General features: G+C 39.4%; 2 protein-coding genes and 1 long non-coding RNA gene across 6 annotated transcripts; 1 reads left to right on the top strand and 2 right to left on the bottom strand.

The window, feature by feature from the left end:
• Positions 1-26287: 26287 nt before the first annotated feature.
• Positions 26288-30473, bottom strand: LOC125319373. Its single transcript, XM_048290475.1, has 2 exons — positions 27269-30473; positions 26288-26356 (listed from the first exon to the last, which is right to left on the bottom strand). The coding sequence occupies exon 1, from the start codon at positions 30125-30127 to the stop codon at positions 28955-28957; it is 1173 nt and encodes a 390-aa protein (XP_048146432.1). The 5' UTR covers positions 30128-30473; the 3' UTR covers positions 26288-26356; positions 27269-28954.
• Positions 30474-30538: 65 nt separating this feature from the next.
• ST8SIA4 (ST8 alpha-N-acetyl-neuraminide alpha-2,8-sialyltransferase 4) lies at positions 30539-117797 on the bottom strand. Of its 4 annotated transcripts, none has more exons than XM_048291260.1 (6): positions 117261-117797; positions 112645-112776; positions 102750-103007; positions 87415-87708; positions 63964-64099; positions 59308-59893 (listed from the first exon to the last, which is right to left on the bottom strand). In XM_048291260.1, the coding sequence occupies exons 1-6, from the start codon at positions 117371-117373 to the stop codon at positions 59864-59866; spliced, it is 963 nt and encodes a 320-aa protein (XP_048147217.1). In that variant the 5' UTR covers positions 117374-117797; the 3' UTR covers positions 59308-59863. The 4 variants fall into 4 exon arrangements, with proteins under 4 accessions (XP_048147218.1, XP_048147217.1, XP_048147216.1 ...); XM_048291262.1 differs by lacking the exon at positions 59308-59893 and adding an exon at positions 65014-65087 and having other exon boundaries at positions 64014-64099; XM_048291261.1 differs by lacking the exons at positions 59308-59893; positions 63964-64099 and adding an exon at positions 30539-31318.
• A 145-nt stretch (positions 117798-117942) lies between these two features.
• On the top strand, positions 117943-126512 carry LOC125319388. Its single transcript, XR_007200702.1, has 5 exons — positions 117943-118077; positions 118698-118814; positions 120897-121064; positions 124679-124764; positions 126287-126512. It is a non-coding gene; the product is annotated as an uncharacterized LOC125319388 (long non-coding RNA).
• Positions 126513-144179: the final 17667 nt, after the last annotated feature.

The raw sequence follows: 144179 nt of genomic DNA, 5'->3' as shown, positions 1-144179 counted from the left end.
ACCTATAGTGACAATGCAATCCAAGTACCTGACAAATTCAGGGCTGACCAAAAATCAAAGCATGGTATTAAAGGTCTATACAAATGCCTCTTAGACACTGACAAGCTTGAGGCATCAACCACCTCCCTAGGAAGCTGTAACTGCCTGTCTGCACACATTCTATAGATCATGCTGACTACAGATTGCACCTAATATCTAAAGTTTATATTATGGCTGGACTAGATTTTCTTCCCTTTTTCTTTCCAGTCCTGCTTTTTTTTTCCCCCAGTGGTTTTAACCTTTTATTTAGGTATCTCTTTTTTTTTTTCCCCTGAAGCAGTAAGTGATGGAGATCTTGTCACTCTCCTGACATATTTTTCCAGTGCCAGGTGGCACTTCTAGGAAATGACAGCTGCATTCATGGTTGATTTTGCCTAATTTCACTTTCCAACCATTTCTTCTTACTATGAATTCTCTGAAAGACTGAAAAGCTCCGTAGAATCAATGGTCTTTCCAATGTCTGACTTACCAAGCTACTTCTAAACCCCTTTAAGAGAAACAGAGTAGACTAAATTTTAATCTCCTAACACAGACACTCCACCCCAACAGCTGGCACCATGCACATGAGCTGTCACTAGCTAACCATTTGACCATTCAGAAGTAAATTTTTTCACTCTAAAAATTTTATTAACAGAAGTAATGCAGTATCTCTACTGCAGTTGGGGATGACTTATAATGCTTTAACTATCTCCTATTTCAGTAAGCACATGCTTATGTTAAAAAAAACACCAAACATAAAAATCAGTTTTGAAAGTACTGGTAGTAGAATAAATTCTAGTTAAACATATTTGTAACAGTTTACTGAAAAAAATAATGGTTTTCATCTTCATTTTCATGGGGTCAGCTTATCCAATATAAGGTAGAAATGAAAAGTAAAGAAAAAGTAGTCAGACCTAGAAGACCCATTAAAAATAGAAGGGGAAAAACAAGCCCCGATAAAGATCAAAGCCTTTAGTTATACTATATATATAGATTCTATATATATATAGATAGATAGATACTATATATATAGATTCATGGTGCTCATTGACAAGATCTTTCTCTTGCAAGCTTCCTTTCTCTCCCCTCCTTTGCCATTTCCTTTGCAAGTATGGCTAATGAACACAAACTGGGCTGGTTTTTGGCATGCTAGCATTGAACAGCCTTCATTCTTCCACCTAAACATATTTTAACCTCCTAAAAAGGATAGCAAGCTGTCTATTGGAATCAGTTTTTAGAACTCAGTTTTTAAGTCTTAAACTGGGTCTGAGAATCCCCTAGAACAGACTTTCTGGTCCCCTAAAATTGCCTGTGAAAAGTTTAATATTATGACAGAATAGCTTTTTGAATTTTATTACTGCAATACTACCTGTCACTGCTTAATTCATAGCACAGATGAAGTTCTGCTGAAAGTCCCAATACCACCACAGTAAGATAATGGGTAAAGTGTAGGAGCCAACAACTGGTACTCATCAGACATTTCCTCCTAACATTAGCTATCAAAACCTTGCTGCCAAGAGCTGGAGTCCTCACAGAGCACGAGTTTGAGAGGAATTGGCCCTGCTTGGAGGAAACAAGGATTTGCCATTACTCCTCAGGACCAACTCTGCCATCAGAGCTGACCCTGCTGTAGTCAGAAGCTGGGCTTGAGATGTCCTGAGGCCTCTTCCAGCCTGAATTACTTTCCCTGTGTGTGATGTTGTGGTACATTGGTCTTAAACCTCCTTACAGCTCATCTTCCTGAGACTCAGAGCATAAGGGCACCATGTCTTCAAATGTGGCCATATGCTAATGCCTTCATAGGCAGTGCCTAGATCTCAAAACACCTCTTTTACTTTTCTCGCCCTTTTTTTTTACAGCTATTCAATAAGTTGGTTCTGCTTCTGCTAATACAGACTATTCTGGCAGTAATGCATTCACTGTGCTTCTCTACCTTATTTTATTACTGTGTTACTCAAAAAAATCTCTAAACCAAAACAGAAGCTCTAGGCTGAACTTCTAGGACATAGGCCATTTCTACTGTCAGATGATTTCAATAAACAGAAAAAAGAGGGTTTTTTTTTCTTAAAGATAGTCTTAAAATATTGTCCTTTAATAATTTCCTGTGTAACTACTACTGAGCTTATAGTTGCGTAAGTCTAATTAGTCATGAATATTTACCAGCCAATGATTTTCACTTCACTTGCTCTGAATACATATCTTCCATGAATAACTTCTACTTTTTTTAATGTAGTGTAAGTGATTTTTATTGTCAACAATATCTAAGTGGAAGATTTTCTGCAAAGAATATCTGCAAAGAAGTATAAATAAACCAAAACTTTAAAAGATGTGATACCACCAATTTCTCTTGAGAGCAAGATTCTTTGTTTTATAACCCAATATTTACTTACAAATTCATTATTTAAATGTTTGAATATTACTTTTCTAGATACATCCTCTGTACTTAGCTCTTTGCCTCAATTCCAAAACCAGACAGAATCCCTTCACACCTTCCAACACTCCTAACTTTAATGTGAAAATAAAATTTATAACTAAAATATCTAGCCCAATTTAAGTTCTCAAACAAAGCCTATGTCAGATTTCTCCAGCTTTATAAATGGACAGAAGCCCACTCCAAAATCCAGTTTACTTGTATTAAGTTACTGTCTCCTGAATTGTAGTTTAAATAGCAAATAAAATTACATTGTATTAAGTTACAGCATATCCACTATAAAAGTGGCTGAAGGAAAGGAAGGCATCTTCTTATAGTTTCTCTAGGAATTTTGAGGAAAGAGGTCTGTTTTATTCTGGTTTTGCTAGAAACAATAAAAAAAAGTTGTTAAAACCTATCCATTACTGACAATATGTCAGGTTCCCAAACACAGCAGAAAAACTGGCAGTCATAGAAGAGGAATGGAGCTGGTCAGATTTTTTTTTTTGCATAAACATGTTTTCTTTAGTAACTGCCAAATTCAAGATTCAAATTGCTTTGATAAATGTAAATTTGAACACAGGCTGAGTATCCTGTCTATTTGGATGACAGGCTGCTTCTAAGTGGAAACAATATGTATGGACTTGAACAAAAAGGAAAGAGAAAGCCTGCACAGGGAATTTAAAAGATTAGCATAATTAGATGGGGATTACAATTATTTCTGTATTAAATGCTTAATTATTTTTAATAGCATTGTCATCTTAGTTTGTGAAAATTAACACAATGTTTTCATGCTTAAATTTCTGATCATAAATCATAAAAATCATAAACCCCCCCATTTTTAATGGATGGAGTAGGTTAAGAAAGGACATATACTGTTTGCTCATGCATAGTGTAATCTCTATAAATTTTTATTGATATAATCAATACAATTAAGTAATAGGAGGATAGAAAAGAATTGTTTTCTTAGAGAATTAGAGGACAATTTTATTTTCTACTGCACAGAGCAAGATTGAACAGACAAAAGGAAGTTTTTAAAATAACATGTTGGAGTCCCTTGCCATCATCTCCTGGCCATTTGATATAATCAAAGGCAGCTCAAAAACCTGTCCAAACCCTCAGCTATTCCATATCTGCATGATATCAGTGGGACAAGTCACATGTTCTTTGCCTGTCACTCTTAATTGACTTTGTGGTGTCTTTGTTTACTTCTATGTTTTATGCTAATCTATCAAGGAGTCCAAAACATTAGGTTGGTCATTTCATTTTAGTGAAAGTATTATTGTTTATATTACAGATATCTTAGGGAGCATCATTTACTCACTTAAAAGGAACATACTGAAAATATGAAAACACAGCAGTGTTTGCTATGATAATATGTTGGAATACAGATTTCTTGATGTCTATGAATATCAGTAACATTATGAGTTTCCAGTTGTTTCAAATTCTTTACAGAAGGTATGTGGAAGTTGAAACAAATGTAATAAATACCAACATCACTCCATTTCTGAAAATGTAATTTTTAAAATCTTCCATACATATAACAAATGTTTCAGTACAAAATGAACACTCTCTACTTTTTATGTGGCTTAAAGCTATGGGGATGCTGAGAACATAAAATACTTTAGGATATCAGCATTAGAAAAAAAGTTATGAGGAAATATGGAACATATATTGAGTATATTCTGGACTTGATTACAAACTCTAAAGCATATAGTCTGGAAGTACACAAAGTGATACCATAAAATTCATTAAATAACACTAGTAAGGATAGCAGTAGTGATAAGGATAGTTGTATAATTTTCCAAATATTTAGGAGGCTGTCTGGTTTGGCTGCTCTTTATCCAAACCTTATTCAGTCTGCAAACCAGAAGTATGCAACTGCGCAAGAGTAAGATGTTTTTTCTGCTCCAAAGCCCCCTTTTGGTTTTTTTTTGTAAATGCCTACACTATTAAAAGGACCAATTTTTCAAAGAAATAAAGCTACTAGGAGCAAAATTTTAATCCTAAGAGAAAGAAAATTCTTTCAAGCTAATCAAGAGGGTTATTGTAGGTCAATGTCCCTGAACATTACCTTGAACGGATACATTGCAAAGCAGTCAACATTACTTTTATGAAAAAAAAACCAAGCTTAGATTACATATTTATTAAAATCCTGAACTGCTGAGTTCTTGAAGCATCTGACCATGGAGGTTTTCTAAAAATATTTCATTAGCATAAAATACCTTCATTTACTCTTAATAAATATCTTAACATATGACACCACCAGTCAGAAACTGTTTTCATTCTTAAATATGAATCATAAAGAAAAAAATCTATTCTGTTTGCTTTAGGTTCATTCCTTATGGTTAGAAAGTCATTAGTTAAAGGGCTGCTGGTCAAAACTGACATATGAAGCTCATTGCAGTTTCAGCAAAGTTCAAAGTTGAAGGCATGAGAGACAATGACCAAGTATTGGGTTTCTCATCTGGCCACTAAGAACTACTACAATATTTGATCAAAGACAAACAGCTTACTGATGTCTCATAAATTCCCCTAGAAGAACACAATAATTTTGGAAAATACAAGAGCTGAAATACTACTTTTAACTAATGCTGCACTGAAGCGTGTAACAGTTTCAAGAAAGCCTTTGTAAACTGTCAAACACTGGAAAATTTGTATGTGCAATTCTAGTTCAACTTAGTGCCCAAAAAGCTTTTAATATGTGGGGTTTTTTTTATTTTAGGTGGATCAAAATTTTCACATTATAAAAATATCAAACATCTCAAATATCTTTTAGGTGCCCACAAAGGCTTTCATACAAATAAGAAGCTGAAAATGTTGAAGCTGTTTATTTGAGAAAGTGAAAGATAAGAGTTATATCTAAATGATGGGGTTTTTAGAATGTTTTTTAGGTGTTTGCAGTTCTCCAAGTCTGTTTACAATAGTTCGAAAACTGAATAGGAATTCAGCTTTCATTCTATTTTTTGTTAATTAGTTTTAGTGGAAACATCATCATCTCTTAATAAGTTTACAAAGTCAGATTTTACAGCTTTGTAGAAGAAATGCACCCAATTCTTGTATCAACACATCTGAAGAGAATCAGAGATTAGGTTTTCCAAGGTGGTTCAACCTGTCTTGCTCTGACACTTTTTCTGATATATGGTCTCACTGCAATTTTGCTTATTGTCTTTCATACTGTAATTTCTATAGCAAGATCAGATGCTCTTTATTTTAACTTCATGGCATTGGAGCACATCATGGCTGAAGCTTTTTCTCCTTTGCCTCTCCACCATGTCACTGGTTTACTCCTAGGAAGATAAAGCAGGTTTGAACAGCCTGTAACCCACTTTGCATGCATAATACCCAGATGTATGTTGTGTACTCAGGTTTGAATAGCTGCCACTGTAGGAACTTGGCTAATTAGTTTTAGAATTTAATAATTTCCATGGGATTTGTGAAGGAGCTCAAACTGTGACTTCATCATCAGGTAGATAAAGTAGGGTGGCAAAATCAAAGATGCACATAGGAGATAGGAATATTTTTTACCTATGTTAAATATATTAAAATTATTAAATTCTGTTCACTGAAAAGCATTCTGGGAAGGGCTCAGCTGCGGATCAGGTGGTCAGTTGAGAGTTGGTTGAGAGTCAGTTGGTAGTGAGACAGTGATTGGTTGGGGAGGCGTGAGGACCACATGAATAGGAGGCTGATTGGATGCAGGGATGCATGAGCAACAACACTGCAGCTGCAGCAGCCAATGAGTGCTCTTCTCGTTTAGGTTTCTGTTAAGTTCTGTTAAGGTTAAGTAAAGTTCCGTTGAGTTTTAGAATATAAAAGGACCTGGTTAGCTATTATAAAACGATCTTCTTCGGATGTATAAGGAGGTTCGTGTGTCTTTGTTCCCCATTGGTTTGGATGCACATTTTTTGGAAGTGGGAATTTAAAAATTCCAAACTCTGAGCCATACAGGCAGAAGATTTGTATCCTTGGAGACTTAGAGAGCTGTCAGTTCTCAGACCGCCTTTGGCACTTTTCAAACAAAACTTTCAAAAAAGTAGATTCCAAACAAAATTTAAACAAATAGACAAGATGAAATATACCATTATACTCAAAATAAGTAGTTACTATGGAGAGTTTCTTACAGAAATGTACCCTTCAATCAATATCTATAGTGATTTGCCCCAAACCAGGCCAAGAGACACTTCTGAGACAAAGTCCAAGAAGCAGGTATTTGCTTTATTCAGCGCGCTGGGTGCGTGGGGGATCGCTCCTCCTAGCACACACACCAGGCACACAGCAGTTTAAAATATATGGTTGCAATTGATGTTTATTCATCGTTTTCCCTAGAAAAGGTGTGGTTATGGAAACTATTTCTTAGAACTCGTTATTATCATTAGCATACACGGAGCGCAGGCACAGTGCTCCCTGGTAGTCATGCTGAAGAAGGCTCTGTGGTCATTTTGATGAAGGCTGAATGTCTTCCTCGTTTTGCACTTTTCACCTTTCTTTCCTAGGCATGCACAGTCTCTTGATAGCTGTTACAGCATTTTCTTCACTGGATCTAGCAAGTTTTTGTTCCCTATCTTTTGCCAAGTTTCTCAGCTGGCTTCTACATTGGTTACAGTGTATCTTATTCTAGCCTCAGTATACCTGAGCATGCCCAAGTACAATAATTTTCACCCTTTCAATAGTCACAATTGTGATGGAAATTCACAGCAAACACTTGTTCACCAGTTACTAGAACATCCCTAGATTAAGACATGAGACTTCAAAGGAAGTAATTTTCTACTTAACATAAAATTAAATTTGATTGCCTGACATTTTGCCAGGATGTTGTGCCTGAAGAACATACAGGCTTAACAAATTAGGAAACCAAAAGTACACTGATATGGGATAACCATCGGAACACAAGAGCCTTAGTAGAATTTCTAACAGGGAAACTCTCTGAATCATGCTTTTTGGAAGCAAAGAAAATATTTCCTGTACTTGCCTCTTCCTAATTTCCTTCTCTACTGCTGTGGTAGTTGTCAGTGTCTGAGATGACATATCTGAGCAGAAGCAGCTTTGGTCTTCTTAAGGCTGGGATGTCACAGAAAGGACAGATTTGCTGTGAATGGGAAGGACGACATTTGCTGGAAATACCAAGAAACCTGAAGTTGTATGTTGTTGCAAGAGTGTCTACTTTTCATTGTAAAAGCATGGAGAAATCTTAGAATCCATCGAGATCAATTGTGACTGCTCAGCTTTACAAAGACATTTAAAGCACATGCTTAAAGGTCTTGTTAAAAGACAGGAGAAAATACAACCAGCAACTTCAGTTTTCATGATCCACAAGCTTTAGTTCAGGTTGAAATCAATTTATTTACCTCCTAGCGAGAAATCAAAGAATGGAATAAGTACTGAAATACAGAACTCTATAGAAACTCAAATATGAAATGCATATGTTTCTAATAATGGGCCAAAATTTTAAAGACTTTAACTTTCTCAGGTGTCTGTCCAAGTTGTGTAATTCTAAAGCTGCATTCTATTGTTTCAATTTGGGTTTGTTTTTTTGGTTTTTTTTGTTGTTGTTTCAATTTGGGGTTTTGGGGGGTTTTGTTTGTTTTGGTTCTTTTTAGTTGCTTCGAATAAATAGCTTCAGTTTGGGTTTTTGAATCAAAACTGCAAAAGCAATTTTAAATCTGAAATAAGGCTTTCCACTTTTTTTATGCAGCAAGGAAGGTAAAGAATCAGTTCATTAGATATAAAAAATATCTCAAAATATTAATATTTAAATAATATCTGTATTTTATTTGTGACCTTTGATAAGGGTTGTGAAGAAACATATTGATATAGAGGATATTACAATTCACCTTACAATGAGGGGTTTCATTAAAATGTAATTGATTTCAGTAATTTTTGCAGTCCCAAGATCAAAAGCAATGGTATTAACAGGTTAGGACCTAGTATCTATATATGTCCAAAAGAAGACACTATTTTTTCATTATTATTATAAAGATACATTAAAATAAATGTACACCCAAAACCCCTCCAAAAACATAACCAAAGAAAAACACAAACCTAAACCCAAACTGAACAATTAAAACCAATTGGTTTCTATGCATCTGGAATAAATTTTAAAAACATTATTCTGTCTGTCTTTTCAATATGTGAGTGTATTTCTAGCAATTCTCAAAGATATATCCATAAAATACAATGGGACACTAAATTAGACACTACAATATGTCAACAGTAATCAATTTGAAAATGGTATATCGGTAAACAACCTACCTTAGCCATACTTTATTTCCACAAATTAGTCAGTTTATGGCACAAATGAACTGTATTAAACGTCCTCATTTTATCTTGCTTGCGGTAATGATAAAGAATATACAGTCTGAAAACAATTAAAGGGAAGGTCGAAACAACAGCAAAGCCTAATGAACTGTAAGCAGTATTCACAGGTCCGTGTTAGGGGAATGTTTGAAATTTTTAATTCAACACATGTTGTCAGTGAAACTTGCTCAAAGGCAATATTCCTGTGCCCAAACTAAAAATAAGATCTATATCCTGTAATATGGAAACAGCTATAAATCACAGCAGTTCAATTTTTTCTTATTAGCTCTACAACTTACACTGGCAAAGACAATACTAGCAAACACCTGAGCTATACCAGTGGAGCTCGATGTATTGCTGTTACTGCCGCCATGCACTATGTGCATTTCCTCCCCCAAGCCTGAGTCAGATCCAGCTATTCCTGAACCCCTGATCAAACACACTAAGGCTGTAAGATGGTTCTTGGAGACACCCTCCTTGAATAATGCCAAAGGGTCAGAGCTTGGGTTGTTTTGGTAACAAAAAATTGCCAGGATAAGGCCTGTTGCTTTCCAACCTAGTTATGTTTTGAACCTTGTTCTACAGAATATTATTAAATGTCTGTCATTTATGTAGAGAACAGCAGTTCATAGCAGTTGCAGCTAGAAACTGGCTGAGGGAAAAATCAGGTATTCAATCCTTATGAGAGAAGTGAGAGCAAAGAAATACTACCAGCTGTTTTTCTGCAGGATTTTATGTACTCAGTGCATACAATTTGACATAAAACCTCCTCTAAGTAAAACAACAACAACAAAAGAAATTCATTTACTGGTACGAAATACTTACCAAAAAAATATTTTCTATGCTAACTATTTTGACCTATTGGAATTACGTAACACATATAAAGGTTTTGAAACTAAACCTTAAAACCTAGTAGTATTTCTTTGACAATTTTATGATAGGGCTGAAATCGTCTTCCTTTAAGGTGCAAAGGCCTTTTTGTTTGTCATAATTTTAGTGGTTTTTAACCACTAAAAAATAGGTGAGGGAGTATATATCATGTAAATAAAGAAAAAGAGAGCGTTTAGACATCGGAGCTATGTTTGAGCAAATCAAATGCCTGTAACAGGATGACAACAAACCATTAATTTAGAAACTTCCACTTTCCTGTACCATCTTGCTCTTAGCAGGAGTGAACTTCTGAAACAAAATTCTTAAGTGTCCCCTTTTATCATGCTTTAGTTTACATCGTAAATGGCAAGATGAAAACAGGACACCTGTATTCTGGAAATGCACCTGTTGGGTTCCAGCTACCGGTGGTCATTCGGTCATTGGAATCACAGTGGAACCTGGGGTACATACCTGAAAGGCATGTAGGATGGCAGTGGTATCTCAGCATTAATTCATTTTCCTCTACAAAAGTACTTCTATTTGCTAAGGTGAGTACAACCTTAAAGCAGGTCATCTCCTTGAGGGAAAAATATTAATAAAATACCTACACTATCTAAATTAGATGCTGACTCTTTTCTGAAGCAGAACACATTATGCAGGAGACCTCATTCCTGCATCACAAGGGTTGGAAACCAAAACTCAAACAGCTTCAGAAATACAGTGCAACGGGGTTTTAAAAGCTCTGTTAAATGCCTAACCTAACAGAAATGTGAACAATGTAAAAAGTCAATTAAGTGTAATTGATATGCATGCTTTTTAGTTATGGCAATCTTTGTTTTTATACAGGGCTCATAAAGAGTATCAATTTCTCTCAGTCTGGGTACAGAAACGTTTTTGGTTTCTTTTCTTTTTTTTTTTTTTTTTTTGGCAGCACTTTAAAAATTGCTTGATTCTTGTAGTTCCATAAAAGCTTTTCACAACAGTACTTATTCTTAGAGCGTACTGGCTTCTCTGAAATAGAAGAGGCTTTGGAAATGAAAAGGAAATATATAAGCCAGACAGTCAGATGCCTGAACATCAGAACAGAATTTGCATGGCTGCAAATGCACATTAAATAGTTTAAAACACTATTCAAAAATGGCACCCACTGCATATGACCATCCCTAGATAATGCATCACAAGAGCTCTGACAAGAATCCCTCCACAGTGCTCAGATTCCCCCCTCTTACCTAGTTTGTTCAATTAGCTCTGCTGGGAGATTGCAAAATGCAAGGAGGAAGCCCTGAACAGTCATCTGAAGGAACATGACAAGGAGAGGTTCAGATACAATGTTACAGCTCTTTCCTGTGTCAATTCATAACACCTGGAGGGAAGTTTCTTGATAATGAAAGAGGACCTAGAAATGTTTTTCGCTTCTTTATTCTGAAAAGTGACAGTTGTTTTTTTCTTGCCTATTTAATGCTCAGTGAATAAATCCTTGTTGTATCAAGCAGCAAGACCCACGTATCTCTTTCCTTATTCAGAAAATGACTGAAAAAATATCCAGGACTTTTCATTCTCCTAGGCTTTGCAATACCCCAAACAAAATGAGAACTTGACATGAGTCCAGGCTTCAGTGAATGTCATCATTTTCATATCCATCATATCCAGTAAGAGTTTCTGTCACATTCAGATTCAGAAAGCAAAGGCAGAATGGAAGTGGGGGCAGAGAGGAACCTGTGGGTTCTAATTTTCCCATGCAAAAGAAGAAATGGTAAAAGTGAAATGGTACAGCTGTTTAGTAATGCTGTAAAAAGGGTACTTGTTGCTGCCAGAATTGCTAATGGAGAATGACCAGGCATAAATATCTGACTTCAGAAGGGAAATCAAGTGATGAACATCTGAGATTATCTGGAGATAGATATGAATGCAGTCTTTCTTCCTAGGGGTTTTGTTTGGGTGTTTAATTCCTCATTTCCTGCCTTGGCTGTTGTGGACCACCGTCTGAGACATTTATGTTGCTTGACTAATCTAGCCATGATGAAGTCACTACAGCAGTAGATAAGGGAAGACCTTTGGATCTCACCAAACATCTGTAAGGCCTTCGATATGCTCCCCTATGATGTTTTACCTCTAAGCTGGAAAGATATGGGTTTGGTGTGGAATGAGAGTGTTGTGGTTTGAAAGACAGGTGTTTGCTGAGGCAGGCAGAAACTTCTCTTGGAATGGAAAATATGACCCCATCCCTTGGAATGAAAATATGAACCCCTTTCCTCTGAATTATTATAACTTTGAAATTAAGAGGCTTTTAGGCAAAGAGATGGGAAAAGGAGTAACAGTTCTTTACTAGTAGGTATGTGTATGACAAGACAAACAAACAACAGCAACGCAGCGACACCAAACAGAACCAAAACGCAGCAGCAGCCTTGTCTCGGCTGTCAGGCACCTTCCCCTTGGGTGCAGTTCCGCTCACAGCCGGCAGGGGCGCTGGTGGCTCCGGGCCGGGCAGGGCGGGTGCGGTGATTCCCCCGCGCCTGCAGGGGGCGCTGCGGAGCGAGCTCACCCGCCTCCCCCTCACGCGGTAATGGCGGGCGGGCTGGGCGGTGCAATGGGCTGCAGCAGGAACCTCGGAGAGGCGGCTGGGACGGCAGGGGTGGGCAGCCCCCTGAGGTGGCAAACAAAATGTAACACAAAACTCCGCAGTCTCAGCAGGAGCGGCAGGGGTCAGGTGGATACGGAGTGCTGGGTTAGAGTGTAGTGAAATAGCCTGAGGCAATGGCAGAAAGCAGCAGGGCTGAGCAGCGGCAGCTGGGCTTCTCAGTAGCAGCTGCCCCACACAGCCAGGGAGACATGCCCTCTGGGAAGGGGGAAGGGTCTCGGGGTCCCAGGTTTTCCTCTGAAGCACCTGAATAGATGGTGAGGGTCCTTTCAAGTCAGATTGGGTGTTAATAAGGTCCCAGTGCAACAGCTGCTCTTACGAGCAAAGGCTCACCCAACAGTAAGGAAGAAGAAATACAGGGCTGGGCTCCACGGTGGCAGTGGATTCTCCCAGTGGTAAGCAACAGTTTGACCGACTTCCTATGCCGAGGGCCAGAGATTGAGAGAGGAGTTGAGCCCAGCCACTCTGTATATCTGCTCTTCCCAAGAGAAAACCCCTCAGGTAAGAGAGTATCCAGCTACACCCTTCCCCCTCCTTCCCCTCCCAGCCACATCTTTTGTTCTCTTAAGTATCGGTAGTTATTGTCTCTTCGCAACTAATGGGACAAAATTCCATGAGAGAAAGAAAAATAAGGAAAAAATCCTAACCTCCAACAGAGAGATAGGTGAGAAACAGGGTAGATAGCCTCATCCAAAGTGTTACAGTCAGTGGTTTAATTCCAGCTGTAATGAATGATGTCCCTCAAGACTCAGTATTAGGAACCATGCTATTTAATATCTTCATTAATGACATAGACCAAGGGATCAAGTGCACCCTCAGCAAGTTTGCAGATGACACCAAGCTGAGTGGTGCTGTTGACAATCCTGAAGGATGGGATGCCATCTAAGGGTGTTGGAGTGAAAGCTCCTCTGGACTCAGGCCCAGAGGGAAGCCAAAGCACAGGGGTTGAATTAGAACCTTTGGACATGCTGAGATACATGAAGCCACATCAAAGTGAAATACAGAGATTTTTAACTTCTATTAGAAATATATGCTAAGTGCCTTAAACATTAAAAAGCTGTAGCAGAGACCTTAAACACAGTTCTTGCTGCAGCAGTGTTACCTTTTCACAGAATTCTTTACTTTAGACAAAATATAGATAGAATTACACTGTTCACATTTTTTAGATAGAGCATTCACATAAACGGTAAGAGTTGATAGAAACTGTATACACAAATCTGTGTAATACCTATGTAAAATTTGTGTAAGACTTACGACTGTTAGAATTACACCAGGATAGGTTAAGAAAAGGAAAACTAGAATCGTGTGTTAATCTTATTGGTCAATTAACAAATATAATCCACTCTTCTGTAAGAAAAAAATATATGGAGCATATAGAGCATACAGAATTAGAAGAAGCTGGTTTTGCCTGCTGTTTGCTGTTACTGCTTGCCTTTGTCATGTAACCCCCTTCGAACTCTGCCTTTAAGAAAGCTATGAGACTATGAAATAAAGAACTTGAGAAGTGCCCATGAGAACATCATGAGTGTGAAGGATATCAAGTAGCAGGAAACAGAATGTTTTGTTCACTAAATATCAAGTAGCAGGAAACCAGCTGCCTAGATCTAGATAAAAGCCAGAGACAAATATGTGCTTGCCTAATCCCTATCTGTACTTGCTTAATCAGCTTTTAGTTCCAGGAACTTGAGCATAATGACCACGTAAGGAGGGGTCAAGCATCGCTGCGACCAGCAGGAGGAAAAAGACCCCCTAGCAACAAGTCACACATGTGCAGAATACCATAAGAAAAGACACGTTAACTGGAAAAGAGACTGTATAAGAAGGAACTGGAACTGGCAGAAAGCGTGGCAGTTGGTGGAGTGGAGACTCCCCTGTCGCCCAGCGCTGTATTTGCCTTTGCCTTGCTCGCTTGCTGTTAATAAATAAAATTGTAATTAGCAAATTGAGTCTCAGAATTTATTACAATGAGGTTTAACAAGGTCAGGTGCTGGTGCTGCACCTGGGTTGGGACAACCCCTGGTGCCAACCCAAGCTGGGGATAAACAGATCGAGAGCAGCCCTGCCCAGAAGGACTTGGGGGTGCTGGGGGTGAGAGGCTGGACATGAGCCAGCTGACACTAAACCGTGCCATAAATCAAGTCCCTCCTGATGGGAGAGAATTTGCTGAAAGTCCTTGCAAGGAGTTTAAAAGATAAACCGAGACTTTTCTTGAGTTTCAATGTTTCCAGATAGTTGTTAATTGAGTCTTATCAGAGGAACAGAGCCACTAGCGTGACCCAGGTACAGCATAGAAGACAGAAAAGCAGGAGTGAAGACAATTACCAAGATTTACACACACTTTTAAAGATATTTTAACCAATAGTTACTAAAAACATACATTATTTTCACTTTCCTACCAATTATTCAGTAACACGACTAGGAACTGCAGAATTTTCTATCCAATCATTCCAAACTACTTTTACTGCAGAATATGGAGTACTAGAAGAAGGAGAAGAAGGTTTATAGAACAACAACAATCCTCCATTTTGATATTTTTTACTCTCTACAAAGAGAAGCCTACAACCTCTAAATTTTTCACCCTGTGACAATCTTACATAGTAGTTTATCACCTAATTCACACCACTGTATTTTCTAGTTCTTATCTGACTGTTGGTAATTTTTTCCAAGGTTTGAAGCTAAAACAGTGTTGTTCAGGGGGGTAAGAACCCTTAAAAACAGGCAGAGAAATATTCTCGGCACTCTGGGTTCCTACACCAGCCATGGGTACTCCCAGCGCAAAAAGCCAAGTGTGTCCTGGGCTGCATCCAAAGCCCCATGGGCAGCAGGGGAGGGAGGGGATTCTGCCCCTCTGCCCTGCTCTGGTGAGACCCCACCTGCAGAGCTGTGTCCAGCTCTGGGGTCCCAGCACAGGAAGGACATGGACTTGTTACAGAGCGGGTTAAGAGGGGACCCACAAAAATGGTCAGAGGGCAGGAACATCTCTCCTATGAAGAAACACTCAGAGAGTTGGGGTTGTTCAGCCTGGAGAAGACTTTGGGCAGATCTTACTGCACTTGCAATAATTAAGTGGGCTTATACGGAAGGTGGAGACACACTTTTTACTGAGGCCTGTAGTGTGAGTGCAATGATTTTAAATTAAAAGAGGTTACATTTAGATTTGATTTAAGGAAGAATATTTTACAAGGAGGATGGTGAGACATTGGAACAAGTTTCCCCAAGAAGCTGTTGATGACACAACACTAGGAGTGTTCAAGTTCAGGTGTGGATGAAGCAATCTGATCTAGTGAAATATGTCCCTGCCCATGACAGGTCAGTGAACAAGATGAACTTTCAAGTGTCTTCCAAGCCAAAGTGTTCTGTGATTCTATTACTGTATCTTCATATGCACAGATAAGGCCTGTATTCAGAATCAGGTGCAATCTCTCTTGATAGCAAAGAATCTCAAACCTAGAAGGTATCTGAAATGGAGTAACTATAGGCTCAATCTGCCAACTAAATACAGAAAAAATCTATGAAACAGGGTTTTTTTTCCTTTTTCAGTTTTAACCTAAGTCCGCTGCCATGAGTCACTAACTTAGCAATGCTCAGTTATTCAAAGACCATATATTTTCATGTTTTGTTGTCCCCAAAAACTTTCCAGACAAATGACCAAGTCCAGTAATGCAGCCTTTCCAGGCAATCATATTTCCTTGAGCACTGTCCACCACTTGATGTGTATCAGGTTGATCGGCAGTTTTGGGAGTCTAATAGGACATAAAAGAAAAGCCAAAATAAAATGCAAATCATTCAAGCACTCCTATGGTCTTTTTTGTTAGCTGAATAGCTGCTGAGAATGTATGATTCAGGGAAACAAGGGTTAACTGAATTACTAAAGAGGCTGCTTGCTAAAACAATGCATATAGCTTGCCTAACATTTATTACATTTGTCAGGTAGGAAAAGGTAGGATACAAGACTATTGATAAGGAGAAGCAGCCATGACCAAAAGATCCTGCTTTGGACCTAGGAACCAGTTCAAACCAGCCTTGGGGTTTGAACTTGGGCCAGGGACTCAGGGAGCATGCACAAGGAAGCAAGGTGAGAAGTTCAAATCGAGGAAGACTCCTTACTTCATCTGAGCAAGACTCCTTACTTCATCCCAGAGACCCCTGCATGAGGCACTGCGCAAGCACAAGCCATATGGAAATGACTTTGTGTGGGGTATGCCCAGCCCCTGCCCTGGAGGGAGGCCTGCTGATAAGGAGATTGCATAACCTCCCAGCAGAATCCCCTTGGAAAAGGCAGCACCTTTGGTGAAGGTGAGAGAAAACAAGAACCATGATCCTCTGGGAGACCCTATGTAGATTCCTTGTAACCCACTGGCCTCTATCCTCTCACACCCACCCTTGTATCCCTATAAGATCTAGCCCTCTGCCCCTTTGAGGGGGAGAACTCGTCCCTAGCCTCCCCTTCGCAGGGGTGGGGACTAATAAAGCTGCCTCATGCGGAACTGCTATGCGAGCCTCCCGTCTCTCTCCTCCTGGTCCAGCCTGGGGTTTGCCTCGAAGAAAAAGAGCTGAAGTCACTCTCGCTGAATCACTAAAGAGCTGACAGCCTGCTGAGACAGGCACCCTTTTCTGCAGAGGCATCCCTGGCGGCTGAGGGATTGCCGCAGACCTCTGGAACTGTGTCCCTTGCGGGACACACTCTCTGGATGGGTCACGGCTTCCTGGCTCTGAGCCACAGACTCCAACCCGGCCGCTATAACTTTGGGCTCATTATAATAGGAAGCGGGGCTAGGAAATGAATATGTATGGCTCATTGGGAAATTTAATGAATATGCAGTTTGTAACTTGATCTATATCGAGCCAAATGGTTTTGCTGGTGCGCATGCATTTGGTGGAGCAACCCACATGTGCCCCAGCACTGGAATAAACATACCTACTTTACTGCTTACTTCAGTAGTGGAGTCTTTTCCGCGTATCATGTATATGACATTTTAATAACTTAGTGTGGATACAATATTGCTGCTAGCAAGAATTTTCTTGCTTCTTTCTAGGCCCATGAGATACTTTTCTCTCTCATGAAGACATTAGCAGACATTCTATAAACTATGAACCCCTGCGGCCTTGTAGACAGTAGAAAAATATTTTGACGATGTTTTAGGATTCTAGCCAATCACCCCAGGGGGGTGGCTGATCCTTTGTCCAATTAGACTATGAAGAAAAAAGTCTATAAAAGAGTTTGCAAAATAATTAAATAAATCAATCTTGCTGCACAATTCCTGCCTGTTGGATCTTCTCTCCTCTCCTCTCCTCTCCTCCCTATGGCTGCGGGATACAGTAATAACCTAGGTGTTATGATCTGAATGTATTTCTAGCTTATGCAGAAAAGAGATAACTTAATAGGTACCTGTCCATCATTGTTTTCAATAATAAGGTCAAATTGAACACTTTATTCTGCTACTAGTCTCATTTGTTTTACCAATTCTGTGCTTTATTAATTTATAGGCTGGTGTCATAATTTTAATTCTTTGTACCTGTACAAGCTGTATTTTAAATGTCAGATTTTAACGTTGATAGTGTCTCTTTAATTATATTGAGTAATAATAACATGATTAGTTAAACTGTGTGACTATTAGCATTTACAACAGCATCTGGAAGACATAGTGCACTTAAAACATAATTGGTTTTTGACAATTTTGCATGGTCTTGGGTAACTGTTCTTTTAGAGCTTCTCAATAATGCTTAATTATACTAGCTAAATATGTAATTTTTAAAAACTTCATTTAACAAAGTGTCACAAATCACCTTTTCCGATTAAATGGAAGAATAAATCTCAAAAAGCCTAGGAGGTGGAATCTTTCACATGACCATGTAGCTTGATGCCATGGGTGGTTTCACAGAAGTATATCACATCCTCTAACATAAACATGTCTGGTATGTTTCAGCTTTGAAGTGTTCTAGTTATGCAGTCAAACAAGGAGAGGGTTCTCTGTTATAACAGGCTCCTTGAAAAGAGTTTTTCATTTCTTTGGCCTTTAAACATCTGCTAACTCTTGCTGAATATTTGAAGGATGATTTATTCTCTCTTCCCATCACCACCAGAAAACTACACCTTTCTGCACACTAGAAGTACAGTGTCCATCTAAATCATCAATGGCTCTTTTTGTTAGACAACCAGATGCTGTTAGTAGTTCCTCAATTGTCTGCTAAAAAGATTTACAATAGCTTTACTGTGGAGGTGAACTAAAGAAGAATGTGAAATACAAATGAAATATCCATGAGGTTTCACTTTGTTCTCTCTCTAAAGCTCCATTTCCCAAGAATGTGAATCTCGGACTAGCTATTTCAATTTCTGAGACAATTTTTTCATCTACATGGGTATTAAAATCAAGACAATTCATTTCTTTAAGTAAATCTTATCCCTGATTGTGGCATTTAAGTAAAACCTTATAAAATGAAGGCCTTGTTGCCTTTGTAAAATTATGGCTCAGGCCTGGTACTTTGGCTAGAGAAGGACTCTGAGAAAAGTCTGTGAGAAGAAAACCAAATAATTTTTGCCCATGAGAGTGTAGTATCAACAGAAGCAAGAAAGTTAAACAATAGAAGGAGAAAAACAGCAACATATCCACACCTGTTATTTTTCTGAATGCTTGAATGCTTATGCTATAGGTAGCCAATGGTAGTATATTGAAGTTAATAATAGCCAGTGAGGCTATTGTAGTAGTTTAGCAGCCAATGAATATGTAACACAAATGATAACATACAAAAAGTATATAAAAGAGCTGCTTTGTTTAATAAACAGCTTTTTGGCCCTTGAAAGAAGCACTGTCCATGTGTGTCGTGACTGCCCCAACAGCGGCACCTGATCAGTTTTTTTAAAGTAAGTTTTCAAAATGTTTTCCCTGCAATTTGTGAAATAATACATTTAGAGTGTTTGGATAACTGCTGCATGGTTTTTTAATGGTCACTGTCAAGCAGAAATGTGTGTACTCATGTATAGAATTAGGTTTAGATTAAAGTTCACTCATCATAGAGAGCAAAATAAATACTGGTAAGTTACTTATTTGTTTAAAAAGATTTCAGTGGGCAATAAGCAGAGGTCTAACTGAATAAAAATCACCTGTTTGCAGAGTATCAGTACAGGACATATACAATACCTAAGCTCATTCTGAGGCCTTAAATGGGTTTAATACAGATTTAGCACGGTAAATGAAAGATTTCGTTTTGTTTTTCCATTTGTGTTGTATCTTATTTGTGCTACTGAAAGTGCAGTGTCTGTTTTCATATGAATGCTATTCTGTACAATCACAAAGGCCACAATTAGCAGAGGCAACAACATTTAAGTTGTTTTGAATCTTACAACACATTTTGTACCACATCCATCATAGTTGTAAAGTCTTCCATGCACCTCATTGTTCCATTTTATTTTATTTTATTTTATTTTATTTTATTTTATTTTATTGTTTTATTTTATGAATCAGTTTTGTTGGGTTTTGTTTAGTTTTGCTCAATATATAATTTAATTAGGGAAATGGCTAAAAGACCTAGCAAAAGTAATTTCTAATAATTAATTCACTATAAGGTAATTGTGTTTAACCAACTTTATTTAGAAATTAAAAGAACTATATACAATGCTCTATGACAAATTAGTAATGCAGTGCTGGTATGATGATTTATTAAGTCCATCATAATGATGGAACAGACTCAGTGGGAGAACAGTACTGTCTAAATAATGAAAAATTGGATTTGAAATCTAGTTTTGAAGGCCACCATAAATTATTACATGAGATGCTTGTCCGATAAGCACTTGCAGACAGCTATAATACTGGGATTTGCCAAGAAAGAAGTTGAAGAGAGATGGATTCAAAGACAACTCAGTGAAAATGTTCCTGCAAAGGCTTTGCTAGTAAGTATGTAAGAGATCGCACTGAGGGGATTACCTGGCAGAAGTTCTTTAGTTTTATCTACCATCTATTTCCTGGCACTGCTCATGTGTTTAAAAGTAGCCAAAAACTGTTGCAGAGGGATTTGAAGAAGGCAACCTTTGCATATATTTTCACTGAAATGTTTCACTGTAATTCTCCCAAGCTCCCCAGAGCTGGATGGTTGAGCTCTTCCTGTGTAACAATTCAAGTAATGTGTTTCTACTGCTCTGCATAACAGAGATTAATTCAATATTTAAAATACTTTCTGTGTGTTTATAAAATCAGTCACCTTTGGACCACATCTGGTTCGTCAAAATATGGATTAAAATCAAAAGCACTTGTGCAGGTGCATTTTGCATTTTAAGGACCTTTTTATGTGAGTTGGTATAGGACCAGAGATGTGGTTTGACACTGGTTAAAATGCCAGGCACCCACGAAACCCGTTTACTCACTCTCCTCTGCTATACTTGAGCAGAGGAGGGGTAAAAAAAATCAGAATGGTTCACGAGTTGAGATAGGACTGGAAGAAAACACTCTAAGGGCAAAACAGGTTCAAATTTTTAAAGAAAATTTATTATTAATAGAGTCGGAGGAGGATAATGAGGACTAAAGCCTTTAAAACACATTTTCCCCCCAGCCCCTCCCTCCTTCCCACTGCAGCGCAGGGAGACAGGGTGTGGGGGGTTTTGGTCAGTTCGTTACTCAAGATCTTTTTCAGTTTGCTCAGGGAGAAGTCTTTTTTCTGCTATGCTGTGAGTCCCTCCCACGGACAAAACAGTTTTCCCAGAACAGTTGTGGCGTCACTTGTTCAACGGGTTGCAGTCTTTTAAGGATAGGCTGTTCTAGTTTGGAAGCAAGGGCTTTCTCTCTCTATCTCTGGAAGCAGGGACCATCTCTCTCTATTCAGATCTCCCACTGGATTACAGCTTCTTTTGGCCTCCACTAGCTCTGGCATGACATGTTTCCCATGGGCTGCTAGTGGATTTCTACACTCCCTGTGGACTTCATAGATTACAGGGGGACAGTTTGTTTTATCATAGTCCTCACCATGGCTTGCAGAGGAATTTCGACTCTGATGCTTGGAGCACATCTTCCCCCTCTTTCTTTCCACTGACCTTGGTGCCACCATGTTGTCTTTCCCTACATGCTCCTAGAAGGAAAATTGCTGCTCATAAGTACTATTGTCAACAAATTCCACCGATTCAAAGATTTCTGCAGGATCTTGCAATGCCAAGAGGTTGATTTCATCTAGGTTCTGCATCGGGGAATCACTTGCCATGTTTTAGCTGCCAGCTCTGTGGCGCTGCCGCCGCCGCTCAGGCAGCGGTGCCTGCTGTGGCACTGGCACTATTCTAACACCTTTCTTCATGCAGGGCACTGGGAAGGAGAAGCCACAGCAGCGCCTCACCACCCCTGGGGAAAAAACTGCACATATGCTGTTTTGATTTTCTTCTTAGGTACGTCATCACAGAGGCATTACCAACTTCTCTAATTGGGCCATCTTCAGAGCCATCAGAGATTGGCTCTGCTGAACATGATGGAAGCTTCCAGCAGCTTCTGACAGAAGCTGCTTGTGTGGCACTCCCCTGCTACCCAAAACCAGGCCACGTAAAACCAATACACCCGGTATTTTGCACAGGGTCAAGCTCTTAATTTGGTCATTATATTTCTAACTATGAAAATCTCTTTTTCTGAAAGGTTTGTCTTTCCTGGGAATAGCTGAAAGGTGAGTTATAAGCTGTCAGTACTGGTTTCAAGTAGGAACAAGGGGGTGCTATAATTTCACTCCAGTTTTTATAGAGACAGAGACTCAGATATTCAAGTAGTATTTTGCTTTTCCAATTCTTTTGCACAGTAAATGGGGACAGATATTTTGGCATTGTACAGTGTCCTAAAAATTTCCTTTTTTCTTTTCACCTGTCTGCATTGTGTATTGCTGAAGTGTTATGAAATAGCTTTGCTTCTTTATCATACTTACCTTGACACTGACTTTGTTAATAGCTCAGTGATTCACTGGCTAATGGCAGGTTTACAAAACAGCAGACAAGAAGGGTGTCAAAAGAACTAGGCAGCCAAATTCATCAAAGATATCTAAATCAAGGGTATAAATTTACTCTGTAAATATTTGGTAAGATTAATTATCCCAACTTTAAAATATATTAATAAGGTATTTATGAATACTCTCCGGCCAACCACTGCTTCATCTACAACTTGAAACACGTGCAGAAGCCAAGTGCATTTTCTACCTGATGCACAGAAACACAGACTTTTCATTGCAAATGCTGATAAGAGGGCTAATATCTGTTATAAACAAAAGACTTATAGATTAATATATAGTTATATGTTATGTCAAAAAAAGAATAATCACTAAACAAATGCACCTAGTGCTTCGAATTTTTTTTTTTTTTGATTGGTTAGGGTTTTTTATCTGATTTCTTAGCTGAGATTAAATGTTATCCAGAAAAAAAAGACTGATAAGGTGCAGTCACAAAGATATTGCAGTTACTTAAATGCCTCTCCAGACCTTGTACTCTGATCTGTGGTCTGTATATTAGTGTCCACTAAGTCTTCTTCTCATTGTTGCCTGGCATAAGTAGCTACATGGGCTTCAAGGAGAGCTAAGTGTGATACTTTACACTGTCTGAAAGGTACAAGTCTGGGACCCTGCTAGAACTGCACTGTCTGTGCTGACTTACTGACAGTGCGGGGATCTCCCACACAGTGATGCATTGTCTCATATAGAATTGCCCCTTCTCCTGTGTTTATTTCAGGGACCCCTGACCTGTAGCTTGCAGCCATGTGGCAGATCATCCACACACCGGGAGCTCTGACTCTCACTTTGTGCTTTTAGCTCTGTCTGAGGTGTGGCAAGTACTTTGCTCACCTCATTTCTTTCCAACCAAATGTTCAAGACTGAGCAGAACCTGAGAACTTCTGTTTTACTTACATGAAGCTTAATGAGTAAAATATTCACACTGAAATCAGTGAGTTTGGATCAGAACTGAAGGACATGCTCAAACATATGTAAGTTTTAGGTTGGTTTTTCCTGAATAAGCATAACTGTAATCAGGTTTTGCAGTATTTCATTCTTTCACAGCAGCTACCACCACTAAGCTGTAAGAGCAGTGCTAGCAAAATCCCTTTCTGTGTATTTTATGTTTCTTCATAATATATCTTCATAATATCTTTATGTATGTAATAATGTTTCATATCTTCATCTCTTCTTGCTTAGTATATTCCCAAGTGACCTGGAAGTTGGGATCAAGCGTAACCTGATAAAGTTTGCCAATAATACAAAGCTGAGTGGTGAAGTGGGCGCTTTGGCAGGGAGAGCCACCCTGCAAGAAGACCTGGATAGGCTGAAAGAGTGGGCTAACCAAGTGAGGTTAGACAAGTGTGAGGTAATCCACCTGGAAAAACATAACCCAGGAGTGCAGGACAGGTTGGGATCTACCTGGCAGTGGAAAGGATCTGGGGGGCAACAAGCCCATATGAGTGAACTCTTTGATGATGCAGCAAAGGAAACCAATGAGATGCTGGGCTGTATCAACAAGAGCATCACCAGCAGAGACAAAAAAGTCATCTTTCTAATCTACTCAACTCTGGTCAAGACACAGGTGGAATACTCTGCTCAGTTTTGGTCTCCACTATACAAAAAAGATGTGGACAGGCTGGAAAAGGTTCAAAGAAGGGCCACAGAGATGATCAAGGGGTTGAGCAGAGAGCTGGGTTGAGCTGAGATAGCTCAAGAGGCTGAGAGAGACAGGTTTGTTTAGCTTTGAGTAAAGAAGGCTTAGGGGAGGCCATGTTTCAGTATTTAAAAGATTACTGCAAAGACAAAGGAAACTCTGTTTTTATGAGGAGTTACATCGGAAAGACAAGGGATAATAAGTTGCAAGTTACTCATAGGGAGATTTCAATTAGACATAAGAGGAACGTTTTTCACAATGAGAACAGTCAGACATTGAAATTATCTCCACTGAGAATGGTTAATTACCCTGACACTAGAAAATTTTAAGACAGAATTTTAAGAGGAATGCTGAACCAGATGATCCTTGAGGTTCCCTTCCAACCCAGTATTCTATGCTTCTATGATTGATATCACCAGGGATATTTCAGCTTCCTTCCCTTAACATTCAGATGTGGAAAAACAAAGCCAAGTGCTTATATTACAGAAATTTTGTGTCCTCTGTACATATGCTTGCAAAACTATGAAGACAAACTCTAATTCCATGATAACTAGACATATAGATAGAAATAGTGTTTTCTGCTGTGAACTTACAGAGCTTTTTATTTTGCTTTTCCTATAAAGGAATAGAGATAATTCAGAGAAGGAAGGGTTTCATAGTATTAAGTAAAAGTATTTATTATTGAATTCAACAAGCCTGAGAATTTCATAGGAGGAAGTGTTTCCTCCCATTTATCCTAGCAGTTGGTATTATAAAAAGTAGATCTGTAAGTGCTCAGTAGTGAATATACTTCTTTACTATGTTGGCTTTCTTTTTTCCTCTCTGGAAAACAGATATGAATCTCAGATATCAATTTTAGATAACAATATTTCATATGTATTTTTTACCAGCAGCATCTTGGCAGACAGCTCATAGTTTTGGTGGCGGCTCCAGACTCGTCCCTTGATGCAACTAGAGGTAGTGATCTGAGTTACCCTCTTACCCAATATTGTTCAATAATGAATAATTTTCTTTCAGGTACCATATTTCCCTTCATGCATCAGCTTTCACAGACTGATCTGCAGTATGAAAAAGGCCAGGAATTGCTAGAACTTTATGACCAGTTGGCCACATATAGAACCATTTAATCCCTATCACTTTATTAGCATATGTTTCTGAATTTCTTTTTCTCTCTCTCATTCTTTCCAAATCTCACATGAAAACAAATCCTTTTTGCCCTTCAGATGATTTCAATGCTTTATCTCAAATTTTGCTCACATCAATCAGTTCACAAAAATGCAAGAAAAGTATTTGGTATAGAGCTTGCCTGAAAAAACTGCTGTGAAATATTTCCATATATTGTAAAAACTGCAGTCTGATTTTTTGCCTGTTCCACATCAGTAGATGCTTTCATTTTGCATCAGTTTTCATGTTATATAAATCACTTTACACCTGCTTTTTAATACATGAGATACTACTTGCTGTGCCATATTAATCAAGGAAGAGTTTTTGGGCCTGATAGCATCTTTTACTCTGAGTATTAATACATAATTCATCTTGGAAAGTAAGCAAATTTGACCTTACTAACCTTTGAAAGTGAGAATAGTTAGAAATCCCACACAGGCCTGGGATCAAAGTGAGCATTTAACAATCACTGCATCATGGGACCAGATGAGTTGAAATAATCTGTTAGTCTCCCTTGCCACTGCTTTGCTACTGGAAGGAAAAGAAGGCAAAACTGCAATTTAATGGAAAGTTCTGTAAAGAAAAATACAAAACACATTTCTAAAACCTTGGGTTTAGTGGCAAGCATTTATTTATTTGTAGAGAGATTAAGGAGTGAATAGTGAATCAAATACAGATTGACTCTTCCCTGCTGAACAGAGGAAATGTCTATAAAAGAAGTTGCCAGGTTTGTCTCTTAAGTACTTTGAGTGAACCTGTCATATGCACATGGGAAAGCTGTCAGCCATAGCTGGTGCTCCAGAGAGGCAGAAACAGAGAAAAACACGTGTGAATAGCCAGAGATCTGCCGGGATGAACTACGCTTCTCATAGAGATATGATGGAACTCCGTTTATTCTATTGCTAGTCCCATAGTTATACCCTAATTCCCCAAGCACACATAAGCAAGCTCCATACTATTGGATTACAGCTACTGTTGATGTGGCCTTTAATAGCAAGCGATTGGTTACAGGTTAATATGCACACGACTAACTAAGTCTTTCTCTTTCTATGGTCAGCATCCCCCTCCCCAAAATCCTGTTGACTTGCCACATCAGCATTGCTCTTTTCTTTTTTCCCTAGCCCAGGACAGTTCACTAATATAGCTTGGATTGTGCACATATACATGTCCCTGTTCACTCAGCCATTGCTCTACAATTTCCCCTTTTTCTTCTTGCACAAGCCAAGCCTGATGAACAACTTTCTCTAAAGCTTTCCGTATACACCCAAAACAATTATTATTGCCACATTATACACACAACAAATTATTATTGCCACAGTTACTAGTGTAGCTAGCAGACGTAATCTTTCTTGAACCAGGTTTCCTAATGTCTCGGTTTTGAAAGACAGGTGTCTGCTAAGGAAGGCAGAGGCCCCCCTTGAAGTGGCAGATATAACCCCTTTTCCCTCCAAGTTATTATATTTTGAAATCAAGAGCCTTTAGGCGAAGATGTGGGAAATAGGAATAACAGTTCTTTACTATATATATATATGTATATAACCAGTCAAACAAAACAACAACAACTCTGGCAGTAACAGCAATCACAAACCCAGTGCCAGCCTTCTCGGCTGTCGGGCCCTTTCCCCTCGGGTGCAGTTCCGCTCGCAGCCGGCAGGGGCGCTGGCGGCTCCCGGTGAGCAGGGCAGGTGCGATGGTTCCCCCGCGGCTGCAGGGGGCGCTCCGGGGCGAGCTCGGGAAACCCGCGGCTCTGGTGCCCTGGGATCCCGGGAAGGGATGGAACAAAGGCTTCACAAACCCCTGGGCAGCTGATCCCGGGCTCTCAGGAACAGCAGGCTGGAATGGCAGGGACGAACGGCAAATCCCGGGTGGCAGGCGAGATGTATCCAGATGGGAAAAAAAAACCACGGAGGCCCAGGCAGGCAGGGCGAGCAGGGCTACAGCGTAGCGAAAGCTCGAAGCAGCAGCGGGGCAGGGCAGCCACAGCTCGGTCTCCAGCAGGGCAGGGTAAAGCGGCTTTTGGGGTCCCGGCGTTGCTTCCAGCAGGAAGAAAGAACGGCCAAAAAGAAAGAAGCAGCAGCTCCTTTCTCTGCAGCTTCTCTCTCCGGATGCTCAGAGCGAACTGTCCCCACACCCAGGTGTAGACAAAAGAGTAGCCAGGCCCGCCCCACTTCCCTTTTTGTCTTTCTTAAGTACAGCTATTTGTCCCCTAGCAACATGCATATGGGAGAAAATTCCTTTAACAGGAAAACCTAAGACTAAACTAAAACCCCAACACCTAACCATCCTGTCAGACCGAGCAAGGACAGCCACACAGAGAAGCTGTCTGTATGGATCTGTATCTTTTGAAAAGCATCCTGCAGTTCTGAGAGCTGTCGATGGATACTCTGGGAATGGTCTGATAGGTTCATACAACACATACCTTCAAACTCTTCACAACCATGGCCGTGAGCTAGCAATAAAAAATCAATTGTGGCTCTATTTTGTAGTACAGCATGCCTAATGCTGTCTACATCAGTTAAAAGCTCATTTAATATATGGGAAGTCCTATTAAATTCCTTTTCTGACCAACAGGCCAACTTTTTCAGATTGTTATAGCTGTGAGCTGCAGCACACCCTGGGTTAAAAATAGCCAATGGTATAAGTGCACTCAAACTCATAATGTTTACCTGATCATTACAATCTTTATCAAATGTGGAAACACTACGCTGGTATCTATTCTGCATCCTACTTTTCCAACTTTTTGATGCCATAATGTTTTTCCATGCTCGTATAGAAGGGGCAAACATAGTTAGCTTTCCCAGGTAGCAAAGACCCCCAGTTGGACTATGCGGAATCCCATTCCATGCTCTATCTCCACATATCAAGAACACTCCAGGAGGTAAAACCTTTCCTCCGGTTGTGTCAATAGATTCAGCTCCTCCCAATGTGGCTGGCATGTTCCAGCCTCCGATGGAGTGTCCTGATATGTTCTGTCTCCATGGAAAGGAGGCCATGCCCTGTCGTGCCTGATAGTCCTCCCAAGGATCTCTGAAGAGGAAAACCCCAGACCCGTTGGCATATTGCATTGGAGGCACCACATTGGAACAGTTGGTCCACGGTGTTACGTTAACAAGCGTACTGGGAAAAAGGGACCCATAAAGCTGTAGCTCTTGAAGAGGCAAGGTTGCATTTTTTGTTAAATTGGCAATAATATGGGTTTGCTGCAAGGAGTGCTGATAACTAAACCAACAACCTAAGCACTCGCCCTGGTTTCTTTTGTTTTGCATTTGTTGCTTCACCTTCTCATTAATTTTCTCTAGATCTGTCACCCATTTTTGAAACGTGTCCTCAAGTGAGATCCATGGCACTCCAATTAGACATGCGAAATGGATCTGCTGCCGACCCCATGGCCAGAGAAAAATCCATCTGGTTTGCCTGGTGAGCCCATGTTACCCACATGTTTTCTCTTTCTGACACTGAAGTTATCACAGCTTTACTCAGGATGAAAGTACTTGAGAGGAGGAGTCACATGTAGGGCACCATGCCGGGGTTACAGTGGTCTTTTTACTCACTTGCAGGTGTCTGATGGCTTCTTTCCCTGCCCACACTTCCAAGCTTAGTGAAAACTCGTGTGGATCCCTGAATGAGCTAACTCTAATCTGTTGTGGTGGAATTCCGAGCACGATAGACTCACACTGCCTAAAACTTCTTGTCTCAGGCACTTGATAACATTCTCAGCATAAACTACCTTGCTTGTCTACATTCCAAGTTCCCCCAGTAAGCTCTTCCCCACAACACCCACAGCACAAGTGCAAGCACAAGCTATTATAATAGCGTAAACAATTTCTGCGGTGATTAGCATGCACGCTTGGTGACTGTTCCCAGACTCCGAGTGGTCGTCCAAATGTGAGGTCGTCAGCCACCAAGCGAAGGTTCACTTCCCAAAGGTTGGGAACATCTGCTGTACGTGCCACGTCTTGGCTCAGTTGGTCATGCACTCGCTGGAGTCACTTTTGTCGACAGCAGGACTGGGAGCGGGCTTGGTCCATCTGCTAGGAACCCATATTGGTCCGGTATCTGTAGAAACACAGCTATAACCTCGACCGTTAAATAACAATGGAGCTGCCCCCCCCCATTGTCCCATCCGTGGGTCTTTATAACAAATTTGTACCCCTGGGGTGGCTTGTAACTTAATATGGCTGTTATGTGTGACTATGGGGGGTGGAGCGGAGGGCTCAACTTGAGCCCATTCCTGTAGTTGCAGGGCCGTCTGGGCCACACCCTTTCGGGACTCAGTGGCACCCTGTTGTGGCTCGTGCTTCCAATTGAGCTTTTCTTCCATAGAAGACAGAGCACAATCAAAGTGTGGTTTCATTTGATGCATTGCCTCTTCTACTTGATGAGCCCATCTTTCCAATGCTTGTGGGTTCACGCAAGATCCTGGGGGATGAGCAGGTACCTCATTTGTCGCTTCTGTCATTGGTATGTCATCATCTGGCAGAGGAACAGTCTGTGGCTCGGGATGAATCTCTGTTGGCAGTGGAGGTGGCGGGCAAGCAGGGTAGAGGCGCGGTTGACAAGAAGGACCGCCCGTTGCTCCGCTCATTGACTGGTCGACTGTAACTTCCGTGTTTGCCTTCAGTTTGCTCTGAGGCATGGTGGCAGTAACTTCCTCTTTTGGCTCTGATTGCAAGAGCTCTTTCTCCTGCTCCCGCAGGAGCTCACTGACAGTCTCAAAGTGCTTCTCTGCTTTCTGCCTTTTTATCACGCTCGGGCTTTTAAACAGTCCACTCAGCCCCCCGCGCTGTGTAGTTTGGGCAGGAGCGACAACCCCAGCCGGTGTTGCAATCGCCTCTACCGCAGCCGCAGCTACTTTCGATTCAGCTTGCATATTTTTCAAGGTATTTATAACAGTTCTCCAGGTGGGCCCTAAGTTTGTCATTTCTTTCCCTTTTCCCCGGATAGTACAGTCCCACAGGTGATCCCCTACTTCCCTCCACTCGGCTGCATTGAAGAGGAAAGGGGGTACCCGCAATTGTCCATGCTCCCACGTCCATAAAACTAGCTTATTTAGATCCTTTTCCTTGACTTCCTCCCCTTGCTTAGCGAGGATACTGAGGAGTAATTTCTGTGCTGCCGCAAACTCTAAATCCATGCTAGCAGGGTATGATGGAGGGAAGGTAGCAGCCCTTCTTACTGGCCTGACCGACGTCCTTTGACTCACGGTTGACACTCTCCGCCCGCAGTATCTCTGTCGCTCGTCGTCGTCACCCTTCTTTCGGTGATCAGCGAGCGTATCTTCCTCTGAGGAACGGTCCCTGGTCGGGCGCCAGAAATAGCCAGAGATCTGCCAGGATGAACCACGCTTCTCATAGAGATATGATGGAACTCCGTTTATTCTATTGCTAGCCCCATAGTTATACCCTAATTCCCCAAGCACACATAAGCAAGCTCCATACTATTGGATTACAGCTACTGTTGATGTGGCCTTTAATAGCAAGCGATTGGTTATAGTTTAATATGCACACGACTAACATAAGTCTTTCTCTTTCTGTGGTCAGCATCCCCCTCCCCAAAATCCTGTTGGCTTGCCACATCAGCATTGCTCTTTTCTTTTTTCCCTAGTCAAGGACAGTTCACTAATATAGCTTGGATTGTGCATGTATACATGTCCCTGTTCACTCAGCCATTTCTCTACACGTGTGTGTGTGTGGCAAGCCAGCTATGTCTAATAAATAACAGAAACATGAAACCTGACAACTATTTGCATGGTTGCATTCTCAGAATCCCCAAACCCTACATTTTTCACAAGAAAAAGTAAATCACCATTTTCAGTGGAACCTGGGGTTCAGCAATTTTTTAGATGATGTATCCAGCTAGTATGAGTAATACTTACCATGTATTCATCAGTAAGCACTGAGCTACTATGCAGAAGGAGGGGGTTTCCTCTTACATCTTTACTGGTTTTGTAAAAAAGAAGTGAGCCATCAATGTAAATTATGAAGACATTACTAAAGTGCTTCATTCTGGAGGGAAATTTGATGGTGAACCCCAAACTAAATAGCCATCTTGCAGTATTTTAATTCAGGAGGAGAGAAATGGGACGATCTCTTGCATGTGTTTAAGTACTGTAGAAAACATGTCACATAAATATCAAATGGTTTATCCTGTAATTTTGTAATCGATAATTAGATTGAATGCAGGTTGTTTAAAATACCTTAAATAAACTGTGCACTTCTACATGCACCTCCCACTGCTCCACATACCTTTTGAGAAATTATTTTTTCTGAGAAGACATCTCTTTCTCCTTTCCTTCTGCAAGCTAAAGAAATTTCCATACCTGATTCTATAGAAAATAAAAAAAAGAAAAAATTAGATTCTTTTTTCTTTAGCTGCAGCAATATGATCAGAACAATAATTCTTGAGCCCAGAGACGATCCAGTCGTCTAACATATTAATTGCATCCATCTTTTCCTATGGGATTGCATCTCTGAAGCATTGTGGAGAAAGGAGATTACTTTGCCTGTGATGATGGGGCAAATTTGTTTATGATATTGGAGCTTGCTTCAGGAATGACATACCACTGTACTGGGAAATGGTTCAGGAATGACACATCTCAAGTTACTAATTAAAGCATACCCCATATGGAAAATGTGTATTTGGTGGTTGAAAAGCATTTTGGTTAACACACTTGAGGAAGCTGTTGCCTAATGATTACTATGCTGAAAACCAAATAGACAAAATCACACATATAAACCACATGAAATTACATGAAGAAAGTTACAGTGTTTTCTTTCTGTAGTGTCACAACATCAGAACTTGAATGTTTATAACTTTTTCAAGCTAGATTCTCAGAGATGCTGAACAGAAACATATTCTCCTAAGCCAAGGTGAATCACACATTCAAGAATATGCCGTTTGGATTTTCATACAAATATCAAGGCCTTTATATGTTCTTGGGTATTCAAGAGCAGCTCTTTTCATCATTGAAGTCTAAGTATTCAGAGTTGAAGGCCCTATATCATCTAGTCCAATTACAACTCTTTTGAAATATCAGTTCAATCCTTACTTTCTAAGCAATTCTTACTCCCTAAGTACAAGGCCTCTGAAATCTGTTACTGAAAACCATGCTCCTTTTCTAAAGAATTTTATATATAGCCAAAACTTCTTCAGTAGTGTAAAAATGGAATAAAAACACTTAATGGTGATGCAGATGTTGAAAGAATCAACTCAATATTTGTAAACCCTCACATGAAAATTGAAAATGGACATTCACAAATACAAAAGTTTTCATTTATAACAACTACTCTAGAAAATGTTGATCATGAAAATATGACAACACAAACAACATGCAGTGAACCTCTTCAGTACATAGAAACAAGAAGTAATTCCTCAGTGCAATAAAATAAATAACATGGTGGGAGATTTAGTTATTACTAGGACCCAGCAGAAAAATGTATTTTTTACTTTTAATTGGATGGGGACGCTGAGGAGAAGTGAGATTTGGAGCACCAGCCCTCAACTAAAGGAACCCTGGAGCATGAAGGATGAAAGCTCCTTCTGGAAATACTGAGAGGCTTAGCTTGGAGCTATGTTTTTTGAAGACAGGCTGCCAAACTTCCGTATATTTCCTGATTTTTAAACACCTGCCAGCATCCAGCCAGTGTCCTTTCACAGCTTATAATGCTGCTCTCTGAAGACTTACAAAGATTTGCAGTCTCTTTGCATTTTACCTAATATCTAAACATCAAAAAAGGGCTCAACCCATATTTTTCACTTCTCATTCTTCCTACTTCTCTCCGTCGTGTAACTCCAACTTCTTCCAAAGGCAAGTATTCCCTGCCTTCCAGTCCTAGCCCAAATGACAATAGGATTTGTACATCAATGATTTAAGAGATTTGCTTGTGACTCTGCCATGGAGAGTCACAGACATATGGCTGTGGGTTCCAGCAGCTCCCTCTCAGCAGCAGCACCATGACTGTGAGTCCTTGTCTGCCTCACATACTGCCCTGGAATCAACTGCACTGCCATCTGAGAGCCATGGAAGTCACAAGTGTGATTCTGTGACAGTTTTCTAACCAGTAAATTCAGTCTAATTAATCTCCAATGAACTAAACAGCATTTTATTTATATATTTGAATTTATTTCAATTTATTTCTTTCCTTTCCTCATCTCATTGTAACTTTCAATTATATATTAATTACATAACATACTGCTACAAGATTTGCTGGCTTTAATGTTTTGCTTAAAAACCCCTGTCTTATAATGTTTTTGCTTAAAACACCCCTCTATCAGATTTTATGATTCTTTTCCAGTTATACACTATATAAAAATGAATTTAAGTGCAATAGGTATATGAACAAAAGTATTCAAAATAGAGGACTGATGTACAGAGTAATTTTCCCTTGTATGATATGAATCCAAGTTATAATATTTTTAGCAGATTTTTCTAGATTACTTTTCCTTAGTTCTTTTTCTTTCTCCTGACTTTCATTCTCCCAGCTTTTCGAACCACCTTTCATAAGTCTTCTCTTGCTTTTTGTATTTTAGTAATAATGCTGTCCCAGTGGCTCATTTTTGAGTGTAAGGTATCCACTTATCTGTGGCCAAGTCAGAAACTATAATGAAAAGATGTAACTGTACCTCAAATTCCCTGTAACAAGGCAAATGCCACCTCTGGTGTCTTTCAGCACAGATTTCTTGTGCCTGTGTTGTACAAAACAAGGTCTTGCTAGAACAGAAAATCTGCATACATGATGTTTAGCGTATCCAAGATTATAACTTAACTGCATATCTATGCCATAAGCCTTCCTTAGGCCTCTGTTACGTACCCCAAACCACAAAATCTGAAAGGTGGGAAATAACCACCTGGAGGTCATCTGGTCCAATCTCCCTGCTCAAGCAGGGTATTACAGAGCGTGTTGCTCAGGATTGTGTCCAAACACACTACTTGTCTACTTCACATCCATGACATTGAATTTACCATCCAAAGAGACACCCTAAGTCTTTGTGGACTATGGCACATGGTCACTTAATCTAGTCCTGATTTGTCAAGAGTTAAGTTACAGATCCTTCTGTAGAAGGAAGCCAGTTGCACCATCCAAATATAAACCTGGAAATGGCAGTGATGACACAGCTATTGCTTGAGACCAGATTTTGCGGCAGCACATGCATCTGTTGCAGGTCTGGATGGCTTATTGACTCATGTGAACACAAACTATCTTGCCAGGATCACGCAAGGGCTTTTGCTGATCTATGACCTGCTAACAAACATGGAAGATCAATTAAAGGTTATTAAGTGCCTATTATCATGGAGATCAAATCAATCTGTTTCAGTCTGTGTAAGGATGTTACAGAGCCAAACTAAAAAAACTTTGTATATTCCATGCCATGCTTTCTCTAGTTCTCATCTCTGTAAACACATGGATTTTTTCACCATCGTCATGCTGAAGATATCGCTGGAGAACATTGGACCAAATGGATCCTGCCAGCTGTGCTTGCATTCATCCGCAGACTCCTTGTATCATACTCAAAGAAAAAATAAAACAAAATAATCTTTCCTTGCCATTCCTTTCTTGTCTCACAACCATTCCAACAAACTCAGCCTGAATTCCGGTATTCTAATTCCTCTTCCAAAGCTTTCAAGAATAAAAAAACCCCACCCAACAACATGATTTTACTTTCTTTCTGTGTCGGGCTGCTCTTTCAGCCATGAAAATACTTTGTTTCTTCTGTCAAAAACTGGGGAAAAAATGTGGGTTTTTTCCTCGCGATCCAAAAGGTAGCGAGATGTACTTCACTCAGTCCTCTCCTTTCCCAACAAACCTGCATAGATTGTTACTCTCCTACAAATGTAAATATCCTGTTAGTTAGCTACCTAGACTTCATTCTCTTTCATTCACTCGATAATGCTTTTTTCCCCAAATAGCCATGTATGTATTGGTTCACCAGTGAATAAATAGTTACAGCCCCTCATGCCAACACCTGCCTTGGGACCTGAATAGTACTGAGCCATTCTTTCCTTCCTCAGCCACATTGTTATGTCCTAGGGCAGGTTAATAAATAAACTTAAAATGGTGACAGAACAGAGCACAGCTGAAGTCAAAATATCTCTTTATTGGATAAAGAGTGCTAAACTACAAAATTCAAATACTGAAGGCAAACCCAGAAGATTTTCTCATTAATGGCTAAGAAGAATGGGTCATGGAGGAAAATAACAATCATAGCAGTAAAATCCCTAGATAAATGAACAAGAAAGAGAAGTTATAAATAGAAATGAATGGTGACCAAAAATCTGGGGAATAGGAAATACAAACATCTATGGGGTTCTGCAAAATATAATGAAAATGAGGATGTTTTGCAACATAGCCCAGGAAATGTATCTACTCTACCTAGAGCAGTTCTATTACCAGCAGACAGTGGTCCTCTGCCAAAAGGTTACCAGGGTAGCTCTTGGCTAAGCAGAGGGAGCAGGAGAATTATCAAGAGATTTGGCAGTGTCATAATAACACATTGCAATGCAGGGTTCAGGTGTCTCCCTATTCCTGTAGCTTCCTTTCCTTGCAATACCCATGCTGGCCTTCACCGTAAGATACCAGCAGGAGTTGGTGGCCAATCTGTTCTGCAGTGCCTGTCATGTTCAGCAAGTATTTCTTAGTCTTTTAGTCTAAGTTTTCTTGTCATTTTCCATTGTCTCATTGGCATCAAAACCAATCCTTTGTCATTTAAGAATCCAGGGAAAGAGAGAAAGCATCTCTTTACTACTGCCTGGAAACACACAATATTTGATACGGTTGCCCAAATCAGTCTTCACAAAGAGCAAGCACATGTCAAAATTCCCTTTAAGAGTATGTCTGAATATGCCACAATGTCAAAGCACTGGGCAGGTGCCTTATAGCTTTTCTTTTTTTTTTATTTGGCCTTTGTCCCAGAGAGACAGCAGTGTGCCTGAGACTGCAGCTCCTTTGGGAATTTATCCATAAATAAGGGCTTAGAAGATCAGCGGGAAATAGATAAGTAATATGGTTGGGAATTACATTGCAAAAAGTTGATTGGTTAATTGAAACTCTTATTAACTATCAGTCAAATGTAGTGTAATTTGAAGAAAAGGTAAGGAAGACAGAGGTAAATAAACTGCTAAAACTTAGCAACACAATGGGAGATGGAAAAATACTAAATATAAAAATCTATCTCCAAACTCATACTTTGCATTTATGTAAATAAGGTTTGGGCACAGAGAGTAAAAGAAAGGACAGTCACACCCACTTGACAGTATGACCTCCTGCCCCTGCCTGACTTACTGGAGTGACATGCTTCTTACTGATTGCTGATGTTAGAACTTTTGGGGTCTGAGAAGTTTCCAGGCTCATGGGCAGTTTTGCCCTTCCTCAGTAAATGATCAAATTGCTACCAAAATGCTTGACAGAGAGAACAGAAACAGGTAAACATCCCCAGTGTGCTTGCCAGTGGCTTCAGCCCTTACTGCCCCATGGGGAGAGTGAGAAAAGGCATCCCTGTGATCCAGTTCAGACTGGAACTGGATCTGAACATGGACTGAAACAACACCAAAGTCCTTGTGTGACTGTCTATTTTCCTGACAAAAGATAGGCAGATTCTTTGGAACTTGAATATACTTGTGAGAATTTTACTAAAAAGTCTCAGACTGACAATTAGAGAGTGAGCAAAACAAAAAGGAAAATCAGCACATGCCAAAACTAATGGCATTTCAATTCCCTTAATGGAAAGTGCAGCTTTCACTGACAGCATGTCCTGATGCTGTCAGGAAAAAAACAGTCATCCTTTTTCTTTAGCGGAGTTCAGTAAGTGAAGGAATTACACTTTTTCTTTTCTACAAAGGACATTTGTAATTTAATTGTGGTAGAATGATGTGTGTCAACACAGAAACAAAAAAAGTTAGGAAATACAACTGGCTGATGTCAAAATGAGAGGGAATGTGCAAAAATTGGCAGTATCAGGGTACAGACTGTTGAGGCACCATAGGGAAATAGGGAGAGAGGAAAAACTAATTGCAGAGAAATATAGAGCATCTTCAAGAAAAAGTCTTCTCAGAGCCAATGCCTATTTGCTACCTGTTGGTTTTACTTACTTTTTTTATTTGCTTTTTATGCCAAACTCTTTCTAAAATGACGAAGTGGAAGTGTGCAAAACTTTCATCATATTAACCTGCAAATCATAAAAAAACCTAGCCTTTGCTTTTAATAAAATACATCAGTATCTAAGACCAGTAGAACAAGAAACTGTGTTAATTTTAACATTCATAATTTGGCAGTCTTCATATATATGTGTGTGTGTACGCGTGTGTGTGTGTGTGTGTGTGTATCAAACAACTAATATAGAGGCAGGCTATGGCCCTAAAAGACAATTTTAAGACAAGTCCACTGGTTAACAGTAGTTCAGAGCAGGAATGCTAGAGATACAATGTGACTCTGTGATTTCAAGTACAAATGTTTGGAGATGGCTGAAACTGTAGGAAGTCACTGACAAATGAGGAAATTCTGGATTGCCTCCTCAGATAGTATAAATCAGGGTGCAGCAAGCACTGTGCATCTAACCCAAGAATATAAAGAATATATTTTTTTAGCTTACAACTCTTGCTTTACTTTTGCAAAGATAAAACCACAGAACGCACAAAAAAGAAAATACATCAGTAGAAATACAACCACCTTAATACCGTGTTGTCATCACATTGTAGTTACACTTGTCACTAAAAAGTAATCAGCTTTACATTTATCTGCCATTTTTTGGAATACTTTTTAGAGCAGACTCATTTAAGCCTTGTGCAAAAATTGACCTCCTTTTGTCATCACTAATTATTATTTCTATTTTTTTCCCCCAGGATTTGCTATTTACAGGGTTTTTCCTCAGGAACGTATAGAATGGCCTGGACTGAAAGGGATGATAAAGATCATCTAGTTCCAGCCCTCCCATCATGGTCAGGGATGCCTTCCAGTACCCCAGGTAGGGTCTCACCAGAGCAAAGTAGAGGGACAGAATTCCCTGCCTGGCCACACTGCCCATCTCTCCCAAAGGGTGCAAAACTTCGACCTGCATTTGGCAGTAGTAATTTTCAGACATATGTAAGAATCTGAGAGCAGAAATACAGAGAAAGGCTTTAGGGACAAATGGGGCTTGCATTGATGAGACACTTGGCATATGTTTCAGCAGGCTCTTGGACTTCTACAGAGAATGTGCATACACACATATGCCTACACATGCACACAGAGAAGAGACAGTCTCTTTCACTGATGCCTTGAAGTGGCTACCTGAAAACAGAGGCTAGACAAGATTAAGGGAATAAAAGCAGGTATTTATTTGAAGGGCCTTCAAAGGTACACCTTGGGCAGTCAAAAGCCTCCGAGGGGCTCCACCCAAGATGGACCATGGGTCATGGGCTTTTCACACTTTTATAAGTTTGGTCCATTTGCATATCAAGGTTAATTCTCCAATTATAATTTCAGGTAGTGATGTAATTACCCCAAGTTTGCTCCTCTTGTAAGAAGCTTTAGTTTACATACTTTGGGGCCTGAGACAAGGTGTCCTTGAGTTCAGGCCCAGAGAGGGTTTGTTATGTCTAACCAGCATGAGAGAACAGTAGCTAACAGGCTGTATGAAGTTTTAGAGTTACATACTAAGCAGTATGGGATTTGAAAAATATAAAAGTTAAAACCTAAGGCATCATCACAAGGGAGTTTAAGCACATCCATCTCTTCAGTATTTTCTGTTAGCAATATTAAGGATTTTGGTGCTCAGTGTGCTGGTTTCTGTGAAAACATTTTTGAGAGTCTATATCTCCCAGTTTTCCATGGGGAATTTAGTTACTTGAACTCAGCTTTTTGAATTTTACATCTGAGGAAGAAGTTGATCTTGAATGTATGACAGTAGAAAGTATCACAACATTTCATCCTTTCTTGGCATTTGATCCAAGACCTTCACAAAGTCATAGAGCAAGAATTTTTGAGCTGTTTTAAGAGCCTCTTAGCCCAGCCTCTTGTATGCTCACAAGCTGTCTCGCTGGGTACTGATACCATTTTCAAGTATAGGTATTTCCATTTCCAATTATATTTAACTTTTTGTCCTGGTTTGATGCTGGCTAAGAGCCAGGCACGCACGAACAAACTCATCTACATATTTTTCTCTGCTATATCTGAGCAGAGGAGGGGGAATTGAAAACTTCATTTTCATGAGTTGAGATAATGATTATCGAAAAAAAACCCCACTTTAAGGCAAAAGAGGTTCAAAACTTAAACAGTATAAAAAAGATTTATTATTAACAGAATTAAAAGTAAAAAGGGCAATGACAACTGAAGCAAACCTTCAGAACACCTTTCTTTCCCAGTCCCTCCCTCTTTCCACCAACTGCGCAAGGAAAAAAACATGGGGTTTTGGTCAGTCTTTCACTCTCTAAGAATCTTTCTTCAGTATGCTTAAGGAAAAGAGTTTCTTTTGCTGTGCCATGGGATCCTTCTCACGGGAGATAGTTGTCTGCGAACTTTTCTAGTGTGGTTTTAACTTTCACAAGCGGCAGTCCCGCCCAAACCTGCTGCAACATGAGTCCCTTCCATGGGCCAAGCAGTCTTCCCACAGCTGCCCAGCACAGGTCATTTTAGCTCATGGCGTTTCGTCAAATTTTAAGAATGAGCTGTTCTAGTTTGGAAGGAAAGGCTCTCTTCCTCCATCTTTAAAAGCAAGGGTCATCCCTCTCTGAGTTCCTCACTTGATTACAGCTTTTCAGCATCCACACGCTCCAGCGTGCTTACTCTTCCTCACGGGCTGCGTGTGGATCTCTGCACCCCGCCATGCACTTCATCAATTATAGGGAAAGAGTTTGTTGTATTATAGTCCTCACCATGGCTTGCAGGAGAATCTCAGCTCTGGTGCTTGGAGCACCTCCTCCCTCTCCTTTTTTTTTCACTGACCTTGGTGCCGCCATGTTGGTTTTCCTCATGTGTCCTCACTTTTCCTTTTTCTCTGACTTGGAAGAAAGTCGGTATCTGTAAGTTGCAATTGAGAGGTTGATCTTGTCTGGGCTCCACACTGGGGAGTTACTTGCCATGTCTCTCGCTGCTGGCCACGTGGTCCCTGCTGGCACCGCACAGCCAGCCCCAGCTGTGTGGTCCTCACTGGCACCGTACGGGTGGCTCCAGCCTTGAGATGGCCTCAGCTGCGTGGTCCTGGCCGCAGGAGTGCCCCAGCTGTGTGGTGCCAGCCCTGGGAGGGCCGTGGCCATGCAGTTTTGGCCTTGGGAAGGCCTCCACCAGGACTGGCCCTGGAGGCTGCCTCACCACTGCTCAGGAGAAGGAGAACTTCCCATGGTTTTTCCTTCCTTAAATATATCATCACAGTGGCATTACCAACTTGTCTAAATTGGCTAGTAACCTGCCCATCGTCGAGCCTTCAGCAATTGGCTCTGTGCTAGACATAGAAGTTTTGAGCAGCTTTTCTTCTGCCCCCACTAAAAATCAGGCTGTGTTAAACTGACACCATTTTCTATCTAAGAATAATGCAGTTGGAATAAAACATCTTTGCCCTATGACTAACTGTGGAGTAAGTATTCTATAAATATTCTGTATTGCTGTTTCTCCCGAGGAATGTCTTGGTAGGGAGTTAATGGAAAGACTGTCTTTCTCTGTGGTAGCTGTGGCAGTTCTTCTATGGGTAAAACAGCTGGAAATGTGATCAGAAAGATATCTCTTGAGTAATTTATTTTGGGCTCTGTCCTGGCATGGAACTAGGTACCACAACTGCATTTCCAAGCTTTATACCTCATCATATCTTAAATCTCTCCAGGTTACAGGTAATATAATGTTCATTAAAAATCCCTTCTTCTCTTTTCTATGTATATTGCTGAAAGTCTCCTTGATTTCCTTACAAAAATACAACAGATAATTTATATACAAAGAATTTTAAAATGAGAAGTGCATTCTATAGAGGCAGAGGAATGAAGTTGTTGTGCCTCTTGGGCTGGTGTAAAATTTTCAAGCATTATGGACAACTGCTTATGGGTATATTTGTTTTTCAAGGAAAAATAAGAAAGCAAGGGGACAGTCAAGCAAGTGGAAGCAAGTGAAACTGCCTGCCACTAACAATTTCACTTGCATTACTATCATTTTACTAAGAACTCCCAACTTCAAACAGATAAACAGATTGAAAGGATCAAACAGCTAGAAAATGTTTGGAAAAGCATGTAGCAGCTTGCCTCCCTCAACAGTCCTGCAGAAGGCCATGAAGAAAAAGGAATCACTTTATTTACGATGAATTTCACCATTTAGATGCACCAGCTGGACTAAAAAGTGTGTCCAGACATGATCATTGCAGTCAGGATAGACCAATCTAAAAGATGAACAAAGCTGGGTTCTTCCATTGTGTGGGAAAGCAGCTCAAAAACCCTAAGAATACCTTGGAAAACACACTCCTCCTAAATACATATTCCAGATTGGCAAGTGTAATACACCCCAGTCTCACAGATCACTGAGTCACCTCTACATCATGTATGAGCTATTTATTATACTAATTCTAAAACACACGATATGCTACAGAGTCAGTGTTTGTTCATGTCAGTTCATGCTTTATGCATTGCCTTCTAATGATGCAGAACATTAAATCTGATGCCTCAGCTGTTGTACATTCACACAGTGAATTTTCATAGACAACATACTAGTGCTTTTATGCTCCAAATGCAAATACCATATAAGGATATTGACAGACTACTGAGATACAAGTTTTAGCAATAATTTCCATGAAATGGAAGAAAAAGTTAAACATACGTTATCATGACCTGGTCCTAAAAGAAACTGAGGAAATGCATTAGACACACAGCAGCTATTTTAATTACCAGTTTTAAAGCTTCACTAGTTCTTTCATACTTTGTGATTAATGAGCTTTTATAACAGTTTTTTATTATCTCCAAATTAAATTTTCTCTTTTTTTTACAGGAAGTTATGAAGCAACTCAGATATTTTATTGTGGAGATGCAGCTAGAAAGCAGAAGTGAGAGCACTGCTAACCTCATGTCAGAAGTAGACGTGCTAATGCTGCTAGGCCGCAAACCGTGGCAGGCAGTAAGGCCTATAATGAAACAGCATAAAAGGTATGCTTGGTATGTACCTGTGATAGTTAGTGCTAGCTTCTAGTTTTGCAATGTTACTAAGAAACATAGATATGGTTGTTATAGTGATTGCTGCTTATATAACTGCTTATATAACTGAAAGGTATAAAAACTCAACCCTGTATCAATAAAATCGGCTTATTGCATCCAAGCAATCTGCCCTGTCTCTTTCATTGCCGACTGTCTCGCGTCTGTATCACGACATTTTATTTCCAACATACAACTGTTTTAAAAAATAATTCTTACCACAGTATTGTTCATCTGAATAGCTAATAAATAGGAAGAGCTTCTACCACAAGACCAGTATTTCTCGCTTAGTTATTGTCAGCTCTTGAATGAAAATAAAAATGGTTTGATAATCTAAATTCCTGAGCTTATGAGCTAGTGCCTTGAGAAGAGATTGGGATACTGCAATATTCAAATATTCCTAATATTCATCCGAGATGACATGAATGCTTCTGTGCTTGGTAAAATTCTTCACAGTGTTTTTCTTTCATGTAGTTTTTCCAATACCTGCTCAGCAACAAAGGCGAAGCTTTGCAGTAGAGATCCTCTCAGAGGTATTCTTCTCTTTAAATGGGAAGCCATGATCCAAAGAACTTTGAAACACTAAAATGCCATGGAATGCAAATGGAGCATATGTATTTTGAGGCAGACCTCTGTGTCAGGGTTAGATAATGAGAAATTGCTAGTTTCTCATGGTACTGCTATTATATTTCATGACAGATCACAGATAAATTTGTAAACCCGCAGTCAAATCACAGAAAATGCTGAGTTGGAAGGGACCAACAAGGATTGTTGAGTCCAGCTCCTGGCCCTGTCACACCATGCACCTGAGAGCATTGTCCAAACACTTCCTGAACTCTGTCAGACTTGTTGCTGTGAGCACTTCCCTGGGGAGTCTGTTCCAGTGCCCAGCCACCCTCTGGGTGAAAAACATTTTCCTGATATCCAGCCTAAACCTCCCCTGACACAACTTCATGCCATTTACTTGAGTCCTGTCACTGGTCACCATAAAAAGGAGATCAGTGTCTGCCTCTCCTCTTCCCCTCACAAGGAAGTTGTAGACCACAATGGAGTCTCCCCTCAGTCTCCTCTTCTCCAGGCTGGACAGACTAAGTGACCTCAGCCACTCCTCATATGGCTTCCCTTCCAGACCCTTCATCATCCTCATGGCCCTCCTTTGGACACTCTCTAATAGCCAAATTATTTTCTTCTATTTTGGTGCCCAAAACTGCCCCCAACACTCGAGGTGAGGCTGCACCACTGCCGAGCAGGGTCGGACAATTCCCCTCCCTCACCTGGCTGGTGATGCTGTGTCTGATGCCCTCCAGGACATGGTTGGCCCTCTTGGCTGCTGGCTCATATTCACCTTGCCATCGACCAGGACCCCTATGTCCCTTTCCACAGCTCTGCTGTCCAGCATCTCATTCCCCAGTCTGTCCATATATCCAGGGTTGCCCCATCCCTAGTGCAGAATCTGGCACTTGTTTTCATTAAACTTCATATGGTTTATGGTTGCCCAGCCCTCAAATTTGTTGACATAGATCTGCAGGGCCTTTCTGCCCTCAAGGTGTCATTGACAAACTTATTTAGTGTGCTTTCAAGTCCTATATCGAAGTCATTTTATGAAGATGTTGAAGAGCACTGCCCTTGGAATGGAGCCCTGTGAAACCCTACTACTTACAGGTCACCAGTCTGATGCCACCCTATTCACTATCACCCTTTGTGCCCGACCCATGAGCCAGTAGCTCATCCATGAGATGATGCGTTTGTCATACTGGACAATTTGTCCAGGACACTGTGAGAGACAATATCAAAGGCTTTACTGAAATTCAGAAAGATGATTACATCAACTGCTTTCCCTTGATCAATAAGATGGGGAACTTTGTCATGAAAGAAAATGAAGTTTGTCCAACAGGACTTTTCCCTCATGAACCTGTGCTGGCTATGACTGATGACTATGTAATATCACTTCTTTCAAAGCTATTACTCAAGATTTACTCAACATCAGTGAGATCAAGAGTAAGATTTTAGTCAATTCCCAAAGGACTCCCTTGCCAAAATTACTTTCTGATAATCTCCATGTTATTATTTTATATTTTCTTGAAGCCTCTGGCAAAAGCTAAACCAATGTCGCTTCTTATATATCATAAGCACAGCCACAATGCAAACCATATGTAGATCTAAAACTTGAAGATTATTAAAATAAAATAATGTAAGAGTCTGCCAGGTTCTTAGGCTTACTAGAAGGCATCCAATGTCTTTACTGCTTAGTATTACTGCTTAGCCATTTGTAGTGGTTTGGTCCAAAATACTCATTACTGTTTACCTTCTGTGAGATAAGAATTAGGAGAAATGCAAAGCAGGCACCAAACTTGAAAGAATATAAAGAAGTTTATTAACAGACGTAAAAGAAGAAAAAAAAATCATACCACACCTTCAGAACTCTTCTCCTCCCCCCACCTTCCTCCCTTCTCCCAGTGACAATGTAAAAATACAACCCTTGAGATGTTCAGTCTGTTTACCACTTCCATAATAACCTTGTTCAGTCTATTTAGGAAGAGAAGTCTCTCTTGTCCATGCTATGAAAGCATTATCACAACAAACAGCTGCCTGGGTTGGTTCTCTGCTCGCATGTGAGTCTCTTCCCCCAGCTTGCAGCTTTTCCCACAACTGCTTTCAAGGGTCCACTCTTGAAGTTTTTTGGGGTACAATTTTAAGGTTGAGCCGTTCAGAAACAAAAGTTCTCTTCACCCATCTCTGGGAGCATTTCATCTCTAAGAACAGAGGCCCTTCTCCTTCCCTGGGAGCAAAGGGTCCTCCTCATCTTCATCTCTAGGACTTTCTCTGGGAGCATTTCTAGGAACTGAGGTTTTCTCCTTTTCCATTTGCAGCAAAAGTCCTCATCGCTTCTATCTCTCCCTGTTCAAACTTCTCATGAAATTACAGCTGCGTCAGCATCTGCCTATCTCAGTGCAGGTACTTTTGCTCACAAGTACAAGTTGAACGCTCCACCCCCCATGCCTTCATGAAATTACAACGGGTACTCTGATACATCATAGCTTTACAACAGAATTTCAGCTTTAAGCATCTCCTATTTCTCTTCCCTCAGGGTTTCAGCTCTTCACAGCACTAAAAGGGTCAATCTCACCTAGGCCTTGCAGCTGGAATGAAGCTTATTGCTGTTGGTCACATGATCTTTTGCCAGACAGCAGTGGGCAGCTTTCGGCTGAATCTTGGCCGCACTGGAGAGGGGGAGCTGCCTGTCTGCACATAGCAGGGCTGTGGGGGGCGGCCACAGGTGGAACAGGGCCCATCGGCTCCAGGATGGCCGTGGCCCGGCCCGGCCTGGCCCAAGCAGGGCCTGTCCAGGCCCACTGGCCCCCGCACAGGGCCCGCAGCCACCTGTGCCAGCACGGAAATGAGAGAGACCTGTGGGAGGGTGTTGTCTATTCTTAAGTGTGGATCACAGAGGCCATCACAACTCTAAGTGGCTTAAAGAACTGTCCATATTCAAACTGGCCAGCTGATAGGTTCTGTCAGGTCACAGAGGAAGCTGTAAGCACCCCTTTGCAAGGACATCACTTCCGGGACTATGCTTGCTAACCCATGACACCATTCAAATTTTGATGAGAGAAGTGAGTTAGATGCTAACAACTCTGCTTTGATCATTCCCAAAGGTAGTAAGCATCTAAGATCTTTCCCCCATGAAAAATTGTTGAAGCATCACAGGCCACATGTTCTTTCCCTCCTGATATGCAATGAAATTTCCATTCCATGGAATATACTGCCTGATAATTAATATGTTTTGGTTTCACTGCATATCAAGGGAACATTGTTACTTCAATATAAAACTTCAATATAAAATACATATACATGAGAAGGGCTTGACTAGCTTCACCCTGTTAAAGCAGAGGAGACTTGACCCAAGAAATGAGACATCAATAATTGGCCTGATAGGAGTCAGATTTCTCTACTTCCATGTGATCCATGTGGAAGTTAGAACTCGGAAATCATGTTTGGAGTTGATTATAGATTACCATATGGGCCTATAAACAAACTTGCAAGGGCAAACATTACTATGAATCCTATGGTAAAGGCAGCCGTGTAACTTCTGTCCCTCCTTCCACAACTCTTTTGTTCTACACTAGGAAACTTTTGCATAAAAACCAGAAATAATGAGAATCAAACCAGGAGGGAAAACAAATGCTAGGCTTTCTTTAGGATAGCTTCTCAACACTGGTAGAAATGCAAATGTCTGCATCAATTTTCTGTGGCATTTTTTGCTTCCATCCTCATTTGTCTCCTATGTGAATTTTTGACAGGAAGTTTTCAGTAACACCCCCTCACATCATTACAATAAGGGCCCAATAGCCATAAAAAGTAAAAGTGATAATGTGCTATTTTAGTTGCAAATACTACATTTCATCCCTGTATAATCAGTAGTTTTACGAATAACATTGCAAGCAAGACTGTCATTCTGAATAACAGTTTTCAAGGGCTTAAAGTAGAATGGAACAGGAATAAAGCTGGGTGTATCTGTGTGTGCAAAAAGCACTGATCAGGGTCTCCACAAAGTCCCATGAACTCCATTACCTTCTTTTCTATTTCTACAGTGTGTGTGATTTTCATTTTTCTAATTCAAAGAATATCCTAACAAAACTCCTGTTCCTGAACTTGATGTTCAGAACTTTCCTGGTCTGCTTCAAAAATGAAATCATGGTCAAAAAAAACGTCAGATACAAAATTCAACCAAATACACTGGCATCCAAGACAGTCCATTTTGTGTCTACAGATTTTAGGTTCTTGGCTACTGTGACAGCAGTGACAACTATAACATTTAAACAGTTTTTTCTCCAGTATGGTCAGAATAAGATATAAAACAATTTATCCAAGGAGTACTTCTAATCTTCATGGTTTTTCCTACATGCAAATAGTATAAATATGACCTAAGACTAGTTTAGTCTTCTTTGGTTACCACTAAACTGTATCACTGCAGTCAGAAACATGCAGCTTTAAAATCAGAGGACCAACAGCAAAATGAAGTTTATTTGAAAAGGCCCTTAAAAAGAACTGTGATTACTTGGGCTCATTAAATCTATTTTTTTACTACCTTTATCTTAGATGAAAGCTTTTAAGACCCATTTATCTGGAAAATGAATTTTAATGTAATTGAAATAACCACCAGAACTACCAGGAATGAATCCTTTATGTTATTATCTTCATTTTGATTTCTTTAGCTCAAAGGAAACAAATGGTCAAAGTTAAGGGACACATATGCTAACTTTTTCATTTAAATAGATTCTTTTTGTGATGAATAGAGGTGTCTGCAAGGCCCTTTTTTGTGCATTGAGAAATGCAAACAGCAACAATAATGATGGCTCTTCAGTAAAAACTGTAACTCAAATAACAAGATGAAGCATTTTGCTAATGTTCAAACTGTCATTGTTTCCAAAATGGTACTTCTTTTTCTGTTTTGAATCTTCTGCTCACTTCCACTTTTTTGCTATTATCATATAAAAATAATAATAATACATAGAATACAGAAATCAGAACTAATTAACAATCACAACATGATCTGGATCTGCTTCTGAGAAATGTCTTTTAGTTTCTTCCAGAGTTTCATTGTGTATGAAGTATTTTCTATTTTGATACTAGAAGCGCCATCTGTACTTTCAGTCCTTCACAGTTCTTGGTTTTTCTCTGAGCTGAAAAATCTATTTGCCATATATACATATATTACTGTAGATAGAGAGGTATAGATACATATCAATGTACGTGGACTTCTCAACTCCTTTCTTTCCTGGTGTTTGATATTCCACTTGCTGTGTCATCCACAAGAAGAAGGAAAGAGGGAGGCAGACTTAGTGAGAAGTGTAGAGACTGCAGACTTCATTCTAGAAGAATATGGCTTCCCAGCCTGGTGTCCTGTTATCTTTGTCTGACTTATGGTGCCATGAAGTCTTCCCAATTTTACGATTTTGTTGTCAAGACACAGTTGGTCAGCAATGTCTACTCTGGAATGGTGAAGTGAAAATGGAGCCTGAGGGAGCCTACAGTATAGACAAGTGATACACTTTTCTCTAGCTGAGTACAGTAACTTTGAAACCTGCAGCATCTTTGATGCTCAGTTTCCTTCCTGGGGAGTGGGTCTGTAGGACTCAGCACACTGGAGCCACACAGACCTACAAGAGCCCTTAGAAGGTACCTGGCAGCAGCATTGTCTTCTTTGTGAGCAGATCTGTCCCAGGAGGTGAAACAGATGTCTTCATATGCCTTTCAAGGAGAGGACAGTGTGGTTCTGTCCAGCTGCACCTTTAATTGTAGGAATGTTAAGTTATGTGATAAAAACTCACCTGCACAAACAGAGCAGCACAGAGAAACAAAGCAGGTGTGGAAGGCCAAGAACACACTGCCTTGCCATTTCTAGGCCCATCACAGGACTTATTAACACATTGTCTTCCTGAGTTCAGAAGAGTCCTGGGGCACAAATACAAATGGGAACCCAAGACAAGGACACAGAAGGGCCCCTGGTTTTGGTCCCTCCCAGAGCTGCCTCAGGAGAGACCCAGTTGCTTTGTCCAGGCATTAAATTCGTTATTGTCCAGGCATGAAACCCTTCAAGATAAACCAATTCCAGAGCACCTTTCAGACTGCATGGTCACTGCCAAAGGGAAACAGGACATATTACAGCATGCAGAACAGCATTTTGAGACAAGTCTACCTATGGGATATACAGTGCAGGAACCACAGGAAAGGAAAGGGGATGGATTTGAATGATTTAAGAGAAACAAGAGTGGGAAAATAGAGGAATAAGGTAATGGAAAAGGGTCAGTTAAGTGTAAACACTTTGCTGGGAAAAATGTACTAGGAAACACACTGTATTACAAACATTTACATGCTGTTTATTTGAAGGTTCAAAGTAAGATAAAAGAATTTAGAATATACGACAAGTCTAATAAATTATAGAGGATAAGCCAAATATACATTTTCCTCTAAAATGGGGGAGAGAGGACTGTATTGGTGGTCTGAGTTACTCTATGTCTTAGACAGCAAATGCTGTTTCTGTAATCCACCTCTTCCATTCACCACCTTGCGTAAGTAGGTGCCTTTTCTTTGCAGAGAAAAGATGGTTAACTAGTTGCTCCTTTCAACCACTTACCTTTTGATAAACAGCATTTTATGGATTGAACTCTGTATTTTGCAAGAATAATGCAAAACCAAAGCAACAATTTCTAGTGCCTTCAATAAATTCCCTCTGCGTTTCCAGAAGAGGCAAGTTGTTCTGTACAGTCTACGTGCAAGAGATCAGAACAGCTCACTCTGCAGCATAAGAAACCAAGAAATAGACCCTAAAATAGTACACATAGCAAGAGGAAATTACAATACTTGAGCTCATCTAACAGATTGCTGTTTCATAAAGGGTGTTATTGGTTTAATCCATGTAGTGTAATTTTATCCCCAATGTAATACATATGCAGTGGCAATAAAGCTCACTAAATGTCATCAGTCAAATCAAGGTATGCAAATTTAAAACAGAAATGCAAGTCAGAGTGAATGGCATTTCCTATAATCGATAGCTTGGCTTTGTTGAACTTTGTTCTAATACTTCAAAGAGACTGGCCCTTCCCGATTCAGCAGTTTTCAGGCATAAGAAAGACTGATACTTTTTTCATTTTAAGATGCTACTGCCATTCCTTTCATGAAGAAAAATGTCTTACTGTCCCCTTATGGGTTGCAGACCAAACTCTGAAGTACATTTCAGGAGCTTTTATCATTTTGCTTAATTTGTTCATTATTAAAACCCTAAAGATAAATACAAAAGGAAGAACAAAATGCTCATAGCACTTATTATTACTGCCTACTGCTATTTAATTTTAGGCAGCATAAAGCTGTTCATATATAGGAATGCTTACTGTGGATTTTGCAAACTCTGTAGGCTACAAAAAAAAAAGACATTTAAAAACTGAGTTTTATGGTAATATAAATATTAACCAAGAAGGTAAATGTTTTTTTATTGGGGATATTCTGCATCTGGTGCTTCTTTCCTCACTATTCCTATTACATTGACCTCAATATGATGCCACAAAGACATTACTTTTGCACTTCCAAGCATACATCTGGTAAAATTTTAAGTAGATGCAGTTATTATATCATACTGATTTGGAGAGTACCACAAATATCAGTAATACTCAGACCAATCACTTTCCTCAGCAACTGTCCTTCTGTTGTTCCTAACACTCATGACAAGAATGGCCTAGTTGCAGATGATCTAAATTCTCTAGTTAAAGGATTTCAAGTTGGTAGAAGGTCCCCTGAAGGGGCCAGACTGCCAAATAGGAAACACTATACTGAGGGATTCAGAAGCAATTTCAGCTACACATAACCTCTTTTAAACACAGACTTAAACTTTGAGATCCTTCAAGTTTCAACTCAGAAACCTTCATTTGGATAATGAAGACATTAAAAATAAGCAACATCTTTTTATTTATCTAAATTTATCATCCTGGATCTTAAACTTGTTCTACTGACAACAGTATAAACTAAACCCACTTTACTGGAAGTTCAGGTTTTTTTCTCAGGAAATTCACTTTATTTTAAAATCTATAAACTTCCATGTCTCAAATGGCTATGAATGAGTATATTTAAGATAAAAATAAGAAAAAGTTTAGTTTCAGAACTAAAGACTGAGTTTAATTCCACAGTTATCTGAACTGTCAATAGTACATACAGGACATGATAGGTAACTTTCAAACCTTCAACTTTTCATAAGCTTTTAGCTGACAAACAAATTCATCTAGAAGCTACTTAAAATCTCATATAAAAGCACAAAGCACACTTTATAAGTAGCTTGTTCCAAATTAAAAAGACAAAGGGAGCTAAAATATTGGAGTATTGCAGTAAATTGAGAATGACAACAACGTAACTTTGGAATCCAGATCAACAGTCTTAGAAATTAACAAATCACCCAATAGTTGTAAATCTTTATTATAGCCTTTGTTATATATAGTAAATAAAAATAGATATGTATTCTTGTTGTTCTACTGAAAATCAAGTATCTATTTCCATGCATACAGCTTGAAATCCTGGTGAATCAACCAATATAACTAAAATTTTAAAATGCTGTCTTTTAATCTTGAAATCAAATAAATATATCAATATATGAATAACAAATTGGAAGGAGTCAACTCATTCAAATAATGGAATATCACAGGTATGATGTTATCTGAGTTAGTACGACCCCTCTGAAACAGAAGGACAGAGCTTGACATCAACATGAGTCTGCAAATGCATAATTTTAGGCTATTGTTTTCTAAGCAACAGGTACAACTAACTCTTATCCTGCCTAAATATTCCTTTCCAAAATGGAATGTCTTACAATCACTGTAACTTTATGTGGTAAACTAATTTTACAAGCAAGCATAGATTATGGCTGCATTAGTCTTTGTCAGAGCTAGTGTGATGTTCAAAGCAGAACAAAAAACACACCATGAGTCTGAAATACTCTACCCCAAAGCAACAAGGGGCGATCAAAAGCTCCCTGCCTCTACAATTAGTAGGGATCAAAAGCTGTTCTTTTGCATACCACATAGCATCACTTTTAGTTAGTATCTTCACCTGTGGTTATCCTTTGGCTTTGGGCTTGGTACAATGAGTCCTTTTTAGACTCTCAGTACAGTAGAGGCTTCCATTATGATGTGGATGCTGAAGGAAGACACATATTTTTGGTATTTATGAATACCTAATTTAACAGCTTGTCTTTTTTCCCCCTTGGATACTTCCAGAGAATTCTTTAAAACAAAAGATACATTAAGTTTTTTGCTCTGGATCTTAAATCAGATATGCATAGACCAATGATCACTTATTTCTACTGTTTATTCTGATTATCTCTTGTTTCTATCAGTAAAAATTACTTCAGTGATGTTATGAGCAACATCTGGAAGGGAGATGTCCTCACAGGCACAGCATTAAAGTCATTATCCCATTCCTCTTTGTGATGCTGAACCTGCTTAATTTCCCTTGTTTTTATTTTTTCACTGAACAAACAACTAATATTTTCTCCACACACACACACAATTAACTTTCTTTCGTTTCTTTACATTTCCATTACCCAAACAAATTTAAAAGTAATCATAACATTTCTTGTTTATTTTGAGGAGGCAGAAGTAATTTTCTTTATTTGATCAAATAAAACTAATTCTTGGGAATATATCTCTCACTCATGAATTTATATTCCTTTTGTATCAGTTAAACAATAAATTAAGAAACAGTTTGCTGATTTAATTTTACACAGAGAAAGCCCAGCTTTCTATGTCAGTATTGTTATTGTAACACAGCTTGCAAAGTAATATCCAAATATCCATTTCTTTAGAATAGTTAGATTTGATTTTGCAAAACTGAGTATGTGAAAATAAAAATAGGGGATATTTTTAGAAGTTTTTTATTTAACTAATTTCTGTAGTTGTTCTATACATTTTTTTGTACAAATAACAGTTTAATTTCATAGTTTTAATCAATATTTCTCAGTGTAAAATGTGTATTCTACATCTGCCAGGATTCAAGACTAGATCATAAACTGTAGGAATTTTTCTTTATTCTTATTAGTCAGCATAAAATATATCTTTTTATTTATGAAGAAAGATAGAGTTTTTTGTGCTGGACCTTCAGCTACTGATCTGATTAAGCTTTTATCCTGAAAGATACACTGTTTTAAAATAACATTTCATCTTCTTTTCAAAGTAAGGCCATCCATGCTTCATTTTTCCCTTCTATATTTAGGAAGTAAAATCAAGCAACAACAAATACTATGGAATTACTATTTTCAAATATGCTGAAGAATTCTCAATTAGCCCAATGTCTTAAAATTGGTTTTAAATTTAGACCTAAGAACAATCCTATGGAACAAGCAAATTTTCGGGCATCTTTGCATGTGCTGATATGAACCCAAGTTAAATAAGACTAACTTCCATAAACTCAAGCCAAAAATAAGTAATCTCACTCTCAGATAAGATGTGTTTTCAATATCAGATGGAATTTCCAAATGCAAATTCTTGCATCATATGAAACCTCTCTTCTTCCACATCATTCAGATAAGCACTGGTGCAGGAAGTGAAAGAAGGAGCAAGACTTTCATTTCTCCTATAGATCATGTGGAAATTCATTTGCAGTCTGATCTGAATCTGTCGACTTCTCCCTTTCATTTTTTCTTCTCTTGGAGGAGAATCAAACAGCATAGAAGCGAAATGAGATGAAGTCTGTTTGCAGGAAAGTACACATGGAGATTTTAACCTCAGCTGGGGTAAATCAGCCCTTTTTCCAGCAAATCTCACAGAGGTCTGGGAATATACCCAGGCTGAAGGACTGCTCTGTTTTGAATAAAAATGCAGACAGAAGTGGCCTTCTTAGCTAACAAGGGATACGCGCGCTGAAGTTAAAATAATTGCCTTAGTAATGATTAATGGAGCTGTAGACAGCACACCCCTAATGAAGTATCTACTAACAGCCAGTATCATAAAAGACTTCCTTTTTCATCTCAGTCTACACATAAGGGGATTCTATACCCTTGATGATGAAAGGAAGGTAAAGCTTAGAGGGAAAAAATAATGTGATTAATTATCTGAGAACATGTCAACATATAAGACAAAGTAAAAAATTGTCACTGATTTATAAGTAATTAAAAATCCTTTGGGGAATATTATATGCATGTCACTAGGATTTATGTATATATATTTAATATATACACATTTCTCTTCAAAAGATTAGTGTTACATATAGGTTTCTATTTATATGTGTATATTCTAAACCTATGAAACACATGTGCAAGTGCACATTCACAGTCAGTAAAGCAATAAACTAATTTCATGTCAGTTGGGAATAAGCAAAATGTAGAACCTCTGGGGTAAAAGTAGAAAAATATTGAAAAAATCTTCTGTGGTGTAGAGAACTTGATCTGCAACAGACTAGCATCAGCAGGAAGTCAACAGTTTCCTAGTATGTCATCTTCCTGAGGTTAAAGAACATTAAAAATATATTCTTTGCTGTCCTGTATGTGCTGTCAGGGAACCCTGTGAGTCCCTGGTAGATGGGCAGGAGAAAAAGCAGACCTCATAAACATAGTCAAGGGTCACGGATAAAAATAATTAAGAAACAGTAGGCCATCAAAGCACACAGACCCTACTTAGTCCCATCATTATTTGCCATTGTAAGCATAGTGAAATAAAAGTCTGCACTTACAGAGAGTGGTCATCTTCCAGTTCCCCAGAACTTCCCCCTTTTCCTTGGGATATCAATGCTCCAGAGACCTGTCAAGTTAGATTTTATCCTATTCCAGCTTAACTCGTTTGGGAGCTATCCATTCCATCCATAACCAAAGCTAAAACTCTGAGGCAACCATGCCAGGGGACTGTAGAATATCATCATTCCAGTCTAGAAAGCCATTTCTCCTTATCACATTCCATATTTTAAATTGTTTTATTTCTAGATTTTGAGGGTCTGTAAATTTGGAGAAATTGAACAGTCTTACTTTAAAAGTTAACATCTTTGGTTACAGGTCCCTGTACAAGTATTTGTTACAGTCCTAAATTCAGGCATGTACAACTGAAAGCTGAGCTGACAAAGTGTAACAATGATACCTGGTCACTGAAAACAGAAGGCTTTTTGGAGTGAAAAGTAAATGCTACTGGTTTTATGTTGAGCTTTTGATGGGCTATCCTCCCTTGTTGGATGAGGGTGAAAGAGCAGAGGAGGCTGCTGTCCTGCTAAAGTTCTTTATTTCATGGTCTCAGTTTTCTAAAGGTAGAGTTCGAAGGGGTTACATGATAAGGCCAAGCAGTAACAGCAGCAGCAGCAGGCAAACACAAGTAGAAAACAGCTGCTTCTTCTTCTCTAAACTTGCAGAAGTGTGGATTGTTAATTGACCAATAAATTGACACACGATTCTAGTTTTCCTTTTCTTAACCTATCCTGGTGTAATTCTAACAGTTGTAAGTCTTACACAAGTGCTACATAGGTATTACACAGATTTGTGTACACAGTTTCTATCAACTCTTATTGTTTATGTGAACACTCTATCTAAAAAATGTGAACAGTATAGTTCCATCTATATTTTGTCTAAAGTAAAGAAATTCTGTGAAAAGGTAACACTGCTGCAGCAAGAACTGTGTTTAAGGACTCTTTGCTGCAGCTTTTCAATGCTTAAAGCACTTAGCATATATTTCTACTAAAAGTTAAAAATCTGTATTTCTATTTCACTTTGGTGTGGCTTCATGTATCCAGCTTATCCAAAGGTTTTAATTCAATCCCTGTGCTTTGGCTTCCCTCTGGGCCTGGGTCCAAAGGAGCTCTCACTCCAACAGTTTTAAGTTTTCATTTGTACTGTCTGCTTTTGAACATATTTGCTGTCTATCCATGTGTGAATAAAATGCAACAGCTTGTGAAGAAGTAAGGGTTATTTGTAATTCGTTAAAGGTTTCTGCAGATTTTTAAATTTTTCTTTTGATGCAAAGTGAGGCCAAGGTGATAATGAACTCTTCCTGTTTTGTTGCAGATGTGTTAAAAGGCTTTTGAGACTTAAGAGGTAGTTTAGAAAGGTTTTTAGCCCTGTGAGAGTGAACATATTTCCTTTCTCACATGCACAGTTTGCAATGTTGTCACTCATTTGAAGAAAAGTCCTTTCCCCTTCCATCTGTTTTGGCTTATGCACACAAAATCCACACTAAGTCTGAAGGGAAGGGAAAAGCTTCTTCATTTTGTTGCTGTTGTGTGACATGACCGCTGCTGTGGTTTTTACCATCCTTGGCCTCTTAGAAACTCAATTTCTTCTGACATTATAATGAAACATGTTCAGTCTTAGACAGCAGCACACATTTGTCACTGATGCCAAATAGCCACTTTTCCTTTGGATTGCCTAGCAGTGAGATGTAGGATCTCTTTTCTTCTCAAATAGCTTGTTCCCTTTACTCATACTTCACCTTGTTCCTTGGATCCTAATATTCATTACAATTCCTCAGTGGAACTTAAATGATCTCAAGACAAATGTGTGAAAATCAGCTAAAGTGAAGAGGTAGGAGCAAACATCAAGATTACATCTGGTGCTCCAACAGAGGAACTTCATGTGAATACTCAGGTGAGAAAGCAACATACTTGGTTGCAAAGTTAAACTAGTTATAAACAAACAAAAGAGAATTATGATTTCTTGATATTTCAGACACAAAAGGTGTTTTAAAATATCATCATCTGCTAGAAACTGCTGTTCAAGACTTACGCATGTTACTATTACTTCTTTATTGTTGTAGCTGTTGAGTAAAATTGGATTGAAGAACGATTCAAACTTTTTATATACTCTTTAGTAAAGAAAAAACCCCTGAACACTCATTTTCCCCTCTAAACCACAACTCCTTGCCAGGAAGTTTTATCTAAAGAAAAAACAGAGATACAAAAATTGAAATAGGTTAACACAGAAAGAATAGTAAAGTTAAGGAGATAGATTTTTAAGGGAAATAATAACAAGAATTTAACACAAATATGAAATAATAAAAATAGATACATAATCACAGACTCTTCTTGCATCACATCACCTACATATCTAACTAAACAAGAGTCAGTTATAGCTTCTTTAACCACATCATCAGTTGAACAAAAAGCTCATCCACATGAAAATAATTTTCTCTAAATATTGGCAGAATATTTTTTTTCAATTCATGCCATTATCTGGATAAGAATTGTAGCCAGACAAAGAGATGACATTTTTAGAATATGGAGTTTTGTTTCTTACAGCTCACGCTATTATCTAAATACTGTCTTGTTTACAATTACTTACTGCAAAGATGTACTTGTTCTGACAAAAACGCAATCTAAATCCAAACTGTGTACTTTGTAAGTACCATTTTCCTAAGGGTAAAAAAATCAACTTAACTAGGTGAATTTTCCATTTCTTTACTTTTAGGTGAACTAGAGAGAGAAGGAAGTGGGTCTGGGGGTGGGGAGAGAGGCAAAGCATGAGGGAGAAATGGCTGGATACAGAGGCTATGAGAGAGTGAGAAACACAGTGAGAGAAGCAGCACTATATGAGAAAAGAATGAAAGAAAGAGGAAGAGATGGAGACATAAAAGAATGAGGGTGAGTGGAGAGAAAATGTGCATGAGGAAGAGAAGAGCACAAGGAACAAATAATTTTTGATTTATTAGTAAAACTGAGAAGGATTTATGACATCTAACGACATATAAAAAAACTTCTGAAGAAAATTAAATGTTTTCCTGCCATAAATTTTCTTATTTTTGACTTGGATTTCATCTTCACTTTTAGAACCTCCCTCAAACCCAAAACCTTTCCCCCTTTTGACATCACTTTCAACCAGCTGCTTTCTCAAACATTATACCAGCTCCAAGGTGTTGTCAAGAGACCTGGTCTGCCCTGTCAGAGAATAGTAGATTCGTACTTAAGAGTACGGCAAAGCTGTGATATCAGATGACTTCCAAAAATGCATTTCTACCAGCAAGCAGGTCAGTGGGTCTCACTGTGACAGATGCAGAGCTTAATCTCCCCTCCACACTTTCTGCTGTGAAACTGTGTAGGTATTTGGGTACTGCTGCTTTAAGCACTGTGATCTACTAAGCATGAAAGCAGTATCTCTATAAAATACATGTACCTGAGAATCACACAGTATTATGTTGCTATGAGAAGAATCAGAAATTTTATTGTAATTTGGAGTACAGAAGCAGGGCACAAGCAGGAAAAATCCCCAAATCCCCACAGGCAAACTTCCAGACCAACCTCTATATGTCACCTTCCAAGATTCAGTCTGCAAGAGGTGGTTCATTATATGCACCATGTGCACTAAACAAAATAGTCTCTTCTGATTAAAATGAAAACCATGTTTTAACAAGGTGACCTCAGCAGCAGCACTTCAGCTGGGCTATGGCTGCTGTCTTTGAATGACTGATTTGGCTCATCACAGATGCTTTTCTGAGATGTTAACTACACACTCCAAGCAGAAAAAATTCATTTCTGATGGCGCCTTGCTCACACAGTGTGGAACAATATGAATGGAGGCCTGAAAACTGTGACTAACATGGAATTCAAAGCTTTTGTCAGAACAAGTAGACAACCTGCAAGTGAGCAACAGAGATGTGAAGGGTCGTTGAGCACTTCCTGGTGAGCTGTCACTAGCTCTGATCAAGTGGCCCTAAATTAAATGCTCATTCAATAATTTTCATTTATGTGTGATTTGCATACTCTTTTCTAGAGGATTTTTCTGGTCTCATCTTAAAACATTTGCTAGGTTGCAAGCAAAAAGACATGCAAAACATCCTGAAAATTATAAAGAGATCATACTCTGGTTTAATCCAGTCCTATGTCAAAACACAGTAAAAAATGAAAATGGGACAGTTTCTCTGCCAATGCTCATGTGCACCCTCTTTCATCTTGGCCACCACAGGCCAGGGTCATCCACATCCCTCATCAGCACTCCAGCAGCTGGCACCCACTCCTCTCACGACAGTTCCCCAGCATCTGGCACTGAGTCCTTCCAGCATTACACAGAGAAGGAGGTAAGAGAAGATTTAAAGGAGTTAAGATAGACTGGGGCAATCAGCCTTAGCATACTGACCCACCATGGTTTACATGCAACCATCCCCTTTTCTGTCTATTCCACTTCTCTTCCTCCCCTGCACATTGCTCCATTTGCAAAGACCCACCGACTCCCCTCCAGCATCCTGGACCCTCAGGATTCCATCCTTATCAGTTGCAAAGTACCATTTGCCCACAGTTTCTTGATAGCTGTTCAGTGTGACTAATGAGGTTGGCTTCTTCTCCTTGTCTCCATTATGATTAACCTGTCTGGTTTGGGTGTCCACATACTTTGCTTCCCCCTTTTCCTTAGTATCCCATTTGACAAAGTCCTTGATCAGAAAATTACACTGGAATAAAAAAATCCTACACTGTATATACCCTTACCATTTTCTGTGACTCATCAGTTTTGGTTCTCATCTCTGCCTTCCTTATTATTGGTCAGACAAGTTTGTGTCTCTCTGTTCCTGTTTATGGCTTCCTCCTTTTCTTAATATCCCCTTTTGTGTTGAGAAAGTCCCTGATTAGATACCTTAAAGGAGCAGACACTCTTCTTCCACAGATTCTTACAATTAGCACAAGACTGATAAAATTACCATAACGGTGTTACAAAGGAATATGGAACAGAATATACCAGAAAATGTGAAAGAAATTTTTTTATTTTTCAGTTATACAAATAAAAAACAATCCCCATAGATGTACTTGAAATAATACTAACAGTGTCAAACATGACAATTCTGAGAGAATATGTATCAATACTTTAAACCACAGAAATTGTATGATATACACTCAGTAGCAATAATACTGTGCTGGAATGAAGCTCTTTGTAAACGCTCTTCCTTTATCTACATTTATAACAATTGTGCTTTTCCCTACACAAAGTAACAGTGCTCTCAAAAATAAATAATGTGCAATTTCAGAGTTCTATCCTGAAATATGCTAATCTGGATCCCCATCTAGATCCTGGACATGTCTCTCCCAGGAAAGTCACCGCAAAGTGTGCTTAGCACTTTGCTAGATCAACCACTAAAATAGGTACCGAACCCGCACCTGTTTTTCTTCAAATTGCAGTCAATTAGAGAAAAAGTACTGATCTCAAGCACATGTTGCTTATATGGTTTAACAAAAGAAGGATACAGTATTATGCATCAGTCTCAGATTTGAAAGGTTCAGTAGATCTTGTATCTGGAGAGTGGCTCAGAGCTGTGGGAGAGAACTGTCCCAAAGCTGAAAAGGTAACAATCAAACATTTATCTATTATTTTTATGAAACATGAAAGACTGTCACAGAAACATTAACATGTATCTTAATAAGCAATTTACAATCAATTTATCTGAATGAAATCAAGTTGTTTAATGCAAAGCTGCCGTAAGCTTTGGAAAAATACACATGTTCTGCTGTCTTGATTTAATTTCCAGTTCTTATTTTTAATGTACATTTAGGAACCACATCTGGCAATTGAAATAGCTGATGAGAGGATAAATTTGAGGAACACTCAGAACACAACTGATTGGCACTTCAGTTGTTTCTCACCAGGGCAGATAACATTACAACATTAGGGATCTTTCTTTTTATCCTACTACTTTGTATTAGTTGTTGATAGTGTTGGATTATAAAAGTGGTAATTATAATATAAAGCGATCATCTGCTTTGTGCTCTGTGGGCAGCAGATGTGTGAATGTAGATAAACAACAGGAATCACCTAAGGCAGCTACAGAGGCTTAAGATGTTGGTTGCTGACCAGTGAAGGACCACGAAATGAAATCTGTTCCACCTCAAAGCCTCTGTACAGCAGTTAAGCCTTTGCTGCTATGCCCTGGGTCACCTTTAGGGAAAAAATCACATAGCGGAAGTAATCTGTCTTTTTCATTTAGGTCCTGGGGTGCCTTAACAGAAATGCTCCAAGAGCCCCAGGAGGTATAAGGGAAAGGTAAGAAGGGTGTCTGCAATGAGTCCACTGCTATAGCTTCCCAGCTGTAGAGTGCAAACAACAGGGAAAATCCTGGGCATGTCTCACCTCAGGTTGCCTCAGACCAAGCAGAAACTGGTGGTCACAAACCACCTCAAAACAAACAATTTGTAGCACAGCAAACCACACACCAGGGAGCCCCTCAGAATCTTTGGGCTCCACATGGACGCAGGTCTTATACAAGAACAATAGTGTAAATTGACCCCTAGTACTTGTGAAAACCTGCACAAAGACCACAACTGCTACTTGCCTCAGAGAATGGTTTGAGACCCACTCCTCACTACATCACACCTCAGCTCAGGACAAAGTGAGGCAGGTGAGGAAGAGATGTCCTGGTGTAGAGTCCCATGGTTTTGGAAGGGAGGCACACCTAGGTGCTGGTTTGAGGGGAGAGTGCTATGAGAAGGATGAATACAGGTAACAGCAGAGAGCCCTGAGCCCATGGCTCACAGTGCCCAAATGTGCAGTACTGAAGATGGAAAGCCTGCAGAAGATGAGGTTAAGGCTCAGTTTTGAGGAGGTATGGGAAAACTGTTGTCTTGGAAGTAGGTGCTACTGTCATGTCTTGTGCCAAACCAAGTCAGAGAAATTTAGTGATAGGGTAAAAACCTGGACTCCATGGCTTAGGTACTAAAGTTAACTTCACTTGTGGAAAATCAAATGTGAAGCATGCAGAACAGGCGTAGGCCAAGATTTAATTTGTCTGCTGACTTTTAAAGGCAAATTCTGTCACCTATCTTTCTATTTACATGATATTCTTTTCATTTATTCATTTACACAAATATTTTTTTTTACTGCCAAGGAATTAGAGAGTCCCCATGGACTTTGTTGTCAGATACATAATCGATTGGCATATTCAAACCTTCCATGAGGGGAACAAAATCACCTGTCAGTTAATATTTTAGACTACTTGAGCTTCCTGTTTGTCAATGGCCTGACACTAGAAAGAAGAAAAGACATTCCCAGAAGAGAAAGCTAAGCAGATTTTTCTCTGACCTTCTGATAGACTGGCAATCTGTGAATTCTTTATTTCAATAGCAACTTTGTCAATGTATGTGAAATATGCTTTTCATAGCAAAACCCTAACAGCAAGAACAGGAATATGTTCACTCTCCATCAAAGAAATAACCTTGTATTAAAATGAAGGCATACATAGTGAACAAATAGCACCCTCTGGTTTATCAACAACAAATTAAATACATTCCAGTCTCCATAGCTGTTTAGCTCCTCATGATGCCTTGGTTTCAGTGAGTTTCATGTTAGGACCACTTATCACACATTAGCATGTGGCCAAAGTAAACTGTCCTGGGTACGAGAGCCTGGTGAATAAGGAAAGATGTTACTGTGTCTTACATATAGCAGAACTGACTTTCTACTTCCTGTAATATTTGGCTGCAAGGCAGTGATTTAGCTACCAAATTTGCATAATCACAGATCTCCAATCATGCAGGACGAAATACATGAACTTAAGAGGAGAAAATGGGTAATAAAGAGCATTTTCAGCTAGTAAATGTTTGTGAGTGTGGTGATACATATGAAATTGCACAAACTAATTCAAAATTCAGTAGATACACTGAATATCATATTTGGAGACCAGGATCTAATGTAGATCTGAAAACATAACAAGAAAATACCCATACATTATACCTGCATACCTACTCCCTAGCCAAGGAAAGATGTGAAACCATTATGTTACCCATTTATGTGCTCTTTTAGCACTAAAACATATAATAGGATAACAGGTTTTGCTTCTTAATGTACGCTGTACTGATACTCCACCCTCTCCTATGCTCCTGTAATTTCTTGTTCTCTTTTTTTGGAAAGAAGGAAGTGAAAGAACTCTTGGTTTTGTGGATAAACAAGACTGTTGATCCAAAAAAAACACTGTGAGATAATGCAGCTCTGTGATATTTCAGTCAGTTACACATCAGAACATCTAGATGATACAAAAGAGTTACATTAAATAAAGAGATCACCTAACAGCATTAGAAATTTCAAAGAATTGTATGATCTGCAGTTTTTTCCATTAATTGGCTAGGTCTTTTTTTTCTTTAGTTCCAGTGTCACCTGAGTTTCTTTAGACTTTTCCTTTCTACCAGGAATAAAACTGTATATATATACACATATATATTTGAATGTATGAAGTAATTTCTTTACTCCTGCAGATTTTTCTGAAGAATTCTATATGCAAAGTCAGTAAAGAGGCTTTGCTTTGAGATGCTTAAAAAATATAAATAACAAAGAACATGTTCCCTTAAGCAGCAAAGAAATAGAAATCCACACAATTTCTCCAAGATAAGGAAAAAATGTTTATAAGAGTAATCTTTGGCACCGAAAAGAAGGGCACCCTCTTGTATGTCTTCAAATCTGTACAGGAGAGAAAAACTTCTCTTTAAGTCAGATCAAAATGATATCTGCGTGGTTTCATGTAATGGGTACTGACAACAGGAGCTAGAAAAACAATCGGGATGTTAAAGATTGTATGACAGCAGGATACAACATGATAACACTTGATAAAATATTTGATGTTCCCCTCCACCCTCCCACGCTTATGGATCTTTTTTTCTTAAGACAATTCCATAAGATAAAAACATTTACTTATAACATGCTTGAAATCTTGTAAGGACTCCAAAATTTAAAAGCAACAAAACCCAACCAACGGCAATAAGAAAAACAGCAACAAAAGCTGAGGTTATAATACAAGATCAGAAACAGTTCTCTGACTGAAGGCATTTACTGATTTGTTTGATCTTACAGACTTCACTTTCTCGACTCAAATCTATCATGAAATTTTCTGCCAAAGCCTGATTTATTTGCTCAAGTAAATATTCCATCCACTGGATATTCTTTTGTAGGTTGTCTGATCACAGTGGCAAATTGGCAGGTTCTTTTTCTTCTTTAATACATGATGAATGTGTCACTGCATCCTGTAAACACTACTGAGTATACATTCAAGCTTTGTTCTTAGTGAAAGTGGCACTTACTTGAATCCTTGCAGTCAAGATAGCTTAGTTATATAGCACTTTACAGGTATAATAGCTGGTTATGTACTTCTAATATAACACCTTTTTCCAATGGCTTAGTGGGTATTGAAACAAATCCCCACTGTGGTCCCACTGCCATTGCACATCATCTTTATGATGAGATGGGTATTCTGTATTTATTGTACTTTACATGTGCTTTATTGCTGTACGCATTTCTCTGTTGTTAATTTAAGTGCTCCTCTATTATGTAACACATACAATGTTTTAAACTCTAATGGCATCCTATGAGGACTGGCACTAGAAAAGTACCGATACTTCAGATCATCATAATAATGATACTTGACTGGTTTTCCATGTAAATCCTTTGGGAATGGCCAAAATCCATACAGGTGAATTTCATCACAAAATCTGGTGGCAAGTGTATACATGAGGAGACCAGTGCTGGGTCGTTTAATGTGGACCTTGTTTGTCAGCCAATAGCTGCAAAGAAAGAAAAGGTGCATTAAGAAACTCATATAATTTCATGTGAATAAATCTTGTGAACTTATTTTATCTACTATGCATTCATTTTACACTATGAAAAGGTGAAAGTCTCCTTTTCTCTAAGCTGAGCTCATAATGACACTTCTGACGCACTTTTATTCCTCCTAGAGGAGCTTAAGGGAGACCTTATTTAGCACAGTGCTGAAAAAAACCTGGCCAACTAAGGGACTTAGTTCAGGACTGAATCCTAACACACCACCATATCTGCAGAAGCTAGAAAACTGCAGTCAACCTCCTCAGCCAGATCAGAGAACAGCCTCTTGCTATAAAATCTGACCTGTTGCAGTATCCAATTCATGTGATCAAGTGAGCCCTACACTGAATATTTTATTGGCCTGGTGATTATTTCGCAGATTGCTTGTCTAAATAGCAAATGGAAATGATAAACGTAAGTTGACTGTAACTTCCAGAAGTCAGTAGAAGTGAAGCTTGATTTACTTGCTTGTGATTAAGCACATAAAACTACCTGTTGCTAACAGCAGTCTCCAGATAAGCAACATCTTACACTACTGATTTTTAAAAGGCTTTGTTTTGTACTCATTCACTGGTCTGACTTAGGCTACGGGATAGTTTTCCTGGGCCAGTAACAAGAAGTCTGATTATGGCTTTAAAAGCAGCAGAGTTTTCAAAGAGACAAATGGAAACTTAACTGGATTCCAGCACATAGCTCACACTGGTATCCCCAAAGTCTGTCACCGACATTGCTCTAATGTAATCTCTAACCTTTAAAATCAGAACTTCATTAAAATAATGCCAGCCTATTACTGGTAAAACACTTCTCCCAGGTCTGATTCAATAGAAAGACTGCTAGTACTTTAGGGAAATAAAAAAGGTCACTTAGATTCTTATACCTGGTCATTCTGCTGATTTGGACAAACAACAGCCATGCACACAGCTGTACTGATCAGACTGTGGGAATGTGTGACTGCAAGTAACAGAAGTAAGTATTAGCATTACCACACAAATGTAAAGCCACTGCAGTGTGCCACTGTATTCTTAGTTGTAGGCTGTGAATTGCTTCTACCACAGTCTAAGAAGAAGGTCAAGGAAGATAAGCCTCACCAGACTGGAGTTAGCCTTGTTTTAACTGGGATTACAATAAGGCTGGAACTTAAAACTATACATCCAGAGTGCTATAAAGGCATTAATGATGTAGTAGGAGGAACATCCCACCTCCCAGTATGAAACAGGACAGCAAAACTATATCTTTAATCAAAGATTAAAGTATTTTTAAAGCACCAGATAATATGCAACAGTTAATTTAACCACCCTATTGAAACTGGCCTTCTCAGTTTCATTCTTTGCCAAAACCATAGCTTTGAATCACAGATACATATGCATATGAAAGCTAATTTGGTATTTTTGGTTGGGTTGTTTTTTTGGTTTTTTTTTTCTGTTTTGGGTTTTTGTTGCTGTTGTTGTTGGTTTGGTTTTTTTTGTTTTGGTTTTTTTTTTCATTATACTCAAGTTCATTCTTTAAAAGGTGACGGACCCTGCAAGCAGGAAACAGTTCTGGGCTGAGTGACTGCTTCTCCAAAGCCAGCATAGGGAATGACTCAGAATTCTGCTTGGCTGTAAAAACAGGATGGTAAAAAGCATATTTAAGGAGTGAATGCAACTGGGAATGGGTACATCTACAATGACACATGCATATATCGTTTTTCAGTATCTTCATAAACATGATTTTTAAGACATAAAATGCTAAGCAGTTTGTTTCTCACTCTGATAAACTGAAACTCTGTAACACAGGATAAACCAAAGGAGGGACTCCATTCTAGAAAAGAAATGTTTGTTTATCGGAAAGCTGCTGAAGAAAGAAATTGGAATGCTTTTAGCACTTCACAGATACAGCAAAACAGATTAAAAATAAAAGCTAATTATTTAATTTTTGTGGAAATTGGTATTTGTCTCTTGAGAAGTCAGTACTTTAATCCCATGCAGTCATCCATCTACATGAGTGTTTCTAGCCAAACAGCAATTAAAACTGATGCATCAGGTACTACAGGGTACCACTGCTATCATTCCAGCTGAATTTCACCCTTCCAGGTTGCTCATGGCAGAAAATTAAATTAATAGTAAACAGGTAAATGTTTGAAAAGGAAACTACATCTTACTTAAGCATTTCTGTCCAGAAATAAGTACGTAATTAAGGAAAAAGATGCAATGAAGACCCTCTTAAAATTTTAGAGTATACAAGCATATTTTCTCTTCTGTTTGTTATATTCAGGTATTATACAAAACAGAAGTTTAACTATTTCTTATTTCTTAAAATTGAAAAGATATCCAAACTCTCTCTATATAATGAAAATATAGTACTTGCTGTAATTACTATAAAAATTTTGTAACTTGGGATCGATTATACTTAAAATGAAAAAAAAAAAAAGTAATGCAACAAATGAAACAGTTGGAGGTGCTCAGTGCTCAAGGCTGATGCTTCCTAAAGATCATCTATCTCAGCACATTCCTGGCTCCCAAAGTCTGCTTGAATTAATAAAATTTTCAAGAAGTGACAAAAATCACAAGTAGTCTTTGTGATTTTTGTTCTGAAAAATACATGCAAACTTTTCAGTTGCTCAGGTAGCTATTCTAATGCGAGGTTGAGTTAAGGCTGATTAGGATTGATTGATGTTGCAGATACTTTAACCAATAAGCATCTTTGTACCTGTTTTCAGTTTCCAAAGTTTTATTACAGCTTTAGTTTAAAGCATAAAGATACTCTCCTGATCTACTTTTCTGGGATGCACTCATTTTCTGTTTAAAATTACAACGTGAAGGAAGCAACTAACTATAGAACAGAATGAGAATCTCTCTTGTTTCTCATAACTAATCTCTAGGTCTTCACCCATGACCAATTCCTAATTTTCCAGCTGGATAAGGAATCAGCTTAACTGACAGGACCGGGTGGATCTTACCATGTTAGAAAATAGGCATCGCTGTGAAGACTGTAACTGCCCCTGCAGTGCACCACTACACACACTCGTTTCCTTCATGCCTCATGCTAAAACAACTCCTTTGTGGGGCCTAAAGGCTGAATTTATTGAAGGTTACTGAATGTGCCAATGCATAAACACCCTTTAAATCTATAATTTTTGTGACTTGAAGTTGAGTAGCTCGAATTCAAAGAGATCTCACATCAAATTACTTTAAAATAGATGGCTGATGGTAGTGTAGTAAAGACATTGGCAAGATACCATGAATTTCAGGTTATGCTCAAAAGTTAAAAGTAACCTCTAGCGGTAAGTGAAAAACAGCACAAATAGAGAGTATCCTGAACTATCTGCAATGAAAGGAAGGTCAGGTCAGTACTTAGGTCCATGTATTGCATTTTATAAAATTGTCATTAATAAATACCATGTTTGCAACAGGTAACTAAAAAATGCCACAGTACATTGTAAGAGTAAAGGTCACCCTGCTGACAGTAAGGGACTGCTAAAAATGCCTCTTCCATGTAAAAAGCTATATTTGAGCTGGTACTGGTTCCTGTAACAATGTCATTGTGCTCCTACTATCATTCTGTCTATTTTCACCTCAGCTCCTCATCCCAAATCCAAGCATCTTTGCCTCCAAAACTTCTCACCCACTTCAGACCTATTAGTTAGTGAGCCATGGCAACACATCTGAGACCTCTTTCACACAGTCCAATATAGATCTCTCTTCTAGAATCCTTTCTTTGTACATGCACACTTTAAATAGATTTCACATGCTTTTAAAATCTGAACAGTGATCTCTTGCATGTTTCACTCTATTTTACATTAAAAAATGCATATATGCATTCTAGAAGAATTTAAGTAGCAGAAATGTTAGTCATTAAGGAGTAATATTAACATTAAGGAGTAATGTTAACATTAAGGAATTACGCCAGGATGGTAAGCAAAGTAAGGAGTAGCAGCAGGATCACAGAGCAGGGCCATCAGAAGGAAGGTTTACATGGCATCTCACAGTGAGAAAGTCCTTGTACCTCTTTGTTGAAAAAATGTGTTTCACTGGATTTTTGGGCTGAAAATGACCTTGATGGGATGCAGATTTTTGATATTTCTATTAGTACTGGAGAGAAATACTGTCAATAATGGATTTGTGTCAGCCTTATTCTAGTACTTTCTGATGCTTTAGACATACATGTTTTTTCCTTCCTTTTTATTGTTATTACCTTAATGAAACCTAGTTCTTATATGCAGTTCCACACCCTAAATAAAATAAATGTTTTAAAATTCTGTATGTAAAAATGTAATTTTTGTCAAATATCCTTCTTTGTCTCTACTGTGATAACATGAAAAGCCATAAAAAATAGGAAAAAAAATTATTTTAAATTGAGGCACTAGTACAAAACCTAACATCTCAGTAATAATGACTTTTACAAGAATCATGAGATTATTCCTATTGGAAGGGATGTCAGCAGACCTCTGACCAACCTTTGACAGATCTCAGTCCAATCTCTGTCTCCAAGTAGGGTTCCTCAGCCACTGCTGGCTGGGCCTGTGCTCCAGCTCAACTAGCTTTGTTGCTTTGTAGCTCTCTGCTCAGCTTGCTTCAGTTGGCCAGTGTCTTTCCTGCTTTAAGGGGCCCATAGGTGCTTGAGTACTCCTTCTACACTTAAAAAAAGCAGTGAAGAAAGTAAAAGTGTGCCCTGATGAATATGAGATACATAAATTATTTACAACCATAAGCATTGTTAAAAGATTACTTTGACACTTATATTGGTCTTTGAGTTTACGGAACCTCAATATTTTGGCCTTTAAAAATTCTGCCAGATCAAAATAACCCCCTATGGTTAAATATACAGTCAAATCCACCAGACTTTCACCTATATCTAGCAAGATATCCTCACATTTATGAAAATTGAATGTTCTACTATCAGCATGATTGCCAGAGGAATGTCAATTGAATAGCATGTTGCTACCTGATAATGACTTCCTGCAGCCATTGACAAAAATTAAATGAAAATAAAACCATAGATATCTGTTTTAAAAATAGTTAATGTTAAAATGATCTTCTGGAGAGACTCTATTACAATGACTAATACATACAATAATTGATGCCAATCATCATTACATTATATGAATACTGGGGAATTCACATTACAATTGTTTATCCTGCTACTGTGGAATAGATGACTTCTGACTAAATTAAAACATGAGATGTGCTTTCCCATGGCTGTACTCAGAATGAAGTGCTGTCTCAGACAAAGAAAATCAGATATGATGGGTTACATTCAAATACCAGGTAATTTAGTGTACTTAGCATATATATTTGCCTTATCTACAAATTCCACAAGATATCATAGTATAAATAGATTCAGAATCTGGTTACATATATTTCAATGGATTTTGAATTCCTTGTTCTGGACAGGGCTGAATCTGAGGAAACATTCATGTTTCAACTCTGAATAGCTCAAAAGATTATATACTGAGCTCTGTTTCTTGAGATGTCCAAGCTGATCTTCAAGTAAAACTACTCAACACACCTGGCTGTCACTGAAATTCTGTTCCTTTTACAGACAGAGAAAATATTTTTAAAAAGAGCTTTCTGAGAAATCATATATGGAATTTGAGAAGTTAAAATATTAATAAAAAGGTAGTGGAAAAAAGATTTTGAAAGATGACAAAACATCTCACTGTTACTCAAGAGTGTCTGTGTGAGAAGCTAGAGGATGTATATTGTCTTGATCACACTTCCTCAAAAAATACTTCACAACAAGACAAGACAGGGTAAAGCAACATACGCTATCAGAAGAATAAAGTAACTTCTGTATGAGAAGAGAATAAATAGAGTAGCTTGAAAAAGAGACAACTAGGTGGGGAGATGGCAAAACGCTCCAAAATTAGGAAGTGTGTAAAGGTGGCAAATAGGAATTTAACTACTACTTTAACATAAGCACTGTAACATAAAGCGCTATGGACTCATCTGTCCTAGGGTGATGTTATGAAGCTGCTTTATGCCTTAACTGTCCGCTCAGTGCCCAAGGACGCTGTTTCTCTAAGATGGACCCGGGGCTGGAGCCATGGGACCGAGTGCGGGGCAGTTTAACGGGGCCCAGCGGCTCCAGGGGCTCGGCGGGGCTGGGGAGGGAGTGCGCTGGGAGCGCTGTGCTGCTCTTTGGGTTTCCTTTGTGTTCCGGCTAGCTGGAAAAAGGTTCTGTTGGATTTTTTTCCTGTTCCTTTTTCCCTTTTCTTCCCCTTGCCTCACTGACTCCCTTCCCTCCTCGCCAGTCCGGGGAGCCTGCAGGGGTGGCCCCGGCGGGCCCGCGGGGCCGCCCCGGCTGGTCCGAACCCACGTGTCTGCTCCCTCTCCGGGAATGTGTTGTATTTTGAGGGGTTTTAAGAATCCTGTTCTACCCTGTTTTGTTTGTGTGTTAATAAATAGTTTGGTTTCTTTTTCCGACTTTCACTTCTTGAGACTCATTTGTCTCATTGACGGAGGAAAAGGGGAGGCCCTTTTCCCTTCAGAGGGGACACTTATTCCAGAGTGTTTCCTCCTGAAGTTTTGTCTCAAAAACTGAGACATCAGTAAAGTCATTTATTAGCAGGTCTGAAATAAACAGATGGAAGTACTTTTTACACACTGTAACACTGAACTAGGAATTCATGGTGTGCAGGTTTGGGCAAACTTGGAAATATATCCTCTGAGAGAAGGCAGGTTACAACCATCCCTCCCCCCACCAGGTTCGGGAAAAAATGAATTTTCCTTGAAAGAAAGTGAAAGAGATAAAAACTATTTATTTAACAAATACACAGGAAAAGGATAATAATGCTAAATAATAATAAAACCTCTCACTCTGCTGAGAGAAACCTTGGAAAATTTCAGAGTCCTTCCGTAGATCTCCCTCTCCTTGGAGCTCGGATGGGGTGGTGGGCCCACCGCCAGGGCCAAGGCTTCAGCAGAAAATCCTCCCAATGTATTCTGATGTTGAAGCCGTCCAGCAGAGAAGACGGGAAAAATCAGACCCCCAGAAAAACAAAGTTCAACTCTCCGGAAGAAAAGGAGCTGAAAAACTGGCTGGAAAGCCGGCTGGAAAGAAAGCAAGCCAGGTGCTTCCCTCCGCTCTCTCTCTCCTGCTGCAGCTGAATGCAGAGAGCTGTCTCTATGTGTCCTTGAAAACATGAAAACAAACTGCAAAGCGGCTTTGAAGAAGTTTTGCTCAGTCTTGTCTCTCTCCCCTCTCAGGCTCAGTTAAAGGCATAGAAAGGCATAAAACTAATTTCAGGGCATAGAGAAGCGATATGGGATACAACATCATAAAGTAACCCCAAGACACATGGCAATAGAATGTTTTGGATGCTGTTGGCCAACTAAAAAACCCACAACTTGTCAATGTTCACAAACCCAGTGGTGCTGATGAAGCTCTTTCTCAAAGGTTTGCTAAGCTGCTGGCCATGGGAGCATATATCACAGGGTAATCTTTCCTCTGTTTCTAATTTTTCTTCTAAGTTTCTGTGTTGGCACCTGGCACTGGTTAAGTCTACAGGCTAGAAAGGGATCTCTTAAATAGCCACTTTTATGTTCTTGGACCCAACATCTGTTTTCTAAAGAAGGTGTTAGGGCACCTAACCTATCTTCCTCAAACTCAAAGGACAAATCCTTTTCTTGTGCTTTCTTGTCTTCAGTGGGATTAATCACACCAATGATATGAAAAACCCTACAACTGACCCTCTCAATTTATGTGAATGTTTCAATTAAAAATGGACTATTTGGCTTTTTCTTACTGAGATATGCTTTGCGCAGAATGCTGCACAAGGAATCTAAAGTGTAAAATAATTAAATTGTGAACAACAACACAGAAAATGTGACAGCCAGCACAAAAACACTGCTGAGTGTTTGCACAAGATCTACTTGACAGTTTTCAGTGTACAATATTTTCAAAGAGCATACATAAAAAACCTGTTTCATTAAAACAAATGAAGAACTGAAACTCCATCAGAGCTCTACCCAAGAAGTCAGGATTCTGTCCTGATCTGATCTGCCTCTTTAGTAGTTAGAAATATTCTCTGTGATATACTGCACTACAGGACAACAAGGGTTGTAAGTAAGGGCTACTTACTTACGTCTCTAGTGAAACTTGCTAAGAATATCCATCGATATATTTTTAAAATTATTTAAGCCCTTAGGAATCTATTTACATGAAAAAGAGACCTGAACCTTTGCCAGTAAATATGGTTAGTCTTCTGGTGCACAGAGACTGAAACATCTATCCTTGCTTCAGAATCATGAAAGTCATCAACTGACACTCTAGCACAGTACACGCCTCTGCTAGTGTTGCTTGCTCAACGCATGCACAAAACCATTTTCAAGAATGAAACATAGCCTAATTTTAGAAGAAATAATCTATAAATAATTTGAGATCACAGATACACTAGATGTGCACACAGACACATAGCAAAGGTGCAGCAAAACAGACCTAGAGTACATTTTACAGGCTTAGAAAGTCAAGAGAGACACTTTTTCCCGTGTCTCAACATCCTCATGATAAAATATTTCTGCCTTCTATCTAATGCAAACATACCTTCTTTCAGTTCAAAACCACTGTCCTTTGTCCTATCACTACAGACCTTGGTAAAAAGTCTCTCCCTCTCCAGCTTTCTTGTAGGCTCCCATCAAGTACTGGAAGGCCACAATAAGGTCTCCCTAGTGTGTTCTCTTCTCCAGGCTCAGCAAGCCCAGCTCTCTCTACCCTTCTTCAGAGGAGGGATGCTCCAGCCCTCTGATTGTTTCTGTGTCCCTGCTCTATATCCACTCCAGCAGGTCCCTTTCTTTTTTCCTGCTGAAGACTCCAGAGCCAGATGCAAGACTCTAGGTGGGGTCTAAGCAGAGCAAAATTGGGCAGAATGAAGTCCCTCAAATTGCTGGCCATGCTCCTTTTGATGCGGCCTAGGATGCAATTTGCTTTCTGGGCTGTGAGTGTATATTTCCAGCCCATATACATATAAAGACATGTTAATGTTTCCTTCAGGTTAAGAAATTCTAATCTGCTCAAAAAACCTTTTTAATTTTTTTTTTTAATCAATTTGCAGCCATAAACTAGAATCCACTAGTGATAAACAGGATTGTGACAATTTTTCTTTTACTCCCCATACAGACATTATAAATTAATGAATTACCTTCATAATTATAAAATGGAAGTCAGTGTGTCAGTGTGTAAGTTTAAATCAACCTTTTGATTAATACAGATTGAACCTGCATCAAGTAAACTATTTTTTGTTATACATTTGTTAAAAACTGCTAGCACTACTGGCTTTTTTTTTCCCCCTTACAATTCCAACAGTTGACTCCTTATTATTTTGTATTTTATCTTGTTCCCTGAAACCATTTAAAGACATGTAAATATTAAGGACTAAGATAAAACCTTAAAAATGTTGGAGAACACTTGAACAGTGTGACTGTTAGATGTACAAATGGTGATCAACAAGCATACATATGACTCTGAGTATTTGAAATGTCAAATAGGAGATGTTTTTAGATGGTACATACACAGGCAAATCTAAGCTAAATACAGTGTCTGTAGCAACATACAGTAGCAATGATAAAACAAAAAAGAGAAAGCATCTGATTAATTAGGAAGAAATAGAAACATCAAGTTGAATACCAAATCTGAACAACTATTTGCCTTAATTTTACAGTTCTCCTTTCTTCTGTGATTCATTCTTTCTGCATGAAACCTCGAAAGATAAACTGCTTACCTATATCTATAGTTATAAAGCACAGCTACAAAAGAAAAAACCCTGGAAAAGTTGTGTGGTATTGCCATTCTGGAAAGAACACTGGGCCCAATTCTAAGAAAACATGTATGAAATAGGTAAAAAAAGGCAACTATATTTCAAATAAATAGGGCTACAAATGGTTTCAGAGGGAGTCAGTGGCCTTTTCTCCTCTTGTATAGGGGGTAAGTATTACTTATTCTCTTCTCTAAAAAGGATACTGGTATTAGTTTGGATTAAACAGAAGCAATGAAGCAATGGGATGATTCGTAATCAGATAGAAGATAGCACAACAATATTTTATTGGTTTTGAAAACTAAATTTTCTACTCAGTAAAATAAGACTCCCTACCACTCTTCTACACACAGAAATGTATGTTAAGGTAGGGGAAATAAGCATGGAAGAAGAAAAAAGTGTCAGGCAAAAAACCCCAAATGTGTAGTGTACAGAAAAACCCCAGCATTTCCTATCAGCAACATGAGAAGGCAGTCACAGGAAAGAGATATTGTCAGGTTTAGGACATTTATAGCCTAAGCTTGTATTTTGACTCATGTTCATGCTGGGTCTGTTTTAGAAGCAGACTCCTCCATTGAAGGAAAGGCTTGGCTGTGAGTGATAACAACCGCTACAAAGAATTCCTTTGTCCTTCACTCTTCTAGGGCTCCTTTTCCACTTAGGGGTGGCATAAGAGACAGTGCTACTGGTCCCTACTACTGGAACATTTTATGGACCTAGGGGTTGATCCAGACCAGCTGTGACAGCTGGTTGGCTTCCTTGGCAGGGATTTTATCTGTGGCATCAGGAAGGTTGATATCAGCAGCCATCTTCAAGTTGAACAACAGCAACACAAGCCGACTCTGTGACCTCTTCTATTGCTGGAGCTAAACTGAGAAATCTGAACCCAAGAGCATACCCCACCTGGCCCACAGGGGCAACTTTAACAGGCAGAGATCAGGCAGGATGATAAATGAACAGCCTACTTTCTATCAGCCATATTCCCTCCCCGAAAGAGCCCTTACTCTACTTCTTAGAGTAGCTATTCAAGACTCATAAAGACTATTGAAGCAGTCCCTTGACAGGAAACCTTGATAATGTGTTGCAGTGGGGATACTGCAACATGCATATATCAAACCAGGAGTCCCGTGGAAAGGAAATATATATGGAGGGACAGATTCTTGATAGCTGTTTCAGAAAGATGTTTATTTCTCCAGCCGCATGGCCGGGGCTCTGCTGAGGAACTGTCCCAGTCACGGGACCAAGGGTCCTTCTGCCCGCGCAGGGAACACAAACCAACCAATGGGAACGAGGCTGAGCAGGGGCAGGGAAACCCCGTGTCTGTGCCCTCAGGGCCCCTCTCCCAGGGCTACACGGCAGGGGAGGGACCCCAACAATAATGCCTTAGGTAAGCAAAGGTACTGCAGCCAAGAAATGAATTTGACTCATGTTCCGCACAGTAACTTGGTTACACAAAACCAATGCCATTAGGTATGCATAACCAAATGTTCATGTTAATCTTGAACTTCTGTGTCCTGGGGTTCTGACTTTTTCTAGGAATTGGTGAGGGCATAACAAAATGGCATAATATTTCATGAAAAATTACCACAGAAAAAAGAGTCTATTTCCCAAGCCAAAGATAGGCAAATGGAGTGAAAGGAATTTGGTTTGTAAAAAGAGTGTAATGATTGGATAAAACTCTTCAACTATATTAGTGAAAACTTGTCTGGGAAAGCCATGTCAAATTAAAAACACGGAAAAATCTTCTGTTAGAACAAAGATATAACAAATTCAGTTAAAGGATAGTAGACTAAAAAAGAATTATGCAATCTTACTGCAAAGTTGTAACAATAATGTGTATCAGACTGACTAGGGACATTGCTAAGTGCTTTGAAACACACAGGTAACTTTAGATTAAATTAATAAAATACCGATTTCAAAATTAATTTCAAAATATTAATTCTTAATATTGTATGAAATAAAATTCATAATATAAAATATTAATTCTTCTTATTTTATGAAGGCATTACTACAACTTATAATTGATTAGCATTTTTCCTATGAAAATTTCAACAGAATATTACTGGAGGAGTGTAATTAAAATTAGTAACTTGTCCTAATTCTAGCTTTCACCATTAGATCTAGTCTTTCCTACTGAATGAATATCTGTTCTTATGCTAATGGCCAGTAAATGTATTTCTGTAACAGAAAAAAAATCCTATCTAACTAATTTTCTCCCTTTTCAAAACAATGCAAATACAGTCATGCTCAGAAGAAAAATCTAATACATGAACAGAAGCTCCAGACCAGCTGTTTCACCTGACATGACTGCCATAAAGAGGAGGCTGATGCCAGAGAGCCAGGTCTGTATTCTTGAGAGACCATTTTCTAAAAACTTACATCACCTGTTAAGTCTACCTTAAAAAAGAAAAACCTTGGTGGGAAAAGTGTCGAATTTCCATTCTGGAAAGCATATTGGGTCCAATCTCAGCAAAACAGTTATAAATGTAGGCAAAAAAACCAATTCCATTTAAGTAGAGCTACAAATGGAAGTAGGTTTTAGAGTTAATTGCTTTTAGAGGGGGTCAACTTGGGGTTTTTTGGTCCCTGCTATGGAATTATTATTATTATTATTATTATTATTATTATTATTATTATTTGTCCCTGAAACAGGGCAAAATTCATAAATATGATCCCAGGATGAAGACTGCCCTCATCTGAAAGCATTTCATTAATGGCACTGATACTGAAATTAATATTGAAAAGTGCAGCCTGTAAATTTGAGAATATGTTCAGGATGCTCTTTGCTCATTGGACTATAAACAGTTTTAAGCTGCTTTCAGCTTGTGCCCAACTGCCCTTTACAGCAGAAGGCAATAATGCCCAGCATCAGGTCTGGATACAGTAAACCAACATGTTCAGTGCTATGCTACTTGTTAGACTAACTTCAGTTTTACAGAAGAAAATCTGGTCACTTTTGAGATTGTATAAATACTATCTGAAGTCTCCTATTTAGAGATTATTACAGAAAATATGCATTACAGGTCCTTAAATTTGATCAGTGCAATGAACCAGAGCAGATTAATCAGATACAAAAGCTAATGATTTTACTGTCTGTCTAGGAGTGATTTATGGTGGTAGCCTATTCCATGATCTTCTGCTTTATGCCAAAAATGGTTGCTATAATGGTTGCATTAAGGCCCGGGACTGTGGGGGGGGGGAGCAGGGAGTGCAGAGCTTTGGGGTTTTTGGTGGGCATTTTTGAAGACTCACTGCCCAGGCATTCCATGGCGCTGGGAGGTTTGGTTTTGCTTGGCTAGCTTGGTTTTATTGGCCCAGGCAAAGAGCTGTTCCCTTTCCTAGCTTGGAGAAACTGCAGTAGAAATCTTTCAGCTGCCTCAAGGTGAACTCAACTGCTGCAGGTCTGAGACTGGAGGAGTGGGACTGGTGGGAGCAGGGCTGCCCCGTTCCAGCCCCAACCCTCAGGGATCCAAGGCAGAGAATGCACACCAGGAGGCTCCAGACCAGCTGTTTCACTTGCCATGACTGCCATGAAGTGGAAGTTGACGCCCGAGAACCACCAGGTTTTTGCCTACTGCTGGAACTCCTCCGTGGAAGCTCCACTTCCCTTAAGCTGGCGCCATCTCACACCACATGTCAGGAAGGCGTATTTCTCCAACATTTCCCCTATTCTCCAGGCATTTTTGGGTTTTCATTCCTCTCTGTGTGTGTGGCAGGATGTGAGTTCTGACAGTTTGGTGTTGTTTTTCTTCCTTGTCTTGTGGATGTTTTGTTGTTAATAAATGGTTGGGGTTTTTTTCCCACTTCCTTCTATTAGTATTCATTTTCTACTGGTGCAGGGGTGTTGTTGAAACCCTTTAGAGGAGACTACTCATTACAGAGTGTCCTCTCTTAAATTTGTCTCAAAACTGAGACATCATCATAAATCCCATGGTTCTCAGTGAATTAAGCAACCAGAAGAGACAGGCTTCTTACAAATAAAAGTATACTACATCAGTAAATGAAGGAGGCAGAAGTTACTCCTTAGGATCAAGATTACACAAAACCTTTGACTAGTCAAATGCATTCACTGACGCATGTGCAAGCATGTGTTGAAGAATGTGTTTGAACAGAAACAATTTGCTGCATCACAACTTAACGTGGAACTCAGTGACAGATTGCCTTACAAAATCCATTAAATATGAAAAACTCACTTAAACAATACACAGGAGTCCGCATGCTGTCATGTCAAAGGACCAGTGTCTTTAAAGAATGAATGCTGCTGAGTGTTCACATTATTAATTTCTAGCTCCACTGAAAACAATGCCAACCAAAATGCCCATTAAATAGCAATGAAATGTGACTGGAGTTCTGCCAAACCCATCTACTGGTCTCACTTACATGCAATATACCCAGGAAAAAACTGTTTTCAGTCACTACTTCTACAATCCATCAGAAACAAATACATGACACCTATGTGGGAGGCTGCAGATCCCACTACTGATTTTACAAGCAGTAATTTCCCAAGAGAAATTCCTGTGATTTTCAAGTAAGAAGATTAATGGATGTTTTTACTCCACAAAGATTTTCTGTCTTGAGCTTGCTTTCTGATGTGACAGTCTTCTGCATCATCTTCTCTTTTTACTATATATGAGGAGCATAGAGAAAAATGACAAAAGACTTTGCCATTATTGGTTAGTATTAAAAAAAATTAGAAATATGTCCTCTGCATTGTACAATTTACTTTATTTTCTTTTTGTGAGTTTCATGCACTTTAAATCTGTACTGCATCAATAGAGGCATACAGCAGGTAGGTAGCTACTCTTTTTTACTTTATTACTGCTGTTATATATAAATGAAAGAAAAAAAGGAATCCTGAACCACATCATATACCCACTTCACTAGACTGAAAGATTAAAGTAAAATTTTAAAAAAGGAAAAAAAAGGTTCTGTAAACACATTTATTATTTTAAAAGGGAATAGTTCTCACTTTATGGATTAAAGCCTTTCAGAAAATCTGAGCTTATTGCTACTTACAGCGCTATCTTCATATATTGTCAGTGGCTTTACTAAGTTACCATCAACTATGTAATTAGTGGTCATTTGAAGCGAGATCTTCAGTCTGAATTCAAGCTACTCAACTTCAAGTCATCAGTGCTATAGAAACAAAGTGTGTTTACACATTGGCACATTTCCCAGATATTCTGTGCCCAGAACTTGCTTTGCATATTACAAACAAGTTTATAGAATTTGAAAACAAAACCAGAAAGACAGATTTCCTCTTCTCTTTCACCACTCCTTCAGAGAATGATCATCATACCAAAATAGCAATGATGGCTTAGCAATCTCATGAGTTAACACAAGGAGATCTGAGGCATAGTTTTGTGCTCTTCACCAGACTTTATGTATTATCCTTGCTGGTGAGAAGCCTACTGTTCTCTTAACAGATTCATTTGGAAACGATGTTTGCTACTGACAACATCAGAGAGGTGACATTAACAAATGCATGAACCAAATTGTCCTCTACCCATATCCTCTCAAACCTGTTCTCTCTCTCCTGAATTAATCCAGTTCATTTTCTAATAGATTCCAGAGCCAGCCAGCATCATCTGTCTGGATCTGTTCCCACTGTGAAACACCCCTGGGGGAAACCCATAAACTACAGCAAACCCACTCCTCTGTGGAAACCCATGACAAATCCCTTGCAGGCAGCAGAAATCCCAATTGCCACCAGTGATGTAGGGGTCAAGCCTGCATTTTGTTTCCAGTGCCAGCATGCAGCAATCCCCTGCAGCAGGCTGAGCTGCCCCATCTGCTTGGCACTCATTTCTCCATAGCACAACTCACAGCTGTACTCCCAGGGTTTCACACACTCAACACAGCTTCCAGTGGATGCCTTTCAGAGAGGAGAACACACTGCAGCATGGAGAGAGGGCTTCTCTCCTTTACCATGTCTTTATCAGACCTCAGGATTTCTCTTTAGTGATTTTTAAATGACTGCTAGCTCTGCAAAGGAAGGTAAAAAGTAACACTGAGATTATTTTCTGAAAGCTTCTTGTCATTGAGAGCTATGTTCTGTAAACCACCTTTGTCCTATTGTATTTGTATGCTCTGTCATAGACTAAAAGGTGAAAAAGGCAAGCCCTCACCTGTAAAGTTAATGCCACACATGACTCTTTCTACTGCCTTGTTAGCCTATCTGTATGTTACATTCCATCTGAGGCTAAATAATTTGATACAAGCATAAACTGTGCCACCTGTTGGTTTCAGTATGACTGTGAAACATCCACTACTTCCCCTCTGCCAATTCTGCTAGTAAGTGTGCCCACATTTATACTGAAATGGAAAAAAAAAAAAAGGAAACAAAAACCTCCACCTTGTGAGCCTCCAAAATGTTCTGAAACCAGGGGCTGCACTTGTTTTCAGTAAGGCCCTATCTCAGATTCTTTTACAGGCCCTCTTTTCTTGCAAAAGATAATGATTACTCATTTTCTTTGGAAAGTCCCCAGTATCCCAGAGGTAGACAATGAAGTACAACTAAATGTAAAATGAAAAAGCAAGTTCTAGAAATAATTTTTGCTAAGTCCATTTTCTTTGACTACTTCACTAAATATATGATACAAAAATGCAAATTATGGCACTTGCTTCCACTAAATACAGACTAGAAAACACCAATAAGCTGTTTCCACAGTGCTCATGAGGTATAGAAACTATAATATTTCTATACAGAAATATTAAAGAAAAGTTAGAAATGAAAGTCATTAATTTTTACACATTACAGAAGTAACTGTTATTTTCTTATTTTTTCCTATGGCTTATTAATTCACTTGTGGAAGACAGAAGGACAGATCTCAGAAAAGGACTTCAATACAGCAGTGTTACAGTATTAAATTAGTAATGTAAATCCAAACAGCACTAACCTCCCACTCATGTATAAATACGTCCTTATGGCTACAAATGAGGATAAGGACAGCAGAACACCTGGTAACAGGATTCACAGGAACAATCTCTGCTGAAAGAGACACACAAGACAGAATGCAGAGGGACAGAGACTTCAGTCTAGAATGGGAAGGAAATGAGTACTGGTGAGAGACTTCAAATCTTACTCCATCCGAAACACAGGCACTTCTAGCATCTACCTCAACTATGGTGTGCCTTCCAACACCAAAGAAGCAGAATCCAGATTTAACACCTGATTAATCAGTTATTTTGTTTGAAAACATGTCCTGTTCTTAAAACATCACACAAGGCATGCCAGCACTGACCTAACCCTCCCAAGGGTCTGTAATAGAGCAATGCTCACCCTTTTTCTCACTTTCTAATTCTTTGATGCAAACTGAAACAGGCTAACAGGCTTCTCTTAGCCTCTGAAAAGCCTATAGATGGCTGATGTACCCAATAAACAAATTCCTTCTCCCACATGGTGGCCTGACACTGCCCAGATGCTCTCACTCCCCTCCCCACTCCTCAGTGGGGTGGGGAAGAGAACAGGAAGAGCAAAGCCAAGTAAACTCAGGGATCAAGATAAAAGACAGCTTACTAGGTGAATGAGCCACCTCCCACTTTCTTCTTCTGCTACCTCAGTTGTATTGCTTGCTGAGCATGATGCTGGATGGCGTGGCATTTCCTTTGGTAAGAGGGAAGTTTTGAGGCTGTGCAAGTGCCATTCAGACACAGTCAAAACACTGGTGTGTTATCAACAACTTTTTACCCACAAATAGAACACACAGCACCTACATTTTGGCACAAGTGTTCGGGAAGAAGGTAGTAGCCATTAGTCTTGGCACTTGGTAACTCCAGAGAAAATATGTCCAGATGTGACTCAGTGCTTCTGATCTGAAACACTTAAATCTCTCCCTCTATACCAACAAGAACTCAGAGACTTCAAACAATTCTTGAAGAAACTTATATGCATTAAAAAGCAAGGCTACAGAAGACACTAAGCCAAATTGCTCCTTCCTATACTGACACCACTGTTTACTATTGTGCCAGTGTATTATTTCACTGAAACACTATTCATGTTAACAACCCAATTACTTGAATTGACCAAAGCAAAAGGCCAAACCATACAGTGCATATAGCTATAGCTTTATATTTATAGCCATAGCTTTTTATATTTCCATATTACGTCAGTAGTTAACTAAGCATTTGAAGAAATCTGTTACCAGCTGGATGCTTAATGCAACCTCTCCTCATCACAGAAGCTTAGTAAGATCAAAACTAAATGCACATGTCTTTAAAAACCCTTGGTAGGCATTACAATCAAAATAAAAACAGCAGAATTTTTATTATTGTCTTATCTTAGAAACATCACTTTAAAAAACAGGAAGGAAACCTAACAATTTTCTCATGCATACGCATTACAGCCAGAATCAACAGATAATTCATCTCATGTGCCAAAAAAATCCCAAGAGAAGCTGTTCTCAGTTCTATTAATACTATATGGTAACATCACTCTCTGTGGATTCCACCCCTCTCTGTAACTTGTTCATCAAAAACAGACTACAAAAACTGTTTCTAGTTTACTTTTCAATTGCACAGCTACAGTTTTTGTTTGTTTTGTATAATATGATCAAATGAGAGTTATAACACATTTTTATGGTTTTCAGAAACACAGGTTTTATGTAAGGAAAATAAATTCTAAAAAGAACCCCAAACCTAGAATTGAAAAATAATCATAATCAGTACCAAAATAGTTTTCAAATAAATATAAATTTGCAGATACACTGTCGGAATAAACTACATGTTACTTCCTGCTTAGCTCCTAGGACTCATTAGCATTAGGTACAGTGCTGTTGCTCACGGTAGATAAACTAAGCAGCCAAACTTGAAAATGGAAAATTTCATTCCTATTTTTTCTTATGACTAATTCCGTTGCTCTCTACTAGTTGAAACCTGAAATTCAATCTGAGAAGAGTAAGTTTTACAAGTGTTATATAAACATTGCTGATAAGGAACAGAACAGTTGCTTCAGTAAGAGAGGAAACCGTTCTCCCAAAACAAAAACTCACAGAAGTTTATTGTCAAAAGGTGAATATGAATAAAAAAAGTAGATAAAAATATCCCTATTACCATGGTAAGTTTTTCTTGGCTTACCTGGCAAAATGGACCATGCAGTGAAAAATATAAAAAGGCAGTTTAGTGCACAGTTCCGCCTTCATGTGCTCTAGCTCAACTGTGCTTGCCTCTAAAGAAAACTCTCTCTCAAAAAGTGAGATATCCCTTGACAGACCTTGCTAAATCTTTCAGAAATGTGATAAAATAGGAGAACTTGTGCAAAGGAAATAAAAGCTTCTCCTGAGAAACTTTGAACTATATCCTTAAGAGATGTAGGGGTACTGCAGCTCTGGCAAGTAGCTGCTAGACTGAAAAGTCAACCCTGGAGTGTCTCCACTTCAAGAACAGGAACATCACTTCCTGCTCTCTGCATATGACAGGATATTGGGATTAGAAGAACAACTTCACATAATAGATTAGGTTCTTAAAATCAAAACTAACATGCATCCCATTTGTTTGTGTAAGTTAAACAAAGCCAGTTCCAAGGATACCTTATGCTAGGGCACAAGGGTACTACAATATGGAACTCCTGTTTTTAATGTCCACATACATAAAAAACAGGATTGTATTCTACTGAAAAGAAGCTAGTGTGAAATTTTTTCCCAGAATTTTGAATATTTATATACAAGATGCATAAGACACAGTAATTTTATATTTAGAATTCTACTTTTAGCTTAACGGCCATTTTTGTAATATTTTGTTTTCTCAGGTGATTTATTCATCCATTTATTCCAAAACATCCTTTCTTAATAAATACATTTTAGCAGTAAACTGAAAAGGGAAATCTGTTAGCAGGGAGAAAAGAAACTGAAGTGTTGACAATATAGATTACTCACAGTACTTATTTCTCAGCACAGAGCTGCTGGAGAACAACTTGATTTCTGCATGTTTCAGTTTCTGAAAGTATTTTCTCTCTAATTCCCAGAGTAAAGAACTCTGAAGATGTGGTAAAGTTGTGCAAAAGGTCACAACATCCAAAGAACAGCTGTTTGCTTTCACTAGTAAAGAAAAAAAGACCCTGCACTGGGAAGTGACCATAAATAGGTACAGCATACTCCTTACAAAGGCAAAACTCAGAGATTTCAGTGGGAGTTGTGCCATGTTTAATGCAGGACGATACTGCTCTTTCACAGGCAGTATCAAAGAGGAAATAAGCAGAGCACAGGCAAATCCCACAGGATGTCCATGCAACTGTTTCATACCCAAAAGATGGGAAGGAGACTAATGTGAGGCAATTTTAGTGATACTGCTGCTGAGTGACTAATAGTTCAAAACATCCACTTTCCTACTGGATGGCTTTAGCTGGAAAAGCAGCCAAGAAAACATTCTTACACATCAAGATGAGCGTGAGAACTTTGTTTTGTGTATTTAGGAGAGGAAATATGAGAAAAAACTTCTCAGAAAACCAGTATATTTTAAATCTGTATTGCTTGGCAGGGCAAGGGGGTGGTAGTGCTCAACCTCTTCAGCAGACGTCACCAGCAGAAGCACCAAAAAAAAGAGCTGTGCAAGGCTCTGGGGGTTAACTGACCTCCACCCAATGTACCAACTACATGTTTAGTCTCAGGAACCCTCTCTAATCCCTCCACGGATCTGCAAGGCGGGATCCATAGGTGAACATCCTGCTGGTCCTACTTTTGAGCTTGGTTGTCTGCCGCCACTTGAAGTAAACAACATGATCTGGACTCTAATCCCAGCATGCTCAGTTCCTATTTGCCTGCTGTTTAATCCATATTCAATTACAGCTCTGCTACTGAGACAAGCCTCTGTACAGACACTTTCCACACCTCAGAGAGTATAAGTTCATTTGGAAACTGTTACTACAAATAATCCTAATGAAATAGTTTGGCATTAAATCTCAGCCTTATTAATAAAAAAAAGTTTCTGAAATTGGTCATTGAAGTAAATTTTAAAAAAGTTTTGTAGTTTGTTCATTATAATTACTTTATAATTAATCTTCTTGGCAGTGGTATTAGAGAGCAAGTAAATGTTTTTAATAAGTTAAGATGCTCATTTAAAGATCTAAGTTACAACTTGAACTCTGTCATGTATTAATTGTCTCATTTATTTTGTCAATATGTGCAGAGTGACATTAAAAGCTCCATAAATTAGCTTTTAGGCTTTTAGAGACACTTTATAAAAATCATGCAATGGCTCCCAAATCACTTTCAAAATCTAATATTCAAAACTTATTGATCAAGAAGTGAAAAAGCAAAATAGAGAAAAACTATCACAGGAAATCACAATTGATCTAAATCTACTGAGGAAAAAAATCTGAATCCAGTGGCCATTTATGATACTACTGATTTAAAAAGTAGTTATCATGTTGGACTTTGTATGTATATAATCCAGTTTTAAAACCTAAAATCCTTCTGAGATTTTAGAGGAGCAGCCGTCACTCACAGAAGTTTTATAAGGCATGAAAGCAGCAAAACAGTAGTTTCTTTTTCCAATACCACATTATCTTTTCTTTTTTAATCCAAAAAGTACACAAATGGACAGAAAGAAAAGTTTTTAAAATTATCTCAGAATGCAATAATCTGATCAATAGCAACTCTGGAACACTACATACTGCTCATAAAGTTTCTTTCATTAAAAGAGAAGGAAGAGCAGGAGTGAGAATTTCATTACAGTGCTGTGATTGTAGCGAAACTGACCTGTTTTTAGATAAAACTCTAATATAATTTTATTCTTCATTAGGAATGAAGAATTTGGCCTCACTAGATCTGGAGTCTAAGAAACTTTATATTCTGCCATTAGAAAGTGCCTACACCATATGCTTTAAAGACTAATGAAGGAAAATTTTGACAGTTTGATACATATAAAAAGGAATACAGACAACACTTTCCAAACCTTGAGCCTGCACCCTTCAGCATAGGATGCTCTCTATTTGTATTTAACATGTCAGGCTGGAATGATGAACCTTATTGATGATTAGATATGAAATTATTTGGCCCTAAATATACCATAGTTCCACATTTTATTAAAATTTTAGGTTCATTACATCAAAGAACTCTTGATATCGATTTAAATTTACTATGGAGTTTAAAGCGCAGATTCAACAACAGGACGAATCTATGCAGTCGTATCAGATGACACTGCTAGGTATAATCTAAAATACAGTTGAATCCAAATTTTCAACAATTCAGATGGCAGAGCTTTTGTTGCCTCATTCAGAGAGGCAATGTAGGTACTAGCAATTTTTTTAAGATGGAGCCACCTGAAGGACCTTCAAGTTAGCCAGCTTAAAGACTGCACATTCTGAATTACCATTCACATTTGATAATTTTGCCCAGATTTAGCAGTTGGAAATTAAAACTGTTGTTTGTAAACTGGAAGCAATCTCAGACAGATTTATATACACATATAAACCACCATACCTATGTATTACAGACATTTTGAATATTTGAAAATTCAACACAATCATGGCCCATAAATATCTAAAGTCTAAACGTGTAACAAAACGGACTGAGTAAAAAAGTAAAGGTTTTCTGAAGGATTTCCTAATTTCAAAGGCAACAGATTATTTTTTTTCCAGTGCCAGGAGTGCACCAGAAAGGGAATGCAGCAGGTAATCTATGAGACATGTCAAAATATCCTGAAGAACAACTGCTTTCTAAGCTTTATTTTCATACTACATTGGGATAACAGTTCAAACATGCTTTCTAAACTTATCTCTGCTGCTGTAACAGTAAGAACAGGTACATAATCAGTAACTGGTGTACAAGTTAATAGCAGTACTTTAAGGCACCTTCCTAAACCCCACAAACAGACAGCAAATTTCAAGAAACTGAAGCTGAATACTACCATTCTGTCATGATTTGATGTACAAACACATTTCATTACCATCATCTTTTGAATGATTTTCAGGCATAGCTCTATATACTTGTAGTATATAGTAGTGACAAAGGCATTGGAGCCTTCATCTGAAAGTTTTGTTTAATTATGGGGTTAAAAAGAAAAATATCTGCTCACAGCACAGATATTTTTTCTAATAAGTGGTTTTGTTAACATTTTCAGTAATTCTGATCAATGTTTTTTAATTGACCAAGCATCTGGCCAAATTCAAAAGGAGAAAGGTTGCTCCAAATCCCAGATGTTTTATGAAGGGGCTCAGTATTTTCAGATCTGCCAGGCTTCATTATTTACAGGATTGCTATCTTACTCCTGATGCTATTAGATTGTATTTTTTATCTTCACAGTTGTTTCCGAAAGAAAACATGTAGCACTTTCATTGTACACTGAATTCAGAGTATTTTTAAGATTAGCTTATCATTAAATGATGATACATTTTCGCACATAAAAGTGCAATTGGAAAAGTTATTTTGCTAATGCATTTCAGCTCTTTGCAGCAGAGCTGGCTAAATGAGTGGCCAACATTTGTTACCAAACAAAATTATCAGAAATGAAATCCATGCTCCTTTTGACATTCATCTTTTTTTCTGGCTGCTAGGAATTCTAATTATGAGCGTCATTGTCCTAAGGACAGACCAGTCTTTTCCATACACTTACCCTCTGACAGCATGAATAAGTCTCAGTGATGGATAGGCGGTTCGCACTTTCAATTTATTCTTAAGGATTAATGCATTAACCCACTCCACATGCTTCTCTCCACCTTTGACCATGAAAGCTGGGATCCAAAGGACACTGTCATTCAGCATGGATAGTCTATGCACAAATTTTTCTCTGTCACTCTCATTCCGAAAGCCTCCAAATGCTCTTTGTACAACTGATGGGTTCATGGTAATAAAATCAGATTTCGTTCCCACATCGGCAGCAAACTCCACCACAGGAGCTAGATTGCACCTGAAGAGGAAGAAATTAATGGAAAAATGAAATAAATATGAAACATTAACTCAGAAAAATGTGTGCCGGAAGGGGAAGCTGAAAATGAACATGCAAGCCCAATTCAATTTAATGTGAGAAAAAAATACCAGTGATAATAGGTGTGATAACACATAGTATTTTACTCAAGTTCGATAAGGATCAGACAAATTTTGAAAAACATTAAGTGTACAGAATGCTGTGAGAAAAAAACCTCCTCTTTGTCCATTTGGAAACCATATCATCATGCTCTAGAATTCATCAACATCTAAAGCAGCACTTGTGAATAATATGCTTTCTTAAACCTGTTAAGTTTCATTATTTGTTTATCATGTCACCAACAGCTCTCACACAAAGAAAGCCATGCTAGCAAGATAAGGCATAATTTGTACAGTTTAGTCCATGCATTTTTATTTTAGTTTACTTACAACACAGTATGTAAATATAATTTGCAAACTAACTTTACCCCATATTTAAATGAGCTTTTGGTACTTTGGTTTTTGGTATTATCACTGTAGTTGATAAGACGTTCTGAAATTTGGTATTTTTATTTGACTTAGAACTGCAATTTTTGAAAAAAAAGTATTAAACTTGAAATGTCTCCTTCATATCTAATTTTCAAACCTTGTTTAATTTTGCAGTAGCTTTGTGCTTTTTTCTTAGGGTTGAGAAGTTCTCATTATGCCATTGTTCACCAGATTTTTACCCCAATTATATAAATACATACATAGGTAATCACACATATGCATTGAATGCAGGTGACAAAATGCGATTCAGAAATTAGTTGTGATTTCAGCAACCAGTATGACCTGACTGAAACAAATCATCTCCACAACATCCTCAATGAATTAGCCTATAGCTAGTATGCCCCAAAAATGTATCCTGACACAAAAATATTTTCATAACTTAACAGACTGCTCTGAGGTAAAGGATGTTGAGGTAAAGGATGGTAAGAAGCAATGTTGGAACGGGCTCCTCCAGAACATTTACATGTTATCACATTCCTAATATAAATAGTATTCCATTAATTCTGCAATTTTTTATCCACTAGTTTCTTCTAATGGCCAGGTGTCCAATGACATACAAAAATAAGTCACCACTACTTAACACCAATTGATGACCTAGTCCTGTCTGATAATACTAATTACCCAGAAAATAATTTTCACTGTGTAATTATCAGTTAAAGAAGTGGTCCTATCTTCTTCAGAAGGACATTTGTAAGACTATAAAGCATATATTCCTAGGAGATAAAGAAGTCCAAGTTTCTGAAAACACGTGGGGAGATGTAGGCTAAGGAAATAGATTTACATTCTTCCTTATCTTTATACTTCTATTCCACAAACCATCTGGATGCATTTCAGGCTGCTAAGAGTAGTATCTTCTAGAAAACGGTACTTAGGGCATGAGAACTCCAACTGAATTCAGTATTGGCTTTGTAAATTGTTTATGAAAACCTTAATGCACAAACTTATAACCTGCCATTATTAAAAGTTTGTTAAAATCTAAAAATAAACATGATAAAATAATCAAACCAAGTACTTAAAATCAACCAATCAAATGCACTGAATTACTGCTGCTTTTGAAAATACCTCTTTTAAGGGCAGACTGCATTAGGGATTTGCACAGTGGGTTTGTTTTAGTAGTCACATATACGGACATGATGAAATCTATTACTTAAATATGTAAGATAGGTCTTGACATTGCAAATCCTGCTCTGAGTCCAACTTTGAGAAACAAACCATGTATGTACCAGCACCACCATGTTTAAAAAGCTGTATGACATATGCAAAGTGTGCACATATAAGTCTTACAGTTCTAATATGATTCCGTACTTTTTGACAGCTCTTTTCTGATCTGCCAACAGCACCAGTGCCTAAACCTTTACACTTTAGTTTGAAAACAGCTTAAAAATGTAATTTCACCTAAACTCTGGGAAAAAAATCATCATAGGCACACTAAGTACAAGGTGTCCTACCTTGCATGTCATTACTGCTACATCAGTAACTCAAATCTGTATTTGGGAAAGTGTAAGCAGTATACATTTGTAACTTACTGCATATTCAGATTTTTCAAGTATATCTTCAGAAAATAATCAGCAATCCAAATACACTCAGTAACAATAGGACTGGAATGCTTTACCACCCTTATTGTAAAATTTCTTGCTTGTAACTAGTCAGAATCTACCCGCATTCAGTTTAACTTTATTGCACCTTGTCTTGGTGCGATAGGCTGGGCTAACAAGTTTATCCCTGTATTTCTTATATGTTTCAGGGCTAATAAAACTGGCTACTGTGTATTTGTATATAGGCCTGAGTATATGTATATAGCTTTTACCTGTTTTGGAGCTTTTATCTTAACCTCTAATACATCTTTATGCTATGCCACTGTTTCATACTGTTGTTGGAATTTTTAAGTTTATTTTGTTAGAAGATGTCAATGACCTCCCACCAATTCTCATGATTCTTTCAAGAAAACTTCACATTCAGAGGCAAACATACATATACTAATTTTCTTTTAAGTGAAATTAAGAAGCCTATTAATTGAACAACTTTTAAATAGTCAATTCAATACCCTTCCCTTGTATTTTTTAACTCTAGCTGATTTGCCATAAGGCACAGAATGCCAAATATAATCACAACAGTGAAGAGATGGTGAGGGGGTTTCTGCACCAAAAGCTTTACCATTACATGCCTAGGGATTTATTCACCGTAAATAAAACCATATTTTTATTGGGGCTTTTTTTTAGGAAGAATATATAGAAGATTGTAATTTACTGAATTTCCTCTTTCTCACATGCCACATTATTAGTACCTTGCAACATATGAATGCTTAAAAATAGACACCAAACCACAAGCTTCTTGCCATCACTTTCCATTCATTCTAAAAACAACTTCAGTGTTGTCTTCATGATAGCATGCAAGTAAGCAGGCTACAGGCGAAAGCTGAGCAAGACAAACTTGCTATGCTACTGTTACTGAGAATATGGAAATAGTAATTAAGAGTCATATTGAGCACTGAATATTGACTTAACTAAGTAAATAGCTGAAAATATGAGTATTGAGAATATATCACATTATAAAAAAGTTTGTAAATCTCCTAAATCTCCTTCTCCAGAGCAAACTATTCACTGTTTCCAGACAAAAAGATGAAATGAGTTTTCTTCCAGCAAAAATAATTTTATAAAATAATGGTTTTCATGATTCCTTTTTTATTTTTTTCCCATAAAAATTCAGTTTCAGTATTTTGTTTGAAACAAACAATCTTATGGCTATTTTTGTTCTACATAAAAGTGTTTCATCAGAGGCTCTAACTACTACTTCTTTTCCTTGCACAAAACTAGCAAATAATTAGTTACTATCTGCTCCCTTACTTTTTCTAAGCACTATCTGTGTCAGCAGTGTTTAGTAAATGGTCTAATGAGACAAAGATTGATACATTTTGGAAAGGGGGTTAGAAAAAAACCTAAGTGTATGGGAAACATTCATAATTCATGTGATTGGCAGTATCATAGGCAGTAATACCCATGGCACCTCAAATTAATACTGCAGTCCCTGTTCTTCCCATTACATCAGACCAGACCATAGACAAAACCTCTGCACAGCCATTTCAACAGGGTGGTTACTCTAAACTTAGTATTAGGCATCAATCATATTATTTAGGAAATCTGTAAGCTTACAGAGGCACCTAACGTACACAAATACTATGTACAACCATGATGCTAAAAGGAAAATATATCTATAAAATATTCCCAGTAAGAATACAGGGGTTCCCACACATGAGCTTTCAGTGTGATAAAAGATTTTCAACTGAAAAATGCACTGCAATGCTATCACTAAAAGGAGCACTGGGATAAAAGGGGAAAATTAGGTAATTTCTGAAATATCATGCAGTATTTGAGCATGCATAAAACAACTGAGATACTAAGACACACAGACCAAAAAGTCTCAGTGACTGAACACCTGCTTCTTCCACAACCACCTGTTGCATGTATTAGTTACAGTGGATATGTTTAGAAGAAGTGTGGGTAAAAAACTGGTAATGGCTCTTGTTGTATGCCATAAGAAAAAAAAGAAGAATGGAGTAGGTGCTCCTACACAACACTTTTACCAAACTGGGTGATCATCCCTGGGTTTGCTGTGCCATCTTTATGGCCCAAACATATCCATAACATACATGGTCTTTTAGAGAACAGAGCTTAACAAAGAAAATAATGCAATCAAAGTACAAAAATATGCTCAAATGAGAATCAGTTATTCCACAGAGATTCAGTTCAACTTGCTTTGTCACTTATAGCTCATGTATATGAATACAAATGTCCAGTACATAGTATTCATAGACCGTATTTCAACTTAATTTCAGATAAAAACCATTAAAATTTCCTCGAGTAAAATGCCTATCATTTCAATTTTATCTGACACTGAGAACCAAAAGAATATTCTACCTACAGTAGAATAATGCAAGAAATGGCCACGAATCTGTACATTTCTTAATCCTCTAACAATTGGTGGACTTGAGGTTTACAAGTTTAAATAAATACTTTAAAATACTATAAAGCCACTGGAAAGAAGTGTTTTATACCCATGCTTTGTTTTATTAGTATCTTCTCTTTGTAGAGCAAAGCCAAAAATATTACACAGTATTAACCACATACATTCTAAGAAGTCAAAAAATGAAAATCAGATCATTGCTGGCAGACATACTAAACCTTTCTGAAACAGAAGGCATTACACCTACATTAGTGTCAATAACATACACTCCTTCCTGAGTAGCCTGCAAGGTTTTATATCCAGATTAATATCCAAATTCCTGTAAGAATCAAAATAGTAATCTTGAATCCAGTAATTCACGCCATTTCTAAGAAATAATTGGACATGAAAGAAAAATTAAAGGCTCGAGCAAGTAGGAGAGGGAAAAAAGAGTTTAAGACTGAAGACAACCTCACAGCTGGACTATGTTCTACTCATATTACATGCAAGAAGCATATTGCCCTAAGACTTCTGTGTATGAAGCACATCTTCTCACCTGGTTCTCCAAATAAAGGTGTGCAGCAGTGCTGTGGTAACTTTCCCACACACCCAAAAAAAGGGAGATTTACAAAAAAAACCATGCACAAACTTCCAATTTCCCCCAACAAGTGTAACTATTAGTAAAGTGTATGGAGTCTCACATGTTTTGCATACTTCTTTGGCTACTGAAAAAACTAAAGTTGCTTCAAATTAACCATAGGAATCTGGAGTAACAGTGAATCCCCTAACATACCCACTTCATCTCAGTCCTTATCCATGGCACAATAGAGGATGTCTCATGAGAGTGGGAAGGTTAGAGGCTCAGGTACAGCATTGCAGATTCTATTCACATGCAACAATCACAAGGGGTTTTTAATACGTGCCGTGTAAAATATTGTCTTGATACACCCTTTCACAACACAAGTTCACAAAAATACTGAATATATGACTTCACTACGAAGATGGTTTTTGTAACATCATCTGCTAATAAACTTCATTAATTCCTGTTGCCCATATTAAAATTTATACTGGTAATCAATAAATTCTTTCTTCCCAGTGTCTCCCTTAACACCAGTGAACTGAAATGCAAGTTATCATCAATTGACATAGCATAGTGAAGTGTCAGAAAAAGTCTAAGTGGCATTTTAGAAACAGCTGCAAAACACATTATTTACATATTTATTGTAAGTCTTGCTGCAAAATTACACCTGAATTAGTTTTGCTGTTCTTCCCAGTACTATTCCTTTGACAACAATATAAAGCAATGAATTTCTTTCACTGCAAGTTTTTTGCATATATAAAAAAATTATTAAAAAAACCTCACAAAAATTACAGCAATGAAATATTGAAAATTATATTTTCATGCATGAAAAACTAAGAAATGGAACTTAGTAGTATCCTGAACACCTGTACCTTTGCCTTTTGATGTGAAAATACCATCACATATGACTATAAAGAGCATATTCTATAGGATAATTATGAAGATCCACAGAAATGTTGTAATTCTGATATAGAATTTTTTTTTTAAATCTGCAACATTATGAGGACAGAAAGGGTTAAAAAAATCATTATCCTTGCAATAAATTCAGAAAAAATTATGATTTTCATTGTTTTGGAGAAGCATTTTGGAGTTGTTAGAATGGAATGCTAACAGAAGTTTGAACCTTCCAAAATGGAGATCAGCTAAAAAGGCAGTTATTTAGATTAAGACTGTTCTGAACATTTTCACCTCTTAGAACAGTCAATGGAAAAAAAAGCATAGCATTCTCGAGTTTCCAACTGTTCAGAAAACACTAAATTAAAGGCTCTGTATTATCAACAATAGGAGTAAGTGATTTTAAAATAATGGTATCCTTTTTTTCTTAGGATAGTTATAAGAAGATTCAAGGAAGATTCATGCTAATCCTATCTGCTCTACATTTGGATGCTTATAGGACACGTATTTATTTAAGCAGCCTTTTTGGAACCCATGATCATTTGGGTAGGGGTGTAGAGAAGTGACTTCTTACTGATATTTCCTGAGCGTTCTGGATTTCTGTCCTTAAATATCCTCCTAAATCACCTACTTAAGGACTAACTTCTTTAAAATAAAAACAACAACCCTACAATGTGGCCACATGAGTCAAGCCCTCTCCAAGGCTCTCCTGAGGTGGAGACCACCTAGGCCTGGCTGACTGGAACAGCTCCACCAGCGCTCCCCTTCCTCAGACACTCAAATCCCTGAGCAAGAATACTGGAAGATGATGGCTTTTCTCTGCTTTCATTTAATGTTTCAGTGTAGTGTGACAAGTTTAAGGAAGAAACAGAAGGCAAAAATAGAGCTGCCACATTTTAGATCTGAAAAAGGTCTAATGAGCTAGTCATGGTGTATTCAGATGCTATTTTTAGAGGAAGGCTCATGCTTTTAAATATGTCTGTTAAATTGGTAACTTGGCTTTCAACAGATCTGCTGGCTCTAAGGATTTAGCCCTATTTGGCGTAACAGCCATGGTCCAAGCAAGGTATACTAAAAAATATTTGGACATAAAAGCTGATATGAATTACAAAAACAAGATCCAGAATATAGGTAAATTAATATTCCAAATATCTTTATTCTGAAAAATTTACAATGGTTTTTTTTTTTCCTTGCAGCTGAAGGAACAACACACATTAATGAAACTACTACTAATTTCTCATTATTAATTTAAATTGCTGTCCTGAAATAAGACACCACACCTAATCACGGAATGCTTAGGTCTGTCCTTTTCTTCTGCCTGACCATATCTGCTGTTTTCTGCTCATACCACATATGATGCTTGCTTCTGCATATCACAAGAATCAATACACTAGGGAGAGAATCAAAACAGAATTGTCCTCCCCTATGTACAAGACATACCAAGACATCTGTTAAAGGATATATTCTTTCCTCTCAAAAGGGAAAAAAAAAGGACTACAAGCTGTTTCATTTCCACTTCACTAACCACAGGCATGGTCAAGTTAAAAAATGGAAGTCAAACTATGCTGGAATATAGAGCTACATTTGCCCAGCAAAATTTTATCACCAGTGATGGCAAAAACATCCATTTGGTTCCTAAATGCTGACAGAGTTAGCAGGAAAAGGATTGAAGAAGAGCCTGAATGTATTTGGAAACCAGCTATCAAAGGAGCTGGAGGACTGGAGGAAACAAGAACCAGGAGGAGCGGTTCTCCAGTATGTTGATGACATCTTGAGAGCAGCCAAGACACAAGATGACTGCATCGAGATCACTGTAAGTCTGTTGAACTTTTTAGGCCAGAGAGGGTATCGGGTCTTGAACGAGAAGACACAGGTTGCCAGGGAAACGGTAGTATACCTGGGCCTGGAAATTTTCTGTGGACATCGACAACTCAGCAGAGAACGGAAGGAAGCCATCTGTCGACTTCCAGAGCCCCATACCATAAGGGAGATGCAGGCCTTCCTGGGAATGGTAGGTTGGTGTTGCCAATGGGTATCAAACTATGGGCTACTGGTAAGACCTTTATATGAGGTCCTTAAAGCAGCTGAAAAAGGGACAATCATGTGGACACAGAATGCCAGGGCTGCATTTAAACAGCTGAAACATTCCTTGATGTCAGCCCCGGCTCTGGGGCTGCCAGACTTGACTAAACCTTTTGAACTCTTTATACATGAGCAACTGAATGTTGCTCTGGGGGTACTGGCACAGCACCTTGGAGACCAGTGAAGAGCTGTGGCCTATTTTTCAAAACAACTAGACAAGGTAGCCCAGGGTTGGCCAGGATGCTTGAAAGCTGTGGCAGCAACAGTCCTTCTGATACAGGAGGCCCATAAATTCACCCTTGGGCAGCACATTGTTGTGTATGTACCCCGTGCAGTGATAAATGTGCTGGAGCAAAAGGGGGGACACTGCCTATCCCCTAGAATGCTCAAATACCAATCTGTATTGTTAGAACAGGATGATGTTACTCTAAAGACAACTTCTCTGGCAAACCCTGTGATGTTTTTATCATCCACATTACTTGACAGTGTGCCTGAGCATGATTGTTTGCAGAGGATAGAGGAAACTTATTCCAGCAGACCAGACCTGAAAGATGTTCCTTTGAAGGATCCAGACTGGGAATTGTACACTGATGGGAGCAGCTTCATGAGAAAAATATAAACTAGGCACTTCAAGCCAAAGAAAGAAGCAACTAATATCTTTTCATGGCTGTTCCTTGTCAGAGCAGCCCTAACCTATTAAAAAAGCTTCACTCAACAGGCCTGTTCTCCATACTGTCCAACTGAAATGAAAGGGACTTTTCCAGAAGTGGTGTCACCACAAGAAAAAACACAATATATTTACTAGGGTTTGTTTGACTGGTTGGTTTTTAACCAAATAACTCCAAAACTGAACTTGGCCTCTGCTTTTGAAGAGGTCTCATCATGAATGTAAAATTAAATCATTAAAAAAAAAAGAAAATACTTACTCTGATTTTTTATATTGTTCAGATTCTGAAACCAGAGTTGACCTGTTTGGTACATACTGGCTGCCAGAAGTAATTCCAAGTAATTACTTGGCAATGCTTAGTGTTGTTATTTTACACTTGCCCAAAATACAGCTGCATTTTTCAGAAACTCCTATGTAACCACTGCATTTCAAAATATACCACTTACTATAACAAGTTCATCTGCTCTGTAAGACGAAACGCTAACTCAGCCCTGGCTTGGTAATTTCAGCATGAGGAAGTGCAGACAATGTGGGAATAAGATGTACTTTTTCATCTAATCAGATATTTTGGAATGCTTCAGACTCTCTCTGGGTATAGCATCAATATGCAGCACACTTTAAGTCAGCACTAGAAGAGTAATAGGGGCACACAGATCAATAGTTCCTAATGGGGTATAAAAGCACGAGAAGTAAAAAGGAAAGGTAGATGGGAAACAGGAAACAGTTTCTAGTCATCACAGTTTGAGATTTTTTTTTAATAGCAAAGAGTCTCTATACTTCCCATTTTAATTAGATGGACCACATTTTCTATGGCCAAAATAAGCATGACTATACAATCTTGTGAAACTTCTGTGTGTTTATCCATTATTATTAACACCTTCACACCACCTTTATAGGATATTGAATTCATAATATTGCAAATACTGTTGGATGTCTGTTGTGTCCTCTTCACTTTCACAGACCTTCACAGTCAGTTTTACCATTTTACCATTAAATTAATGGTATTGTTGGTGTTAACTCTAGCATAAGAACTGTTCCTCTATGAAAAAAATCTCAGAGACACAATTTTCCTTCAGATCTCACACCCTGCCCCCCCCCCCGCCATAAAATACAATCAAAATCAACTGAATATATTTAACCAAAATAGTATGACATACATGTCACAGCACATAGCCATAATGCACTTGGCATCAGAAGATTCTACAAAACTGTCTTTCACCAGCCTATATACCTGGATACATTCAGTAACTCCTTTCCAGGATACCATCAGGTGGCACCTAAGTGAGGACATTTTACTTCTAGAGACATCACACAAAAGCAAAAAGATCAACAGAGTGTCATGGTACATTTTAATGCCAGAATCCTAACAGCAATATAGGTAAGTGCTTACAAAGCACTCCAGAACTTCCTAATTACACTATGTGATTACATATTAAGTGACGTACAACTGAAACATGTAGGAAACTAACTCTGACAAATGATTTACTTTTTTCTTTAACTTCAGTTACAAACAAATTCCTTGCTATTTACTTTAAACAGATGCTATGCAACTACACATGCACCGAGACTTAATTAAATAAATATCATATAGTTTAAATTATAATAGGTAAATTTCTAAAACATTTTAACTTTCATTTGTAAATAAATTTTTTTAAAAATTTAAAGATCACTGTATTGAAACACCCTATAGGCAGTAGGGCCAAGCATGTTATTCCCAGAACATTAGAGATTACTAATCACAATACTGTCAGACTCACTAGTTGTTACACAGATCACTTTAATTGTCATATACCATATGAGAGATGTTTCATGGAATCATAGAATGGTTTGGATTGAAAGGAGGCCTTAGAGATTATTTAGTTCTAAATCCCCCACCGTGGTCAGGGACACCTTTCACTAGACCAGGTTGCCTTCTCTAAGAAAATTTTAATCTAGAAAATCTAGTATCTAATTTTTTCTGTAGTCCTGTTAAATGAATCAAATTTAATCTCAGAGACAGTACAAAAGTGTATAATGTGCCATAGGCTAAATGCAGTTTAAAACTGTGGTAATTTTGGATTTCCTCTGCAATAAGTAAGGATGCTAATTTGAATAACTAGTGGTACAAGTAAGACAAATACAGAAAATGAAAGAGAAGTGTGTAATTGCTTCAGCTACAATTTGCTAAAATACCTTTCAAATGAAATACAAAACTCATGGATATTCTACTTTTATTTATGTACTGCAAGACTGTAATTTCTTTTCCATGTCCTTTTACTATTTATTGCCACCATCATTCTTTAACGTGAAAAATGAAAAAGCAAGTAACTCGCAATGACTACTATTTCTATATTGCTTTCTGTCACAACCCTCCTGTTTTCTCCCCTTTCACCCTTCTCAAACCAAATAAATTGAAACTTCCGCTTCAAAAGCAAAAGTACCCATCTCTTGCTCAGCATTTTCTACGTATCGCTAAGCTGTCAAATGAGGCCAGCTTTTACATGATACATGAAATCCAAAGGCACTCTATTGTCTCTGTTCTGAAGAATGAATAAAAAGTGAAACATATAAATTTTTTCCCCCAAACTGCAAGAATAGATTTTTAAACCAATGTGAAGGGATATATTTGGGTGACTTTCAACTACCCCAGTGGCAGCCTGATTCAACATCAATACACCACACTACATTTTACTACATGCTACACAAAAATAATGCAGTAATTTACAAAAGGCCACCTCTGTTGACCAAAAGCTAAGAATGAGTATTTTTAAAAGAGAAACCATTTTGCATTTATTCTACCAAGACCTCTGTAAGAACAATTTTGTCTGGACTAGAAACAGCAAAAAGCAAAAATAAGTAGTGCAAACCTCTCTCCCTTGTGCAGAGGCACATGGCAGCACAAAGGAGCACATGGTAGCACAGAGAGGTTTGTCTCCACTGGACCCTGGGGGGAGGAGGTGCCACACAGCAGAGCCCTACAGAGAGGAACCTGCCGGGAGCTGACGGATGAGTGAACAGCGAGTGATCACCCCATAGAAGGACATTTAGGAAGTGTGTTGCTGATGTGGCAACATGGGATAGGTCATGCCATATAAGAAAATACTGTGCCTTGGAAAAATGTATAAAACCAACTCACTCCTTTGAATAAACGATTCAGATTCCCTGCTGGTCTGGGTCTGTGATTCAACCGCCGGCAAATGGTGCCCTGTGTAATTTATTATACACCTATCTGTACGTCCATCAGTGAGCCCCGTGGGACCTGAAGTGCTGCTGAAAGAAGCAGGAAAGTTGGCCAGCGATGAATCCCTGCAAGTTGTAGGTGAGCCACAGGGGACGTAGGGGATGGAGTATCCCAGGAACAGAACATCACAGAGATGTTGGAACAGATTTTAAAGGAAAGTTGAGTCTACAGATTTGAACAGACTCTTGTTCTGGGCAACTTTAGATAGTACCAATATTTTTGATCCTTGGACATGGGAGGCTTTAGACACATTGTGGGACCGAGTTACACACAGTGACGTGGCGCTGACAGAGCCTTTGTGTCCACAGAGGGCAGCGTGTAAGGCACTCACAGCGCATGCAGCACCCAGAGACCAGACAAAGAAAGACACTTGTGCCACCGTGGCAGCTGTGCCGACACCTTCTGAGCCGCCAGCAAGCGACCGTAAGTCTGTCAGGGCTGTGAGAAGAGAACCAGAAGATGGCCCCTTGTCCCCCAACCCATTTGACCCTGGAGGGGAACTGGATGGTATCGTAGAAGAATTCACGCCGCCCCATGCCATGCACCATCAGCTAGAGCCATTTCGCAGCAAGTGGTGGGAGCCAGGGGGGAGCGTGTTCCCTCTTTGTTTGCCTTCTGTGAGAGTGCAGCGGCAGCAGCAGATGCAGTGAGGGGGAAGTGTGCGGGGCCACAGTGATGCGGCACTGGCGAGCACGCTGCGCTGGCAAGCACGTGGCAGAGCTGGAAACCGGCAGAAAGCACATGGCAAAGCCACGCGGTACCGACAAGCACGCAGCGGCAAACACATGGCAGTGAGCACATGGCAAAGCCACGCCGTGGCCACACCTGGCGGCTGCCCCCACACCACAGAGGGGCAGGATCTGCGGCCCTGGGAGCTGGCGGGGCCGCAGCTCCGCTCAGCGCATGGCGGGGGCCACGAGCAACTCTCTGCATGTGAGAAGGGAAGAGATGGGCTGGCAGGACCCACGTAGCCGGTGGGACCCGCGCAGCTACAGCCAGGGTTCCTGTTCCCTGCGGACTCTTGGGAGCTGATACTGTGCCGGAAAAAAGGACTGAGTGGACCAAGGGTCCCTTCCTTGGGGGTCGTGGGGGGGCTGCAGCATTTTGAACTGGCTTGTGTGAGAATGGCTGCAGGCCAGGCATGTCGTTCCTGCAGCTGGTCCATAGAACTCTTCTGTTTTTGTTATTTAAAATGTTGCCACAATCCTGGACCTTATCTCAAAGACTGCTTTATTTACCACACCACCTTGTGACCCCTGCATTGCTCTGATTGCTTTTTGTGATAGATAATAATTCTAATTTGTAAACTATCTTTTCAAGCAGAAATTAACTGGTATGTTTTTTCAGGGTACTCTTCTCTGTGAAATAGTGAAGTATTTAAGCAGTTGAAGATAACTACCTTGCTTATTTTTGCTCGGAGAGTGCTTGTTGTTCTGTTAGATGTATTATTTTACTGTTCATAGTAAGAAAACTGCATGTTATGTTACACATTTCCTTGAATTTACTAAGTTAAAAGATATTTTTGTTACATATTGTTAAAACAGAAAAGGGGGGGGGTGCAGGGATGGGGTGTGCTCCCCGCGAAAGACTGCAAAGAAGTTTATATGTTCTTAATTTTTCAATCACATTCAGAATGAACACAAGATATTAATAAATTTTTAGGCAATTTTGTAAGTCTTGTAGAGAAACCCTCTCAGTCACAGTCTGAAGCTCTGCCCAAGCCCTAGCCCTGGCTGACTGGTAATTATACCATCAGACCCAGGTGTTTCTGCCCTAAAAGTGTAATCAAGTCATTTTGACTTGCTAATTTGATCTTAAAAAAGCTGGACCCTCTTTCAAAGTAAACTTGAAAGTCTTGCCTAGGAAAGACTTTCTAAGTCCTCACTGTGAAACAGAACCTCCCAGCAGTTGCAGACTCTGAGTGATGGTAAAAGTTTTAGACAACTTTACATTGTTCCTCAAAGTTCTAGCTGTTTAATCACTGTCATAGTTCTTATTTGTATAGAACAAAAAAGGGGGAGTTGTGGGAAGAGATGGAATAAATTTGAGTTACAAGCTGTAAAACCTGCCTGCAGAGGCACATGGCAGCACAAAGGAGCACATGGTAGCACAGAGAGGCTTGTCTCCGCCGGACCCTGGGGGAGGAGGTGTCACACGGCAGAGCCCTACAGAGAGGAGCCTGCCTGGAGCTGACAGACGGGTGAATAGCAAGTGATCACCCCATAGAAGGACATTTAGGAAGTGTCACATTGCTGATGTGGCAACACAGGATAGGTCATGCCATAAGGAAATACTGTGCCTTGGAAAAATGTATAAAACCAGCTCATTCCTTTGAATAAACGGTTCATATTCCCTGTTGGTCTGGGTCCATGATTCAGTCAGCAACACCCTTGTTTTATTTTCACTATAAAAATAATCTTCTTGTCAATAATATAGGCATGATTTTAAATTTAGGGAATCACATGCTGATGGTTAGTGTTTCAGATTAATTTCAGATAAGGCCTGTAATATGTACATCAGATTAAAACATTTCTCCTAGCTTTTCTCCAAGAAACGTAGTAGCCTGCTGTGAGGGATTGGTTACGTGAAAAGGGACATATAGATTCGGGATATACAGATTCTTTGCAGCTTACTGATCTGAGAGGCTGGCTACGTGAGGACGGGCACATAGACCCTTGCAGTTAGCTGAGCAAGGTCTCATAAGACAATGCACCACACATCCTGTGTAACAACTGAAGTTACAGAATATTACATGTATCTTGCTCAGTAACTGAACCACCATTGAGTCTTACTGCTGAACTATGGGTTTATTTGCAGAGCCAGCAAGGTTAGGTTTTGGCAGCAAAACAATGGACATCTGTGGTTAGAAGGCCAGGGAAAAAGGCAGAACTGCTGACCACAAAAGGGGGACTAAGGAGGGGTTTAGAATCAGCTTAATCGACGTGAACCACTTAGAATGTGCCTTTTACGAATATGCATGAGCCTATTATTGTTAATATATAAGGAGCTCTGGTACAATCAATAAATCGGATTCCTGCTGATCACTCATATTGAGCATCTGGGTTTCCCCTCTATCGCGACAGCCTGCATCTTCAACAGCAGATAAAAACTTACCTTATTACAAAGTCATGGCTATCAATCTCTTTACCACAACCGCTCTTCAGAAGGATGCCAGAATTCCCAACAACTGCACAGGTTTTAAATCGGCGATTTTTCATCGGGGAAACTTCAGGGAGAAGGCTGTGCAAATCCTGAGAAATGTTTAGAGTGCGACGTCTGTCCAGTACATAATGAATTACATCTCCTGGCTTGAAGCTGCTTTTGACCACTGAGACATCTCTTTCAGCATCCAAAAACTGAAGAATATTCTTCCTGTGTTGACAGAAAAATGCACAGATAAAACCCAACACTCCCTGCTTGAATGGAGTTTATCTAACAACAGTACAAACTGTTCAAGGCATTCAACCTAAAGCAGAGGGTAGACAGTGTCAGTCCTACTAGGGTCATTTCCCGTGCTCTAGGATGGAGTTAGAACAAAGCTGTTAGGATGGTTCACACTGTGGTTACAATGTAACACACAAATACTGCAGAATTAGAGCTTAATGACTTGTATACACAACGGCACCAAGAGACAAAGGGAAGATAACTGCAAATTTGAAGGCATACTGTGTTTGATTATCTTCACAAAATTCTGGAATTAAGACATTTTTAAAAAGGACTGTGGCAGTTCATTTTCATAAAAACACAGTTACATATATGATCAGGAAATGTCATCTTTTACAAATCAGCTTGGCCTAGGAAAGGCCATGTTTTCTTACAGATTCTCATTTCACCATAAGAGTAATATATTCAGTTTAGCATAAACTTCCTCCTCATTAACTGAAGTTTAGCTAAAGCTATCCTAATTAACTTGATATGAGAACACACTCAGTCTTTTCCACCAATTGGAACAAACAGCTTAAAACATATTGCAAATTAAACTACTGCAGCTCAGGATCCAGTCAAGTTGTTAGCTGAACTCAAAATCACTTACAAACTTATCAAGACTTGAAACATTTATCATCTTTTCTGCAATTAATTGTTTAAACTATTAGACAGGTTCAGACACTCATGACCAAAACATGAGGGTTTAAAAAACTACCATGGATCAAGTGAACTATGACAGTTAAACAGTTGCATACTCCCAGCCCCCAGCAAGTAACTGATGAAGAATGTTTGCTTTTATGTCAACTGAAAAGTGAAATCATGGTATCTGTTTATGGGGCTATCAGGATGCTCTGCCTAAGTGGTGGTAAAGCAGCTCAAACTTGCTTCTATTTGCAAAAGTTATCAGTGCCGATGGAAAAGAGGGTGTTGAAGAATGCTGAAACCAGCCTGACTCATCAATCCCAAAGTTAAACATTCTATTCTGAAGAACAGTCTTTCCTGACAGAAACTGGTGCTGCTGAGGATGCAGCAGACAGAGCTCCTGATAATGGAACCAGCAAGTGACAGTGCTGGTAACTTAAGTAAAGCTGCTGGGCTGATACACCTGACTGTCTATCACTTCATAGTACAAAAGCCAAGGCCCTCTTTTTAATGGCAGAGAATGCTTACATACCCCTTCTTGGATGGGGTGTGCGTGTAGCTTCCTCCCTTGAATGGGAATCCCCTTCCAGATTACTCCTTAAGGCTGAGTAAAAGAGACTTGCCCATGGTCACTGGTATGAGTAAGTACCATCAATTTCTACTCGATTATTTTGCTAGCTTTAATATTGTTGCTTCAATATGGCTTCAGTAAATAGTGAACGATACTAGAAGTTATAACTATACTATGCATTAAATAAAAATGATCTTTTAGTCTAATCATTATCATTATGATAATCAATAAATAATTTACTTTAATAACTTTAGTATATTTGGTTTGCCACCCTTGAGTCTGTGGGACAAAGTTGTATAAAGGTTCAATTACACTTGCACAATCCTTTAAACATAAACTGTTGACCAAGTCTGGGGCTAAGATTGGATCCAACCATACCTTGATTCCTCTCTGAGAAGGAGGTTAGCATGCAAGGGGTTTAGAAAACAAGTTCTATACCTCATAACTCAGTGAGAGAGATTCTCTAAAACTCTGTTTAAAGCTTCCATTCTGCCTGTGACAAGTGGGGTCTGGGGTCCAAAAACCGGCACATATTCAATACATAGGTTCAAAAGAGATACTTAATGACTGCAATGCAATGACTAACATATGCAATGACTAATACCTGCACTGGCAGTGTAGAGCAGTTTCAGTACACCCTTGACATAAAAAGCTGAAAAACTCCCCAGGAAGAGCTGCAGGAGCCACTGATAGTTCAGGATTGCAAGCAAGCAAAGCTTTTACAAGCTTGTGTCCATCTCTGAAGCAGGTATATTTGTGAAGAAAGATCACATCTGAGCCAAGTACAACACTCTTATAGAACAGACAGGAAGTGTGCTGAGTTGGGCAGGGTATTTAGTACATAATAAATCTACTCGAAACTTTTGCCTCTGCAAGTCTAACAAGAAAAGAAGAAATTCACTGTTGTCAGTAGGTGAAGTGGAATTTAAAACAAAACAGATATTTTGTTGATGAAGAGAATGTTATTTCTGCATATTAAGCTTCGAGTGGGACTTCCTTAGAGCATATCAAAACAGGAAAAGACAACTAGAAATGTTATTCTAGCAGTTGCAACACTCAGTCACAGCCATAAAGGGGAAATAATCCCCCACAAGTTAAAAGGGATGAACTACAGAAACACCCATACTCACTAGCCAGCTCGTGTTGCTGCCTCAAGAAAGAAGAGTGTGTCTGAATCTTGCAACCAACAACACCATGGAACTGATCTTAAAGGCCACAGAAGAAGAGAAACATAAAAAAAGGTTTTTTTAAGTAATTCCTCTCATTTCCTAAACTTGCCAAAAAAAAAAAAAAAAAAATGGAAAGAATATCTGGACTGGGTAGGACTATCTGTTACAGCGGTCACATATGAAGGAAGCAGCATCAGAGCAAAGGCACCTTTTGCTGAGGCACACGAGGGACTCAGAATAACAAGGCAGGATAGACAATGTTAAAATCCTGAGTGTAGCTTTTGGTAAGGCCAGGCAAGATATTGCTGTAAAAGGAAGACTCAAATTTGGCCTTTAAATTGAATGGACTTTAAATCTCATTTGGTTTGATAGCTTAACTTCATGGGCACTCTGCAACAGATACATCAACTACTATAAAACAAAACAGAGCAAGAAAGAAAGAATTGCCCAATCTAGAAGTATTAAAAATTACTTCAATTATTCATTACATAGGAAGAGAGCTACTACAGCTGGGGCTGTAAAGGATAACATGAATGCATCAAAAGCTATTAACATCATCAGCCAAGCTATCAAGAGACTCATTTCACGTGAACTCTGACTTGAGAAGAGTCTCAAAACCTCAAAAAATTATGTGAAACATACAGAAACTAGATTTCCAGCTACAAGAAGTCACATGATCACCAGAAGACTTGCTTTAGTTCCTGACGCCTAGAAAAAATTGGCCTGAAACTGTCCATGTAAGCAAAAAAGTAGCAACATTTGTGCATGAACACAGTCTCTTCTGTATTATTTTAAAAAATAAGAGGAAGACAGTGAAGTTATGCAAACAGTACCAAAAAAAGTAAAAGCACCTTGGCTTCCATTATTAATTTGGTTACTTACATTCAAAATTCATTTATCTATATGCTGATAAAAGTCCTCCAAAGAATTTCATGTGGACCTGAATTAGAATCAGATAATGAACCACCCAACACAGCTGAAATTTCTAAAATGTCTAAGGAATTTATTTTTCAATAAATATTGAGATGGGCAGAAGTTACTAATCTTAGTATCTTTTCACTTACTTAAAAATGTTTTCTTGTCTGAAGCTGTCATTAGCATACTCAAATGTGCACACAGATATTGCAGTACACAATAGAGTCCTTGTATAAGAGACATGCAATAATGCTAATATTAAGATATTTTTTATGGATTCATCTGGTGGCATCCAGGTATCTTCTAATACTGAAAGTAATATGATAAATAATTCAGAGTCCATGCTACTGTTTTAAGTTCCTCTGTGCTACTGACTCAGCCATACCATGGGGATAACAGTACTTCTGATTTTCACATAAGCATTGAGAAAAAAAAAATACAAAAAATAACAAATACTGAGCATACATACATGAGTGTCCCAGTCAGTCCTGATGCTGATTAATAACAATAACTTGTTTAAACCTCTGTTCTATCCCACAAAGAGCACTAAAAATAGCACAACAAGGTTATTCTGATTAAACAGACATGACAAAATAATGACAAGTAAGTGCTAATCCACTTCAAGCTGCATATTAAATTCAAAAGTAAGCTCGATTCCACCGAGGGAAAAGAAGAGCACGGTTTTTAGTAAACCTTGAAGAAAAGGTGTTCTGCAACCATAAGCTAAAATGTATAAACAAACAGTTTCATTTGAGGTGGTCTTCAAGTTTTTTATGACAAATGAAACTGCATCGGGGTGTGCCCTGAGCCGTTTTGTGGGCAGGTGAGACTGATGTGACTCACCCTTAATTGTAGCCAAGCAGCTGCTTGTAACATGTTTACGTGACTCAAAAAACCCCACAGTGTCATAATATGTGGCTGACCTAGGGTTTTTCTTTGATAAGCAGAAACAGATCTCCATAACATTTAAGTACCAACTGAAACTCCCGGTTATCTGATAAGAGTTCATGCAACAGATAGTTAACGTCTCTGAACAGCTTTCCAATTGTTAAAACTATGTACTGCTCTGGGGCAACATGGTGAGATTTTTCTCATGATTTGCATTTTTCTAGTTTTATTTTGTACTGTGGTCTTTGAACTACAAAACTTATATAACCTCAAACTATTCTTCATCTGCCTCAGAACTGTGTGAATGAAGGTAAGAAAACAGACCACTTGAAGATTTGTAAGATTACAAAAACATGTATATTTTTAGACATTCTCAAGAAAGACCTCCAATGCTTTTTCTGGGAAAAATCATTTATTTAGAGGCTGGCACTGCCATAAATCCTTGCTGCTGGACTTCAGTAGACCCCACGTGTGAGGGAAAGCCTCTGGAGCACATCCTCAGTGCCCAGGAGGGCTCACCAGCAAACACATCATGGAACAGAGATGGACTAAGTGTTTACTTAATCCTCTCTGTGCCCACTGAAGATGTGCCTTTATCTACATGTCCCCCAGCCCATGTTTATCTAATATGTTCCTAATAATCCCTTGTGGTGGGGACTAGACAACCTCCCCATGCACCTGTCAGTGTTTCCCTAGCCTTACTGGAAGGACAGTATTCCTCAGACGTTTTCCACAGCAGCTGAGGCTGCTCTTGGTCCTCATGCCTTGCTTGTGAAGGACAGACTACATCTAATTCTTAGCAATAGCCTTCATTTACCTGAGGATAAGAAACTACTCAACTATTTTTTTAAACTTTTATGTTGTAGATTTCTAATCCCTCCTCTTGATCTCCTGCAGACTCTCTCTGACAGGCCTTCATAGACAACTTGATTTTCTAACCCTAGCAAGTCCTGACTCTGATTTGCACTCCACAGCTGGAAGGTAGAAAGTGGCTCGCAGCCTTTGGAACCACCATGGAGTACAGCCTAGATAAAACATGATTTTTGCCGGCTAGATTAGTTTAATTAAAAAACAACACGTAGGAACAAACTCTGTGGTAACAAAAGGCCACAGCTTGCTCTTGTACATGAATAGGGTTCTAGCTCCTGTTGGTTTCTTGAGGAGGCAGTGAGGACCACAGGTATTTGCACCTGTGCTGGGTTTTACTTTAGTCTGAAAGGAAGTTTTAAGACACACTCTTTCAGGAAAGCAGCATTTAGAATATAGGATAGTTTGGGTTGGAAGGGTACATGAAAGATCATCTAGTTCAACCACTAAATCGGATTTGTTAAAAACATGCCTAACTACAAATAACCCTGGAGTTCCCAGCTGATGGAGGCCACACAAACAGAAGTGCTATAATAGAAGAGAGTGGGCATGCAAAAGGAAAAGTGGGCTTTTAAATAGACCGTGACTCAACTACTGCTTATCACAGGAAGGTTGTTCATATACCAGCTTTTCATGAAGATAAGCAAGGTAGAGTAAGATATATTGGCAAGCAAAAATCACCTGAGGTTTATCATGACTAAACCAGACCAGAGAACCTCAGATTCCACGTCTTTGGCACAAAAATGATCAGAAGCAAACAGTGCAAATGGCTTCAGAACATTGTTCCAAAAGCTTCAGAGCAATTGTAGTGCTCCATTGCTCGTTCCGTATTTACTGCTTGTACTTTAGGGACTTATCACAGCTGTTTCAGAATAACTTGTAAGACAAAAAATTATAATAATCGGAACCTTTTGAAGGAGGAAGATGCTTTTTTTTTTTCTTTAAATGCTGCTAACATCTTACAAGTTCTCACACTTTCTGACAGGAAATATCCTCTGTTAAAATGCAGAGATAAATACATTCCCAATGTACTTTTAAAACATTTTGCCTTCCTGCAATTCATAACCCTCTTCTGCTCCTTTCAACATAAATTCCCATATCTAATCAGAAGTAAATACAAGAAAGTCACAGATATTGACCTGTGTCACAGATGTGTTGTCATCAGCCCTGTGTGGAAGGCTTCCCCAGATAGGTTTGTACCATCTCAGCCACATCCCTACTTTCTGAAACTATAGCCTTCAGTACAAATGAAGTCTCTTTATTTCCATAACCATAAGGAAAACCTTCACAGTGCCACAGAGAGTCAAAAGGACTTAAAACATAAAACCTTAGCAGATGGTGGACTCTTCTTCATGGCTAAAATAATTCAGATAGAAAGGGGAGCCAAGAGAGCAGTCTTCCTCCCTTTCTTCCCTTTGTCACAGGAATTATCAATTCTTCTTCAAAGAAGTCGCCAGCAATGAGAAGGTAACATCAGTTGCAAAAATCACTCTCCCACTAAAACAGTCATTGTCAAGGCAGCACATTTCACACAGTCTCAAGTAACTAGTAATATCCATAATTTCCATCTCAATCACAGAAAGTCTGTCTCCTTCTTAAGCCTGCTTAGCATCTCCAAAGGGCTGCTGCCCTCCCAAGAGGGCTGCTGCACTCCACACACTGCCTTCTCTGGCTGCAAAATCCTAGAGCACCAGAAACCCAGTGGAAGCTTTCCAGCCTTCCATGGGGTCCTGATAAAGGAGCTTTACCACTCATTGACTCCTATCTGAGCCTGGCCTTTCCAAGAGTTCCTAAGGCCTTTGAGGCTGATAGACACATCACTAACCTGAGCAAAAATGAAATGGCCAGAGATGATGCCCACAAAATCAACAAAGCAATAGCAAAGTATAATAGTCTAGATGCCAGTCAACAAGGTTTGACACATCACTGACCAACAGTCCTTGCACAAAGCAAAACTCACTATAAAATACTTTTTACATTTGAAAATTGCTAATGTGGGTGGCAAGCTAATGTAAGACACAAAAACATCTGTCATTTATGTTTTGACTGTATATATGACTGTAAGTTTAATGAAATATCTTTATGCTGTATACTAATGGCTTCACAAATTGTTTCTCCACTGCTTAGAACTGATGACATTTTATATATTATTCAACAGGCACTAGCTTGTTTTTTGTTTCTCTCTTACTTCCTATGGTCAACCTCACACCACAAGACCACCAACCACTGTTGACGTTAACAGCTGCAATTATAGACTATGCATCATCTTCATGGTCTATACAGTGCATGTAACATTCTGGAGGGCTGAGCAGTTAGTTAAACCACAAGAACACCGCAGGACTTTGCTAGACACTTTTAAAGTTACTCCTGATAGGTGCATAAGTGTAAAACTACAGCTAAAATGCTTCTTACTGCTGTAACATGGAAGAAACATGTATAGCAAACCACCTGTAAAAGTGAGAGAATGTGCACAACTTAGTCAGCATCAGATTGAAAGACATCATAAGGGGTTGCATGTGGCTTCCTCAGTGAAAAGCATGCCTGACATCCCTCCCTCACCACTGAGAACCATAAGTGAATGTGCTGTGCATGTCAGCAAAGAAGATTTCTGGAAAGACTATGCCTAGCTGGTAGCACTGACTCCTTTCATACAGTTCATGTCAACTTTTGGCCTTAAGTCACATTAATCTAAAATAATTTACTGGTTCACACCTACTCTCTGCCCCAGTGTTCATAAAGGTAGCCATTTCCTCTGAAACAAGACTGGCAATGTGGACTTCTAAATAACCTCAGCTTTATGCTCTCTATGGTACAGAAAATCTTACATTACAGTAGAATCTCTACCGCCTGTGCTTAAGCTGGTGTACAAGATGCACTGTTTTCTTCACTCTGCTAATGAGACAAAAAAATCCTTCCCTGCACAATATTTTAAAAAATCCCACATATCACAGTGCTTCTTAAGTACACAATAGTAATTTATTAAATAAGAGAAACTTCCCCCTCTGGAAAACAACAAAGAAAAAAGTTATTTTGTAACTCACAAATTTAGTAGGTTGAGATGACACACATGTATTAACAGGATGAAAAAAACTAAAGCATTCTCTCTTTGTCTGAATGATAAAGTTTGCATTTGAACAGGTGGAAAATTAGCATAACCCAAGCTCAATTTTCTCTCTTAATTTTAACCAAAAGGTTATTGTAATATTTTTTCTTGTGTGTTGTTTGGCTTGAGCAGCAAAGTGTATTGGTTTTAAATGGTTCTCAAATATGATACTCAATTTTTCAGTAAATTGACTGGGAATAATTCTTGTCTCTACTTATAGTCACTCACTCATTTCCAAATCAGTTTACTTCACAAGTAGAAAAAGCTATTTTCTCCCAACTGCCAGACACATAACTTATGATACAGAAATTTCTAAGCTACCTTTATCTTCTGCATGCTTTAGAATTAGGGACATGAAATAGCAGTCATTAAAAAAATCTCTAAATTCCTCCTTCAGAGAAGTCATGCTTTTATACATGGAAACAATGCCTGTTTAAGGGGTTTGTAAACTGCCCTTTAATTAAAAAAAAAATTCAAAATGTAAAATTTCAGAAGTAGAAACCATATTTTAATTAGATCAAATTTCTATTCAACATCTTAATACTCAGAAAAGCAAGTCTAATCTTCTATGTGATTATTGTTAAAAATAGTTAATTTCCCTCATTTTTCATAGAACGTGACACTCTTAGTTATCCACACTGCCAATCCATGGTCCACATGCTTCTTTCATGGGCCACCTTCCTGATGAAAATGAGGAAGATCTGACATGACACACTCAGAGACATCTGCTTGCTACTCTCTGTGGTTCCAAGGTGCAGAGATCCACTGTAAATATTAAGCCACATCAGAACTATCATCACTTTAACTCTGCTACTGGGTTGCTCCCTCAGCATGAACCTAAGGCTCTTTTTGGCCTTTCTGATCTCAAGAAAGGAAACTGCATAAAACACAGATATTGTCAGTGTCTCTGACCCTGTGACCTGGACCAGGCACAGTCACAACTGGATTCACAGCACTTGATGGCCCAGCTATTGACTCCTGGATCTGAGCTGTCTGCCTAAGCTCTCTCTGTAGTCAAGGGCGGAAAATTGGTATGCCCAGGGTACTTACACCTGTTCTGTTTCAAACTTTTAGGATGAGAGAAAATCATGTCCTAAAAACACCAGTTTCTCTCCACTGACTGTGGAAGAGTTCTAGACAACCAGCTTAAATATGGACATGCATAATGTGGACACTGATTGCATAGGTTTGACAGTCACAGCCAGATGAAAACATTTTATTAAATCTTATGAAGGATGACTTGACTTTGAGGCCTAATGTAATGCAGTTGCATTTTACACTGAAATCTAAATAGATACAGTTAAAAAACATCCACCTGCAAATGTAAACCAAATTACTGGTTTATAGACCAAAGGCATTATAAAGCAACATGAATGAAAAGCATTATAGGCAGGGTGAAATGAACTGCTTTTAATTTAAGACACTCACCTTATTTCCATTACCAATGAAGAATTGATTTTCCAACCTTCTACAGCATGTTGGAAGATTGAGGAGCCACCCTTTCGAATTATCTTATCAGAACTATTGATCATTGATCTACTCAAACTCAGTTCACCATATCTGCAATGCAATATAGAAAAAACACAATTACGTCAAGGCTAACTCCAGTTTAAATAATTTACATCCTAAGCACCATCAATATATCCTTTTATTCACAACAAAAATAAGCAATTATCTCTCAGCTTTCTGAAGAAAATAAGCTGTAACTGAAAAAAAATCTGTGGGATAGCTATCTGTAATAGTTGAATATGCAAACTAAGAGCTTAAATATGTTTATATTTGTAATGGAATAGACATAACAAGAACTACAATAAAATCCAAATTGTGAATCTGGACAAAACTTCATTGTGTTTGTGAAGCAGATTCTGCACTTCTAGGTTCCAAATTTTTTGTACTAAACTATGAATTAAGTGTTAAATTTCAAGCCTTTGCCCAGCAATTGCTCATAATCTGCAGTACTGGCTTAATAGATATCTTTGGCCTCCTGCTGATGCTAAAGATTTTTAAGCATGGAATTCTGGAGATTAATGGTATACAAAATATAAAATTTCCCCAACACTTCACAAGACTTTTGCATACATCCAAACCACCCCAACTGTCTTATCCTGTCCATTAGCCTTAGGATTATAACTTTTTGGCCATGTAATCTTAAAAAATAAATACAGTAAGTTTTGGGTGATGACCATTGAACACTTGGTGAGCTAGCACAAGTTGCAGTGATATTAGCCAACAGGATCACATAAATGGGACAGAGAAACCCAAACGCTACAAGCACAACTTAAGTTGTTAGGACTAAAATTCTTTTTTATCTCCACATCTTTCCATTGTCACCCATACTGTTCCCTTTTAGATGCCAGAGCAATGTTCAGCTGAGTTCAAACACAGCTGTTAATCACAAACATATCGAAGTTGCTGGATATAAAAATCTACCACACAGAATGTCTTGTAACTCAGCAGTCTTGTCACTCAGATGTGCACAAGACAGTAATACAAAAAAAAAAAAGTTTATCTGTTAAATAAGCATGCTCTGAAATACTGCCAATAACAATAACTTAACTTGGAAACAGAATATGTGACCATAGCCCTTCAAAGAACAAAATGGAAAGGATGTGAGACTGTAAGCTTTCCAGGAATTGCTGAGTTGTGTTTTTCTGTGGCTATAAGTTCTGATAACAATTGGATCACTGCCGTTAGTAAGAAATACAGCAGCATTACTGCTGTATATATAAAGCAAAAATATTTGGTAAATTATACAACACGCTAAACACAAGCAAGCTAACCTGTAGTGGGACATAATTAAGCTAAATTAACAAAACTGGTAATATGTAGTAATTTCTAGAAAGTGCCGTCATTGCAAAAGCCTCTATGACTATCAAACCAGTATCATGCACTTCACCAAAACCACCCTGCATTACTCGCAGCTCCCCTTCTCCCTCACGCCCATGCCAACACCCTGCAGCCCTGGCATCACACCGATGCAGAGGTAAGGCTGCCACCTACCGAAAACCTACAACTTCAGATACAAGACCTGTATGCAAATTACCCAAATCCTGCTGACTTGAAAGCATGGGAGGATGCTGCAGAAGTCCCTAAATTCAATAGCCAGAATCCAACTGATACTTTTTGCTACATTGAATTTTTTTATTACCTAAAACTTTTCCAAAATGGTTGTAATAATATTGATTACACATATATTACTGCATGTATTTTCTAGATGAATTGAGTGCATGCATCTAAAGGAAAATTACCAAACTACGTCCAGGTAAAGTTCTCAGTTTAAAGATACTTCAAAGACGTCTCTAGTTTATTCTGGGTTAAATATTATTTAGTAAACACTTGACAGTGAAACAAGTGACAAAACTTAGCAACAAAATGCATTGCCAACACTTAAACCATAGCATTTGAAATGTGGTTGACTTCCATGTTCACAATTTACAACTGCAGTGAGTTACACAGATTGTACATTGAAACAATGTTAAATTACGTTTCTATGAAAGAAGGTCCTAGGCACTTTTTGTTAAAGTTACTACTATGAACACAGATGTGCTCACTTACATCCTCCTCTCCCTTTTACTGGATTGTTTTAATTTTCAGTTAAAGCAATATTAAATAAACTAATACATAAAAATCAAAAACTTTTTCCAGGTAATTCTTCATTGTGTAAATAACTGAAAGAAATTTGGATTACTTTGTATCTTCTAGAATCACTGCAAATCCTCTCTGATGTAAATGAAAGAGCTGCCATACTGTGACAGCAACTTACAGCTGACAATGTCAGCCTTCACTTTGGATTACCTTGCCTTGGTGACCAATCAGACCAACATATTAAGACTCTCTTCTGATGAAAATAGTTCATTAAATAAAGTAACTGCTTTCAGGCATATTCCACGTCAGTAGAAGATGACACTGCTTAAGAAATACTACGCTGCCCATAAAATGCATGTTTCATTACTTGTTTGACCTTTAAAGGGACATTACTGTCTATTTGAAGCAGGGCATGCTTCACAGTAATTGTCCTAGCACACTTTTCTATGAGAGCACACAGCTGGTTTAAAGTTTGTAATGTAATTTGGAATATAGTCAGTGCATTTTGTATTGTCTAGGATTTACCTCTAGTGCACTAATAACCATAAAATGGACCACCTTGCACATCCATAACTTCTGAAAGTAAATCATCCCATGGAAAACTAACTTTACTTGCCCACATGGCCAGTCAAAAATAACCCGTCTTGAACTCCTAATTCAAGAGAAAGGCATGTGTAACATCAACAGGGGCAGCAGTAGTGAGCAATACATTTTTAGGGTATTTTTTTCTGCTTCACACAGTAATAAATGGGATGACAGGCTGTGACAAGAAAAAATATTTCAACAGCGAAAGTAGTACCATACTGTACAAGAAGTCTCACTGATAAAGAAACAGATATCACAAAATGACTTGTGAGAAGTATATCACAGCTATATTTTAAAACATTTAAATATGTTTGTTAGGAACATACATATTTATAACTAAGTACACTTATTTTCTTTCATTGAATATTAAAATAACACTTCATTTTAGTAAGCGTTAACTTGTGTCAAAAAACGTGCAGTAAGTTGAAGGCAGTTTTTTCTTTGCAAACTTATATAAAGTAATCTCTGAATAATTTCATCAGTTCCCACTAGTCTGAGAGGAAGGAGCACATACTAAGAAACATGGGTATTAAAGGCAATTCTCCCTCACACATTCATTTGCACCTGTGTTTTCACACAGCTGTAACCCAAAAATTCTAAACTTCTGTACATCGCCTAAGAATACAGATAGCTTTGTGGTAGAAACTGGGTTACACCCAGGCTGAACAAGAGGAAGAGATACCAGCAAGTTGTGAAAATCTTGAATAACAAGGGAAGCAAACATCGCACACACAGAGGTGAGGCCAGCTCCTGCTTCGGCACGTGCCGGGGCCACAGCTGCCCAACCGTGCCCAGTTGCCTGCGTCCCCCTACCGCACCACGACTGGGAAAGAGGGATGCACTTTCTGTCTTTAACTCCGGGGCCAAGTAGGCTGTAATTGCCTCAGCTTCCTCTAGGCCTGTACGGATACTTACAACCCCCTTATGCCTCCTCCTTAAATTAAGGCAAGGGGACAAAAATCTCCCCACAGTCGATATGCACAAGCAAACAGAAAGTGTGAGCCCCTGCTTAGCTTTTGCTGATTTCATTAAACGACCAACAAATTGATGCATTGCTCCAGTGAAAACAAAATCTTATACACCTCCTTGGAAAAACCAGCTTGGCTGAAAACCCAGTATCTCCAGAGAATACCTGCAAGTTGGGAGAAAAATGAGGAATGCAGGAATTCTCGTACATAACGAGAAAGCTGAGGTGCAAACAGAAAAATGGCAAGGGACTCTTCGCCTCTCTTTTTGAGTTAATGACAAGCAGCAAAGAGAAAGTATGTAACAGACGGTCTCAGCGAGGGACCAGAGTTTCCAGTGGAGGAAGCTCGAAAGCTAAAGGGGATGACCACACTCTCTCAGAGCAAGAATCCTTGAGGAACAGCCAAGTTAAGCACAGCTCCCAGGCAAACTTCAAAGACGGAAGCAGGCGTTCACCTGCATCCCGGCACGCTTGCCTGAGAAAGGCACAACGCGCTCCCGTGGCTGCTGCCGCCGCCACCTCCGGCCGCCCCTGCCTTCGGGGCAGCCGCGGACAGGTGAAACTTCCCAGGAGCCCCCCGTTTCTGGGGGTGAGAGGCAACCTCAGCAGCTGCACAGCTCCCGCCCTTTCCCGTGCACTCGGCACCCTGCCTGCGGCTGCCGAGCCCGGACAGCGAGCCCCGACAGCAAGTCCCGCTTTCCACCCGTCCCGCAGCGGCATCCGCGCCCTCCGCAGCGCCCGCCAGCGAGAGCGCCGAGCTGCGCTGGCACCGCAGGCTGAGGGTCACAGCCCGAGCGGCACCGGGGCACCTGACGACGCAGGCGGGGACGCGGAGGTGGGCCTCGGGCAGGGACACGGCCCCGCTGCCCCCTCGGACCGCCCTCCCGGCGCGGCGCCCCGCAATTACCCGGTGAGAGGTGCCTCCTGGTGCTCCTCGTTCCGCGCTATTTCCTTCGTCTTATAGAAGATGAGGAGGAGACTTACGGTGCACACAGTCCACCTCTTCCTGACGGAACGCATGTCTTCTGCGAAACGCGGGCCCCCTCCCCCTTTCCCTTTGTTTGTCAGGGGTGTGCAGGAAGCAACTGCACACGCGGCACGAATTGCTAAAAACACGGCGATGTATTTTTTTGTTGTTGTTTTTTTTTTCCCGAAATAATTACAGAAGATAAAATAAAACGTAAAAAAACAACAACAAAAAAATAACAACAAAAAAAACACCGAAAAAAACCGGGCACGAGCAGAGGCTGGGGGTTCTTTGGCGGTTAGTTTCTCTCTTTTGCCCTGCCAGACAGCTGGGCTCGCAGGCAGTAACTCGCTCGCTTCGACCGGAGAGACGTGTCCGTGGCGCTGCTGCCCGTTAGCCGAGGAACGCTCCGTGGCCCCGCTCCACGTCCTGATCCGCTGCGGCGCCGCTCGGCCGGAGGCGCGGCCACTGCCGCCCTCGCCGGGGCGGGGCGGGGCGGGGACGGGCGGAGCGCGGCCAATGCGGGCGGATCGGGCGGGGCCTCGGCGTGGGGAGGGGGACGGCGGGCGCGGGCGGTGCCGGCGGGGCGAGAGGAGGTGGGGGAGGCTTGCTGGTAGCTCCGCTGTGTTTGGAGAAGGCGTGCCTTCCTCGCCTGGGTCACATTTTGCCCGTGTCGTCAGCTGGGCGTCTGAAAGTTAAAGGGAGGGATCGTCAACGCTGTGCCGCTGCAAAGAACACGCTTCCTTTTCAGAGAAGGGTGAGGGGTTTTGTTCATTGGAATTTTTTTTTTTTTCCCTCTCTCCCGCTATGGATGATTGTGGATTGAACAAGGCACTGCAGGTTTTTCCTGGTCTCCGTGCCCCAAAACGCGCAGGAGAGGGCGGAAATGCAGAAGGGAAGCGGCGTGGCCCCCGCACACACCCGCCGGGAGCCGCGGAGTCTGGCCAAATCCACCGCCCATGCCCTGCTCCCCAGGGTCTTGTTTCATCCACACGGTCTCAACACGGTCGTTATTTTCCTAACTTCTGCTGGGACGGTTTCTCTGACATGCGGGGGGAAAAAAAAAAAAAAAAAAAAAAAAAAAAAAAAAAAAAAGACAAACCACGAAACCCGAAACGAAACTAAACGAAACAAACCTTTTGACACTGATAATGCAACACGAAAAATAAATTATTAGCTATATCCGCATTTCTCAGTATTGTTTTGCCTTTTTCAAAGTGAGTGAGCTGCCCTGGAAATACACTTACTCTGTGTGACAGGGATCTGCCCACAGCCCTGAAGTTTGCTCTTATGGAACAGGCAAGACCAGTACCACTCTTCTCCCACGGGGACCCAGGAAGAGTTTGTGACAAATCTAGTGTGACTTTTCTTTCCTAGCTTAAGTTAAAAGCAAGAGCTCACATGATGACAGAACCTTCCCTGGGTCTGTTTGGTCTGGTATCTTGTGTACAGAACTGATCCATAACAGACAGGAGGATGCAAGGAAATTTGGAAGTAAGTACAGATTTTTCCTTCCCCGGAGAGTACTCCCTTGCAGGCATTAGGAGTGAAGAAAGGCTAGAAAAGTTGTTGAAAATCTTTGGGCTGCTAATAGGTGTTATGTTAGAAAAATCAGTTGTGTGTAGTAAGAAAGTTTTAATTCAGTCTCAGTGGAATGGAATGGAAACTGAAATTTCCTTCCACACAAGCCAGATCAAGCTGCATTTTCTGTACTCTTCTCTGCTGTGGCTCTGATAACTTAGTCTCAGAAAGTGATCTTTGAAAGGCATCAGCAGCAAAAGGAGAAAAACCCATTCTATTTGTGTGAGTGAAGTTCAAATTTCACGTTGTATAATTCCTGACATTCTTTTCTAGAAAAAAAAATTGATTCAATGCAAAACCTTACTTAATACTTTGTGAAAACTACATCACATGTTCAGACTAAGAGTCAGGATTCTGTCAGTGTTGTTAAGCCTGTTGAACATCTGCGATGATTTTTTTAAATATACTTATATAATTTTTGTATATTAGATTATTTCTGTAGTTAGATGAAATCACTGAAAATAGGTGTTGAAAATGTATATAGAGGATCCTGAATTCACCCATCTTCAGAGGTGGTATTACTTGGTTCCACACACAAATACCAAAGGCAGCTTACTATACAGTTAGCCACAGCAGCTCCTTGGTTTCATGCCGGGCCGCATGTATGTTCAGAAAACAGTGTGCCTCCACTTTCTTCTTCTCCTCCACCTTCTGCTGCACCCCTTCCTCCCTGAAGAAGGAACCCAGCTCCCCTGCTGCTTCATAAGAACCAATCCTCACCCCACAAAAGAAATCCCTGCCTGCATCTAAGACACTTGAGAACTGACAGTGATGTTTATGCTGTGCCTAGCAATGCACTTTTCTCTCCCTGCTCAGTCTGGTTGCAACCAGTCTGACTGAAACTGACCAAAAAAGTTGAAGCTCCTAACCATCAAGACTCTAAAGGTTTTTTCTCATTGCTAGAATGTAAAACTGTCAATTTATACTTGAGTAAAATATGGAGAAAACCACTTCTCAACAAAAGCACAATGTGCATAACAAGCTGTGGCATTTTCCTGACAATTTTGGCTGTTCCCATGCCTGTCATTCTACTACCGTGAAAACACACTTCTGGGTCAGAAAAAGACTGTGGCATCTTGAGATATGGACCAGCTCATCTCCTGCAGTGATTCACCGTCTTCACCTTCTGCTCATGCCATTCAAAGTTCTGATGTTATCTATATAACAGGGTCGGTCCCAGAGTCACAGAAGTTGCTGTAAAGTGGATTCAGAGCAAGTTCCATTCCTCTTCCAAATCACTCCTGAGCTGTCATTCAGAAATAGGCTTACAGCTCTGACTACAATGAGGAGGACCCCTCTCTTAGCTCCTCTGCTGTTCCTTGGGTTTCCTTCCTGGTATCGTTTTATTCTCTAGCTCTATACTTCTATAACAGGCAGACACAAATAGTATATAGATGTATAGCACATATATAATATAATTCAGCCAGGTGTTACATTTCATTTACAATGATATAATGTATTATTACAGAAAATGAGTTTACTGTATAGAGAGTTTAAATATTCATATCTAGTATTTCACTAATTCCTTTAATTATCTTTCTTTAATGTGTCATCAACAGCACTTCATAACTCGAACAAACTGTCTAAATTATGCCTTGAAATTATTTCCTCTTTCTCATACATCCTAATGATATTTAAATAATGAATTGCATTTATATCAAATAGTGTGGTTTATTTTACATGAATTAGAAGAATGGTTTATCTCTATGAACCCAGAAACATATTCAGTAAATCCTATTTCATGGCATCTGGTGATGACAGTAAAATTTCTTTTATGAAGACTACTAGAGGAGTGAAAATGTGAATAATACAAATAATCACGCATTTAAGCATTTCAGATTTCAGAGTGCTAATTAGTTTCTATGGCAAAGAGTTCTTGAAGGACTGCATTTCATGCTGAAGAAAGTGGCTAGAAACTTGAAACATTTATGTTTGTTAATGCATATTATCATATAAAGTCCTTTTTTCATTAAGAGTATTTCATGTTTTATGTAGGTGCCCAGAAATACCTTCTGAATTAATTCAGCCTGTTTTATCACTGAGGACAGAGAAACACTGGAAGAGATTTCCTGGGGAAGATGTAGCATTTCAATCGCTAGTTGTCTTTAGGACCACGTTACAGAAATCTCTGGATTTTTAACTCAAGGTGGAAGGATGAATGAGGTAAACTTGTCAGCTACCCTCTAAATATTTTTTTTAATGTATCATTTTAATGTCAATCTGATCAGGTTACAGTGACTATGGCTTTCTGATTTCTGTATAGTAACTTTTAACAAAAAATAGTCAACATTGTGGAAAGGTCATGTGTTTGTACATCCTTTTGTTTCAAGAGCAGGCAAGGCTGATGTGGCATTCTTGCATTTGCTTAACAACATTAACTGATTTAATCCTATGGAATGTGTTTAATAGTATTAACTGTTCAACTTTTTTGTAAAAAAACCCAACTAAAACAATGAATGATGCTTTGTGAAATTTTTAAGTACTACTGCTACTTCAATCTGTTATAATTTCAGACTTCAATATCCTTCAGTATTTTCATTGATGGTTCAAACAAAGACGCCAGATACCCCCATAATTTCTTAGGATTAATGTGCACAGAACACTAAAACTTTACAGAATTGCTCTTACAGACTAAATTTGACTATTATCTATGCTTCTTATTATCATGATCTATACATACTTTCATCAAAATGTGCACGTCTTGAAATACTATCTCTTCCTGTTGTAGTAGAAGTCCAGTATTACATTTTTAGCATTACTGGCATTGCAAATAGCAGCACTTCAAATACTTCAGATTTATAATGCAACAGCTTTTCCAAAGGCAGCAGAATAAAAGATAATGCACCAAGCTACATTTTTGCATAGTTATTCCATATAGGACTCAGGGTTAGGGTTGGTGGATATTAAATTTCTCTTGATGTTCAGAGGCACAAAAATCAGGTCAGAATCCATATTCCCATTCACCTCCCTTTTCACTTTTGTGACTAGAATACAGTGATGACTTAGTGTTTATAATCGCCTTGCAGAACAACCACAGGATCAATAGTGAGGAGACAGTTAAAATAAACTTAACCCAATTTCTCAGCCATTTCTTTTATGTGTGTTATAGGAAGAGCGTGTATTTTTCTCTGGAAGAAATTCTGCAGCAGTTCCTGTAGCGGGTTGAGTTTGAAACCGGGCGGAAACACCAATTAAATGTAGTGGTTTTGATTCAAAATATTCATTATTTACTTATTTTCCTTCTGTGAGATAAGAATTAGGAGAAAAGCAAAGCAGGCCACAAACCTTAAACAGTTGCAGTACAATGAAAGAGCTTTATTACTAACAGAATTAAAAGTAAAGAGAAAACAACAAAACAAAATTAAAGTAAATTCCCCCTCTCCCCCCCCCCTTTCCAGCACTTCTCTCCTTTTATCCACCTCACACAAGGGATAACAGAACATGGGATGTTAGTCAGTGTTGTAGTTCTTGAAAAGTCTCTCTCTTATGCTTAAGGAAAAAAGGGTTTTCCTCCAGTTGCACGTGGTTCCCAAACTGCCACCAATAGCAGACCCGCCCGGAAACAAACAGTCTGCTGTGTGTAGAACATCTCTCCCATGAAGAATTTCACAGTTCTTTCACACTACAGAACACGGGCCATCACATGGGGTTATTCATCTTTTTAAGGATAAGTTATTTTGGCCTGCACACAGAGGCTTTTCTTCGCCACAAGTCTCTAACAGCCTCTCACTGCTTCTATATAGCCTGGCATAGGCACTCTTCACAAACTTCATAGGCACACGTTGATTCTCCACCCCCCCCATGTTCTTCAAATGGATTAAAGAGACAAACAGTTTGTGGTATTACAGTTTCTTACCACGGCATGCAAGAAGGTTTCTTTTAAGCTGCGCGCCAGAATCGCGGCACCGCCCTCTTTTCTCCCGCCGCCATTTCCAGCTCCGTCCCACGTGACTCACTTCTCTTTCTCTCTGACTCTGAAGCCGCCATGTTGAAGAGTGTTCTTGTTCGGGCTTTACGGTGGGGAAAGCCTCGCTCCCTCTGTGCTGCTGGCTGCGTGGTGTCCTCTTCAGTTCAGCACGGAGTGTGCTGGCTGCAGACAGGAGGCTCTGCCGGCTCCCGCTGGCTCCGCCGGCTCCGCATGGAGAGGAGAAGGACCCGCCTGTCCCCAGAAGCCGCGCTGGATGGGTTTAGCTGTGAGCAGTCCATGGCTGGTTTTAGCTGCCTGCGGCTCTGGGACAGTCCCCCTCAGTGACCCAGGGTCCGTGCCGCAGCGTTGGGAAAGGGGGAAAGGGGCAGTGGCCCCGGCCCGGCCCAGCGGGGCCGGGAGGCTCGGAGCCCCCCCACCTTCCAGCAGGCGAGCTCCGACCAAAAGGGGAAGTCCCGCCTTTCCGTGCGGTTTAAATATGTAAATTGTGAGAAGCGTAATTGGTCTTAAAGACTGTCCATCAACTCAGGGTCAACCCAACACAGTTCCTTAGGAAGTATGAGAACTAAATCCCAATGAAGCCGTACTCTCTGTTTTACATTCTTTTGTGCAGTAGTGTATTTAGCCAGTGCAGAGGTCCCCAGATAAAGTTGCAGTGCAACAGCAAGAAAGGATTTTTAATTTAGGGGCATACACTGCTGTGTTTTTTTGCATTGCATACTTCCCTGATCAATGCACACTTTTATATTGTAGGAAAATATTAACCATGTTTATATTTCAAGCAGAGTGATCATGCAGATAGGGACCACTCTGAAAGAAGATATTGTCAGTTGTCATGATGTTCTCCAGACTTTTGTGACATAGATATTGCAAAAATTCCACAAACACTGGTTATAAAAATGCTAGTTCTATGCTAATTCAAGATGGCTCTTGGCTAGTATGCTTTTCAGGAAGGCTAAAACCTCACTACTTTTAATCAAAATGTCTATCACATGCATAGGGACTATACATGTGAAATTTGATAAGGATGAGCTACAGTACTTCCCATATTGTATTTGAGTGAGGCTTGAGACAAGCTGTATTTTTTGTAACTGGGATTAAGAGAAAAATTAGGGAGCAGAGATAAGGGTTGAAGAACACTGGGAAACTAACAGAAGAGAAGGATAGAAGAAGAAGTAGATATAGAAGAAGGGTGAGGATGAAAGGATTAAGGGGTTGGCAACCAGGAGAGAGAGCAACAGCTGTATCTGGTCCAATAAAAGAAATGAGAGGGAAAGTTCAGAGTCCAGAAAGGGTACAAGAACCTACTTAAAAGGTTCTTAAAACCTACTTACTTAGGTTACAATGTAAGATGTAACCAAAAGTATGTATTCTATTACCATCTTCATAAGCTTTTAAAACAAGTGGGGTAGTGTTCTTTATCATCTCCATGAGTCAGCCCTGGTAACTCCCTCCGGGAGCTATCTCTTCTAATGGGCCATCAAGTCTCACTGCATGACTCAGAGAATTACATCATCCAATTGTGAGATGCTCTGCTCAGGAGGAGGAACCAAACATTCCTACCTGTATATAATCTGAGGCTTGGAACACCACAGGCAGCACCTACCACTGGATTCCTAGAGGGCAAGAGCTCCATAACCACAACTGGACCTCCAGAGAAGGACCAGACTTTACTACATGATCACTGCTTCGACAGAACCACATCCGTCACTCCAACAGGACAGCAGCCACTATTTAACTGGACTGCTACCACCATCCTGACCAACGGGATATCAAGTTGTATTCTGACTGTCAGTTTAAGCCAGTGTTTCTGTACTATTGCCTTTATTTAAATTTTCCTATTAAATTGCAGTTCTGACTTGGAATATCCCACTGGTTTGCTTTCAAACTAGTACAAATGGAGAAGTATAACTAATTCATGCCTACTGATTAAACAAGGTAAGAAATGCTGTGTCTGCTTTTTGTTTTGATCTGTCCTTCCTGCAAGAACATGCCCCTTGTCTCCCTTACTTGAGCCTGTGTGTGTGCCTGAGCCTGCCTTCAAGCTTTAAATTCACTTCATTGATCAGATACAATTCTGTTTTGGAGTTTGAATGAAGAATTTCTCTTTCTAGAACATAAAACATGCCTTAGCCTGGAAACTGCTTTTTACTTAGATACTTCTTTTAGGTCAAATGAAGGAAAGTTAAGTAAATTTCTGGCCATATTTCCATGCTTGCAGTTTAACTTGTAAATTGCAAACACATCTAAAACCTAACTGGATAAACATTTACAACTCCAGAAAGCAATCGGCTTTCTGGTTACATCAAACCCCCAACTCCTCTCTTCATTAGGGCAACAGGGGAGCTTTTCCTTCAGACTGTGAAACTAGCAAAAATGGTTTAAAATATTTCCAGGTAAGACTTAGGGAATGAATCAAGAAAACCTGCACTACTGTCCAGCCCCACTGAGACATTCCTTATGAGTTATGGGGTATTTCTGAGACTTTCAACAGACTCTGTACACCTCCTTATGATATTAGTTGATCTGGACATATTGCTGAAGGAGAGGAGAAGAAAGATCATAGTTATATGTAATCGTTATGTTAATCCTAATTTGTCTGTGTTTGGTCATGCCTGCAGTGAAATTTTTCCAAAATGTTTCTTCTTAGGTGTTAAGGTTAGGGTTTAGGTTTGGGGTGAGAGATCAGGGTTGTGTTTGGAGTTAGAGTTAGGGTGCCTAGAGTTAGGGTTATGGTCATTGCAGTTTAGGGTTATGGTTAGGGTGGTAGGGTTAGGTGTTAGGGCCTAGGGGTTACAGGTTAGGGTTAGGGTTAAGGGTTGTGTTTTGGATTATGTTTAACTCAGCTGCACTGAGTCTGTTCTGGTTTTAGGTGGCCTCAGATCAGTGAATCCTGTAGAACTCCTCACTCTGTTCAACATCAGGAAGATCTGAAACTGTTTTTCCTGTGTGCTGGATTTGACTATTAGAATTTTCATCATGGTGTCTAATAAGCAGATAGGTTTTGCTTTTGTGCTGAATACAGGATTGATAATATAGACATGTTTTTGTTATTGCATAATAAAGGCCTTTTCTGTTTTTGATGCTGACAAGGAAGTTGTAGGTGTGCGGGAAGATGGGAGGAGACACAGGCAGGACAGGTGACCCCAACTGACCAAAGGGATATTCCATACTATGTGACTTCATGCTCAGTATAAAAAGTGGGATGAAGAAGGGGGAAAGGGGGATGTGAGGGGATATTTGTAGGGATGGTCTTTGATGTTTGTCTTCCCAAGTCACCTTTATGCATTATGGGGCCCTGTTCTCCTGGAGATGGCTGAACATCTACCTGTCCATGGGAAGCAGTGAATTAATTCTTTGTTTTGTTTGCTTGTGTGTGTGGTTTTCACTTTCCTTATTAAACTGTCTTCATCTCAACTGCTGAGTTCTCAGGGTTTTACCCTTCCAGTTCTCTCCCCAGTTCTACTGGTAGGATAGTGAGTGAGGGGCTGGGCTGCTGGCTGGAGTTTAACCACGACACCCTGTATTGGTTCTGTGGTATTCTCAATGGCCCTCCTGAGCTAAGAAGTGAGATCAGACTTAGGTAGGTCATCTCTGTTCTTGCAAACTCTTTTACCATGGCATAAAATGTCCGGATTGATTTTGTCGTTTTATGATTTAGGCAAGCTTCTGGGGCTGAAAGGCCTGGAATCACAGCGGGGTGAGCTTAGGTTTCCACGCAATCCCAAACCCCTGCATAACAGTGTGGTTAGTTGTAGTTAAGATATGTTTGTGACAGGGCATATCCCTCCTCTCCCCACCACAGGTGGCTGTTGCAGATAGGAGACATAACCCAGGTGGGCAAGGCCCAGTGGGTATCATCTCCTGGCACCAAAAGTCTGCCAGCTTAACAGACGTGGGAAGAGATTAAAAAAACCATAGGTGACCAAAAGGCCTGTTTTTACACTATAGAAGTACTACAGTTTATCACAGAGGCAGAAGTCTCTTACACACTCCTTGGGAACATGCGAGATGATTTCTCTCTGAAGCTTGGACACAACTTCATGGTTACTTTTCTGGAAATTGAAGGAAAGGATTTCGATGTGTGCCCCTTCAACAGTTTGGTGGTGAGAAACATTGGATCCTAAGTTATACTATTTCTTCGCTAGCAGTAAAATTAATAGGTACCTTTAACCCTGCATGTATAATACTAGTATTTCCTTTTGTCTTATTCCTGTGTAGTAATAGTCTGTTTTAAGTCTTACGTCTGTTAGTTTTGTGTCTATTAAATAAACAATTCATTATATAACAGATTGAATCAGCCATTTTTAAAGAACTTATGAATGAGAGTGGGTCTCAGGGTGCCGGCCACCTCAATAACACGACTGCCTGCTGCCAGAGGCCTGGGCAAAAGGCAGGGACTTATTTAAATCCACATCATCCATTCACAGCAATGTTGTCACAACACACCTGCTCCCAGTCTGCTCTTCAGTTGTTACTGCAAAAATGAAGTTTAAGGAATTATATCAGAGTCATAATAATACTTGCTTTATGTCTATTGATGTAGAGTTTGCATGTTGATTTCTTTTTCAGAGTGAGTAACCATGGTTTTAAAAGCAAAGGTATAGCATTAGATGAATTTTTCTTCATTTGAAAGGCTACGCTTTAGTTTCATTTATTTATTACACTTTGTAACATATTACCTCATGAAGAGAAAATGATTTCCTAAAACATTTTGGTGGAATTATGAGAGATTACTTCATGAATTTTCCATGACTGAGAACAGGAAAGAGATTTTCTGAGCAGCTAAATGGTGGCTTTGTGAGGTTCTATTATATTTTAATAACAGTGAATGGCCTCCCAGTGAGAACCATCATTTTAATAAAAGTTTCCAGCCAGATATCAACCTAGGCTATATAGGTTTGAAGATGGGGAAAGAACTTTTTTTCTGAATTCAAACCACAGCAACAGCTATTCAGTCTTTGGGAACTAATTCCCATTTTTAATACTGCTATTTTAAATTTTGCTTAATTTAATGCTGTTTAAATTGAATAGACAGTAAAAAATTGCCTGGCTTTTATTGCTTTGTGCTATATAAAGTCATACAAAAGAGTTTCCCATATGCCTTCAACTACATTTTCTTACATATTTCTTTGGCAGTAAGAACACCTTAAACACCTTAAGGCATTTTCTGAGTTTGACCACATCTTGTTGAGATTTTTTTTTTCCTTTCTTTTTCCTAAATGGAAAAGTGTAGTTCAACAACACTTTTATGGCATCCTTATAAATTTCAACAAAAAGAAACCTTCTCCATATCCAAAACTAAAATTCTGGTCATTGGGACAGGTCAGACCTAACAGTAATTTATCCTGTTCTGCACTCACCTGGCATACAAAGGATTTAGACTCAAATTCCTGTAAAAAAAGGGATTTTTGTTTGTCTTCATCAGTAGTTTACAGACCTGTGTAGTGCTGTATTTCCCCACTCCTTTTCTTACTAAATGTCTGCCTTTCCCACATTTTCCTCCCTTCCCTGCCCCTAGTCATGGCCACACCCTCGGGTTCTCCCTACTGGTTCCAGTACCCCAGTTCCATCCATGCACTGCCCCTGCACCATGAGACCATTAGTCCATGTGCTCTCTCCACCCCCCACGTCCCCATATAAAACCCCATGCTCCCTGACCATGTGGTCTCTCTGCCTCTGGGAACTGGCTTGTCATCATGTGAATAAAGTTCCTCTGAGGTCCCCATGCAGAGACCTTTCTCGCCTCCTTTATCGCCACCGTGTTGTGGAGTCGACAGCTAGCTGGAGCAGGAGCGCAGGGCCGTCCAGAAGGATTGTGGGAAGTGGAACAGCCGCTCTCCCTGAAGCAGCTCTGCGGTGCTCTCCAGGAAGGTTTGTGGCTTGCTAAACCAACACAGGAAACCACACGCTACAACAGACCTTATGGACCTTTATGGGCAGATGAACAAGCAAGCCCTTTTTGTTGACAGCTAAGATACCTTAACATAATCTCTTATTTGCTGCAGACAAAAGCATGTGTGCAAATTTTTACTGCATAACCAACAGATGCTGTAAGTTCACAGTACACCCTCTGCTGTGGTAAATTGTGAAGCTAATTCTCAGCCTGCGTTGCTATGATGAAGTTAATTTTTAATGTCTGCTTTCAATGACACAGAAGTGAGACAAAGTAGTTTACAACATGACCTGCCACTTAAAACAAGAACCCCTTCCTCGTCTACTCCATTCCAAGAAGGCCTGTAAGTAGTAGCCTCTTCAGTTCAAGTCATTCTCTTAAATGCAAAATTTTCCCTGTATGTTTTATTTCTTTGCAAACTAGGATTTGGTGTTCCATTCAGAGATGACTAGGGTCCTAGGTATTTAAATTCCCGTGGGAAAACCTGCATCAGAAATTTTCAGTCTGCAGAGAAGACACTGCAACCAATCTGGGTAAGAAAAAGCCACAAGAAAGTTACTTTTCCCATATGTCAGCCAGGTCAGTGGGAAGACATGCGAAGCGGATCTAAGGTTGCGTTTCCGATCTGCTGATGTTGATGTTAAATTTTGATTGACTTCAGCAGTGTTAGATTATCACGTTGGCTCACCTAACTTCTAGTCATATACTCAAGATAGGCAGTCACTAAATTTAAAAGAGCCATATCGAAAAAGATATTTCTTAATGTTCCCTAGTGTATTTCATTAAATCTCTTAAGCTAAAAAGTTTTAAAAAGTATTTTATCACATAAAAATTGCAGTAATAATCTAATCCTTTTACTTGTAGTCTCCTCAAGGACAGTATTGAGGGCAATAATTTCTTCTGTATTTTGATGACTTGGGAAAAGCATACAAATTCTTCACTAGTCACAGTTATAGAAGTCCTTTAGAAGCTTTTCAATGTTGAGACTTTTTCTTCTGAGGAAGTATAAGCATTGTATCCATTTTAGAGACTTACTCTTTTGACTTTTATAAATACGATTTGCATTAAATAGAAGGCAGAAGACTTTTCAGTTTTGCTTAGACAACTTTATTTTTTAATGCTCTTTAAATAAAATGTCACAAAATCAAAAATAGCTATTTTTGATAGAAAATAGCAGCATCACTGTTTTTATAGTGCAGAGAAATACTATGGAAAGTAAATTTGATTTACCAAGCTTATAATGAACTGTGAACTTTAACATTATAGCAAAAGGAATATTTGAAATCATTGGTTTAGCCTTAAATGAAATAAAGTAATGTGTGAAGGGAAAAAAGTATATATATAGACAAACACTTGTAAAGTGCTGTAAGTCACAAGATGTGAATATTCTCTAATTACAGAATTACAGAGGAGGAGACAAATCTGAGTCTGAAGTTCCTGAACAGGAAATCCCTACTTAGCTGGGCAGAATTTTGAGAACTTATTTTCCTCTTTTTTCTGACTAGAGAGTGGGAAAATGTGTGTTGGTCTTAGGCTAAAGAAAGGTGTATGATGAATCTAGATCTGTGTCCAGAAACAGGTACTTCAAAATTATTTTTTCAGCTGCTGCAAAGTCCTGTAGTCTTGTTGTTTGCTCTCAGTGGATAGTTTCCACAATGCAAAACACAGATGAGCCACATCTAGGTCTGTTCTCATCTCCATGACCTTTCCTCAAAATAGAAAAATGCCAAGTAGAGAGAAGAGGAGACAGAAGAGAGGTGTGGTATACAATGACAATCCTCCGTGGCAGTAACTGGAAATTGCTTTGTAGTGAGGTAAGTCCTAGCAGCCTGAACTCTGGCACAGAGCACAAAAACATTCAGTACTTTCAGAGGAAGATCTTAGGAAGCTCTTTTTTTCATAGTGGTATAATATTAATGTTGAGTTCCAGGTGACATTTGCTTCCCCCTAATCAATGGCTTTCAGATTTTATAGTATATTATGGTAGTATCTTTTAGTACAGGTGCATTGGCATTCAGCTTTCATAAGCACTGTGATACCTTAGCCTGCTTGAACTACATCACTGCAAATGGGACTGAGCAGCACATTTCCCTGAATCTTGGGCTGGACAACTTAATGCTGGACATATCTCACATCCAAGACTGCTAGCATTTCTGCCAGCATCTCAGATTATCACGATTTGAGCTGTGCATCCTGCAAAGCAGCATTGTTAGGGCAATGGTTTTAGAATTCAGGCTGATATTTTTGCAGGAAAAAACTTGCTTATTTGGAGGGAATTAGTAGATTGTCAATCCAGGGAAGCAAGCAAGTTGCTGATTAGTGAGCCCAGGCTTGCTACAAAAAAACCCCAAACATGACCTTGTTCTTTGCTAGGTTAACTTTCATCACAGCTGTGCCATTCCTGTGCTCTTCCCCTGTGAAATTCTTTCTACAGGACAGCACAGAAAGCAATTTGATGACATTGACTCTCACCAGGTGAAACATTGTTATGTATTCACAGACCACTTTCTCCACTAACAGATCCTACACCACACAAATGTTCCTTTTTTCTTATCCTCAATAGATACATCTTTTCTGGCAGGCTAGCAATTCTTTGGGTTTGTGAACATAATGGTTTTTTCCTTTGTCTTGACTCCCCATATCTAATCAATTACCCACGGTATTGCTTATTGGTTTTACTCTCTCTCCTGTATAGCAGAGGAAGTTTTTTAACTAACTAGACTGTGTGTCATTTGCTCAGTTTCATGTATAGATTTGGCTTAGTGATTGCTTCCTAAAGGTTGAAAAAGAAACTCTGGCAAAATTATTTTGATCCTTTACCAATCAAGTGAAAGTAGCATTTTCATAAGGTGAAACTTTATAACCATGCTGAATAGTATTTCTTAACAGTAGAGTCCTGTATTTAAGCATTCTTATATTCCACCAGAGAGATGAAAGTAGAGCTAAAAATACTACATTTCAGCATGTTCTGCAGACCCTTTTCTTTATCCACCCTGTGCATGCTCAGTAGTACTGATCAACCCATGCAAACTCTGACACATGGCTTGCACTTCTGTTTCTATGTGTCATGTAATACACTGGCTTCCTGCCTGTCACAGCCTGTATCTCTTCATCTCCTTGACACTGATATTTACATTTCAAGATCAGAATATTATTTTTTGAGCAAATTTGAACTCCCAGTTGTTGTATGAAAGTACTCTTAATTCTTATCCCAAGTTTCTTCTTGGTTAAGTGAGTTTTAGCAAGTTTTAGCTCTCTCTCTGTTTTAGAGGGCAGCTCTGTATTCCAACTACTATCATTGCTCTCAAGAAGGATTTGTTTTAATCAATTAAGACTGCAAGACTTCCTCCTTTTTTATTTTAGTAATTTCTACTTTTCAGTTGAAAACTGATATGCCCCCTTTCCATATTAAGTAAAGCAGACTTTCTATTTCTGTCTCAGGTCTCAAGTGAATATTAGCTGAAGCTACCACTTCAGTCAGCCCCTCATAATTAAGCCCCTCCACATTTTAGTTCAGCTGGAGCACTTGCCTGTCCTCTTCTTCCAACCACCATGTTTTTATATCCTGTGGGAATGCTCTTCTTTGGGTAGTCAGTCCATGGCTGCTCTGCCCTTTCTCAGGCAAGAGTGAAAGAACTTTGCCAGTCTCCTTGTAACTTGCCTGGTGTGTTAATGATTTCCTTTTTTCAGAGTTTCTGTATCTGAGAAGTGAAACACTTTAAAACCAGAGCTCCTGATTGAAGCAGTACCTACTTTTGCAGTTGGTCTTCTCAGCTGTTTAAATAAGGTTGAAACAGGAGGGAAGGTCTGTCAGCAGAAGCCAAAGTGAGTATCTGGGCTTTTTCTTCCTTCTTCTAGAAAAAAATGGAAGGTGGAAAAGAAAATGTAGGTTTTTTAGATCTTTTGAACTTGCTTTAATGCTTAGTGATTTCCTTCAGTGCCAAAACAATGCAATCTTGTGGATGCTTTTCTCACCAAGTTTCTGGACCATGTGACTAAGATCTGTAGGAGTAGATGTTTAATTCAGCAGTTTCCAGCAACAGAGACTCCTTAGGCTGTGAGACATTTGACCAGGCCCAGAAAATTAAAATTCTTCCTCTCAAAATCACTTCTCTATGCCGTATTTCCATTACATGGTTTGAGAATGTCTTGGGGTGACTTTATGATGCTGTATCCCCTATCACTTGCTCTATGCCAGATATGATTCCTGTGCCTTTCTGTGCCTTTCTATGCCTTTAAGCTGGGTCCGAGAGAAAGGGAGGGGAAGCCGAGTGGATTCTTCAGTGTGGTTTGTGTTCAAGGACTCACAGACTTGCCTGCGTTCTCACTGCTGCGGAGCCGAGGAAGCACCTTCCTGCTTTTCCCCAGCTCTCGACTCCTTTTCTCAGGAGAGAGAGATGGAGAGTTAAAATTCTTTGCTTTTTAGCTAGCTTCTTGTTTGTTAGCTGAAGCAAGAAGTTTTTCCTGGGACTGTGGTTTCTTCTTCTTCTCCTGGAACTGTTGAGCTCTGGTCCAGAACACCATCACCGGGAGGCCCCACACTGTGGCCCAGAGGGGCCCACGCTGCACCCCAGCTCCAGAGAGAGCAGAGCCACACCTACAGAAAGGACTCTGAATCTAACCAGGTTTTTCTCCACAATGAGAAGGTTTATTATCTCTTCATTATTCATTTTGTGCCTGCATGCACTTTGCTTGTTAAATAAACAGCTTTTTTTTCACTTTCCTCCAAGAAATTTCTTTCCAAACCTCTTAGTGGGGGAGGGGCTGCTGAGACCTGCCTTCCATTAGAGGAGATGTTAATTTCAGATGTTTTCCTCCCAATTTGTCTCAAACAGAGACAGAGAAATAAAACAAACACTTAGCAAAAATGAAGTAAAACCTCCATATTCCCTCCCTCTCTGTCAGTCTGACTCTCCATAAAGCTCCTTTTTTGCTTAACATTGCAAATTACAATGTTAAGAAATTGCATGTGTGAAATCCTTCATGTCTAAAAATTCAGGAACCTATAAAATATTCACCATGAATGGGAAAAAAAATTATAGATTAAGTTATTCAAAATTTAAATAATTTTTTGCTCTGTGCATAAGCGGTTGAGGGGGATATGCAAGGTGGTCTGTGAAACTGCAGACCCATCTTTCTACAAACTTGCAATATAGCTGTCATCCATATTTGAATATCCCAGCCAGAAGTTACTCAGTGACCATAATGAGCATGACATGAAAGGCAACACACAAACTTTGTGTGAGGAAACAGGCTTGCTCTGAAAATCTTGGCAAATACCTCCAAGGCTAGTGAAAACTGTGCTTCCCAAATGCTCTTGTTAGCAAGCAAAGGAAGGAAGAAAGAGACTCTACATAATTAAACATAGGTATTATAATAAGAGTCACAGAAGGGTAAATCACTGACTGAAACAAGGTGTCTCTGCAATGAATGGGTCAGTTCTCGAAGAAAAATGCTGAGGAATGCAAGACAAAAGGGAATAAATCACACAATCCATAACAGCAGCAATGAGAACATGTGTAAAAGAAATACTGCTGATGAAAAAAGAAAAGAATTTGAAATTGGTAGTGATGCAGAAGCATTTGTTGGTTAGGATTCATTGTAGATATACAAGGAGACATCCTCCAGTTAAATCATTTATTACAGGAGCACAATGAAAGTAGGATCTAAAGTTATTACAAGCATCCATGGTTGGCTATGGAGATGATGAAGGGCCTTGAGGGGAAGACATATGAGGAGTGGCTGATCTCACTTGGTCTGTTCAGCCTGGAGAAGAGAAGACTGAGGGCAGACCCCATCGCAATCTGCACCTTCCTCACGAGGGGAAAAGGACGGGCAGACATTGATCTTTTCTCTGTGTTGCCCTGTGACAGGATTCGAGTAAATGGCACGAAGTAGTGTCAGGGGGGTTTAGTCTGGATATCAGGAAAAAGTTTTTGAACCACAGCATGGTTGGGCAGTTGAACAGACTCTTCAGGGAAGCGCTCACAGCAGTAAGTGTGACAGAGTTCAAGAAGTGTTTGGACAATGCTCTCAGGCCGATGGTGTGATTCTTGGGGATAGTCCTTTGCAGGCCCAGGGGTTGGACTTGATGATTATGATGGGTCCTTTCCTACTTAGAATATTTTGTGACTCTGTGAAGACTTAAAATTCTCTTTGTCCTGGATGCATTTTGCATTTTTGTAGCAAGATGAGCTATTTTATCACTCAGGGCTTCAAAATGTTTTCAGATTTTAGGCAAAAGAATAGTTTGCTAGAACAGACTCCATTCCAACAATTTTTACTCTTGGTAGACCTAGATCAGTCTGCCACAAAAAAGATTGAGGACAGTGCACCATTTGAAGAGAACTTCTATTTATAGGAAATGCTCTATACTAAGTTATCTTTATTGTGTCGAGGTTAACTTTGGCTCATTTAAGAAAAATAAATTGGTTCTACTGTTGAGTAAGATTTTTTTATATATTCAAGCACAGATTTACTTTTGTTGTAACATTTTTATTTGAGTAGTAATTGAATCTCTAAAAGCTGATTTGATTGAAATATTACCCTGATCACCTCCATTTTTTTCACACACATTTTAGGATTTTCAGTTCAGCCAAAAATCAATTACATTAACTTAAATAAACAATATGAGGAAAAAATTTAACACTGCTCCCCTGCATACATGCAATGGCTATTAAAGAGGTTTTTTAGAAGTAATTTCCTGATTACGGGCTTTGTGGACACTCTTATGTATCTCTAAGCATTGCATTAACAGCTTATTTATGGACATGTGCATATGTATCAGACCCTACAGTTGGATTTTATATACTGGCCAGTGCTTGTAAGGGTGTTATATGAGGTGATTCATAAGTCAATATCAAGAATGTTCTTTACTGCTGCTTATAGCTGGCTTATGAACAACAGCTGCTGTGTTCTCTTAGAACTCAGTGGTGTGAGAGGTACTTCAGAAAAGATTCTACCACACTTTACAGGCAGCAGAGAAAATCAGAGACGTTTAATCTTCAGTGTTCTTAGGTCCTTTAGCTATGCTTACAAAATAGCAAGCACATGAAGGAAGACAGACCCAAGCATTGCACTGCAATCTGCATACATTATGACTGTATAAAATTACATTCATATTAATGTTGTATTTTTTTTATTTTGGATAGAGGGGGTTTTGTCATTGTTAAAATATTTAAAAGGATTTCAGACTAAAGCAGGCTATTTAGAATAATGTTTAGTCCTAATAGATAATATTTCTTTATATTCATTCTCAGGGTTTTGGGGGGTTTGTTTTTTAGTGATTTTTTTTTTTGTGCATTTAAGAACAGATGGAGATACTTTTAAAATGACATCGTTCTAGTCACAATCTAAAATTACTAACAGGGTGCATGTCGCCCAATATTTATGGCAATAAATACAGATTAAGGAGATGTGCCAAATGTAGGAGGAGTTTTGTGTATTAAAATACATATTCAATGTTTCAAGAAAACCTCATTTAATGCCTACACTGGAATGAGCAGGAGACTACAGCTATCACATTATTTTAAACAGCTGCCCTTTGGAAGGACTCTCATAGTGCAGATACTTAATCAACATTTAACATTACTTATATGGAAAATTTTAACGAGCTGTTGAATTAATCAATCAAGAACTCAAACCTCCAAAGCAGAGCAGCACCCAGCCAACATTACAAAAGCTATCTCAGTCTCTACCCACATGAGCTGAAAACAGCAGAATCAAGCCATATCTCACTTGGATTTTACATTAGTGCCATCCTAAGCACCTACACATCAGTCATGGTCAATTGACTATGGACATGCTTTCCACTCTGGGGCCTGGATTAAAGACTGAAGGATGAGTAAGAGTCTAAAGCTAAAGTACTTGCTTCTTAATTTCTTAATTAATTTCTGCTAATGAGGAAATATTTGTGTTGATCCCACTATCTAAGTATAGATTAAAAATGCAAAAATAAAAAAGTAGACTGGGATGTTGATAGTACTGCAGTAGGATTCTTTTCAAATGTAATACTGTATTTTATTTGAACGGTTTCCAAGAAAGCATACTCTGAGAATATCTGTTATGTCAGGTCCTAAAAATCGAGATGGGAATGAACTACAATCCTGGCAGTTAAATATATATAAGCTGTCTTGGTTTGAAAGACAGGTGTCTGCCAAGGAAGGCAGGAGTCTTCCTTGAAATGAAAAAAAAAAAAAAAATTGCAACCCCCTTCCCTCCGAATTATTTTAATTTTGAAATAAAGGGGCTTTCAGGTAAAGATATGAGGAATAGGAATAACAATTCTTTACTATTATATATCTATGTGTGTATAACAAGGCAAACCAACAATAACCATGGCAGTAACAGCAAACAATCACAAACCCAGTGCCAGCCTTCTCGGCTGTCAGGCCCTTTCCCCTCGGGTGCAGTTCCGCTCGCAGCCGGCAGGGGCGCTGGCGGCTCCCGGTGAGCAGGGCAGGTGCGATGGTTCCCCCGCGGCTGCAGGGGGCGCTCCGGAGCGAGCTCGGGGAGCACGCGGCACCGGTGCCCTGGGATCCCGGGAAGGGATGGGACAAAGGCTTCACAAAGCCCTGGGCAGCCGATCCCGGTGTCCGGCCGGACCCTCGGGAACAGCAGGCTGGAATGGCAGGCTGGAACAGCAGGGACGAGCACAAATCCCGGGTGGCAGACGCGATGTATCCAAACGGGGAAACCCCCGGAGGTCTGGGCAGGCAAGATGAGCAGGGCTACAACACAGCGAAGGCTCGAAGCAACGGCGGGGCAGGGCGGCCACAGCCCGGCTCCCAGCGGGGCAGGGAAGGTGGGCTTGGGATCCTGGGGCTTCTCCAGCAGAAGGAAAAGCGGCCGAAGAAAACAGCCTCCCTCTCTGTCTGAACGCTGAGACCAACTGTTCCCACACCCAGGTGAAACAAAAAGTAGCCAGCTTTTTGTTTTTCTTACGTATCCAGCCATTTGTTCCGCTAGCAACATGTATGGGGGAAAATTCCCTTAACAGAAAAAAAACCGAAAAACCAGGAGAGCTCCTAAAACCCCAACAGTGCAGTAGAGCATCTGTTTGAGAGTTGCAATTTGAGAGAATACATTCATGACACAATTTAATTGCTTTACTTTCAAATAAAAACATGTTATAAAGTTAATGTGTTCCAGTTAATGTTCTCCTTACATTTTTATTAAAAGTTACTACTATAGGAGCATGGCATGAATATTGAACATTAAAGATGTTAATGTCTGGAGCTGAGAGCCACATAAGTGCTAAGTGCTGGAGCTAATGAATTTACATTTTAGGGCAAAGTTGTGTTCTATGCAATTTCCACAATTCTTTCATTTCTTTTGTGGAGAAAAACAAGTATTTTTTGTCATTTTTAGAAAATGTTTGTAAATGTTACTGTATTTTCTAATGGGAAACTTTGTCACTGATCACTGCATTGTTGTCTCACTTAGTCCAAAATCACTGACTTAGACAGTGCCTTCTATGTAATACCATGTTCTATCTTCCTTAATCAATGTGTATTGGGGTTTATCCCCAGCCAGCATCTAAGTACCAAGAAGTCACTCACTCACTCACTCTCTCACCCTGCTCCTTTGGTGGGATGGGGACGAGAACTAAAAAAAAATAAAAAATAAACCTCATGGGTTGACATCAGAACAGTTTGATAACTGGGTGGATATATTTGGGATTTATTAAGAATAATGCATGAGTATTTGGAGTAAAGCTATGTGAATGGAGAGCACTGAAAAACTTATGCTGAGTAATATTTACAGAGATAAAACCTATGAAATCAACAAAGAAGAGAAGTCCAAAGTCAGTAGGTTGAGCTGAGCTCTATTTTTGTCATAAATGATAAAATAAATGTGCAGAAAAGACTGTAATTTCTTTTAGTTATCTTGTTTATTCATCAGACTGTATACTGAGAAATAAGCTGAAACTTGCTGTTGCAGTCAATACTGTATCTACAAAACCAGCCAAACTGGAACTAAAATGTTCCATGACAGATCCTTTGCAGAGAAGCAAACAAAAGATTTGAAATATTTTTCAGGTATGGCTGGGGGCTCCTCAGCACAGTTTTAATAACTGTGTTACTTCAAAAGAAAATGTGCTGATTTATAGTGGTGCCACAGTCCAATACTCTCTGACTGTGTCCTTCTAGATATTCCACAGAGGGAAGGCTACATTTAATGTAAAATTTACTTATTTGAAGATGATGTTACATGGGATTTCTGTTTTACTAGATAAATTAAATGAAAAAAAAGTGATAAAACAATGAAACAAAATGTGCTGAAAACATAATACAAATGTGGGTTAGTCAGTCACTCCATGCATCATTCCATGACGCGTCGTGGTACATTCATGAGTACCTTTGCCCATCTCCTGTGAGCCTTTTTCCATATTAGGGTTCTATTGGTCAGGTAACTGTACAGCTGGTACTGCAATTTTATTTTCCTACTGCCCTCTCTCACATTTTCTGGGGGGAAAAAGGTGATGAAAATAGAATGCACGACTCAGGCCTGCAACTTATCAACATGAGAAAAAGAAAGAAAAGGAGGTAAAATCAAAAGACTATTTTCTTTAGTACATATATTTTTCAATGGAATTAGGCTAAGTTGTCGGGGTTCCTCCCCCCGCCATGTAGGGAGAGGGGCCCTGGGGTGGGAGACACGGGGTTTCCCTGCCCCTGGTCAGCCTCGTTCCCCATTGGTTGTTTTGTGTTGTCCCATGACTGAGAACAGTTCCTCGGCAGATCTTCAGCCATGCGGCTGGAGAAATAAACATCTCTGAAACATCTATCAAGAATCTGCCCATATCTATTTCTTTTCCATGGCCTCCTTGTTTGATACATCGTGTTACAGAATCCCCACTGTAGCAAATGGTGGAGAATTGCGAGCAGAACGATCCCTGATCCCTAAACGACTGATGTGTGAGTAAACCCTAGAAACTTTGGATTCCTCTTCTTGCTTTTGTTTTACTATTTCATATCTAAGCTATGGAGGAACCGTGGGAAGACTCTTGGCTCTCAGAGCCACATATGGACATCTATCTTAAGCTTGAAAAGATTCTTGAACAACGATTCGTAAATTTTAGCTTAATTTAAGCTCAAAAGGAACTGAAACACTTCCTGGCATGGTTGTTTAAGAACTTTTTCTATGTTTCTTGGGATTTAATTCTTACCAAAGACTTTTGGAACGCTGTTTGGACACAGTTGATTTTTGAGTCAAAATATATGCCGATGGAAGAATATTTTTGTGAATATTATTTAATTACCGAGACTGTTGAGCAATGTCAGCTGTGTCTTGGTGAAGGGAAGCCTGGCGCAGGGACCGTGTGACCCAGGCCACGTGGACCGAGCGCTCTGCGAGCAGCAGCGAGGCAGTTCCCACGCGCGGGCAGAATGACGCGAGCTGCAGTGTCGGCGGCAGAGAGAGGCACAGCGGGAGCGGCGGGACCTGGCGGTGCCCACCTGGCCCCATGCAGTGTGTGGTGGAGTGAGCCCCGTGAATGCCCGGCCGAGAGAGGTGGCGCGCGGTCAGTGGCTGGTGGCTGTGGCGGTGGAGCAGAGCTGCACCTAGCCAAAATGCACGCTGGAGCGGGGCGTGGGGGGGTCGTTGCTCGGGGGCCTGGCCAAGACGTGGGTGCAGTGCCTGGCAGCGGCAGCGAAGCTGCGACCAGAGGAGGCAATGCATGGAAAACTGAGTGGCGCGGCCTGGCCTGGCCCGTGAGGCCCCGAATGCGACTCCGGGAAGAGCGCGCAGGCACCAGCAGCTCCGGTGGCCCCGGCAGCACTAGCAGCCCTGGCAATTCCAACACGGGAGCAAGCGAAAGAGAAAGCAAGAATGCAGCGAGACAGAAAACAGCAGCCACTCGTAAAAAGGAAAAGATCACCATAGGTAAGGTTTTAGGAATAGTAAAGTGGTATAATGTTAAACAAAATATGGTTTTATAACGAGATGTGACAACCAGCAAGACATATTCGTGCATAGAACTGCTATTAAAAAGAATAACCCTGAAAAATGCATCCCAAGCTTGGGAGATGGAGAGGTGGTGGAATTCAAAATTGTACAAAGTAGAAAAGGGTTACAAGCATCACAGGTCACTGGGCCTGATGGTGTTTCTGTGAAAGGCAGTATATATGCTAAAAATCGTAGTCATGTTAGACAATATCTCCATTATAAGCCCCCCCTACAGTCTCCCTTTCCTAATCCCGCCTTTCCCTTTTACCCTATGTCCTATTACCCCCAGTGTATTCCCAATCCGTTTTTCACCGATGGTTTCCCTCACAAAACCATGCCTTTGCTAATTGTTTCCCCAAAAATCCCTTTCCAATGCCGAGTGGCAGATGAAAAGGGGGAGGGAAGAAATTAAACCCTCTCCTGCCTCAGTTTCCCCACAAAGCATGCTCAGAGAGTCCTGTCTCCCTTCTGTCAGCCCTAAGATGTTCCACAGAATCTGTTTGGACATTTAAAGACTCAGGAGGGTGGTTTGTTTTGTTTTGAAACTGTTCTTGTTATGTTTATCCAGTTGTTTTCATTCTCCTTTTATTAAAATAAAACGGGTGAGGTGTTGGGGTCCCTCCCCTGCCGTGTAGCCCTGGGAGAGGGGCCCTGAGGGCACAGACACGGGGTTTCCTGCCCCTGCTCAGCCTCGTTCCCATTGGTTGGTTTGTGTTCCCTGCGCGGGCAGAAGGACCCTTGGTCCCGTGACTGGAACAGTTCCTTGGCAGAGCCCCGGCCATGCGGCTGGAGAAATAAACATCTCTCTGAAACATCTACCAAGAATCCGTCCATATCTATTTCTTTTCCATGGCCTCCTTGTTTGATACATCGTGTTACAGAATCTCCGCTGTAACACTAAGTAAGGCTGCTCCCCACCTTTTGAGTTTAAGGACTGTTGTGCTGATTCAGACCATTGACCAGTAACTTGCCTTCAGTAGTATCCTGCAAAGCCTGCTCTCCAAGGCTTGTTGCAAAGTAATGTATCTGCTGGTGTTCCTTCCCAGGAATCAGTAGTTTCATGACATCCTGAGCCTGGTGATCACATTTCATCATTCCCCGTGGACTTTCATTCCACTGATTCGCCTAATAATTTTTTTTCAGATTAATTTGCATTTTCGGTGTTAATAACTTCCTGTGGAAATTAATTTCACATCTTAATGTGAAGCACACTGTGAACAACAATTTTCCCTTCGAAAAAAGCCCAGAAAAAATGCTGCCTGCTCATTTCAGTGGATGCCTGCCAGGCTTTTTTTTGTGCTAAAAAGAGTAATGAATAGTCTATACTTACTTTCTCTGTACCACACATGATTTTGCAGGGATGTACTATCTATTGCTCATAGCCTTCATTTTTCTGGTTTTACAGTTCCTTTTCTTCTAAAAATCATGCTATAACTTCAGCCAGAATTGTTACTCTTCTCTGCATTTTTGTGCTTCAGTATTTCGAAAAAGGGTTACAATGCTTATAGTGTTCAAGATGTGACAGTACAATAGTGATATTTTCTGGTCTATTCTTCTCTAACATTTCCTAGATTTTTGGACTTAGCTGCCCACCATTCTTGGCAAATGTGCTATAATGAATAGTTCTGAATCGACAAACCAGAATCCAGGGTGGTTTTCCTTTTGTTCATCATTGTGCATTTTTCAATTCTGCATGTCCTCTGTCCTGCTATCTCCTAGCCAGCTGGTTTCTACAACCATTTGCAGAGATTTTTGTTTTGTCTTTGGAAAATTTTGAAGCAGCAGCCACCTTAGTTCCTGTACTGGGTGCAGGTGCCCAGATGCTGGCAGCAAGTTGCTTTAGAGGTACCTCTGAAAGGAGAGAGCGAGGCTGCTCTGTGCAGTTCCAGCTGGCACCAGTGGACCCCCTTTTAGGGCATGTCTGAGTCCTTCAGTCAGAGTGGTCGTGTCTTTGTGGAAAGATATTTAAAGAAGGGAACAAAACGGTGGGGAAAGAGAGGAGGAGGAAACAAAGCAGGAGTGAGAAACAATGGTGGGAGCACTATGGTCAGAGAAGGAGGAGGCCTTTCACCAGAGGGACTGCAGCTCCCAGAGTACCCACAACCGCACGGAGCAAAACTACAAAAAAATAAGGAGCAGCAGCGAAGAAAATCCTGACCCCAAACACACTGTGCCATTCAACCGCCTCATTGAAGGGAAAATGTGTAACCTGTGATGCTATCGGGGTCAAGTGAGCTGTCTGGAGTGAAAGTGAGCCTGGGATTGTTGGGGAGCTGTTTTTCTCCATATGTGTTTTCGGTTTTGTTTTTGTTTCCCTGAAAGATCTTTATTCACTTTAGAGAGTGGATTGAAATACCAGACACAGGTGGGACAGCAGCCAGGAAACACCCTGTGGTGAGAAACTACATTTGCAGCTTTATAATTACTCCTAATCTGTTGTTAATACATAAGGAGATTGTCTTTTTATCCTAAGAAAGGTAAGTTTTTCTTAACTGTCTTTAGTGATGGATATGTTAAAATTTGCTTTAATATGGGAATAGTACATTATCTTGCTCTTCCTTTATTGCAATGGTTTCTCTTTTTTTTGTTATTGTTATATATTGCTATTTTGTTATTTTTTTGTTTGACCAGAGTCAACAATTCCCTACAATACTCTTAAAGCCCCTTTTAAGGTTGGTGAATATAGTTTTGTTTCTGTTCTGATGCTGAGGCTTCATGAAACTACACAGTAACAAACTATGGCTACTAATTTTGCAGTTTCACGTTCGAATTTCTTTCTTACTTTTGATTCTTCCAGTTTGGATGGTGAGGATTTGTTACTGTGTTCACTGATTTGATTGATTTAATTAATTTCATTCATTTGATGATGGCGCTGATTAGATGTTCTTTTTAGGATAATGTGTTAGATTCTTTCCTCAGAAAAAATGGTTCCAAGGTGAGAAGTTTTGAGGCAGCTCTCTAGATTATTCAAATACAGAAGAGATTTTAAATATGTCACCCCTTCATTCTGATGCCAGCACATATTCTCCGTTATCAATCCCTTCTCTACTGCAGCATAATGTCAATGTGGAGAAACATTAAGTTAGACAATGTAGCCTGGAATATCCAAGAATGAAAAAATGTCTTTCAGCACACTTTGCAGGTAACCCATCCTGGGTTATGTGGTTGGTCAGTTATTTTGTTCACTGTAAAGCTGAGGGAACATGTTCTGCAGTCCTGATTTCCACATTTTTTAGCTTTCAAGAGAAGAAATGCAGTTCCACAGTCTTTGAAGGACAGAAATGAAAATTCCTACCCTTCCTCTGTGGGAGTGTGTCTTGTTTGGTTCAGTCCGGGTCTCCCCTTTGGGTTTCGTGTTACTGTACCATCCCAGTTTACACCCTCCTGGTTTTGTGTTCATAACCCTGCTTTCTCTATTTGTCTCCTCCCAGACCCCTGCCAATCTCTCCGGCACCCCTCCCAAGCTTCTAGAAAGTTCTGGCAGGGGCGTTGAGTGATTGGTCTTGGG

This window comes from Corvus hawaiiensis, chromosome Z (genome assembly GCF_020740725.1).
Source record: "Corvus hawaiiensis isolate bCorHaw1 chromosome Z, bCorHaw1.pri.cur, whole genome shotgun sequence".
NCBI classification, from domain to species: Eukaryota; Metazoa; Chordata; class Aves; order Passeriformes; family Corvidae; genus Corvus; species Corvus hawaiiensis.
This window is presented reverse-complemented; position numbering and strand designations above follow the sequence as displayed.

Bases quoted from the DNA above. Each gene is read 5' to 3' on its own strand.
- LOC125319373 (XM_048290475.1), bottom strand. From the start codon at position 30,127: ATGGATTTAGAGTTTGCGGCAGCACAGAAATTACTCCTCAGTATCCTC.
- ST8SIA4 (XM_048291259.1), bottom strand. From the start codon at position 117,373: ATGCGTTCCGTCAGGAAGAGGTGGACTGTGTGCACCGTAAGTCTCCTC. The intron at 112,777-117,260 runs GTAATTGCGGGG...ATTGCATTGCAG, and splicing joins CAGGAGGCACCTCTCACCGG to ATATGGTGAACTGAGTTTGA. The intron at 103,008-112,644 runs GTGAGTGTCTTA...CTGTCAACACAG, and splicing joins TCATTGGTAATGGAAATAAG to GAAGAATATTCTTCAGTTTT.